Source organism: Cyclospora cayetanensis, unplaced genomic scaffold (assembly GCF_002999335.1).
Source record: "Cyclospora cayetanensis isolate NF1_C8 unplaced genomic scaffold, CcayRef3 CcayRef3_contig_13, whole genome shotgun sequence".
Taxonomy (NCBI): domain Eukaryota; phylum Apicomplexa; class Conoidasida; order Eucoccidiorida; family Eimeriidae; genus Cyclospora; species Cyclospora cayetanensis.
In genome coordinates this window covers 224,372-358,980 of record NW_020312070.1, presented here as the reverse complement: position 1 = coordinate 358,980, position 134,609 = coordinate 224,372, and the positions used below count along the sequence as shown (strand labels likewise).

Sequence of the window (134,609 nt, the reverse complement as noted above, 5' to 3'; positions counted from 1 at the left end):
AGGCTTATCGAAGTGATCTCTGGGGCCTCCTCATCCGTTTTGGCCTCACCTGGTGGGCCCCCCAAAACCGGGGGCGAGACTTAGTTCAAGGATAACGGTTCCCATCGGACCGTCAGTGCTCCTCACAGGAGCTTCCATAATATAACGGATACGATGAAAAGTTGTAATCAACAGCGAACAGTAACGAGCAGCACAAACACGTTCGAGGGTCGAGTGTACAGGGGGCCGTTCTCTTGATGCTGCGGGGCGGGGCATCAAGTCACTCACTTCGAGGGGTAAAGAAGAGGAGATATTCAGTGTTCCTAAGGTATTTCTTGAATAAACACTGGTTCCTTCTCTCTCTGCTAGAAAGACGAGCCTCTTCCTCTTGCCCTTTCAAGCCGAAGACCCTTTGCTTCAGTGCCTGTGCTTACTGTGTAGCTGGCTCTGCAGCTGCTGCTGCGCGGGGTCTTCAGCCCTGACTGCTTCTTTTTTGAGAAAAATAAAAGGGGAGGCGCTCGATGTCCCCCAGAGAGGCAATGGCAAAGCTGCAGAAGACTAGCTCAGTTGGCCGAAGGGGCCCCCGAGGGGCCTCCCAAAAGAAACAGCAAATCTCCGCCCTCTCAGATGGGGAAAGCGAGGAAGATCGCATCAGCGATAGCACCAGCAATCAAGAGCAAGCAACAGCAGCAACAGCATGTAGGGCTCCCACAGAGGCGGGGGACCTTGAGCTCTCCGACGGCTGCCTAGATGAGGAAGAGCCATCAGATGACGAAGAGCAGGGCAATTCCCAGTTTGACGCCTCTCCAGCGTCTGCTGGCGAGGCCTCAAGCTGCGAGAGCAAGACAAAGCAGAAGCAGCAACAGCAAAATAAGCACTCACATGACGGTAACGGAAAAGTTGCTCTGATCAACAACAACGTGCTGCTGGATACAGAGACAAATTGGGCCGACCTACACCTCAGCCGGCAACTATTGAAGGTATATGATGTTTCTGATACAATCAGATGACGGTGGTGTTGCCTCCACAGTAGCAACGGTTGCCAGCCTGAGGACTGGTGCTGTGGCTGTGTTGCTTGTCTCTGCTCTACCTGTCCTTCCGCTTCTCGGCGTCCCTGAGGTGGCTGCAGCATGAGTTTGATTGCGTGGAAGGATAAGTTTTTCGGCGCGAACACACCTGTGGTTTGTGGTGTGGGTTGCCATGCAGGCACTGGATGCTCTTGGTTACGAGCATCCTTCCTTTGTCCAGGCAGCGGCTATCCCGGCGGCTCTAAGAGGACGAGACCTCCTAGTCAATGCTCAAACAGGTGACTCAAGCTATATCTCCTAAATTCGACTGCGTTATGTGTGCATGGGTGTCCGGAAATCACGAGGTTCAAAAGCTTTGACTGTTATCTGTGGTGACCAAAACTCGCCGTACGATGCCATAGTTGGGGGGTTTAGGGTATATGTACATATATATATATATTCTGTATGGCTTTTCTTTCAGGATCGGGGAAGACCGCCGCTTTTTTGTTGCCTCTTTTGGAGCGCCTCCTGCAGAGTCCGGGTGTAAGGGCCAGAAAGGCAAGCGGGTCACTCAACCAAACTCATTTAACATACCCGAACAGCCAGACAAAGAGATGTCACCGTAAACGCTTAGATCTTAGGGGTTTGAACTTCTGACACATCCGTATCGGACCGCTTAGACCTCCCTAGGGAGCTGGTCAGGCAGTGATTCTTCTCCCGCAACGGTGCATGCCTGCCCGAATCTGAACTGTGGCAGCAAAAGCAAAGTCGATAAAAGTCTTCATGAGAAACATTTAGCAGCAATAGCAGAGGCTCTTGCAACAAGAGCTCCAGCATTCCCTCGGCTTAAGGCCTGCCTGTGTCTCAGATGACTCCCAGTGGCCCTGTGGGGGGACTTCGCGGTTCCAAGGGCCTCGTGCTCTTGCCAACCCGCGAACTCGCCATGCAGTGCCATCAGCTTCTGCAGGACCTCTGCAAGTTCGCGCCTATCACCGGCACCCTGGTGTGTCATGCATTTCTGCTGTTGCTCTGCTAGGCTCTTGGGGTTGCTGCCGTTCCTCTCACAGAATTGCTGCTGGAGTGGCTGCGTCTCGTTGTTTATCGGTTGCTACCTCTGGAGTGCCAATTTGCTTTCAGGCTGTTGGAGGATCCTCTCTGCCACAGCAGGAGGCCGCACTGCGCTTACAGCCGGATGTTGTAGTTGCCACACCGGGGAGAATCCTAGATCTCCTGCTGAACTCTGCCGTAAGCGTAGAGGCCTTCTTCAGCTGTTACAGCGGCTGCAGCAAGAAAGTTACACTACAGTGGTCGCTCCCGGGGTTTAACTGATGCATGACCTCTTTGGCTAAGTCCGTACGGATTCTAAAATGTATCCCACTGGCGGCTTCTCTGACCTTGTTGGGCCTTGCCTCTGGCAAGTGATGGACGGCCTGATGAATTCCAGGCTGCTGCAGGAGGCAGCGGCCTTCATTGCTGCTGCTGTAGGGACTGTTGTGGCTGCTGAATGCTATGGCCCGGGGCGGCAGGTAGTGTTTAGGTGCGTTTATATCTTGTTGTTTGCTTTCGGCCAGAGCATCCACTTGGAGTTGCTGGAAGTCATTATTCTCGACGAGGCAGACAGACTCTTGGAGCTTGGATTCAGAGACGAAGTACGTGTAGGAATCCGTACAACGTGGCAAGGCGTCTGTTCATTTAAGGAGATTGTGTGGTAGCAGCTGAGCTAGCTACCCAGCTAGAGCTCAACCATGTTGCGCATTCGGGCAGCTGAGTGACGCGCTCTCCTATCGTCATGAGCTTCAGTGGTGCAAGTCAGTTTTTGCATAAGGAAGTGAGCAGCTGGATATGGGTCTGGCCTTGTGCTAATTCGTGTTCTTCACATGGTAGGGTTTATGTTCGGTGCGTGTCTTGCCAATGTGTAGATCCTGCAAGTGCTTAAACACTGCCATCGTGGCCGGCAGACGCTCCTATTCTCTGCGACGCTCACTGCATCTATCTCATCGCTTGCTCTGCTGGCTCTGCAATCCCCATTACACATTACATGCGGAACTGCTGGCAGTAGCAGCAGCAACAACGGAACAGGCAGCAGCCAGCAGCAGTTGCCAGAGAACCTGAAACAGCAGTTTGTGGAGTTGCAAAGCGAGGAGCACCGTATGCCAGCGCTTGTACATCTTTTGAGGACTGCTTTTACCCATAGAGTCATTGTCTTCTTCGGGGTACGCTTCTGTCACAAAAATGACTAGTTTGTGTTCATCCAGGGACAAGCATACCGCTTGCTGGCTATGTTTTAGCCGTGCATGGCTAAAAGAAACAAGTCTCGCTCTCTGCTTATCGACTGTAGTCCCTCCCCTGCAGCATCAGCAAGATCAGCGGCAGTATTGAGGGAGTGTCTACTGGTGATGCTTGGATGCAGACCAAGAAGGCCGCGCATGAGGCCTTCCTTCTGTTTTCTCTTCTGGGCATGCCGTCTGCTGAACTGCATGGAGATCTTACGCAGCAAATGCGGGTGGAGTCTTTTGAAAAGTAAGCGCAATACAAGGATCCCCAAATCCTTCAATAATATGGCTGTCCTCCTTGCTACAATTGATCGGACAGAGTTTTCTGCGTTATATCATTGAGCCCGTGATGCCACTCGGCTTTTCGTTAGTACCCGGTCTCTGCACTCTCTTGCAGCATGCTTGTTCGCTCTGTTGTCGAGACTTGATGGGTTCTTGCGCTACGCTCCATTTCGGTAGAGCCGTCTTCTGCGTGGTCCTCTCGTGAGCTGTTTGCGTCTAGCACCACGTGCTCATGTCTGTCTTCCACAATTCCGTCTATCTCTCAGCCTCTGATCGCTACACGCAATGTTGTACGTCTACGTGTTTTGCACGTAGGAATGTCTCTCTTCACGCCACGGCTGCACAGGTGTGCCTTCACTCGCATATCAGCTCTTGCTGCATGCGTTTTCCGGTGTCTTTAGGTTCCAACAGGGCAAGGTGGAGTTTCTCCTGGCCAGCGAACTGGCCAGCAGGGGCCTCGACGTAACGGACGTTGCGGCGGTAGTGAACTTCTCCCCCCCTAAGGATGTAGATCGGTAGGGAAACGACACTTTATATTTTCCCCCTCAAAGCTCCTTCTGCTTTCGGCTCCTGACCCTACTAGTGTCTTTTGCGGTCTTGAAAGTGGTGGGATCGGTTAGTTTACGCACTTATAGATGCTCATGCTGTGCTCTTCTGCCCCCTCTTATATCCTTGGCAACGCGCAATCGCTGCCTTAGACGTCTCTTCGTGATTTTGCTTATCCGCACTTTCTGTGTATCCGTTTGGTCCATCTGTATGCACATGGTTAATTATGTGGAAATATATATCGCTGCGTCTATATCTGTACCTCAGGTATGTACATTCGGTTGGCCGAACTGCACGAATGGGGCGTCAAGGTACCGCTGCTACGCTCTACAACAGAAATAGCGAAGAGAAGCTTGCTGTCAAGAAGCTTCTGGCCGGCCTGGGGGCCAGAGGCAAGCAGCAGCAACAAAACCAGCAACAGGTTATTAGGAGACGGATTGATATTGCAAATCTTGAGGCCATCGGCAAGGAGGTGAGTTCTACCCGCAAGCGCATGTATATATTTCACAGGTGCTCTTTTTGGAGCTTCCTATTTGAAGCAGAATCAGTATCAACAGTGGGGTTTCATTGTGGCAAATTCGACAGTAGCGGCAAGGATGGGAATTCTGCATGTTTGTATTCAGTTACGGAGCCTAGAGGGGGCTCTTCAAAAAAAGCGGCATGAGGAGACTCTCGAGAGGGAAATGCGACTTGCCCAGCTATACGTTGCCAAGGCAGAGAACATGCAACAACACGCAGGCAAGCGCAACGAGGCAGTGACATAGAAGAAGCAGCAAAAAGAATGACTTGCAGAAGGCTCATGCGGGCAAAGGCATACGCACGGGCTAGCGGGGAGATGTCACAAAGAATAAATACTGCAGAAAGCAGATCAAGCACCTTGGAAGTAATCAGAATTTCAGTATCTCATAGGAGAATATGGAACCACAAGGACACAGTGAAGAAGGCGCCCCTGACCTCACACTGGGTGACCACATTGCTTGTTTACGGCTGCTGCAGATGAGATCTATGCTCGTCCCCACCGGGAGTGGTTTGTGAGTGCGAAAGACAAACGCAAACTTCAGGAGGCTTCGAGGCTGGATGCTGAGGCAAAGGCTCTGATCGGCAGTAGCAGCAGCAGTACACAGGTGACACAGGGCGAGAAACAGAATACGAAGCAGCAAAAGCGGAAGCAACAGGAAGATACAACAGAGTCTGGCAGTAGCGAAGCATCTGTTAGTGGGTCAGATGATGATGGAAGCGAGGACTCTGGCGAGGGTGAGTCAATTGGCTCATGGATTGCAAACAGACGCGACTGCAGCATCTGCAGCAGCAGCAGCAGTATCAACAGTCTGTGGTTTGTCTGTGTTGTTTTTTCAGAACTCCCCGACTGGGTTACGGCTGAGGCCTCGGGTGTTGACTCAGACGGCGAACATGAAGAGACTGAGGAGGCCTTCGTGGGAGCCCTAGAAGGGGATTCTGGTGGTTTGGGTAAGGGTCTCGTTGCGGTTAAAGAGATAAAGCTAACGAAAGAGCAAAGAGCTAAGTTGCAGCAGCAGCAGCAGCAGAAGAAATTTGACAAGAAGCAGCAGGCAATGACACAGAAGCAAAAGCAGGTAAGCCGCGACGTGGCTTTGGGATGCAGGAACAGCCGCAACTTCAACAGTGAATGCGCAAGAAGTAGGCGGTTGTTGGCTGTGAGACGTGCTGTGTCTCAGCGTCTGGAGGAGTTTCGTATGGCGAAGGCTGCGGCCCGGTCTTTCAAGAAGTAAGCTGAAGAGGGCAGGTGTCTTCAGTCCTAGCTGTTACCGATCCCGGGTCATGCAGCATATCTGGGAGCAGCGGCATCCAAAGGCGTATCTGTGCGATTATGAATGCCTGATTTAGAGAGTTTTTTTGTGCTCGTTCATTTTATTCCTTACCCATTCTGCTGGTGCAGGAGTGCGAAGCCGCACCGGATGCGCATGGATATGGACGACGATGATGAAGGGTTCAGGAGGGGCGCACAGAAGCGGCAACATCGGCGAGCGAAGAGAAAGCGAGAAGCGCCAGCAGAAAGCAGCAACAAGCGAAGCATGTCAGAAGTAAACGACTCGAAAAGACCGAGGCGACGGGCACCCTTGGGAAAGAACAACTTTAAGTCTAAGAAGAGATACAAACGCAGGTAGCAGAGAAAGTACCAACTAGCGGGCAGCGTCAGTCGCTGCAACTCCTTTAAACGCCATCTTACGAACGCCTTTACTTGTAACTGCTGCAGTCACGGCGTCGCAGCACAAGCAGCATTGGCGGAAGACCCAAACCCGCAGGAAGGGTTTGGAGCAAAGCATATTTCGTTCCCCTTTATTTGTCGTATACACGAGGCTTAGAGGCAGACCAAGACTTCCTGCGCGATTTAGAGGTCTTCAGTGTCCCTGCAAAGCCCTTCAGAGCAGTAGATCCTCGCAGCTAGTTAGCTACCGGGGGGAAACAGGTGATGCCCTGCAATCAGCCGGCAGTGGCTTTGCCCAGTTGCTGTGTTCTGGTAAGTAACTAGCTAGTTTTGCAGCTAGCTGGTTATCATATAGCCGCGATACCTTCTTGGGGCTCTGGTCCTGCATCGACTTTATTCCAGCACGCGAGGCGCACAATTCCTGCCTATTGCAGCACGCAGATTACTGCCTGTTGTCACCAGCGTATCTATACATGCGTGTGTTAGGACAAGGGGATAAAGGAATCTAAACAAAACCTGAATCTGTAAAAATAAGGCAAGCAGATGAATGAGTCCCGTAGAGATACCTTGGTCCACACATGATGGGTGCATCGATCCAGGCTAGAGCGGATGGAAACATATGCAAAAAACTGTACAGACGTTTATCAACAACTGCGAAGTGGTACAAAGTATAAGGGTACTTGGAAACTAAGAGCTGCATGACCTTCAGGGCCTTCATGATGCTACCGCCGCCCACGAGAAGGCCGCTTTGTCAGGCCGACAGCTGCAAGAGCTGCTGCTCGCGCTGCTGTTGCAGTGCGCATCCTCCACTGGTTTTCGCCTTGCCTATTTGTATAAGTGCCCGCGGCAGACTCTGCTGCCTCTGTTTCCACTGATGCAGCAGCAGGTTCTGCCTTCGCTATCTGGAGCAGCCTCCGTTGCTGCTTCGGTTGTTGATCTAGCCTTCTTCTGCTGTTCATAGTTTGAAGAGTCGTCTTTGCTGCACTGCCTGCGGGTGGCGATAGCTCAGTAGGTGAAGTACCGTCTACGGGGGTGAGGCAGTCATCCGCAGGCTCCAGCGGGGTTAGGAGAGTGGAAATACGGGAATTTGTGTCAGTAGGGGAGCCCTCGGAAAGGAGCTCCTCATCGCCGCATAAAGCAGTGCCGGCCTTTCGTTTGTACACAGTAGCCCAACTGGAAGCGTCCACGTGGGACAAGTCTAGCACCACCTGTTGTTGGCTTCCCTTTCTCACTTCTCCCACTACTGCTCCTGCGCCTTCTGCTGCAGCCTCCGCTTGGCTGCTGGGCCGTCGGTGACAGCCGACTGCAATAGCACACATTTCACGTAAACGGAAGAAATGCACATATGCACAAAGCACAACACGGAATTGAGAAAAGCGGCCACAGTGAAGCCAATAAAAGAGAGCCTTTAGCAACCGTACCTGAAGCAGCAGAACTCGGCTCTTGCCGCTGTTCTTGCTGCACGAGTGTGAGTGAGGGAGAAGCAGCAAAAGGCTCGCCGCAGCATCGGTAGCCCTTCCTAAAATACTTGACTTTCATTAGCTGCGCAGCCGTTGGTCTCAGCGCCGGATCTGCGGGAACAACGGCATCCAATGCAGCAGCACGACCCTAGTGCCACACAGGATCCGCGCGGACAGCAAAAGTCAGCAGCACCCACCTGGACAGCTCAGCAATTCGCACAAAAGAGCAGCAAATAGGCGGGAAACCCCACAGTAGCAGAAGAACTGGGGTGCAGCAGGACAAACAGCAGTAGCAGCACGAAGTACCCCTTTGGAGGAGCATCTTCAAGATGCCGCGAATGCCAGAACCGAGGACCCTCTGAGGCAACAGGGAATCCAGCAGCGCATCGAGCTGCAGCTGCGCATGCACCCCGTTCTCTAGGAGGCAGGATGGAGGGCTGATGAGCTCCCACATGAAGACGCCGCTACAGAGCTCCAGCAGCACGCAACCCAGACTCCAAATGTCTGCCTGGAGGCACAGTGGAACGGCAAAGCACACACACACATATACATACATATGCTACTAAAGGGGAAGGTGCACTCTGCGACTCACAGGCAACCAAGAGGGCCCACCAGAGATATGCAGAAGGCTGAGACAGCAATATTATACAAGTGCGTTAGGCTGGGTGCCCTCCTATTGAGGAAGAAGGAGGCATGGAAAGAATGGAGCATGCACTGTTGGCACATATAGGCAGAAAGGACCCATGCAGAATGCCTGGATCTTGAATTCGTTCGTGGATAATAAGTCGTGGCTAAACCTGACAGTGGGAGGTGCATTGAAGAGATACGGTGTGCCACTCCGAGACACAGGAACGCATGATGATAGGCGAGGCAATAGCCGCGGTGAGCTTATTACATGGGCCTATGTTGATGTCTCTTGGGGTCCAGATACACACACGGAAGGCGCTGTCACGCATCCTCCATGCCACATAGTCCCTAAAAGTCTAAAGTAGATAAGGGGCATACCGCTTTGCCGTAACGAGCGCCAGAGAGAACTTCGGGTGCCATGTAGCAGTCGGTGCCAGCCACAGACATCGCGGACCTGACTCCTGCTTTTCCCTCTCCTCCCTCGGTTGACAAGAGGTTAGAGCCATCAAAGCTCCCTTCTAGTGTGCTGCAGCAGGTGTAACCGCTTCTAGCCCACCCGCTGCTGCTGCCCAAACAAACGACAGTTGAGAAAGGACGTAACAACATGCAGCGAAAAAAGAACCCTGCCCACTCTAGACAACGGCAGAGCAAACGCTGGACTGCTGCTTGCGTCGCTGCATGCGCAGTCAGAGAGCGCCCCGCTTGAATTTCCTGTATCTTCTCCCTTCGTAAAAAATAGCTACCTCTACGCCTCCCACTGTGTCCGCCGTTACTGCTGCCTGCTGCCACATCTGAATTTGTAGATGCCGCAGCACGCCACTGCTGCTGCTTCCTTAGAAAACAGGCCACCGCTGATACGCCTTGCTGCAGCCTCTTCGGCTGCCGATGCTGCTGCGACTCTAAGCGCGCGTCTAGAGACGGCAAGGCTGGTCGCTGGAGCAGCGCCTTGTTGAAGGGCCCTGCAGAGCGGCATAGTCCAAAGTCTCCTAGGCGGATGTGGCAGTCCTCCGATAAGAAGACATTCTGGCTCTTGATATCTCTGCGAGTAGAAAAGCAGCGGCAACAACAGTGGCCTCTGCTGCATGCTACACAAATGAATGCCCCTTAGGTTGAGGCAGCACGGCTACCGCAAGGCTACAGCACCGCATTCAGCAAGCCTTTCCGTATTCCACGAGCCCCCCATAAAAGACGGAGTTGAAGGCCAACGTTGAAACTACGGTCGTTGCTTCCGTTGTTCCCTCCTCTGCTCCTGCCACAGTAATGTGCCTACCGATGAAGAATATTCCTCTCGTGCAAATAGTGCACCGCCTGCACCAGCTGAAACAGCCAACGGCGGATCTGCAGTAGCGGTCCACAGCAAGTTAAATACACATGTGTGGCCACTGTGCGACGGCTAAAGCAGCGACTGAAAGAGGACTTGAAATGTGGTCCGCAGGCTGAAGGGCATCATACGGTGAAAGACAGAGAACGCTACAGTACAGCGGAGCCAGCAACAGCGAAGCCCTAGCCAGGCACATAGAGAGGAGTACACAGTGCAGATGCAGCTACAGGACAGGAGAAGATTCATTCAAAGGCGATGAGGGAGAAAGGGGGAAGAGTCCATGACCCATGCAGGCTTTTACACAGCCAGGTGCCAGCCATCTGTGGGCTCTCCAGCAGCTGCATCAGCCGTACCCTGCGCTCTGTAAGGGCCCTGTACTGCTTCTCAATGAGGCGTTTCAGATCCCCCAGGGGACAAAACTCCATCACCAGCATGAAAAACGTTTGAGGCTCAACGTATCCGAAAGCCTTTTCCTGGTGAATAAACTCGCCAACGTAGCCGACCTGCACCATAAGCCGGGGCAGCAGTTGTCACAGTCGCAGCAGGTTGGACGTTCAAAACAAGGCGTGACAGTGAGGAGCGGCTGCATAATAAAGAAAGCGAAGGCCACTTCGTCAAGAGAAAAAAAGTCTCCACGCTGAAACCGTAAAATCAGAGTCCTGGCAGCCACTGTAACAGCATCCACACTATCAAAAATCCCCAGTCCTTACAACATATCTATGGGTGAGGTGGGCAAGTCGCCTGGCTTCCTGTTGGTAGGAATCTGCCGCGGTGATATCTGCAACCTCTACCTTCTTCAGAACAACCAGAGAGCTCTCTGCGCTTTCCGCCATCGCATGACGGCGCATGCGCGCCAGCCACACAGTCCCGTAGCCTCCCCGACCTAGCTGATACACAGCCTCATCACACCAGGAGCAGCCAGCAATTGGGATGCCGTATCAACGCGTAACACAGGGGGACAGACACTTGGGCAAGACGAGATCTGCTGCAGGAAAGCCGCTCAGCCGGTGCGACACCTACAACAGCAGCAATAGGGGGTGGTTACCTTTTTTAGCAGAATATAGTCTCCCCTGCAGAGTCTGCACTGACAGCACCTTATGAAGCCAACATAGAGCCGCATGAGGTGCAGCATTCCCAGGATACAGAGAGCTCCCAAAACAGCAAGCGCAATCATGTTGTCGGGTGTCAGTGGAAGCTGCAGCAGACACACGGGGCCTTCGCCAGTTGCCAGCCAAGTTCTGCAGGGGCCTCCAGCAGCAGCTGGTGCCTGATGCTCCTGCTGCCACAGCAATGCCTCCTGTGCGTTCGGATAAAAACTCTTTGGCTCCTCCAGCACTGCATTAGTTGGCTGTGGAGTCGCACCAGTAGCTGCTCCTGCTGGTGCTACAGGCGCCTCTTCCGATGCAATAAACTCGATCTCCCCCCTAGAAGACTGTCCAAAGGAAATCTCAGGGGCCTCCAAACATTGCACTGCGCTTCCTGCTACGGTTGCACAGTTGCCGCTGCTGTGTCCACAGCTTCGGGATTCTGTACATGATTCCGAATCGCATGCTCTCTCCGCTGCTACTGCTGTGGCATAAACAGCTGCTGCAACCGGATGTGCTGAAGCTGCAGCAGCTCCACTGCCAGTTGTGACGTTTGACACGGCTGCCGCGCCTGCAGGAAGGTTCAAAAGGTGAAGCAGAAGTGCAGCACTGGCAAGCAGGCAATGCAGTGGCCTGGAACTCGCAATGTAAGCAGTACCCGCTTTCTGCTGACGCTGCAGCTGTGACACCACATGCAGCAGTCCATATTCCTTCTGCCACAATTGTGGCGCATGCAGTTTCTGCTGTTGCGGCAGCAGGTGCGGCCATGCGGGGGTTGCGGGACAGTGCGACGGGGCAGCGGCTTTCACTACCACCACTCTCTGTTGTATTTTCTGCTGCTGAAGGCGCATCCCATGAGAAAACAGCCGGAAAGTGTATTCCGGTGTTGTTGCTGGTTCTGCATCTTTCATGCGGCTCGACTGGTACGCAGCGGTATGACCTTGGCGCTGTTGCTCCTCCTCCTGCCTGGCGCCTCGACAGCTGTCCGATCGGAGAGGGAGGTTCCCAGTCGGCCTTCTGCAAGTGCGGTGTTGCTTTTGCTGCAAGATACACTTGAGCTGAATCTGCTGCTGCGCAGCCACTCCAGAGAGTCCTGCTAACACTACCAACAGAGCTGCACAGCCAGCTACAAGCATTCCAGGTGCTGCGTTTCCAGGAGGAGGCTCTTCTTTCTGGTCTTCCTGCTGCTGTTGCAGCATGTGGTGCAACGTAGGCCAGTGGAATTCCTTACCCCGAAAGCGCAGCCTCTCGGCCGTAGCGTGTGCTGATGGATGTCGACTGCTCCTGCACGTGTTGGTGCTGTAGCCGTTGCTGCTGTAGTCCAGCAGCAGCAACGGGGCCACAGAACGCAGCATATGTTGCTGGCTGGGCTGCAGCTGAGCGGAGCACCTCGATCCCGTCGCATACGACTGCAAGAGCTCTTGCTGGAGTAAATCGACGCGGGATACACCGACATTCCCTGAAGGGCCCTGGGAGGCACCCCGTTGGGTGTGGCCTGCGGTTATTGCAGCATCCCCGGCAGCATCTGGCGATGAGAGATTCTCTGGCCAAAAGGAAGGCAGCTGCTGAAGGAGCAGTGTCAAGCAGAGGGACTGGTGCATCGGTGTAGCCGCCGTTGCTGTTCTTCCTGCTGCTGAAGCCTCTGCGCTGCTGCGGCGGGAGGCAGCAGGGAGCCTTACTGCCGAGACACAGGTGCCTATGAACAGGCAGTATCAAGACGAACAGAAACTTAGATAAGCACCCTTCCGGCCATGGGGAAAGGGGGCCCCCAGCTGCCGCGTAGTGGCAGGCCCTGGACTCGCAATGCGTCCACTGCCGCCTCGGCTAGTTTGCCGACGACCCAGAGGTAGGAAAACTTCCCGGAAAAACATGCATACTGGTGCTCATGGAATCAGTTATGAGTGTACGCTTGCTTGTACGGCACCAGTGTCCCATAGCAGCAACGGCGCCAGCAGCTGCGGCACGAGCTGACTGGTCAGCAGCGACTCGAGGCAACGACAGCAGCACCATGCCTCTCTCTATGGAGGGTCCATCTCTTTTTGTATAAATATCTGTCTGCCCTAGAGTAATAAGATCGGGAGCTACAGAATCGTAGGCGAAATGGCTCACGCCTCTGCTCTTGCTGCTGCTCGAGGAGGGTTCCCGAGCCGGTACTGACTCCAGGAGTTACCTCGCAGCAAGTGAAGGGGTAATTCGGCACCCCAGAAAAGGCAGATTACTGGATAATTACTAGGCCTTAAAGCGGCAACTCCCTAGAGCCGTGAAGCGAGGCTGGGGGAATCTCAACAATTGCATTAGTGGCTCGATCCGACGATGGAAAACCTGGGGCATGCGGAGCCAAACATGTTCTCGAACACACAGTAACTCTACGGATCTATCTTCAACTGTTTTCATTTATGGTGCTTTCGTAACCGCCATAACCACCCCCACAACATTTTGACAAGCATTGGACGGCCTCTGGAGGCGACCGTATTAAAAGAGACACTATCAAAGTGAAGGATCTTTCAGCTGAGACTCCACTTCAATCTCTAGTATCTAAATCTTGGATCACTATGACCTTACCACGCTTCATTCAAGGAGACAACTCTCTGTGAGAGCTCTGGCCATTTTCCTGTTGGTTTGAAAATGGACCAGAGGCGCTGTCCTCCCAGTGCAATGCTGCATTCCAGGCTATGGTGAAGTTCTACTTCACCATACGTAATCATATTAGCTGCTGTTAATCAATGCCTGTACGCAGTGGCTGCTGTGTTTTAATGTTCTGCGCAGACGTGTAAAACTTCGATGCCTGCAGGGTGGGTTATGCCTGACTAAGGCAGTTGCAATATGCACCTGTCTACGAATTCCCAAGATGTTCTAAGAATGCAACCCCGCGCACCTACGCTTCCTTTCTTCTCCCTGGTAAAACCCTTAGTTAGTGGAATTTACGTGGAAGCGGAACTTCTGATATCTTCTCTCACGTAGACGTGTCTTGTCGGCTATGGATCCATTTTAAAGGCCCTACAGGAAGAACTACATAACCTGATACTAGAATCAGGGATACAGGCACCATGTACGATCCTTTTGGCAGGTTCCCGCATTAGGCAGCCTTCGAGGAACCAATTCGGCCCTTTAAAAAGATGCCGGTAACTTTTCTCAGGTGTGATTCACTTGAAACACGGAAGGAGAACTTTTGATACATCCTCTTAGCCGCGAGTTAGTGCAAAATCTAAGCGCGCATCATATATATATATATATATATATATATATATGTGAGACCCAGCCCATAAACGTACTCCTTGCCGTATGGCTCGGTCGTGCAGGAAGACCACCACAGGATTGACTTCCAAGAAAGGGCAAGAAGCTACCCATAGGACAAAGCTGATTGCATTTTTGCACATTCGCGGCACAGCATTCGATCTGTACCCAAACAGCAGCGCGGATGAGAGTAGATACGGCAAACCGTCCAGCTCCGCAATTCGCTATGAGCCTAAGCCACCTCATCTCTAGTATTCCGCTGTCTCTTAACTAATTAGGACTTTTAAATGGAAGGCTTTATATTTTGCTTTACTTCATATTAATGGAGAGAAACGCACGTGTGGCAGCACAACTGCTCGTGCGTTCCCACTGCATGGGAGGTAGGTTTCAGGGCCCCCATTGAAAACCGCTATATGTGTAGCGCCAAGGCTTTTAAGCTACGCCACCTGTTACCTGTCTAAGTACCAAGTGAAACAAGTCGGTTGCTACGCTAGGCGTCCGACAGCAGCTACTCACAAGCACCTCTTCAAGGGTCCCCAACACGGAGTTCAAGCTAATACCACTCATCTAGGAAAGAAAGCATAGACTCTTCTGGTTCCGTATCGTCCGCTTCGAAGAAGGAAAAGATACTCCCCGTCCCGTCCGCCTCCTCAGTTGTCTGCCTCCTCTGCTGCTGCCGCCACTGCTCATTTTCCACCCGCATGCGCTGTTGTTCTGCGATCTCCGCAGCAACAGCAGCTGCAGCTGCTGTTGCTGCATCGTCTGCTGCACTATCACCCGCATTTCCACCATTTCGTACGTAAAGCACCGAGTGTATGGACACCCGAGGCCACCCATCTTGCTGTTTCTTCCGTCGGCCCCTGTCATCGTCGAGCGTCTTTAACAAGGAATAAAAGGCCGAGGCCAATGCGTCGCCTGCCGTGCACAGAGGGGTAAAGCCACAGTAAAGCGAAGCATTTAATGGACCAGCCGTAGCAAGGAGAGGCATAACCGTAGTTACAGGGGCAGAAAAAATGAGTGAAAATGAGTGAGGAAGCGGCAAATCTATGGGTGCAGTGTCAGCAAAGTACACAGAGGCATACAGCGGTGCACCATCCAGATAAACGTTCTCTATACATGTAGCTGAAGCAGGAGTGAGTAAAGTAAAAGCAGGAACACATTGTAGGATAAATACACAGCTTACCGATCCCCCGTTCTCCCGCACTTTGGGAATAAACATCTTCCCTCAAAACGTGAGGCCTCAGCATTCCATCTACGTTATCCTCATCATTGCCTCCCACATCCTCATTATCCGAGTCACCAGCAACAGAAGCAGCAAGAAAAGGCTCTCCTTCGGAGTCATCGTCAAAACAGCCGTCTCCTTGGCAGCGGCAGCAGTTGCATGCAACACCACTGTCTGCTGCACCAGCCCCAGAGTCAGCAGAAGTGGTACCACGAGATCTGTTCGCCTGCCTAGCAGGATACAAGTCATCTTCCTGCCCCTTGAGTAGCTGCTGCACCCTGTTGACCACTGGTTTGTCCTGCATTCCGCAAACGTCAGGAGAAGCAACATGCTCGCTGCGTCTATTGCTCCTGCTTGTGCCATGCATTTCCAGCGGTGCGGAGCCTCGTTCCGTTGCTACAGCTTGCAACATGGAGGCTGTGAGTGGCTGCCCAGGGGCGTTGCTTGCGCAACTGGTACTGGTGCGTGTGCCGTTGGTGGTACTGGAGGTGATGGTACTGCCATGTTTAAATCTGAAGCTGTGGAGGGAGAATCCGTGCTGCTGCAGAAAAGTGGTGAGAGACTGCAACGCCTCATAGGGGTCTCCATCAACGAGAAGATCCTCATCACATAAGACTTCTATACGGTGCAGCGTTGCTTCAAAGTCCTTTATAATAAGCTGGATATTAAACAAAACAAGACCTTGCAGATGAAGTGCCTCCATGGCCTCCGGGCTCGCACCCTCCAGCATGAGGCCTTCCAAATCTGCTGCCACTGCCGGTGCTGCATCTGATTCATTTGCAGTGGCAAAAGCTACGTGCCTTGAAGGCGCAGACGCCGAGCGCGCGGTCTCGTCCCCCGTATCCCCTGCATCACTCTGCTGTTCCTGCCAGTTCTGGTGCTGTCTTTGCAAGTCTGCGTTCAGCAGCAGAAATCCGACGATTCTGAGAAGGCGAATGGGGGGCTTACTCCACGCGGGCAGATCGGCGAGGTAGGAGTACGCAGCAAGGAACAGCAGATCGTGAGTCAGCAGGCGAAAGGGCACTTCCAGCCCCTGCAACTTTGGATAGAGGACGCTGTCTTCGCATGCATTCTGCAGAAGCTGCTGGTCATAGAGGGGGAGGGCGAAACGCTGCAGCCTCTTCAGCAGCTGAAGGGTTGGCTGCATGAGGGGGTGCTGCTGCAGCGCGCGAGGCTTCCGGTAATCAAGGAATAAATCCAACGTAGGAATAGTATCTTCTGCTGCCCCGAGTTCTAGAAGTGCCCTTGCCTGCAACTGAGGTTCCTGCCTGAAAACTGCAGCGAGGTTTGCTGCTGTAGCTGCCCTCATCTCCTCCTGCTGCTGCAACGGCAAGCCCATGTGTATCGACTGCAGGCGTTGCACCACGAATGGAGCGCTTCCAAGTGGTCCTGCTGGCGAGCCGTGAGTAGACCGCACTCTCTGATCCCAAGAAGCAGATATTCCTGCAAAGAGTAGCTGTGACTCAAGATGAGCGTGAGAAGAATCTCTGTCGTTGGGTCGGGTGGTGCTCCGTAGTGACGCCACTCCTGCTGTGGCTATTTCAGAGGCGTTACAGCAGCACGATCCACAACGGCAGCGACAGCCTGTTGCCGCACGGAGTTGCCGTCTGCTGCTGGCCCCCTTACTGCTGCTGCTGCTATTATTCAGATCAGGGAAACTCTTACCACTCAAGCTAGCTATGGCTTGCGCGCCAGCGGCAGCGTTGGATGCAGTGCCAATAGGTCGTTGCAGTGGCAGGTTCTGTTTGCAGCAGTAACAGCAGCAGCAGCACCAGCGGCGACTCGCCTTACAGCAGCTACGAGCGAAAGTCTGCTGTAAGTCGTCAAATGCCACGAGCTGCAGGAGAGGCTGCTCGGCTGCGTCTGCTGTCTCGGCTGCTGGTAGTGTAGCACCAGCCCCTGCTTCTGATACAGACTTTGACTGGCCACGCAAATGTGGCACTGCCCTCGATGTTGTTGCAGTAGCCTGAGCGTTCCACTTGGTTCTCCTGCCAGTGCTTTCGCTGCCGCTGCTGCTATATGGTGTGCTCGAACCGTCCCTATCACTGAGCTGCGCCTGCATGCGATGCCGCAGTATCAGCTGTTGCTGCTGCTGCTGGCGCGAACGTCGTCGAAAGGATGAGCGGGATGCCGAGGAGTCCACACTGCTGTTGTTGCTGCTGTAGGCGGAGCTAACGTTCAAGCCGCTACTACGACTACTACTACTACTGCTATTGCTATTGCTGCCATTACTACTGCTACGCCCGTTACTACTGCTGCTGCTGTCGTTGTGGTCTCTCCACGAAGCTCGAGCACTTGAATGGACCCTGCTTTTGGTGCCTCTGGGGGAGAGATTGGGAGTAGAATTTCCGCCGCTGCTGCGGCCGCTACTCCTCTGGCTGCCTTTGTTCTTGCTGCTGCTTCTGCTGCCTTCGTTGCTCGTGCCTCCACGCGCCAGCGCTTCCTCCCCGCTGCTAATAGTCAGTTCCATGATGCTATCTTATCACAAGGAGACTGTCCACAGCAGCGCACATTCCTGCACTGCGTATATATGCTGCTGGATGTTACCCAGTTGGCATGCGCCTCGGAGGGCACGAGTGTTTCTTCTTCCCTGATTCTGTTATTGTTTCTGGATGTGTGCTCCGAGAATCTAGTGCTGGTATTACTGTTGCTGCAGTTGGGCTAAAGGTTTGTGGACTCCATGTGAGCCTGTAAGTTCCTGAAGCAGCAGTTGAAGTAAGTCTAAAAGGATTCGTTGCGGTGGTAGTAAGTGCAGCAGGATCAGTGGAAAAGAGCTATAAAGGCTGGAGCTAGGGCATAAAATGTTATGCACGGCGGCTTGGGCTTACTTATCGTGATTCGAGGCTGCTGCGGCCGCTGTTGCTACTGCTGCTGCAACTTCGCAGCAGGTTCAGCACAATAAGAAGAATTGCTTCTGCGTGAAGCAGGCAGCTTAGGGTGTGTAGGAGTTACACTCAATGGAAACAAGAGAAGACTAGCTCAGGCCTTTGGGTTAAGACTTTATGTCAGCTAGCTGCCTGTTGTTGCGAGTGTCGCCGCTGCTGTCACGGCTTTGCTATTCCTGATGGGGCCTGCTTTGCTGTTATGAATATTAAGCTTCCTATAGTTGTATAGTGACTGAACAGCGGCTTTTAGACTGCTTTAATTGCCCTGTGCTAGATGCAGAAGTGCAGCCCCGAACTGCTGCTCGTGCTGCTGCTCGGGGCAACACCAACCCCACCAATTCTGCAATAGCAGCAGAAGCAGTAATGAGAACGTCGGCCGCTTCAGCCTTTTGGTATTATCCTTTCCTTTTATTTCTTATCAGAGGCTTCACCTCTCTTTGAAGCGAAGTGGATCTCCTATATGTGATGCTGAGTGACGCCACGCCGCTGCAACAACAGCCTCGGCGGCCGCAGAAGCGCCAGCAATAGCCGTTTCCACCGCAGAAATAAAGGATATTCTGGCTTGTATGAGGGTTTCATTGTTGTCTTTGCCGTGTTTCTTAACTATTTTGCCTTCCGTGTCCGTTAGAGTGCCCCAAACGGGCCCTCCTGCCATCTGGAGTGTTATCCAGAGGGGCCCCCCTTTGGGGTTCCTGAGAGCTGAAACCGAACATACTGCAGCTGCCTCCACAGAACACGTTTATTCAGGTGCAAAAATAGGAACAGGAGGCGGAAGCGGCTGAGGAGCCGCTGCAGAGGGCCCTCCTTCCCAGCCGCGGCTGCTGTCGGCAGCTGCTGGCGGTTCCAGTGGCTCAAGTTTTCCTGCAACTTGCGTAAAGGGAGTGCACACAATGAGGCGCCTTCCCTCGTGCATTCCTCTGCCTGGGCAGCTCATAGGTTCTCTTGAGACATACTGCAGGTGGGGCTCTTGGCTTTGCTGCAGCCGTGCACGTGTCTTGCAACTTTTGACTTTGCTCTCTTCTTCTTCAACCTGCGCTTCCCATTCATGCGTTCCTTGCCTTCGCTCCAGAGCCTGCGCACAGTGCCCTTCTCATGCCTTTGTCCAGTCTTACACTCCTTCTGCGCCGTGTATCTGTTCTGCGAGCCTTTCTTTGCCCCCTCCCTCTCTACCCGCCTCGCACTCCAATGGATGCAGCAAGTGTTTTTCCACCGCTGGTACGATCTCTGCAGCGAACATTTTGGCTGGCTCCAGTGCTCTGAGATTGCTCATATCTTCGCCGAGCTGCAGCGCCTACGGGATGCAGCAGTTGCCTCCCTCACCCGTAAGGCGTCTCAGTAGCAGCTGTAGCCGTGCTGTATCTGCAGCGTGTGTCAGGTGTGCTGCTGCATAGTGAGGAATACTTGGTCATGCGTTTTTTCGAGGACAATCGGGATCCACAAAGACGCTATGTGGCGTCGGAGACGTTTGGCAGCTGGTCGTGTTGTGATGGTTTGGTGTTGTTGCCGCAGCAAAGAGTGGCTCTGAAGAAGCAGAGGCTCGTCTAATTGAATACGGAAGTCTATTGCGTGCTGTGTCATCGCGGCTTTCCGGAAAACCTCCAGGGGCTCCCCCTGGCAGTGTCTTACGGCTGCAGCTGCCGTGGCTGTGTGCTCTGTTCTCCCCCATCAGCAGCATCCCCAGCGGCAGCAGCAGCTTGTGGGGAGGGAAGGGGGGCACTTGCCAAGCCGCCGAAAGGACTGTAACGACACTGGAAGAGGAGCTTTGCTGCTGCGTCTTTGCTCTGGCAGCGCTGCAGCACAACAGAGCAGTTCTGCTCCAGAGAACTCAGGGGGACCACTACAGGGAGGCCGTGCGGCTATTCTCTCGAGTGCGCTGTCTACGGCTTTCCTCCTGCCCTTCGCCTGTATTAAGCACTCTGTTTCTTGCTGATGCACCTCCCTCTCCTGCACAGTTCTGCAGGACTGCCAGCCACACAGCCCAGGAGCTGCCTTTTTCGTCGAAGCCGCTGTAGCTGCCCCGACCACTGAGTGTACCTGCCTCCTAGCTGAAATATCTCTCCGGAATCTATACGCGAGCCGTCATGTGGCTGTGTTTCGCGCCAAGCCCTAAGGCGCGGCTCCACGCACGGTGCATGCGAGAGTCCGGCGTGAGTTGCCTGCCTGCATTTCTGTGCGTCTCTTCAGGCCGCTTCACTCTTCACGCTGGCAGAGTCTCTCGCTCTCTCCGCTCAGAGCCTCTCTGCCGATGCCCGAGCCTTCGCTGCCTTTTCCTTGGCACATGTATGCGTCAGCGTTACCTGCTTTTAGCGGAATAATGACCACAGCAGTACCTGCTGCCGTGGTCGTTTTGGATGCTCTCCTTGCGAGAGCAGACGCTTTCACGGGCTGGGAGGTGCAAGTGGAACTATGGGATTCAGTAGCGAATACCGCTGTACATGCTGCAGTTTCTGCCTCTCCATGCTCTGAGAGTGGTTTCTGCGTTTTCTGTGGCCGCACATGATCATCCAGTGTCTCTATGTAACTTGCCGTTCAGGCGCAGTCCGTTTGCTACGAGGTGGCCTCCCGGGAGTCTATGAGTCTTACCTTTCGCTCAAAACTCGCGGCTCACGCCTCTACCCTTTTTGCTGCTGCAGCAGAAGGGCTCCAAGCAGCTCAGCAGAAGGCACCTGCAGAGGCTTCTTTAATGCCCTGTAGGACGCTCACCCGTTTGGCTGCTGCCTGCACTCCTACACGTGTTGCTTGCGCGCGCCAGTGGCGTGTCTCATCATTGCTCTTTTGATCCTATGTTGCTGATGATTGCACTTTTGCACAAACGGCGCGTGGAGAAGTTTTTTGTGGCTGTGGGGCCCGTTGCTGCAGCGCTGCAGCGCAGCGGCAAGGCTACCGAGGCCGTTGCACTAGAGGGTTGGTGCAGGTACTTACTTCACCCCACCCCCTTCTCTCCTGTAACAACCACTTCTGCTGGCCAAGCTGCACGCTCAACTTAGCTACCCAAAATGCGCATGTGTGTGTGCTTTTCGATCATGAGAGAGCACATAGGTTGCTCCCATGGATGCTCTTTTCCACCGCCATTGATGTTACTGCAGGTCTGAGGAGCTGTGCTTTACAGCCGTTGCGCATCTACAGCTCGCCCTTCAACAGAAAGAAATCGCAGAGGCCGAAGGTATCGAGGGTTTCCTTTGCCCCTCCTCGCCTGCATGTGTCGACCGAAGATGCACTACGTGGACGTTGCTGCTTCTGTTCAGTCTTCTGTTGCTGCTACGCCCTCCGCTGCTGCCCGTACAGGTGACGGCTTCGGCATGCTTGTGGCTCGAATTACACTGGCTGAAGAGTTCCTCTGTCGGGCAGAAGCAGAAGCGTCTGCTGCCGCAACAAGGACTCCTGGGGCACCCAGGCTGCAAACAGCAAGGCTACGTGCTGCTGTTGATGCACTGCTAAGGGGAGCAAAGAGAGACAACCAACTGGTGAATACTCAGTTTCCAACAGCTGAGCTCTGCTCTTTCTTGCTGGTGCCTTTTGCTGACGCGCTAAGGCAGCCACCGTTTCGCCTTGCCGTTTCTTTCTGCGCGAATCAGCCACCTAGTAGTGTGTGTTGGATGTGCATGTGGGGCATACACCTGCTGCTTCTGCTGCTGTTCAGGTGTACATGGAGCCGGTGCCACCGGCGTCTGCAATTCCACCCCTAGAGGAGAGTTCCTGTCTGAGGGGGACCTCAGCCCAGGTGTCTCTCCAGGTACAGCGTGGAGTTTTTCAGTAGCTCAACGTGTCCCTGGCATCAGCAACATATTAGCTGTATACATCGTAGCATTAAGATTCTTATACAGTACCAGCTGCATGTGCTTACGGGTTAGAGGCTACACCCTTTTGGAGTTGCATGTATCTTGAAAACAGGCCTTGGGTTGTTCGTCCTAATGAGTTATTCATCTCGCGAATTCACACAGCTTTCCGCGTACGAAGCGTGCATATATAACAATATAGACCTTGCTGCATACCATCGTGCCAACTTAAACTCTCGTCTCGCTGATAACTGTTATTTTTCCTGCCTCTACAGGAGCTACTGCCCCCAAACGAACGGGCAGAGCAGCAGCTTAGTGCGTTACTGCCGGCCGGCATTCGCGCGCTCGCGGATGAGTACCAGGCGCTGTAGGTACCCCCACATTCTGGTGGCACTGGGGCTGTAATGTAATACCTCCTGTTGCTGTTGCTTTTCAGGACTTGTGCTTTGCAGACTGCTACGTCTTTTCACACGGTCTCAGAAGTGCAGCACCCCAGCACGATTACTGCGATCATGGCTGCCCTTCATGAGCGTTTTCTCGTGGCCCCTGATTGACCCTTCAGCAGCGACAGCAGTAGCGGGAATGGGGTGTATGCGCAGTTTGCCGCGCATGCTGTGCAGGTTTCAGACAGTCACGGCCCAAGTAAATACTGAGGCAAATGACCTGCTCTCCGAAGTGGCTACTTTTCTCCAGGCACAGCACCTGCCTGATGCGCTACGCAGCAGACTTCGTACTGTGCGTCAGGCTCAGCATCCCCAGGTCCAACAGACAACAGAGAAACAACAGGGGAATGAGCAGCAGCGACTGATGCAGCGTGGTCAGTATGGATGGTGCGATGACCAGGAGCAGATGCCTCCACCACAGCGGACGGGGAACGCGGGGCCTGCGGTTGCCTTCGAGTTTTCTACTGCATGCAGCCATGAGTTACTGGTACCTCCGTCTGCTGATTCCGCTGCTGCTGTTCGGGCTGCTGACCGCTAATGTACTCCCTTAGAAACCTGGTAGCGGCACGACCAGTTTCACTGTACCCTTTAGCTTAAGTCGAAGGCACTGCCTTTTGGATACGCTACTGCAGTCTGTTCAGTCCCTGGGGGGCGCTCAAAGGCTGAGGCAACAGCAAGTAATGCTGCAGCAATTGTCTGTAGATGCTGCAACACAGCTGGCCACGGTGCAGCACCAGCTCCAGAGTCAGCTACAGCTGCTGCAGCAGCAGCAAAAACAGCAACAGGACGCGGGTCCAACCGAATTCAACAAACACCAGCAACAGCAGCTAGCTGATCTTGAGGTTAAAACCCGGAAGCTGCTGGATTGCGCCTCCCTATACACCGAAAAGCTGCAGGTAAGCGACAGCGGAAAAGCTGCATGTAGTTGCTTTTGCTGGTGTTACTTCTGCACAGCACAAGGCTGTTGCTACGCATTTATGAACTTCAGCAGTAGCTGTAACAGGACCAATGGGGCATGTGTGCTTTTTGTTCGCTGATGGTCCTGCTGTGCGCAGCAAGCTCAGCAAGCCAATGAAATTATCGGCTCGCGAGTGTATGCAGCTCTGGGACCGCTGCGGCTGCCTTCGGCCATACACGTGTCTCAGAAGGATGGAGCTCCTGCTGCGCCTACAGCAAATGCTGCGGTATTACCCACCCTTGAGCAAATCCTGTGCGTAGGGAAGGACGATGCAGAACAATTGGTGCAGAAGGTGCTCCTTCACCTGCAGGGCTACCGGAAGGGCAGCAAGCAGCAGCAACTGGTACAGCAGCACCTCGATGCAGCTCATGCTGCCCTTGTTGGTCTAGAGTCCTGCATTTACACCCTACAGGAAGATCAGCACAAGCTGTGTCAGGTGAGTTCTGCTGCTCCGGTGTCACAACCACAACTTAGCCAGCTATTCCGAGGCTTCTGCTCCCACTCACAAAAAGCCAAGGAGTGCGCTCAAGTCGGTAATACGTGCCGCCGTTCTTGCAGTCATCGGAATTGCTGCCGGATCGCATACTGCAACAGCTACGGCAAGCAGCAGCAGCAGCCACAAGCAGTCAAGCAACACCCAATGTATGTACAGCAGCGGCTTCATCCAACCTTCGAGAGGCTGCGAGGCGCACCAGAGATCGAATACAGTGAGTGTCTGTGCATGCAGCTGCCGTACAAAAGCTCAGCAGCACTATAGCCCCTAGTGCCAACAACTGCTTCTGCCCTCACTGTCGTAAAATCCGGCTCAATGGATTCGCTGCTATTCTTGGTGCTGCTCTCAGGGAAGTTGCGCGTCAGCTAGAACTAGCGAAGCAGCGCTGGATGGCGCTGCTTAGCGCAGAAACCGCATCGAACGAGCTGCAGCAGCAGCTGAAGCGACAGCAAGCAGATGAGCTACAACAAGTGGTACAGCAGCAAGCGCAATCTCTAAGAAAAGCCGTCAGTGAACAGCAACAGGGGATCGCCTTCTTCTCCCAGCTACAGGAATTCTTGCACCAGCTGCAGCAGCACCAAAAACAGCTGCTCAGTGGAATGCATGCATGCATCCGCTCGGCCTACGTGCAACAGCAAGAACAACTGCACCAGCTAAAACACAAATACCCGCAGGAGGCGGAACATGAGGAGGAGAGCCCTGAACAGATCCCTCCTTGGCCCACCACCAGTTCTCTTGATGCCAGAAGCTGCCGCAGCAGCAACAGCAGCAGTGTCGGAGGTACCGCGCACTGGCGGCGTTATAGTACCGGTGCGTTAATACCTCCTAGCAGAAAACCAAGGCGCTTGAGCAGCAACAGCACCATCACCCGACAAGATAAGGATCCTGCTGCTGCATTTGTACGTGAGCCCTGCTTCCCGAATTCCAGTGCCCAGAGCAGCTTCAACAGTAAAGCGCCGCGCACAGCAGCCACGACGACAGCTGCAGAAAGCAGTACGGGGGCATCATTTGCGCTCATGCATTCCCCCATTAGGCCCCGAAGCACCAGGCACAGTAAGGGTTCCTCAGGCACTAGTCCTAGTATAATAATACCTGCAGCACCAGCACCGTGGGACCCTCCGAGAAAACCTCCTAATCCCGACACGGTGTTTGGTGGTGGAATTCCTTTTCCAGATGTACTTACAGCTCCAGATAACGAAACCCAGTAGCAAGCCACGACTTACTATGGCTGCCACCGCAGCCGATGCGTTGCGATCGCTGCGGAGAATCCAGCTACCAGAAGTGCCCCTCGTTGCAATGCGGCAGCAGTACGGGTGGCTGGCAGTGAGTTTTTGGTGAGTGCCGTTGCTGCGGCATCAGAGGCCTAACTTTCTACCGTATCTACTGTATGATACAACAACCCCAGAAGGGTGCCCTGCAGGTGTGCCCTGGAGCACGTTAGCAGCTGTTGACACGTACTCTGGTAGCTGCGCATTCGTTTCTACTAGACAGTGCACAAGAAAGCTTATTAAAACCAGTGGACGAAGTTTTAGACACCAGCTGGCGCGGATCTCCGCAGAGAGGCATGAGATCGTTTGCCTGGCGCTGCCACTGTTCCTACTACAGTCGCCTCCGCATCACGTGCAGCTTATCCTGAAACTGCAGCGAGAATAGAACTCTGAGCAGGAGTCTCTTAATATTCGGCCCCGATTCTGGCTCACTGTATTTTCGCAGTGCACCTTTGGATGCGGTGCTGCATACAGTACGACAAGAGGCCAACCCCGTTGGGAGCCTTACGCTCAAGTGTTTTACCTCTCCCGCTTTGGGCAAACCCAATGGGAGTGCCAAGGTTCTTCCCTAAACTTTGGCTGCCGTTAAAGTCGTCCAAGGCGGCCTGGTTTCGTACTTGCGCCTAACCAATTCTGCGTCTAGAACGACGCCTGCGACGGAGAGGCCTTCAAAGGATACAAACTTTTGCACATCAAATATAACGGCCGCGGGCCCCGCCACCGAGCCTTCTGAATCACTTGTGCTCAATAAACCCTGATCCTGCTGCTGCTGGTGATGATCTTCGCTCTTGGAGGACGAAGAGGCACTGCCGGAGCTCTCATGGGAAACGTCTACGGGACTCTTTCGCCCGGCTTGCTGCTTTTTGCCCTGAGGCTGCTGCTTGGTGCTCACCATCTGTGCAGCAGTTGCTAAGTCTGGATCATCTTCAAAAGAGGGTACGAAGGTACCTCGGGCCTTTCTCTGAAATGAACCACTCCCCAAAGCCCGCAGCACGCGAGCAGACACCGGAAGGTTATCTGCTTCCACCTCGTCCCTGATATTATCTTTGACCTGTGGAGAATCGCCGTCTGCGTCCTGCTTATCGGAGGCCTCCTGGGTTTGTCCTTTTTGCGGCTGCTGCTGCAAGAGCAGCAGCTCGCGCTGTTCTTGCTCACGCAGCTCTTGCAGACCCCGACGCTGCTCTTCCTCCAACTTCTTCATGGTGCCCCAGCTCTTGTCTCTCTTACTCTCCAACTCGTAAGCACCCACAGCACTAACCCTCAGGGAGCGTGCCAGGGGCCCCTCGCCGCCTGTTGATGCAGGGCTCGTGCCAGGAGCCACCCACTGTGACTCCTGCTGTGGCTCAAGACCCCATCCCAAGTCATCATCGGCCACTGGTTCTTCCACCTTCTCCACGACCTGCGTGAGCTGCAGTAACACATACCCACAAAAATGCGACAGGCTGGTAAAGAGAGATTCATACGGATGATGCAAGAGACGAGAAACACACACACACGCAACATCCCGAACGGTGAACGCATCTCCGCCAATGGCGCGATGGAGATACGCAACGAATGTATCAAGCTAAATGCAGCACTGGTTAAAAGATTAATCGAGAAGCCTTCGGGAAAATCCGCGGAGCAACATAAGAGAGAGAAGCCTCTGGCCCCCCGCACAAAGGCGGGGAGGCAAAGGCCCCTCCTCAATGCTGTGGATAATTTTCCCCACCTCAGGTGGTGCAGTGACCTTGGTGATTTTCTTTTTCTTCTTTTCGAAGAAGGCGCTTAATTTGCTCATTATGGAGAGCTACGAATTCGAACTTTAGTCAGCGGTAAGAACACCCAAAGGAGTAGTGCGCAAAGAAGAATGCAAACGGTTTTTCAAAGAGGCGAATGCATCAGGTAGAAGAAATAAACAACAAAGTGTCCCTTCAACAAAAAGCAAAACGCATGCACTGGCTATTGTACATCGCATAAATCTCGAAGTCCGGGCTTTCTAGGGCTGCGGCCCATAAGGTTGGCGCTGCCCTTACCAGTAACTCAACTCTGTGCTTGTGAACAAGCATTGGTGAAGTCTAACCCACTACTCTGCTTTGCATATTATAACATTGGTATTTTCCTCATCGGGTGTCTCAAAGGAAATGCATTTGTGTTTTTAGTTGGATTCCTAGTAGATTAGCAGCCTCTTTGCAAAGAGGCGCATAGTTTAAAAGCTAAAGCAAGCTCTCTGGCTTTGCAGTATGAATGCGCCAAAAATGTTCAATGAACTCAAAGCACGTTGAGGTTTGCACTTTACTTGGCGTATCATTATCTATCCATTAGACAACGGTATTAGGCATAATGTAGGTAGGGTGCCTCAGAGTAAATCGGCCATTAGTTTTCAGCAGCATGAGAGAGACAGCTATTTCAAACATAAGTATTGGGAAACTCTAAATCCGTCCTCATTTAATCGTCAGTGTCTGCTACTTCAACTGCATCAGATTTAATTTCAGTGCTCCATCTGAGCTCTCAGTGAGGAAACAGTTAACCGCAAACGCACTACAAACTTAATGGAAAGCTCCTAACTATTTGCTGAATAAACGTCCACTTTCCACTGCCCGCTTTCCCCAGTGCTCCCAGGATGGCATGAAAGGCACAGCCAGGGTGTCCGTATTTGCATCCTGTATGAACTCCGAGCACTCACAGCAATTTGCAAATAGCATCTAGCGAGCACAACACTGTGTTCGTTTGTATCGGGGTAGAAGTATTCTGCAATAACAGAGGGCCCAACTAGCTAACGCTGTAAGAGTGCAGTCAAAGGTATTTCAATAAAGCGTATCCCGCTACACATGATAACTCAGTGGCTTCAGAGCTGCTGAAAAGCCATAATTTGTCATTCTGTAAAATCTTAATGGATTCCTCGATGTTTTCAGGCCGACCAGAAAAGTACGACGGCCGTAATGTTAGGCAAGTAGTCGAAGTTTTCCTAGTTGCAGAGGTGCCTTACTTGGCAGCCCCCAAAGAGAGAAACGAGTGCCCTCTGCGACATGTTTGTTGGAAAGAAAAAAGTGTAAGTGAATTGCGGTTCCGTTCAGTTAGAGAAAGCAGTCTAGTGGAACATATTTTTATGTGCCCTGCTTCATCGGTTTATGCCGAGATGAGGTCAACGGCAAGCTGTGGGCGAGTTGTGGACGCTGAAGCAGGGAGACATATCGAAAGGTTGGAATACCAAGAAAGGTCAAGCTTTGGCGAGCAGAATTCAAAAAAAATTCGTTAGTAATAGCGTTTACCAGGCCCACGCGAAGTGTCACGTCAGGTGGGCGAAGGATGGATTGCAACTCAGCGAGTATAGAGACCAGACCGACCACTAGGCTTCCACCTATGATGAACTACATGGGGCTTCAGGGACCAATGCACATCCCTGCGATGTTTGCTTTTTGAAGAAGGCGAATGCCGTGAATTTGGATCTCGGAGGCGTCAACCGACCATAGCAACGGACTTAGATGACCAAGAAAAGAAAGCCAAATGGAAACTCACAGTTCTGAGTAGCCTGAGACAGTTTCCCAGCAGCGCACGTGCTTCTATCAAGAAAAGTTGGGTCGCATAATCCAAAGCTCAGATCACATGAAAAATTCTTAAAGAACTTGAGCAGCGGGACTGAGCCTAAGGGAAGCAGGCTGCCTGACGAGGAAAAAAACGCATTAGGGGAGCGGAAAGCCCTTACGCAAGATGCAACGCAATGAAGGGGGTTACAGAGGACAGAATCGCAGTATGAGACTTACCACAGGCCGATTCCGCGCTGATACAAGCTCACATTAATGGTTAAGAATTGCTGGCGCTACTTGAATGTGGATGTGAGGTGGGTCTGTCTTCCAAGGTCGAAGGGCAAGAGCTCAATTTGCCTGTTCACTCGGAAGCGCAATCTCCAAAGCTAGAGCTGCTAACAGGAGGCATAATGCAGCCATTGGATTGGATGCTGCATCCAATTACCAATCCAAATGGAAAGGAGTCCTATTAGCAAGGTCCGTGACTTTCATGTTCTCCCTGTGCACCATGACGCAAATGGCATGCTATGGGTGTCCCAATAAACTTTATATGCAGCCACATTTGCGTATTGTTAGTGTAGCGGGAGGCGCTAGAAGCAAACCTTAATGGTCTGCTCAGCAACACGCATTTAAAATGTGATGAGTAGGGAAGAGCTGGAACCTCGAAAAGGCGGGGAAGGTCCTTAATGCGGTCCCCTTAGCAGCCCACCAGAAAAAGGCAGTCCCAATCATGCATCCTGTTTTAGTAGCTCCACAACTGGCTCCTTACAAGATTTAATAGATATTTTGGCCCAGGAATTGCAGGAATAAATAAATTTCAAGGCGTTCACTGACGTGTTAAAAAGTTACAAGCTGCCAGCTGGCAGGCAACCTTCTGGTCTTCCTGCGCGCCGCATTGAGCTAATTCCCAGGTCACTCCCAAGCTGTTTTCCGAGATAACTAAGGCTTCCGTTGCTCTAAGGGAAGACGGATTGGCAAGCGAACGATCTGTTGAAAAAAGCAAAGCTGCAAGAATCGATCAGCTTCTTTGAGCAAAGCCCAGTGTTGGTGCCGGAAAAGAGGAAACGGCAGCATACATGGGTCAACTTTAAGCCTCTGAACAAGGGCAATGTAAAGCAATACTTTCCGCTGCCTAATACTAGTGAATTATTGACAAACTACACGAATCAACAGTCTACTAGACAACTGATTTCACTGATGCCGTCTTACAGATCCTTAGTAACCCGTGTGACACTGAAGGGCGCTGTCACATCAGCTCTCACAAACTCCGGTGTACCTACATACTTTGGATTCGTCAATACCATACTTGACCTGCAACTGCCAGCCACTGTGGAGCATTAGGAGCTTATCAGGTAGTAGTGCATGGCGTTTATATGGAAGATGCCGTAGTGGTGGACCACCCTTGAAGAGCACTTACAGCGCGTTGAGCGTGCGCTTCAGCTGTTGTAGGATAAGCAGCGCTATCTTAAGGCATGTAGCGTTTTGCATTTATATGGGGGCGATCATATTCGGACAATCAATGTCTCAGCCGTAGGAATTAAGGCCAAGCCGGTAAAGGTTGAAGCAATCAAGGGCGTGGCCTTTACCTTTGCGCACCCACAAGAAAGCCGTGAGCTTCTATGGGCTCGTACCTGATAACCAAAATTTCAATTCTGCATTTTCTTGTATTGCAGCTCCATTGACGGAGCTAGATAAGAAAACACAGTGTGTTGCCTGGATAGATGCTCATGCAGCAACAACGGCGCTGATCAGCCACCTTTTAAGTCCACCGAAACTTGCAATGCTCGTTTGTTGGCGCCATTTCTTCCTAACGACCGATGATAGGAACGTAGCGACGGGTGCTGTAATCTTCCCATCAGGGTTTGCAAAGGCACTGAACAATCGCAAATTCCGCTTATTGCCTCATCGAAACCGAGCAGCATCTACTACGGTAAAGGTAATGTATGCGGCTCCGGAAATTTAGATGGGCGTCGTTTCACTTTCCAGACCAGCCCTATGCCTAATATTCCACGAGAAGGGTTTTCAGGACTTTGGTAATGCCCTTACCAATCCTCGCTATCAAGTCGTACTGCAGAATGCTATTACGCCAGCAAACAACTCTAGACTGAGTAACGTGGTCACCTGAGGGCTCTCGAGACGCCTCAGCGGTACGCTGTTGTGCAGCGCTAATGCTGTTGTCTGTGATGACTTATGGATTCGACCGAAATTGCGTGAGTCATGCTTTCGACACCTATGTACACGTCTACTGTCAAAATCTACGATGGTAGAACGGGAAGGCACCGTCACGCTGAAGAAGACGCTGTGGTTTACACCAAAGGGCAACCTCTGTTAGTTGTACATTTGGATTTTGCTGTGCAGTGAAGTTTTTTAAAAAATTGCATGCTTTAATTTTTGTCCATGGTGGGGTTCAGACTCTAATAAAAAATGCTCTTTCTGGTGGCCCGGAGTGTGTCCAGCGACAGCAGAGTTTGTAAAATACACTGACCAGATTGTACTCTGCTGAAGCCGAGTACCACATCTAAACTCGAGTTTCCACAAAGCAGAAAGATTTCAACTACTCTTCCTATGGAAATTTTCCTGGACTCTCGGATCTCAGGATTCGGGATAGCATTTAGGTCATTTTCGACAGCCTCAGCAAATATGCTCACTTAATTCCTTGTTCCTTCTCTCTCATGGCTCAAGAGTAGGTCAATTACTCGTGACTTATGTCCGGAAGCGTCTTCGATTCCCTAGATGTATCAATTGGGATAGGGCAAAATATTTTTGGCGCGTTCTGGCATGCCTTTATGACCCGCATACGCACTGACCATGGTACGACGACTGCGAACAACTCTGAGGAAGAAGGGCAGAGAGCTTGCACCAAGCGCACTCTTCTACACTATTCGCGACTCTATACTTACAGAAATCCAATTATTTGGATTACTTTTTTTGTTTGCTCAGTGGTTGTAGAATACAACAGTACGCTCGTCTGCCTGCTGCTGTCCCTCATCCCTGCCCTACGCTGAGGGGCTCTTCTTCGATCCGAGCCACGTTCTGATCAGCTGGAGTCAGTAGCAACCCCCAGCCCACAAGGAGTTCAGGGACAACCTGGCTAGTGCACGCGAATATATGGAGAGCTCAAGAGAGAGAAACACGCAGCTTTGATTGGTGGCGGTCGGTTGTGTGCTTCGAGCGTGTACTTTCGGTCGTGGCAGGTCGCCAGGCTGTACAAAGCTCACCAGAAGGGGACTGGAAGGACAAGCTTGGAACAAAGTGGCTAGGACCGTTTGCAATTTTCCTACAAATCAATGCACTTTGTTCATCGATTATTGCTAAACGCTGAAAGCCTCACAAAACCATTAGTATGGGCTTTGAACGAAGTTTTTAAACTTCCTGAATTCTTCGCCGACACTTCCTTGCAGAAAAGTGACTGGTGAGAGGAGAAGAAGCACAGGGAGCCGTAGAGGTGATGCATTATAGGAATATTGAGCGACGAGGACACATTTGACGGGAGCTTCTACTGTGTTGGGGTTGAGAACACCAGGCTCAAGGGTTGACCGGGGAGCTACTGCGGCCTTCGTTGCCTGCGGGTGTATGTGCGGCTCTGCTTGCTTAGCAGTGCCAGTCTCCATGTGAACTAGTCTTTTGGTCCTTCGGTAACTATCCTTCCCCGGTGCATGCCGTGTTTAAAATAACCACCTTCGGCGATGTGTACCGGTTGAGATGTTTCGGGCTACTTATGGTTGAGGTCTTCACCAGACTTGAGCGCAGCCATTCTAAGAGGTGGACTCTCTACACCCCTCCCTGTGCCCTTTTCAAAGCATTGAAGAAGACTGTATTGCATGCTCCGGCTGTATTGGCACGCAGAGGTTGACTTAGGGGGAATGACGGCACTGCTTGGTGAGTGTTTATTTTGAATCCCTTGAAGGCGTTTATTTCCTATGTTTTCTCACAGCATGGGGCTCGCATATCTCAGCGCTGCAACGACAGCCATCCATCGTGCCGCCTTGCTCCTGCTGGCTTGGGCTTTTGTTCATTTTTGGCTAGTGTGTGTGATTCTTCGCTTTAGTTTCACTTCAGCGATTGATGCACGCATTTGCGTTTCTCCACGTTCCGGCCTGCCTGGGGAGTGGCGGCAGATCGCGAACATTTTTACTGTCATATACGCAGTTTGCCTCGACGTACAGATTATTAACGAAATGCCGTGTCTTCGCCATGAGGGAAGATGTAGTGGGCTAAGCTGCATTTAAACGTCTTCTATTATGCTAATTTCATTAAATAAGTAGTTGTGACTATTGGCTTGTATGGTTGTACATCGTATGGTTGAACATCCTTTTTTACAGAGAGCTGTTAGCTCTCTACAAGTATACGCAACTTTTTCTCCCCCTGCACTATATGCCAGGTGCAGCTAGCCGTGATTGCCTGGGGTGCTTGGTGGATGCGGCTAGGCGCAGCTGGCTGTGCCTCTTCTCAACTCGAGAACTGTCAAGGAAGTGAAGGGCGGAAGCATTAACATAAACAACTACTAGCTTCCTAATAAGTCTGTTTTTAGTTGGGAGCTAAGTGTCTCCTTGCGGACATATGAGATTGTGTGCTACATAAGCGGTGTGTACGGAACGCACTTCCTCCATTGCGTGCGCTCACTGTGACCTGCTATAGATCCTCCTGGTGCCACTCTTGTACAGCAGAAGATTTTGACGAAGCCCCAGCCTTGTACTTCCCTTAGTCGTCCATATCTTCTCTGCGTTAGACAATGCCTCCATCGACATGCGTCCTAGGTGTGTTCTCTGAATGATTTTCGAGCTATATCGACTAACTCGAAACTTAAGATGTCCCATTACTTGTATTTAAGATTATTTGTGTGCCAGCACAGAGTATAGATTGTGGACGAATTAGCAGACGCTTGTATCCAAGCCCATTACATAGTGGTCAGACAGACACCCACCGTTTGGTTTGTAAAAGCAGTACACATACACACAAAGAGTAAATGTTAAGCTGTCTGTATCTCTGTTTGCCTTACTTTCTTTACCCATTATTAGGCCCTTTCACTAAAATTCTCCATGACTTGCCACTGTGCAGCCCCCATTGACCCAGCCTGCCTGAGCTGCAGCGTGCATGCAATATTCGTGTGGTGTCCTACACGCCCTTTTTGGTAATTCAAGCTACTTTTTTTGTGTTCTGAATCTTCTGGATGACTCTGCACAGCTGTGCAGGGTGGTGGTCGACGCCTTACCAGGTAAGCGGAGAAACCTGAAAGAATGAGTGACAGCGGTAAAAAGAGAGCAGGACAGGGCTGCTCCCTTCTCCACATTCTTTCTGTAGGGGCAAGTAGTCAGAACCTCTTATGGAATTTACTGTCTGTCGACGGCTTCTGATCCCGAAGGGAAACTCTGGCTCGTCAAAACGCAAAATCCCCTCCACAGCGAGATTCCCCTCCACTTCTCGCTCATGGCAGCGAAACTCTCATGCAAAATAACTGCAGGGATATACATGCTGGGAGAGTGAAGAGGAAATAAAAAAGGGGGGAGACAGGGAAGTCTCGGGAAGGAAACGTATATGGGAAGAGGAGTCGGAGTGCGGGAGAGCTGTGCTGCAGTGAATGGCCCATTTGAATCAATGACGAGCCCTTTTGTGTGTGGCTGCAGTGGAAAACCCGTATGTTTGCATGCGTGGCTTCAGCTATTGGAGAGTGAATCCTATGCTTCTCACGTTTCACGTGCACTCCCTGACAGAGTGCCCTCACCCAATTTTTTTTGCTGGGGCGCATCCTGCACGTATACACTTGTCTTTTCTATTTCTTGAGTTTTGTGACACCTCAAATGCGCTTCCCTGACTCGTTCCGCATCAGCATATATGCTTTTTACCTGATGTTCACCCATTGGGATCAAATACCCGCCCCCTCTATCCGAGCTGGGCAGGGTCGGTCTTGTAATAGACTGCAGCCCCAATCCTTTCTGCATTTCCCTTTGTACTCAGCTTGATAGGCGCACTAAAAGCGTCATTTGGCGTGCATTTTTTGCAACCTTATGGTTGCACTGAGGAGGAGCAGCAGTAGCACCAGCAGCAGGCAGCTCCCCTTAACTCCACCACCATGACTGGCCAACCGGGCGCTGGGGCACCCCCGAGTGTGGAGGACGAGGAGAAGGCGCGTGCTCTTAGGGCATATGTTGCCAAAGTCAAGGAACACCGAGAGTGGGGTGCCAGAGTCAAGAAACGTAAGCGTCCTTGCACCTGGGCGGTCTCTGAACTGCGGGCAGGGAGTTGCAGTCGCAGCAGCCCACGCTGCAAACTGAGTGGCTTCACCTGGAAGAGCGGCAGTGGGCGACGGCGGCTTTTTGGCTTTCCCTTTGTGCTCGCAGTGCGCGATGAGACAAAGCTGCAGTCGAAGAAATACGAGAAGACAGAGGATGACCTGAAGGCTTTGCAGGGAGTAGGGCAACTGATAGGGGAGGTCCTTCGTCAGCTGGATTCAGAGAAATGTGAGTTCGGTCCTCCTGTAGTTGTGATGCGGGTGCGGCTGTCTCCCACGTCTGCTCCTTTCTGCATGCACCTGGAATGTCGGTAGCCGTACATGTTTGTTCTCGTGTGTTTCTGCCAGTTATTGTGAAGACTTCCAGCGGCCCTCGCTACGTGGTGGGCAGCAAGCCAAAACTCAACAAGTCGCTGCTTACCGCGGGGACTCGTGTGGCACTGGTGGGTTATCTCGCTTCTTCTAACCACAGATGAGCTACCACTATGCGGTTGCTAGACTAATTGCTTCCATAGTAGGCCCGGCCACTCCCTTTGGTAGTCATTCCATCTCACCCTCTATTTTTAGGTGTCCGTGAGATTTCTAGTGCGTACTCTAGCTTTAGAATCCGCGTTACGAACGTGTACCTGGCTTTCTTTACATTTTATCAATATTTCTTGGGTCGTTCGTTTGTGGAAGGTGGAAGGGTCACTGTAGTTTTCGTGGTGCCCGGTCTGCTGCAGCGGCAGCGTCAATTTCAGATGTTTACATCGTGACTTCCCATGCCGCACTTGTTCCCTAGCCCAACATGATTATACAGCTCATCACTTCACAGGATGCTCCCCTGCGTCTGATTGTTGGGGCTCCTGCTAACAGGACATGACAACTCTGACAGTGATGCGCCGTCTACAGCGGGAAGTAGATCCCCTTGTGTTCAACATGCTGCATGAAAACCCGGGCAATGTGCATTACGCGGAGGTGGGGGGCCTCACGGAGCAGATCCGTCAAATGCGAGAAGTCGTAGAGCTGCCCCTCACAAACCCGGAGCTTTTCAAGCGCGTTGGCATAAAAACTCCTAAGGGAGTTCTTTTATATGGACCCCCCGGGACTGGAAAGACGCTTCTTGCCAGGTGCAGTCCTTCTCGTTTCTTCCATTGCTTTTCTTTTACCTTTCGTGCCATTCTTAATTTGCTTTGTAAATTCATTGGACGTTGGACTGCTTGGGTGCGACAGGGGCTTCTGAAGCTCTTTGTCCGCTTGTCCTGGCGTTTTACCTATGCATAGTATATAAGCGTGCATGCCTGCACTCTTTTTTCTTCTACTTTACGAGTTGTTATTTCCCACGATATCTATGAATTCCGCGAGCATTATTCAAGTTTCTGTCTTTGTGGACTCTAACTGCCTAGTCATGGCTCTTCCATGCCACAGCAAGGCGGATATACTGTGTTTTTTGGCATCATCTTGCGCCTGCCATTCCTTCCCCTCAACTTCCTCCACGCAACTGGACCCTCATGCGATACGTTTCTTGTCTGAAGGGCAATGGCTTCGAACATGAGCTGCAACTTTTTGAAAGTCGTAGCATCTGCGATCGTCGACAAATACATAGGGGAGAGTGCTAGAGTCATCAGAGAAATGTTCGGTGAGCTGCAAGCTCCGATTTGGGGCTAAGTGTTTTTTAAGCGGGCATCCTTGTTTCCACAGATGTAGTCGAACGGCAGCCAAGTCAGCTCCCCACTACTATTTTCATGTTATAACAGGTTTGGCCTCATTATTAAAGCTTGCAAATTCGTCTTGTACGTCTCTTCCACGTGTTAGTGTGCGTTAGTGTACTCTTCCGCTTTTCGTTTCGTATGCCTGCTTTTTAAAGCCACTTCTCCTTACTGTATTCCTCATTTTGCGTTAATTCTCTCCCCTTCGTAGCCCTTGTGCTTGTTGCATTTTGGCTCCGGTATATCGAATAATATTTGTACCCAATTTACGCATCAGGCTACGCCAAGGAGCACCAGCCATGCATCATCTTTATGGACGAAATTGACGCTATTGGGGGCCGCAGGTTCTCTCAGGGAACGTCTGCCGACCGCGAGATTCAAAGAACACTAATGGAAGTATGTAGTGATGTTGCGTACTCTATGCTGTACTTCTACGCATATCCTTATGCATCAGTGGCACTTTGATGCTACCTCAGGTGCCCATGTCCAGCGGCAGGCGAACTTGCTGCAGAAAAATACTTTAGGCCAATTCGGTTCCATCTTTTGCCTCCCCTATTCGCTTCCCGTTGTTCTTGGCAATGGCGATCTTGGATGTTGTCTGTCATCTGCATCTGAAGTTGCCACATTAGGGTCGCTCGTGCCTAGTATGGTTTGCTGTTGCCTCTTGTTTTGCTAACTTCACAGCTTTTGAATCAGCTGGACGGCTTCGATGAATTGGGTCAGGTAAAAATAATCATGGCCACCAACAGGCCTGACGTTCTCGACCCCGCACTCATGCGCCCTGGAAGACTTGGTACGAATGCAACAAAAGAGCCAGCTCGCTACTTGACGTTCTCCCTTTATTATAGTTCGGAAATCTACCTTCTCAGGATCTGATTAAGGTTTTTCAAATCACTGTTGTGACGATGGTGAAGCATCTACATTTGTTCTCACTATCATACATGCGTGCCCTGCTGGCTGTCAGTGAGCTTAGTCCTCTTGTTCGACGTTGTGCCTTGTGATGAAAGTGAGCAAAAATCTTGCATGTTCCATTCTCGTTGCTAGTAAAACTTGTCGACTTTCAACGTATTCTAGAAAATTCTGTCCCTATCAGTTTTGTCCTTCCAAGTATACACCCTTTTCGCCCTGCAGATCGCAAGATTGAAATACCTATGCCAAATGAAAGTGCACGAGTTGACATCCTTAAAATCCATTCAAATAAAATCTCCAAAAGCGGAGACATCGGTAAGTCGCATTACTGCTCATCATCTTGCTAGCAAAGCATCTGTTCGCCTATACCGCTGTATTTCTTATCTCGAAACTCGGTGGGGAATAAGCAGGTGTCCTTGATGAATCGTGTCTGTGATGCAAGGCGTAGCAAGCCAAAGCCACATTCACTCAGTTCTCGTCGAGTTCAACATCCTAGCTTAATTGATGGATCTGTAGTTTTGTCTATAGGCGATATCAAGCTCAAAATTACCCAGTGGCTGAGCATTCAAGCTAGCTCCGCTGATCGTTGTAAAATGCGGTTTTTTTGTTCAGATTTCGAGGCCATTTGCCGCCTTTGTGATGGATTTAATGGCGCAGATCTACGAAATGTCTGCACTGAAGCTGGTACGCCTTGTTTGTAAATCATTTTTATCCTTTCGCTGAGAAACCGTAAACTTAGCGTCGTACAAGCTTTTATGCAGTGGTGCATGCATACGTATGAACTTCACGTAAAGTTTGTTTATCAGTACGTTGATTTTTACAGTGTATCGTTTTTTGCTTGTATCTTCGTAGTCATGTGTATGTAAACAACCACGGTTTCGAGGATTAGCACTGCCCAAGTAAACATTTGTATCCCTAGTATTGGTTGATGTGTTCGTTTTATTACGTGTCTTCAGGGATGTTCGCGATTCGCGCTGATAGGGATTATGTCATAGAGGAAGATTTCTTCAAGGCCGCACGGAAAATCGCAGAAAACAAGAAACTGGAAAGCAAGCTGGACTACGAGAATATTTGAACATGCACAAAGGAAGCAAAGCGACAAAACGGGGGACTCCCCGTGCCGATCACAAAATGCATTCTCGCTTCCTATCAAGTGCTTCTTAAAGCAGACGCTTGTATTTTGTGCACTGCCCTGACTTAAGGCTTCAGTCTTTTCCTTGTCCCTCTAACCCTTTGAGTAGTCGTCTTCTCCTTCCCGTCGTGCCGGTGTACGCGATTTGTGCCGAAGGCAGGAGTGCAATTACTCCCCGCAAAGCCCTTGAGGCATTGTTGCGCCATGGCTCTGTGGCGTAGCAAGAGACACTTTGTTCGAACTAAATAAACATCACGCGTCAATTCTGACAAAGTGCATTGTAGCGCCGGCAGTGCCGCCGGTCTGCTTCCCCCTGAGCATCACCAAACGGTCATGAGCCGTTCCCGAGTAGAGTGAAAGAAGCAGCACTTTGGCTTGAGTTTATAAGTAATGAGCAGCACTTTCCAGAAAACTAGGGTTCCGCTGCCCTGATATTCTCATAATCTTTCTTGTCCAATGGTGCTATCAGCATATCTAGTCGAGAGTTCTGGTCGTGTGGCGATGCAACCATGCGCAACGGCCTCCTGCGAAGGTATTATCATGGATTTCGCCTGCTTCAATGCACGCTTGCCGCCAGCTAGCGAATGTCCACTCAGAGCCCTCAATAAATGCAACCTAAAGCATTAGCTGCCGTGAGTTTATCATTACATCAGGACTGTCTGCAGCGTTTGCCGCTCTACCTCGAGCACAGGAACAATTATTACTTGCATCCAGTTAAACTCAGTCAAGACCTGCTCCTTGATGGCAGCAGCAAAAGAGGGAGCGTCAATATGTGATGCCCCTCTGGATAACACGGACACCCACAGGGGGGGCCCCAGCTGTCCTCAGCAGTGAGGTGCGGAAGCCCCAGCCATAAATATTCAGTGCCTCACTAGCTCCCTCCCTCCATCACAAGCCCCTAAATGTGAATTCCGCAGGCCTGTTACAGATAGACGCTGGCTGGCGGTGACTGGCGCCGTTTGGTCCTCCGCTTTGTGTCCACTTTGGTTTCGATCAAATTCCCATGGCGCGTTCAATAGAGTCGTGCACAGTCAGCATGGGTCCTCCCTCCGTCTCTGGTTTGTCCCTACCAAGGTAATCCTCGGTTATTATTTGGTCGTCCAGAGCCATTACGGTCTGAAGGCCCCAGAGGGAAGAGGAAAGGCCAGGCAAGCGCTGTGTCGTTGCGCACATCTCGCGCTCTGTTTTAAGACGGAGAGCCGCATGTGCGCCAAAAGCCGCTGTTACACGCTCCAATTGCTGCCGCTCAAGCTCATGGAGGTACTTCTTCTGTTGTAACTCAAGAGGGTGCAGGGCCACTCCACTGGATGGGGGGGCCCCACGAACATTGGCAGCGGAGGGTCCATAGCCGTCTTGTAGGGAGCTGTTCAGCAAGCCACCGTCTAAGCACGCTACCCGCCTAATGCCACCGATGCCGCTTGATGTAGCAGCTGCAGATGCTGCCGAAGCGGCGTAATCCATTATGGGAAAATGTGAAAGAGGGAGGCGAGGGGGAGGAGAGTAACACAAGAAAGTGTGCGAAGAGTGCCCGTCTTGTGTACGTTTATGCAGCTTCAGATGTATTAGAGCTCAGAAATATATAAAAATACAGCAGCAAACGGAAGCGAAACAAATGGATCTCGGTTGCCGCATGCAACTGAACAAGTGAGTGCATGGGTGTCCGGGCACGAGGCGCCTGGGAGGTGTACTGGCGGGAGTAACACATTGAAGCCATGCAGACTTCCAACTGCCATCTGACGCGAAGTTTCTACACTGTAGGAAGGCATCACAAAAAAAATTTAGACATTGGATGTACACTAGGTGCTACAGTCAGGAGCAGCTCACCCGTCGTGTGATCACCTACTCCTTCTCATAAATGTTGTGCTAGGCGCCATTCCTCGGCCATTGCGCATCTCTTCGCGTTTAATGAGTTATCAAGTCGTAGTATAGTCATGCCCTTCAAAAGCAGGAATAATAGAGACTCCATCTACACATCAACATTGAGCCTATCCCTTCTGTGTGTTCCAGCTGTCGGCGCATGCTCGCGTCCCCCTTCCACCATTATTTTCCACTGTGCCTTGAACTAAGGCATTTCCTTGGTCTCTTCCATCCACCTTAACCAAATTATCCTGCAATTTTTTCGTCTTCCAGCACCTCACATCCAAGGAAGTTCTTCGCTACCCCCGACGGGCGTCCGATAGATCTTCCTGTATTTTCCCTCGGTTGCATCCATTACACTTGCTGTAAAGCCTGTGATCTAACGCATCTAATCGAATAAATGGCAACGGCAGACATGAATGAGGCAATCTCCCGTGTCGCTGCGAAGAAGACGGAGTGGGCATGTTTGTCCCCCGCCCGGAAGCTTGAGATCCTGGATTTGCTCCTGGACAACCTATATGCCCACTGTGAAGAGCTTCAGGAGGCTTCTATAATCAAGAGGGATGGCGAGACAGACACTGCGCCAGCGTACGACGCCCTGGAACCCCATGAGCTCACGGCGTTGCAAAATTCATCCAGGTCTACCCACTGGCTCCACTCGAGCATGGTACTTTCGGATAACTCTAATCCGTACCTTTCGCCTTTAAAGTGTACCTGCAGGATCGAATTTTGGATTTTGATTGATAAGCGGGCTCTGCAGAGTCAAACAGTTTATGGCATATTCTGGGCCCTGGGTAGCTTCATGGTTGAAGAGTTTGTTCCCCCACTGGAGGCCTGAAATCGAGGCATTTTTTACTGCATGGTGACGGTGTTTTCAGCTTATTGGAAACTGGCTGGTCATCATTCGCGAGTACTTTGAAGCGGTCGTTAAGACGGGGGCCCCGCCGAAGCCTGTGGCAGTACGGGAGATGCCGACTGAAGAAGGGAAGCCGCAGCGATTCCTTGTGAAGGTAATGCACTCCGATGATAAAACAACCTGTCATGGGGTTCCGCGCTTCTTTCACTTTTCAGTGTAAAGGCTTCCCGCTTTCCGCTCCCCGGACCCACTACTTGTATCTCCGATATAGAAGCAGTGGTCTCTCATGCCCATAAAGAAAGCAGGCCACTAGAATCCAACGATTGCCCAAAGGTCTTCGAGCGCCTGACTACGACTGTGGCTAATTAATGGCGGGTTGTCATGTGCAATTTGCGCCTCTCGAAGGTTGGTCCTCAAGGTCTACTGCACACGACTTTGGTGACTTACGGGTCCATGGAGTTGATGGTGGAGGGCCCCGTCGAACAGGAGATGCTACACGAGAAACCCCCCGGAGTCTCAGCTATTTTGGGCGCAGGCAACTGTGGGCACGCACTTTGGAGATTCAAAGGCCAAAGGGCGCACGATCTAGGGCGTTGGGCCGTTTGCCCGAAAAAGAGCATATAGCTAGAACCCAGTCCGACTAGTGGGATGCGTTTGTTGTGTGCATCGTTTTGAACGGAATTCGTGCATCACGCACCGCGAATATGGCTGCATCTGTGGTTGTGTGCAAGCAAATCATGCCGCTTTGCACACTGATTTAATGCTGAATTTCAGTGTTCTCGTTCGGGGTGGCAGCACGATAATAGTCACAGTTCCGGCAGATGGGACGGAGGGTGCATTGCCACGCCAGCCGTTTTGCTTTTTGTTGCAGTCGATGGGCCCATAGATTTGCTGACTTCTCTATTCATAGAAAATAGAGTTTGCGTGTACAAGGTAAGCGAGATCCACCCCGCTACACGCCTGTATTGGCTGATAACCTGTGGACGCAAAACCTGCGAAATGCAGCTCTTCAGGCCTTGGCGAGAAGCACAAGGCCTGTAGGTAAAAGCACTTAAAAGCATGCACACGGTGTTCTGCAATAAAGGATTGCTGTATTCTCTGGTTGCACAAGGGCCATCGGGAAATTTTGGGGAGTCAGCGTAGGCGCACTCCTACTTGTGACCGGATTTGAATACTTAGCGATTGCCCTTTAGGGGGCTGCATCATGCGCACCTGTTTTCAACCGGAAGTTCAAAACCTCTGTCTGTTCAGGTGAGCCCATATAATTCTCTTTTGCTGGATCCTTTGAATAAAGTTTTCGCGCCTCTGACTGAAAATGGATACGCTGCCTTTATTTATGGCGGTCCCGATGAGGGCAAGGCTCTGCTGAACCACCCAGAGGTCGACAAATGGTACATGACAGGTGGGAGCACCGGCCGCCCCTCCTGCCCCCGTTTCACGAGGGGCATTTGCAGGCTTCCAAATTCTAGTAAAGCGCACAGGGAACCGGGAGCATGCGTTGCTTCTATCGGATAAGCATACCAGCCATTGACCTGGACTGTATGTCACGCACTTTCGCGGGGGCATGTGCTTGTTTGTGCGCAGGGTCAGCGGCCACTGCCTATACTATCCTTTGGGGCTCCCCTACACCCCCTTCCTCCCCAGCAGAGCCACTGCTCAATAAGGATATGACTGTGGAACTGGGGAACTGCACGCCATGGATTATCTGCCCAGGCAAATGGCAAGCCACACCACACTGAGGCTTTCATTTTGTGCATGCTATATCACTGCACTCAGTTGGCTAGGGGATATTGGGATGCTGATGCTTTCACTGAGGGCCAAGGGTCTATGATCTAGACAGTAGGGAGGATAGCCGTTCGAATGTGATGTACTATGCTGCATTGTCTGAGTAGGTCGCAGAGGCAGCTAAAGTGGCATGCTTCCGTAAGCTTATGCTTCCTGATACATCTGTGACACTTTCCATCTGTCCTTCGAAATTTGTCCTTCAAAGTCAAGCAGTTTACTTTTTTGCACGCTACTTCTTATATATGAAGTGGGACATTCGGCAGATCTTCTGGGGCGTCAACGCATAAAAGCAGAAGTGATCACGTGTACCCTCTAGCGCAGTGAAATAATCCGAAAATTTTTATTTGCGCAAGTGATCACTCAGGCGATCGCTGCCGCTATGAGTTTTAACGGAGCCCATATCTGCGCGCATCCGCAAGTCCTCGTAACCTGCAAGAATTGGCCTCAGAGGCAAGCTACTTTTGCAACACAGATGATGAATACCGTAAAGACGTTGCATGTTAAATGCGATATCGCATGCCCCTGGGTGGCGCATGTAAGTTTCGAGGCTGTTTTCTTGATATTTCAGGAGCTGTACCACTAGAGGATCTTTTAATGTTCATTTGGCACTATCTGTCCTGAACTACAGTATCGGATGGTTGTCCATACACCTTGAATTGTACTGTTACTTCTTCACTACGTCTGTCCTGGTTGTACGGCGACTGAGGCTTGACCAGATTCAAGTGGGCCCACAAGGTATATAATATGCCAGATTCTCTCTCTCTCTGCGCAGGAAAGAGTTCTTGCAGCTGATTCAGATGTGCATTAACGAGATCAACTACGTTGGGTGTTACTACCCGGACTTTGTTGCACGGATGGAGTCAGTGGCATGAGAGCACCGACCTTGGACCACTCTTTAGTTGGCATAACGTTCTATATCCGTGTTCCCTTCTGCCTCAGCATTGCATTTTGGGAAGGTGCAGTAAAATGATTGAGCGAAGCGGAAAGGCGTTTTTGGATCGACGGTTTAAATGTGCTTACTACCAAGAAATCGTTGCTGCAGATGTTCCTTTTTGCCACACGCCTACATGTGCAGCGAGACTCAGGTCGAAGAAGATTCGGGTTGAGGGTTTAAAATTTAAGTTTTGTCATTTGCGTCTTTAGGTCAACCAAGCGACAACTTATGGAATTGGGAAGGAAACCGGAGGATTTCGAGATTCAAGTTCAATGCCCTCTTTCAAAAGATACAGACATAAAGTGTATTATTTTCGCCACTGACCTTCCTGAGGATTGTTTCTTCACCCAGCAGGTTAGCCTTGAGAAGCGTTACTTGGAAGTATGGGCAGCAACTTCCCTTGAATCTATCTGAAACAGAGAGCACAGGTTCATGTGCAGAATGTAATTCTTTTTGTCTACAGTAATGCCTCCTTGACAGTCTTTTATGGGATCCTCCCATTCCTATCGATTCCTCTATCCGCATTCCCGACTTCTTGCTCATTCAGGAAACCTTCTCTCCGTGCTGCGGTGAAGTGCAACTGGATACGGACGGGACCATTGAAGCGTTCCTTCCCGTTGCAGTTAAATATGCCAATGAAAAAGTGCACGGTGGTCTTTCTGTCAGCGTCTCAGTGAAGCCTATTACACCAAAAGAGGAACAGGTAAGCTGTTTCCGGGTTTCTTGCTTCTAAAATTTCGAACAAGTGTTCCTAATCCATCATTCTTCTGGTTTCAATGTTTTCGAGGGCTACCAAATGCTCGGATTACTAATTATACCGCAGTCTGCATCGATTTCTAGGTTTGTATTTACTCGACTTCTAAAGATGTTTTTATTGGACAGTAGGCATGTCGCCCGCCTCAAGAAACCTATTCATTCCCCACCATCGACTGCACGTTCTCTTCCTGCAGAATAATGCATGGCTAAGATAAAAATATTTGAATGTTCTTTAGCGGAAAGGTTGCTGGCAACGGGTGCCTTCTAGACCCCAAACCAATTGTTGTCTAGTATGCCAGCACGAACAGTTTTCTGTGAGGAGCTTCTTGGGAACTCTGGGCTATGGCGCTGCGTGTTCTTGCAGGCTGTTGAACAGGCAATAGCGGACCTGGAATACGGTGCTGTACATATCAACACGGACAGCAAGCTCAGCATTGCATTTCCGTCGTTAATATGGGGGGGTCGCCCAGGTTCTAACATATACAACCTGAACTCTGGAATAGGATTTGTACGGCATTCATCATACTGTGCCCGAAGTATACTGACATTCTGTATCTGTGTTAGAGCCTGTTACCACCCAGTGGCCCATTCATAATTGTGGCATTTGTTTTCTGTTAGATTGGAAACTGCTTTGGCTTCAAGAGGCCGGTTAAGTCGGTCGTCCGCGCACCTATTTTAAACTTTACTCACATGGTAAGCTGTATACGCACTCACAGGAGACTAGGGTCTTTGCTACAGGGTGCATCCGCAATAGCTGTTCACTGAGAAGACTTGTGCTTGGGCAGTGTGCCTCTGCGAGGCACTACCTGGACTGTAGTTCGTGGCTACTAGCATTGGCCTTCCCTTGGTTGTGAATGTCTGTTCTCTACTCTTCCTTAATATATTTTTTTCCTCCTCAGATCCTGACAGCTCCAAACAGTTCAAGTGCTAAACGAATGGCAAAGCTATGGCGGCGCATTAGTCATGCTACTTTTCAACGGAGAAGCTCGCAGAGCTGGTGGAGTTTCGCCGGTGGTTTGACGAAGATAGCTTCTGCATTCGCGGCCAATTTGTAACTTGGAGTGAAAATTATTAATGTAAACCACTTGATATATTCGTTTCTTTAGGAGGTGGCACATGCACATGTGCCATCTCCTAAGTCCAGCCGGCCGGCGAAGGAGCTAACTAATGTGGTTTAAACTCGATTTCTGTTTAGGTGTGTGGGCCATATGGCGATATTTGCCAGCAACGGAAACTCTGGGTGGTCTGGGAATACTGTATGCAGCAATCTATAGTAGATGCGTATATGAAGTCTCGATGGAGAGGTTACTGCCACCACCACCGAACGCCTTAAAGGGGTGGCAGGACTATGTACGTTTTCCTTGCGTCGTTCTGGTGTAAAGCGACACACCTCTAGCGGTGGAGAAGCAAGTCGAGCTTTACTATATAAAAGAACTGGCATCAATAAGTGCATGTGCAGCTATGAGGCACGAGCACAGTCTCCGGGTGACCGTCTGTCAATAATTGGGCGCAAGACTACCATGCTCTACGAGCTCGGCAGTGCACATCCAGGAAACGGATTCGTTTTCTTTCTTTCGCACTGCTCATGGGCCTAGGATGCGTTGGTGTTTGTTGGCTGTACTGGACGAATATTGTGTGTTAGAATCTGCCAACCGCCAGTTCGTGTACGCATTGAATGCTGCCGCACTACGTAGAGACCAAAGCCACCTAAATTCGGGCATCCTGCAGGTACGGCAGCAACCAACTGCTGCGGCCACATTCAGGAGCGAAAATCCGGCTTACGTGCTGGGGCAACACAACCCGATTGTACAAAGCTCAAGGAATTTAGCATTCCAGGAAACGAGACCCAGAATGACTATTGACTGTTCGGGGGGGTCACGGATTCAGTAATCCGCACTAGTAACACCCGACCATCAATTCTCATAGCCCTAGAGCAAACCAGATCCCATAGCGACAGAAGATGCAATTGGAATTCATGTGACTGCGACCGAAATGATCAGAAAAGAAAAACTATTCTCCAGTCTTCCTTCAGCAGGCCACCTATGGCCCGTGTGTTGGTGCGGGTGCTGAGGCATGCATTTTAACAGAACAAGTTGAGTTTCGATAGAAGCTTTTGCTCCTTTCACTCTAGGCAAGTCGTTTGAAGTTGCTGCGGCTAGCCAAAGCGGCCTTTTCAAAATTGCTGAGAAGGCTCTTGCTGGCAATCTGACCGACCTCAATATTGCCTATCCATGAAGGGGAAGGCAAAACTAGTGTGACCGGTTTGATCACATGCTTTGCAAAACACCCCCATACGCGACTCCACCATTTAACCACAACCCTGTTCGGTTAAACCGGGTATCTGCTATCCACTGCACTAAAGTGATGCTCCTGCTCAGCATGTCCTGCTGTGCCTTCTGCCTGCTGATCTTCCTGTTCTTCCGAGGGAGTCGTTGCTCCTCTCTCTTCCGATACCTGGGGCACGTAGTAGGACGAAGAAAGCCGCTCCTGCTCTTCACTTGACTCTAATGCCCACTCCTGCTGCGCCTCTATATCAGTCCGTCTAGATATCTCGATTTCGCCGGTACAGAAGTTGAGGTGACACCGCAAGGGGCAAGAAGCACGTGATCGGAACCACCTAGTGATACACACAGAATGAAATAGGTGGCCACACGGAAGGATGCGGATCAGATCTTCTGACCGGTATTCACATAGGCAGATAGAGCAAATAGCCGAGTCCAACACCCCAGGATACGGGGCAGACATGATTGACAATGTGGTGTATGCGCACTGCAGCTGAGACCACGTTTTTTCTTTGAGCTTGTGGAGTATACGAGAGGGAAGGCTGTAGTTCGCAATCGGTTCATTAACAAAGAGTACTGCCAGCTGCGCCTCCGTGGTGCAGCAGACGCAGATAAAGGCCGCGATGGTGCCTAGCAACACTACCACGTTCGGCCCGAGGAGGGAGAGGAAGCAAAGGATTATTACTGACATATAACGACACAGGAAAGGAGCGGTGCTAGTGCAGCTGCCCTCAGTGTACATAACATGCAGAGCGGCAAACATGACGCAAGAAGATGCACACGAAGCCATACGTTCCACCTGCCAACAAGCACACTTCAAGAGTTGCATAACTTCCCCCACCACTGGTCGGGACCACCACACTACTCGCAGGTCTCTTATGCGCTCAAAAATGATGCAGCAACATATGAGACGAATGAAACCAAGGGTGCACATCATCACGAGGAGTGGGAAGTAACGGGTCGTCTTAAGCTCGTCGTACAGTGCTGAATAACATAGTACGCAGAGGTGCGCAGTGGTTATCACCAAACCAAAAATGATCCAGCCTATCTTCCAATAAAATAAAGCGTCTAAAAGCAGCCTCAAACCCAAGACCCCTTGAGGAAGAGGCAACCAGCACATCCCTGGGGAAGGACAGGAGAATGTCAGATACCGACGCCGTAGGTGCGGCTCTGCCCCGGGGCACACAGTCCAAAGGGGCAGGCCCCAGAACCTCAAAAGCCTCTCCAGCATTATCGTCTTGCCCTTTGCTCTCCCCCTCTTTCTGATCCTGATGCGGTGGCCCGCTTGCTCTGCTCTCTACCGAGCCCCATTAACCGTCTTCCTTCTGTCCAACCGGATACCCAGGAGCCCAGCTGAAGAAGAATCGTCAGCAATGCTGCGGCAGCAGCGGTACCGATACCGCTGCAGCTGCGTTGCTTCGTAATGCGGCAAATTCACGTCGTTTCCAACCGACGCTAGTTGCGGGAGTGCACGTTCAGCGCAGGAGAATTCGAGGGAAAGGACTACACTCAGACCAAAAGGGGCCTGGAGAGGGGGGAGAAGGAGATGGAACTGACATAAGTAACTCTGTGAGGGGGCGAAAGGTGGTGTGCTGGTTTCAATCCTCAAATAGCCTGAATAAGATCAACGCGGTTACGGTTGGGAGGCTGGAATCGCAAAGCCGGTGCTTGCCACTGATTGTACTGTCAACACCCCAGATCCTGCATATAGGATAAACGAGCCTGCGCGTGGAAGAAGGGAGATTAGCTATCCTCTGTGCTGCCGCCTTTCAGGCCTCAACTCCAGGTCGAGTGCAACAGGCTGTGAGGATCAACGCAAAGACAGGGGACATGCGGGAACAGTAAGACTGTGAGGCACCAGAAAAGCAAACAGACGCTTCTAATAAGATTTTGGCACAAGCCACAATAACAGTCGCGCAAAGCATATTCGAAGAGGCCAGGAGCAGGGCCACTCCAGGCCCCCCAGGCGATCGAGCCTCGGGGTGGCCGGAAATCCGATTGCGTGCACTTTCCATTTTTTTGCTCCTTTCGCACCGCCATTATGCATTCTCGATAATATGAGCAACTAAGCTCTCCTGTTAAACACAGATATCCATGCCGCTGGAGAGAAATTAAGCAAAACAAACATCAGTGTTTCTTTGGGTGTACTAGACGAAGTGGAGTTACAGTTCACATCTTACATAAAAGTGAGATATAGCTATCCGACTTTGGCTTCGTATATTGAATCGTCTTCAAGTACAAAGCCATTCGTTGCATCGTCCTGATAAAATAATAATCTAGGAAGCGATGGATTGATGTCACTGGGCTGGTCGGAGCTCTCAGATGCCTCATTGGCGCCCCGTCTCTGCAGGCGTTTAGATCTATCTCTACTGCAGAAGTCTTTTTGGCAAACCCTGTTCTTGTTGAGCATATCGCCGTTCTGCACTGCCGCGACATCCTCAGTCAAAATACCGCACTTCTAGTTATTGCTATCCATTCTATGGCACTAGCTATGCCCACCTAAGAATTGATTAAGGTTTGACCGATTGCCTGGGTTATTTTTATATGCAGTCTGCTAAGGCCATGGGCTAGTGCAGTAGTATGAGAATGAATATTTTTTACTTCTGGCCTCATAGCTGCCCTGTGCAACAGAATAAAGCTCCATGTGACCGTTTCCGTATGCAGACAATTAACTCCAGATCCAATATACGCCTGATAAAAATACTTTGCCTTTCAAAAGTGGTCCCTTTCCTCCTTTTTTGTGACTTCTCCCCCCAAAGTTCCTGATGCGAGGGGAGATGGAGTGCCAGGGCGTACTTAGCTGCATCCTCTGTGTACTCCAAGCATTCACAGCTAGTTTCGCATATCATCGTGCACGAGCATACAACATTGCATCTTATTGTATCGAGCCTATATTATTCTGGAATAAACAAGTTGTACGGACAGGCAAACCGATTAGTTAACAATAAAATAGTTCTTCGTTTTATCATTTATGAAGTAGTAGAAAGTGATTAAACAAGGGTTAGCCAGCTATTAAATGGATTCGAATTTTTCGAATTCCCCCTAAATAAGGCAAAACGCTTGCTAGCTTTTCTTCCTCACTTCCTGCTGGAGCTCATTGGGCCCAGGAGTAGAATGAACCGTTCTGGGAGGAACACATATAAACTTACTGTAATCTGCTGCACTCGGTTTGAGACTAAAAATGTCTCCTCTTTGGTGCCCCTAGATGGAACATAACAGTTGAAAACGTCAAATGGTTCCATGCTGTCGCTACTCCACTCATGCACTGCCGCGTATAGGTGGCATCCTAAACTACACATTTACACTTCTCTTCCACTTGTAAGACCGCACCTAAGGTCTCCTACGGAGACTCTTAAATCCAGACTCAATTCAAACTTAGTAAAAATTTATTGCGTGTTTTGAAAGAAACCTCCCCTTTTTTCCTGCCCACGCTCATTTGGATTCCCGATATGAGGGAAAGTGGACAGCAAGGGCGCCGTAACGGCCCACTCCAAAAACCCCGCTCATTCAGAAGCGCTGTGCACAATATCCAGCACACAAGCTCACACAATTACGCCCTCCTGTATCGAGCTTTCCGTACTTGGCACTAAATAGGATATACCAACGGACTGTCCAATTAGTCGATTTTTAAACAATTCTTAGCAAAACTTTTCCAGTATCTTTGAAACTAGCTGGGTGTAGCTATGCCACGCTGCATTTTCCTCCCACATTTCGAGCACACTCTGTCAACTTTCATATCTATACGTCGAGACCATCTGTATGCATGGCAAACGAAAAGTCCCAGCCCTATTACCAGTCCCCAAGCAGGCAAAAACGCAAAATGCCAGTGCCGATGAGAAAGGAAGTAAGCTTTGGCTAGTAATGAAAGGTGGAAGCAAAAGACGACACACAATTCAGCCACCAAAGAACCAGGAATCAAAGTACTAAGATCGCAGTGACGCAACGTATCATACCTGTCGCAGCGCTGAAATGTGCGAGCCTCCTACTATGAGAGAAAAGAAGAGAGATAAATTTGTAGAGAAAATCAAGGTATACACTTGTCCAGCGAGGCCACCTCAAAGAGTAGGCTGGGCATGCCACAACAGCTGGCGCATGCAGCACAGTGGACTTCGAGTCCCCCCTAAAATGAATAAGGAAAAATCTCGAGACAACTTACCCAAGAGTGCCTCGTCATGAGTCACAGTGTAGAGAGCACCTTGGAACTAGTGACCAGGAACTATTTATACTGTGGAATGGGTATCCTCATTCGATGCGAGAGGTACTGTCCATGATGCCCATTGCAGTTAGCCAAAAAGCCACAAATCCCCCGAAAGAAAACGACGGCCCCGAAAACTCCTCCGTCAGCCATTAACGTTGGCGTCCCTCACACCATTATACCAGGATTTTTCGTCCGATATACCTTAGCCCTCACCATCCATGAACCCAGCATTTCTGGGGCTTCCTGGGAGTCCTTCGCCTCAATGCATGTCTCCTGCCCTCGCTGCATCGTCCGCAAACACTTGGGGAAATTCGACACTTCTTTAGAGGGCCAATACTGATAGCTCTACGGCACCTCCAACTTCTAACGAAGTCGATACAGCAAAAGCAACAGTGGTTCTTGACATGATGACCAATGATCCTAGCTACTTGGTCGTGAGCTTCATCGTCTGATCACATTATGCTGCGCCCGTTCGCCAAGAGCAGATCTTCAGGCCTAAACGCACAGTCAACGGCCACTTATCATTCTCTTTTGCTAATTTTTCAAAGCTTTGTGCATAAAATCACATGCTTTAACCAGCAGTTCTTTGACGCTCTCCGTTGCTAGGCGGTGGTTACTGACCTAGGACCATCAGGTCCAGGCATGGATCGATGAGATGCTTCTCAGTGTAAGCTAGGTATGATGGAGAACAAAGGGTCGGGAAGCTTACTGCTGTGTTATACGTGCGCTCAGAACAAGGAGCAGCTCATTCAATCAACTGGTTCTTTGTGAGCTCAGAGTCCAAAAAATGAGTTGAGCGCCATTGGTCTTCTCTCCTTGTCCACCTGCCTAAGAATGACCCGTAGAGGTCAAATTAGAATAAAGTTTGTAGCCGGGCATCAAAGACATGCCAGAACGCAATAGCGAACAGTGCACTTCTCTTTAGAATGATAATCCTAGGAAATCCTGGCAGCTTCCTAGAGCGCACGTATGCTGGTGGGCTAAAAGCAACGACCTGCGGGCGATGTGTAGAGATCACTATTCAATCAAACACTATATTAAGTCTAATGAATGAAAATCCATCCTTTCAACAAAATGCGCTTTCAAAAACCTCAGTTGAATAGACTGACTCTCAAACATACTCCTCTGTCTTTTTTCCACCTGCACAGCCGCATTTGGTCATTGGCTGCATATCGAACTTGTCTCCAAGATTCTATTAGATATTCGTCTGGCCACTTTTCCTTTCGACGCTTTTCCACTCATGCTTTTCCTCTTTTTAAGCTTGGGCCCTCATTGACAAGCTCATGCTATTGTAGTACTGTGCACTACTGTTAGGAACATGAGCTAAAGTAATTGAACGACTTGTCGAGCCGTGGCAGGGCTGGGGAAAAGGATGAAGCGAATAAGTTTGCGCGGTCTATAAACAGCGACGTATATGCTTACCTCACACATGAATTCCGGCAGTCCAAGAATGTTTCTATAGGAAGATCAGTCCAAGTTCTAGGATTCAGAAGTATGTGCGAAAGGTCGAGTCTAGCAGGTTTGCTGGTCTTCAGCTGCAAGGACTGGGCATCAGAGTGTTTACTACCCTTTCGGAGGGCGCCCCTCAGGGTCCAATGCTTGCTATGAGAGCTTTTACACTGTACGTTAAACTACATCATGTCCCGAAAAAGCGAGATTATGTGCTTTTTTCCAACCGGCATCTCGAAGAGAAATCAGATTGTGCGAGCGACATAGTGTGCGCTCTGTTTCAAGCCACAGTAGACTATCTCCAATGCCGTAGTTGGTAGCGGATCACCCTTTGCCACCCTAAATGGTAGCGATGACCGCGGAGGCGTAGGTGTTAGAGGATAAGTCTCATGCAATTTCGACAGCAACCGTGAAACATTACAGACAAGAGCGGCTACGCTGCATGATTATGAACAGCTGGGGCGCCGTGAAAGAGCGTTGATGCAGCTGCAGGGTGATCAAGCGCCTAAAATTTTACGCAAGATACATGCAGACTGATGGCCTTTCTAGATAATGAAATGACGCTGCGTCAGTGCTGTCGGAAACGTTCACCCCCTACCTTAATCGCATAGTGTTTCAGTTCCCGCAAGAGAGACCGCCGCCCGCTTTCGGTGAAATGATGAGAACAACATGCAATAATCTGGTGTTTAGGGAAGCTTGTGGTCGTTGGGTAGAGAATAGCACTGGCCTGAGCATCACTAACATGGACTGTTGGGAAAAAATTACCCTCGAAATTGAGCACTGTAAGTGCTGGAAGATTTGTGGGGCAGCTGATAGGCGTCCGTGCAATGGAAAAGCTTCATCTATCCAGGCACCACTTTGCGTTATTCGAAGAGGTTCGATTAGAGGAGCAGCATTCTGAGCAGCTACAGGAACAGAATTTTGGTGGCAAGATGCAAGCCATAGAATTTTGTAATGTCCCTGAGGCTGCCTAGGGGTATAGGCCACGCCTTGACTGCTCCAATGCTTGCCAGATCTGGCTCAATCTCTGCAGCCCATACAGGGCGATTGATAGCAACCGCGACATTTTATATGAAAAACGAGCATTCGCGTTTTTTCACAATACCACTGCCTGTCGCGTAACAGTTGAAGCGCACGCCGTAGTTGGTGTAGATGATCTTCAAAGTTTTGGGTAAATACTGAGACTTCTTTAGTGTAGACAGCATATATCCCCCACTCAAAAAGCCCATGAAAATTGCCTGTTTACGTGCTGTAGTTCAGCTCTGGCGGTATCAAGTTCGAAAGGTATACACATACACTCGAGTTTGCGAGTGCTAGCACGGAATGCCACTTTGCGCGTGCCATCTGGGTGAACAGCAATTTGTAAGACGGCGTTTATGAAGTCAATAGTCAAACGATAAGCAGTGTACTTTGTCAGAGAATTTTTCAATATGAGGCCTTGGGAAATTCTGCTTCATAGTGGTCTTGTTGAGGGCCTGAAATTACGGACACCTGCAGCCTTCCATCGTCATTGTCCTACACCAACAACATGTTTTGCCCGAAAGCACTAGTAAGCTTCCACAGCTTGCCTTTTCCGAGCAAATCATCAACCTGCCACTGAAGTCTCTATCTATGCTGTGAGGGCTTCCGATACTGTGGAACATTGCTTGGGGCACACCCGAAGACAAGCTCAGTACGACGGACAACACGCGCGTTAGGTAGTCGGCCTGCTGGTAGCTCGTCATTATTTAATTTATTTTGCGAAGTCATACTTTTTACTTGCTTATGCTTGCTTCCTCTTGACTAAACTACCAATGCGAGCTTCAAATAGAGAACCACTTTCAGAGCCAGTGAGAGGAGATTTATGCTTAGAACCTCATCTCTTGAAGTGCTTTCGAGCGGCCAGCACGAAGGCTCTGCCTTCCGTTTAGGGGCCCCCGCTCTACTCTCATCTCCAGAGAAGGAAAGAGCGTTGTCGAGGAAAGCAGCAGATCCTTCTTCCTAGCGCGTCCCAGCACACTGACCAATTACAGCACGCAGCTGTAGCCGCACGCTCGCCTTCCACCGGGTTACCCATCGCACACATAGGATTACACCATGTTGCATATATCCAGCATAACAATAACACATCATGATGATAAGAGCCGGTTTCAATTAAAAGTGGCAATTGGTTGCCTTAGCTTCGCCGACCTCTCTGATCGGTGCCTGTTGAAGAACCAGAGTTGATGAGGTCTCTCTTGTGTGTGGACAGACCAAGTACACTTCGGCGCAGTCTCCTTGATTTACAGATCCAGTGTCAAGCAAGGGTAACACCATTGGCAACTGATGTGAATTTTTATCAGCATAGAGTAGACCCGTATTAGGTACTTAATTGAGGCGCTAGCTTCTGCGGCCCTTGTTAATGCACCACAGGTTACATGGCGGCATTCCGCTCTCCTCATGCTGCTTTTTTGTGTACCAAGCAGTATGCTTCTGATAAGCCCAGTTCACTTATTTAAAATCTTTGGTGCTTAGCATGCACTTGCGGTTCCGGGTCATTTCAACCAATGTCGCATAATAGAAGCAAGTGTGTTGTTGGGGGCTGCCAGGGACCTCGTAGGAGCGCGGACTCTTTCCGATTGTATTGCTCGTTAACCTTAGAATGTAGGCTATGGCCTATTGAAACAGCTCTAACATTCATATGCTCTGCATCCTGACTCTGCTCTTCGTTCTTGGACAATGCTACTCGCTTGTTTGTGAAGCCTCAAGCAATTCAGCATTTGTACAAGTTCCACCGGTCGGCGGCCTAAATGCCAAGTTGCTGCCCAACCTTTGACCACCTGATGTGACACCTCAGGTACTCCCAAGACAAATCACAGGTCAAGCAGATTTTCCTCGACGGGGTTTTTGCGAATGAAAGCAGCATTTCTAAATGAACGAATCTGCGGAAGAATTTCTCTGCCCCAACTGTCTTATTTCCCCTCAAGCTTGCTGTTGAGCTAATATTGGCATAAACAGCTGATTTAGGGCTTGCAGTAAGCCCTGCAGGCAGATGACTATCTTTGCATGAGTGGATCATGATCTGAGGTGGTTCTGCTTGCAGAGGACATGGCGGGAGGGGCCTTTATTTCTCTTTGTTTGGGGTCCACAAAGGGAGCTACTTCAACCGGGTGATAATATCTTTAACTACGTGTCCATCCTTATAGTTATCATGGGTTTTATGTTCGCGTACGTCTATTGACGCATCTACGAACATGTTCTCCGCGGTCTAGAGCGTCATGCCTCTTACTAGCTGTTGTACGACTGCACCTACAACAGCTTGGTAGCAGGCCTCTGACTCCTCAACAAGCGTTGCGCCACTATCTACCTTCATCACAACACGATATCTTTTTCAAAATGTTGTCAAATCCATCAAGTCATTGACTTTTCAAATGGGCGAATCAAATTTGAAACTTCTAGAGGAGAGCAGATAATCCCATTGCAACCACACCCAGTGGATCAGCAGGGACAGCAGCAATAAACTATGCAGTGCCACCAACTGTACCGCTCCATCTACGATCTTCATAGAAAGGCATTTAACCTCAGGCTTAATAAAATTTTAAGCTCAAGCTATTACATATCCTTCCAAGGGCGGTTCCGTTTAATACGCTCTTAAGACTCACCGTATGGCATGAGGGGAATAGGAACAGCTAATGTCCATGCTGATAAACTCTTCAAGCACTTTGAGCGTTCATAACCAGATGTATATAGACTCTAGCGCACGGGCACGCAGCATTACGTCTTGGTGTACTGAGGTAAGAGTACTGAACAACCTATGTTATACGAGCAGAACGTACTAGGTGTGACTCGGCCGGCTACGGCGCTAGTCATATTGAACTACAGAATAGAAAAATACTGGCCCTTTGGCTTTGTTATTCGTGTATCTCATTTAGTGTGGCGATGCATTAAGGATCTCCATAGCTAGATACTTTTCTACACACTGATATGCAGAAAGGCATAAGGTGCTTCCCGGAAGAACTTCCGCAGCAGCGCTTCGACGAAAGCGAGTTATCGTGCCGCCACAATCTTTTTTTGTGTCCCGCGTTTGTTGTTTGCTACTGTGCGTGCTCTCTGACTTGAACAGAATAACCCACAAGGTCCAGTGTAGTGCTAGACTCTGTCAGCCGGAACACTAGTGGCCCAACGCTTGAGATACCTGCCTTCCAAGCAGGCAACCCGGCTTCTGCCGTTCACGCACACGTTTACCTCTTCCAAGAGCACTTTGCCCCCCCTTTATGCCTGCCTGGAGAGCGAGAATAGTGCAGGAACTCTTCTGTTGTCCTGCACAAAGATGGTCTTGACGACCAGGGACGGAACACAGAAAGTTGTTGAAATGACAGGGGAAGCTGCACGGGGTAAAGACACACATGGGCATTTCATATCAGGCTGTATTGTTAACATATCTTATCCATTGCATAGCACTATTGCTTCGACGCAAGAAGACGAAATTTGCAACTTTTCGCGAAGATGGACTACATGAGATGTGCGACTAACTGTAAATGATCGTAATGCTTAAAAGCCGGAGCAACGCACACCCTTCCTACCCATCTGCATTTACATTGGAAGTCTAAGGCGCGTGTGTTGAGCGGTAGGAAGAAGGGATTTCGGGACACCACACAAATAAACGCTACTAACTTTGTATTGCGGCTGCAGCTAAGTACCCCCCTCTGGAAACTGTCGCCAGAGCGTTGTAGTGTGGGTTTCAACGCAGTTCACACAGCTATGTTGAAGAGCAAAGAGCTAGGCCCCTTTTATTGGGCCATTCAGGTTCTTCAAGCACAATGACAAGTGTGCTACCCAATAAATTCACCTTCCAGTAGCCTGAAGCACCCCGACTTTCACACTCCCCTTGCAGCATGACCCGTCACGCCCATATTATATGATGTAACCAGGGGGCTCGAAGACCGTCACTACAGAAACAGGTGGCTTTGAACCAAACTTTGGGTGTTGCACTATAAGGAAAGGGTTTTCGGAGAGTTTTGTGACTTAGGAATCCATCAGGAACCTGTAAAACAGCAGAAGGTTTTTACCAGCCTTCAGAGGTGCAGACACCACCGAACAACCAATGTGAAACTGATGTGGAGGCTTAGTAGTCGACGCAACCAAAAGTGATATGTGGTGGCTCGCTTCTCTAGAAGGGGAGGGAAGAGAGGACCTGTGGCGATTTCAGCTGCATGCGCTCTGAAGCATTCTTCCCGGGTGTTCTTTGGCCTGCATTGGCTCGCTTGCAACGGTAGTTCGTGTCGTTCACTTAAGCATGAGCTAGAATTTTGAGCCCATGAACTCTACATTGTTACGTATGGGTGGCAGTGAATGACTCCTTGAGATTACTTGGCTTGCACCCACTTGTAGCCCAGAGGCGGTTATTGAGTTATGCTTACCAGCGAGGCTTTGCACTGTCATCGTATGCAGGCTGTCGCTGGCCTTTAGTGCTATATTTATATACGTGCTACTTATGTTTGCCGAATTTTTCTCTCACAAGTTTGCCATTCGTGCTTAATTTTGCTAGGGTATTCTTTCCATAGTTTGTCGTTTCTATGTGGTTCAGGGTGAGTGCCTTTCTTTCCCTGAATCTGAATCTTGAACGAGGACGCTTACGGTCAACAAGCGCTACGACTGCGTATTCGCCCCTTTGGTCTGCAGTAGAAGGGTGCGCTCTACACTAACTCCTAAAGACTCAGGCGCTTTGCGCACCTGTAGCGTTTCAGGGTCCGCAACACGTAAAATGAATTCAGCTCGAGTGCAAGAATCTCCAAGCACAACATAACGAGAATTTTGATTGATTAAAATAATTATCAGGGAGTATTTCGCATTGTGCTATCGTATAATTGTCTAATTCTTTCGACAAATCTGAACTCATCCAAGAGGTTGACCGACATACAAAAGCTTTGCTTTCAACATTCGCTAAGCCAGGAGTGAAGTTACTGCCCTCAGACCCCGGCTTGGCATGTATACGACCATATGGGACAACGCAAAATCATTGGCAGTACGGCCTTCAAGTGTTGATTCTATATCGTTGCCCGTTTCTTAGAAACACGGACTACAGATCCCTGAGGAAGATCCGTGTTATTGGTGCTGGGGTCTGAACTGCATGCGCGCAGCAGTCGGCTTACTTATGTTGCCAGCACTGGAACTGAGATTCATCCCAGTGGCGTCTTTAAAACGTATTCGCACTAGCTACTAGAACAGGACAACAATCGCTCTTCATTTTTGTAGAGCTTGCGGGGCTGCTTTGGATGCTTGAGTAGACCGATCACCTAGTTTGAGATCTTCGCACACGCTCAAGCGGCCCTTATTGGTGATCCTTGCTACCAAATCACGAGGGTCAGGATAGTACCGCAGCCCACCTACTAACGCCGTTTCAAGGAGTAATTGCTCTCCGGGGCCTGGGTCAGTAGATGGTGGCAGTAGGATAGGAGACCAACTACCTGCCCCAGAGCGAGAGAGCTTGTCAGGGCTTTAGTCCTAGCCCGTAACGTCTTTGCGGTGGTCCCCGAATTCCTCAACTCTGCCCAAAAATGGTCTCTGGGTGGGTGCCTCACACGCCTTGCTGTACGCCCTGAGCACTCAAAGCATTCACATCTAATCGCACTTACCATCTAACGCACATGCAGCCAAAATAATAAACTTTTCTTAAAAATGGTGAGCGTTAGATGCCATATGGAAATTGCTGTGAATATACGGAGTGCTCAGAGGGTGCAGCAATACGGACCCTGGCTGTCTCCTTCCCCTCTCGCCGAATCTGACAGGTGATGGCAGAAAAAGGCCGCATCTCATCAAAAACACACTAAACAAAGTTCTATGACGTTTGTATTTCCTGTGCACAGTGTCTTCCTACGAAGGCTTTCGAAGGAGTGTACCAGAACCCAAGCAACAATTTTCGAAGAAGTCAACATCTTACTGCGCCTGAAACCTTGGAGTTGTTGGGGGGAATCGCTGATTTCACCGATTAGATGCTAACAAATGTAGCTTTCCAGCTAGAGTGCCCATATGGACATACTTGCACCCCGGGCCAAGTCACAAAAAGCTACTCAGTGTCCTTCCACATTTGTTCCCCCCTCCATACCCTCTCTCCTACGGATTTCGGCATGAGGAAAGGGGTGTGGCTAAAGTGAGCGTTGCTCTATCGCCAGGATCTGATAGAATTTAGCCCCACTTGCAGCTAGCACCTGTCACAGGTACACAACATTGATTGCTGCCCTGTTTAACGAACTCTATTGTGCAGTACATGACATATACGAATAAACTAACCAAAAATTCAGCTATTCCCCATTTTCTAATCACATCTATTTACAGCCGCGGAACGCGCTCGAAGGCAGCTTTGCCCCCTACAGCGCCCGCGTGTTTGCGCCGATAATGACAGGATCTGCCCTACGTACTACTGTGGCCAAATCACATACTGGAACTACCCTGTGAAAGTAAATGATACGGCTTGGTCAAAAGCGCCCTTTTTATAGGGTTACACATGAGATACCCTGGAATTCCATCATGGCGCGTGGAGCCAATGCAAAGGTGACCATTCACGTTGAGAGGACCCACTTCCGACGAAGTACCATTTATCTGCTTTATAACAAGCTGTACTCAATGCGTGCAGCTGCTTCCCCGGCAACCCCCTACTGGCAGTAAATCCAGAGAAAAATCAATTTCCCCCCCCAAAAGTTGTCTAGATGCAATCAAGTTGTTCAGCAATTTAATGAAATAGCTTTTGTTGGCAGCAGCTTGTGGGGAAAATCTACGGCGATGGAAGTCGACGGAGGCACGCTTGTTGAGGCGGCAGACGCTACCTTTAAAATGATGCGATGCCAGAAGCTACACCGCTGCCAACAGCATGATTGGTCCTACTAAACTAGTTTTGCGGATTCATCAGTACGTTGATGCCGACCATAAAAGTATGACGGCTTTTTGGCGGGAAGTACCCGAAAATTTCCCTAGACAGTTGGAGAGGTACCTACTTTTTTGACTCCTTCAAAGAAAATGTGTGATCCTGTGGCCTTTGTATAACTTGAAAGAGCAATTTAAGGGTGTCATATTTCATGCGTAGAAACCAGTTTCTGCAGGGATCACTACGGCTAAACTTTAACCTGAGCCCTTACTCGTCGGTTTTTGCCGAGATAGGCTCAACAGAAGGACTTGGATGGCCTGATTCCTCAAGCAGGAAACTTTGATAATACATTAGTATATCAACAAATATATGCCACAACGTCGAGCAACAACTGCTTCATCAGTGAACTATATCTGGTCTACTCGAATTGTCATGTCAGCTGGTCGCGGAACGAATCAGCGACTAAAAAGTTTGACGGTAAGATTAATGCAATCGATAGACTCATTGAAGCAGAAAAATAGCAAGTACGCGCACATTATGCTTCCGTGGCTAAGAGGGAAGTGCCAAGTCGGGTTTCAGGGCCAACCCTTATCGGAGCTGTGTCAGGCGGTCTTTTAGAAAAACCCTACAGCCTAAGGCAAACGAGAATCAAAAAGGGGCCGCCGGACTTTTAGGAATCCCTAAACTGCTCTTCAACGACGCATCTACGTCTACTGTGAAGGACTGGGTTACATAATCCGAGAGCGCAAGCGCATGCAGAAAGCCAAAGACATTGAACGACGAGACTGGGCCCACCGGAAGGAACCTGTTTGGTGAGCAAAGCAGGCGCAACAAACAAACGGAAAGCCGGCACCGCAGCATAGAAATCAGAAGTTGTTAAGGCATTTTGGAAGGCCCTTATTACCTGCCTACACAAGGCCCACAATGTGACCCCTGCGAACCACCCTGATGCATGTGGGCAGACCCAGCGCACATATCGCACTCTTCTGCAGTAGTTGAGACTGTACTCTGAAAACCCTGAGCTTTTAGGTACTTGCTCTCCGTCGTGCAGTGTGGCTTACAATACAACTGTTTGTATTCCTACCCGTCGTTTTCTTGCGTCCATGGTCTACTCCGAGAAGTGTCCCTCCGAGCCAACCCTGGACCTTGTGGTCCCGCGTCAGCAGCCCCTCCTAGCAGCGGGGGACTTCAGTGAACAGCTGGAGAGTGCACGCGGCTGTATGCGCAATGGTCTAGAGAGACAGACATGGGACCCTGAGAAGTTGCTTCAGCTGTGTTTGTAGAATGGCGAATTGTCCTTGTTGGCAGGATTTATGAGGTGGGCCTAAGGGTGATCAAACGGAGGTACTTGCGGGCAGGTGGCTGAGACCATTTGCCATCCCCTCACGGCTCAGTACTTCTTAGTTGCTCAGTTCCTATAAAACGTGGAGGTGCCATTAAACTATCAGCACAGGTCTCACAAAAAAACTTCAAAAGTCTTGAAATCATTCATGGACTGTGATGTGCAGATAAGTGACTACGTTGAGGAGGTGGATATACGTGGTGTCGTACAAGAGCTGGATTCTGGGATTATTTAACGCCAAGGATAGAAAAGACAAAAGTTCCTAGATAAATGGAAGAAGGGCGGGGGAAAGGGGGAACGCCAGCTTAAATAACTGACGGAAGAGCAGTTGAGGCTATCTTTACCTGCTGAAGAATCTGCAACTTTGAGTGGTTAACAAGGCTATTCTCCATCGACGGTCTAATTGGGTTTCCTGGTAATTGTCCCCCCCCCAGAGCATGCTATGCCTGACGTAGCCAACTTCGTTTAGGGATATTGCTGTGAAGGCTTCACTTACTTTTGTTGAGGTGTTCCCTATAACCAGATTTCTGCGCGCACACCCGCAGGTATGCTGTCCTTGAAATTTTATCTGTGCGCTTTATGGCAATAAAGCCGGCTATGCTTCATGCGCTTAGTAGTACCAGGCAAAAACGCTCCATGAGCACTGGACGGACTGCTGAACAAGTTTACCATTCGATCCCCTTTGCTCTCCTGACTTGTCTTGTGCTTTCTTGTGGCAGGAGGCTCACACATTTTAGCGCTCCGACGGCAGCGAGCAATCGTGCAGCCTTGGTGGTGCTTTTGGGTCCCTCGTTCGTGCTGGGCCAGTAGTGCGTCTTTCTCCCCGTATGTTTCTTCTACGGTTCACGCGCACGTTTGCTGTTCTCCTTAGTTCCATTGAGGTTTCTGCCTGAATGGGAAATGAGGATAACATGGGAACACTTTCAGCGCTCTGAACGCAGCTGGGCTTGACAGCCAGGTACAGAACAATACGGTGCGTTTTGGAATGGGGGGCGACAATGCAATGGACTATGGTATGGTACATTTTAAAGCTCTCTGCTACAGTAGTTATATTGGCCTGGAATTAGTCAAAAGTTGATTAGTTGGTTTGTCGGCTCGTATGCCTTAATTGTCGCGGGGAATTGGTGGCTGGATACTAAAAGAAACATTGTTGTGTGGCAATGCGCTAGATGCTATGGGCAACTAGCTGTGAGTGTTTCGAGGGCATAGCTACGCGCTACTCGCATGCTAGCTGTCAGTGTGCCCTCTTGCCAGTAACACTGGGAGGCCCAGGCAAGGGAACAGTTATTTTTTCGAGGAACACCGAATATCTTTCTTTCAAGTTTTGCATAGAGCACCGAGTTACACGTATGCTGACGGCAACCTTAGCCAGAGTGCTAAAACTGCACACCCAACGTTACGCCTTATTGTATCGAGCTACTAGCACTTTGGATTATATAATACATAAGGACAGATGCGCTAGTTAGTCAGTTCTTCACTAATTCTTGGCTAAATATAACTAGCGTAGTTGGAAGTGTTGAAGTTTAGCACAGGCCGTGAGACGTGTCTTCTTGCTCCAGGGCGTTTTACTATGAAAATCTTATAGAAGCATGGTTGGCAGTATATTTGATGAATCTGTTATGCAGAACGATGCATTTCTTCTCTCACTATTTCACATTTACCCTCCAGACACACGGCATCTAGCCTTTTGTTTGTATCCGACGAAAGCAAAGTGTTAATGCAAAGCTGCCTTAAACTTCTTTCAGGAGCAAAAAATTGATATTTAGCGCCAACATCGGCGATTTTTCTCGGTTGGACCTACCCACGTATACAGTGTCCGTTCTTTGGGTTTAGCCGGCCGTCCAAAGTCTTTCACAGATCCGAGGGAAACTAAGCGCCAGATTCCCCCTTCTGTGATATACTCTAGTCAAATGTACCTTTAGCGTAGGGGAAATGCTGGGTGAATCGGCAGCAGACAGCGGTTAGCGGCCCTAGCAGGTGGGGGGGCGCTGCCGCCGCAATGGATTCAATCCGAGGGTGTGTTAGCTGCAGCATTGGAGTACGCAAACGCACTCTTCGAATTGTGAGACTTCGTTGGACTTCTTAATATCAGTTAAAATCCTATTTTTCGCTTTGGGTGCCGCTTGCTTCCGTCACGCGGCGTTAACTCCTCGGCTCGCACGGCTTGAGGTACATGCAGAACGGGGTCTCTGGGCTTCGTTGTGTTCTGCCCATCTCTCCTAATGTTTCTCTAGTGTCCTACCCGGGATCCCAACTGCTGATACAGTCTCTATACTTTCTGTAGGAGACACGCAGGGCTTCCGCCACCATCGGAGGAGCATGAGCAACAGTAACGGGCTTCTTGCGTGTACTCCTGCTGCATTACCGAGAAACAGTTTACCCAGCTCAATTTGAACAGGTGCACGTGACAGAAGAGCATTGTAAAGCGGGGGCTGCGCGGGGATCCGCCCCTCAGCTTCTGGCGTGAGGTCCTGCCGCGGGAAAATTATCGTTCCAAGGATACACGAATATACAAATGCGCAGGCATTCAGAATGTCTACAGGTGCCACAACACTGTTTCCTTGTAAAATTCAGATGGCAAAGTCTTATTCTACAGTTTCATCAAGACCTTGCCCGTTCATCTTGTTGCTTAACACTGCGTGCGCACAGGCATCTGGCGTCTTTTTAGGAGAGGTGGAGACGACGGGGAAACCGAGGGGAAGGCCACACGCGCCCACGTAGGCGAACTGTTCATCACTGTCATCCATACAGTGCTTTTTGTTAGAGTTGTTTGCTTCGAGACGACCACAAGTACAGCTTTAGAGACCTGGGTGTGTTTGTATCTTTTCGCAGCTTGGTGAAGAGAACCAGTTTTACTACAATAAAGAGCTCAAGAGATGGCTTATTCGAGGCGAGGAAGATCTTGTGCAGCAGCTGGAGACACCTCCGCCTCCCCCTGCAGCAACGGCAACTACGGAAACGACGGCAAATAGTACAGGGCAACCAGAAAAAATCTCCTCCTCCATGGGGAACATGAGACGAATGAGGTTAGCTCGGAGCTTAGTGTAAGAGCCTAGAGCTCTGTGCTATTTACGTGAGGGCTGGAACCCCCACGCTGAGCTTGCCACACCGTTGCATACATCGTGGTGTCCTTTGTCAAACCTACTACTCCTGTGATTGCGGCTGCCTCTGTTGCAGAGCTCGTGGCGCTGCCAGTTTATACACTGCGACCCCTGGGCTGTCAACGAAGAGCAGCTGCAGTACGGATGGAAGGAAAAAGCCCTTAGCCTTTGTGATGCCTCCCTACAGGCTGCAGCAACTGCAGCGGCAGAGTCTAGCACGCGGGTCTCAGGCAGAACCAGAGAGTTCGCTGGGAGGAGCAGCAGAAGATGCATCTCCTCCTCCTCCAAGTGCTGATAGCACAATTGACAAAGAAGGCTGCAGGGTGCGCGCTGCAGTGTCGGAGCCTCCGCTGGGTGAGAGCCCTGGCTGGATGGTGGCGGAGGATGACAAACATGGGCAGCAGCAACAACAAGCTTCCATTGAAGAAGCGGGATCTTCCGATGCAGCGGAAGTGCTGCAGCAGCGTCTGAATCCTGATTCAACTGCCCAGTGCTCCACTGGCGCACCCTCACCCCCGAAGGGTGAAGCAAGTGCGCATTCTTATTACTTAGGCGTGCAGGAGAAGCAACCGCAGCAGGAGCCACAGCTCCAACCCACAAAGGACTCTTGTTCAACAAATGGCGTGAAGCCGTTGCTCGGGGTGCAGTACCAAAATGAAGCGGATAGAAATTTGCCGGAAGGCAGCTTACACCGAAAAGGACAAGAGCAGAAAGAGGGCAACGAGTACTTGCTAACCGATCCGGAGCCTCTCCAACAGCAGCATCTTGAACTGAGCGAAGATCTTTCAGGGGATACAACTCCAGAGCATCAGCAATACAAAGTGTACGCAGCAGCCGTGGTGCACTTTCCCGAAGGCCCGAACGGCCTTCCCGCCGCTCTGACTGCGGCACCAGTAGAAGGCGCAGCCTCGACAGAAATCTCTGCTGCAGCTGAACCGATGCGGCAAAGAGAGCTCAACAGCACTGGGAACGCGAGCCAAAGAGCAGTAGTCACCATCGGATCCCAGGATTTTGGTGCAGGACCGGGTTCTCTGGATGCTGCCCCTGCAGAGTGGAGGCATTCGATGGAAACGCAATTCCAGCCGCTGCAACAAGTGCAGAAGCCGCCGCAGGAGCACTCCTCAGTTGCTCAGCCGCTTGACCAGGAACACATTCTAGAAACTCCTAACGCTCTGGGCAGTCCATGCAACATGGGAGCCCCTTTGCATTCTAGTGACCCTCTTATCGATGACTCGGAAGGCAGGGGTTCGCAGGCAGCTGTTAGTAGTGCGACTCCTGCTTTACAAGCAGAAACCATGGCAGTAGCATGTCCTGTAGCTGCCTCCAGTAGAGATCAATCTAGCAGCTCGGCGTCGTTTAGTACAGAGGAAACATCGGCGACAGCGGCCTCGCACCATCCGTCCACGGAGCCGTGTGGCTATTTACCCGCGTGTGTAGCAGATCTTCAGCAGCAGGAGGATCAGCAGGAGCATGTGGACGAAGCGGAAAAGCAGCGTCAGCTGCTGCAGCGGAATGAGCAGCAGCAGATGTTGCTGCCACGGAGCGAGCATCAGCATAACCTGCAGCAAGAAGTATTTATGGAGGACTTTCTCCCTGGCTTCGCGCGGGCTGTGCAGGATCTCGAGAAGAGCAGCGGTGAAACTTTGAGACAGTTGGCGGCCTTGCAGCAGCAAGTGGGGGCTCTGCGATCTCGTAATGCGTGTCTAACAACGAACATACGGCAGGTGATTGAGCACTTGCTTTCTGGTGAGGAAATCCTGGTTGATCGACAACGAGCGGCACAGCTTGTGCAGGATGCCATCGTTGCCGCTGCTGCTGAGTGCCCCTCACCCATGGGGACAGACTCCGAGGCGCAGCCCTCTCCAGCCTGCAGCGGTATTTCGGATGCAGAAGCAGCTCTCGAGGAAGCACATGGGGCAGTCTCCGCCGTACGTCCCCTTTCCTCTGTATTCTCGTTTCCTAACATAAGATGGAACTCTCAAGACGTGCATACAGCTGCAGGGAAGGTGTCTGGCTATATATACGTTCTCTTCTTGTTGTATTCTTTCGCATTCTCCTGTTTCGCAGATGCTTCTGCCATCCCCACAGAAGTGTCACCACTGCTGCTCAACATGCTTCTGTCTTGCTTGCAGCTGACGCAAATGTTGGTCGAACAGATGGAGCGGAATAGGCAACTTCAAGAGGAAGATATGCACTTCGATGCGGACGTGGTGCAATTTATAAGTCAGCTGCAGCAGCAGCACGGATCTCTGGAGCCGTTTCTACAGCAGCAGCTGCTTCTGCAGGAAGCCCACATAGAGCAGCAGGAGAGCATAGCCAACCTAAAGCGTATGCACGATGACCTCAGCAGGCGGATGGAGGAGAGCTGTGCCCGCGCTGCTGATCTTGAAGCACAGATGGTGCTAGCAGTGGAGAAGAAACGAGAGTTGCAGGAACAGCTTGGAAGCACGCAGCAGGAGTTGCAACAGCATCACCAGCTGTTGGACCAGTTACAGCAGGAGCATGCCGCGGGAGCAAGAGACCTGCAGCAGCAATCGGAACACTGGCAACAGCAGCTTCACGCGTCGGAGCAGCAGCTACAAAAGCTGCAACAGGAAACACAGCAGCAGACGCTGTTGCTGCAGGAGCTCCAGGAGCAGCTGCAGGCAGCAGTTGAGCGTGAAGCAGCAGCCACTGCAGCAAGAGTGGCAGCAGAAATTGCGCAGAAAGACGCGCAAAACCAAGTGAGGGGACAGTCTTGCCCCCTAGAGCACCGAGCTTTGCTAGCTTTGAGGACACTTAGAGAGATGTAGACACATATGCATAGGCAGCTATGTGCAGGCAGTTCAATTGGTGGGCACCCTGGTCTGTGCCGGCTCGCAGTGCTCCTCATGTACATAATGCGCTGCTCTGCTTCAACAGTTTTGCTCATTTTCGGTGTGTGTCTGCTTAACCGGTCCGTACTCTAAAAATGCACCTCATATGATGCGCATGCCTTTCCCTGAAATGTAGATTGGTGCGCTTCACAGTGACCTCGGATTCGTGCTCCGTCTAACATGTATACTCTTCGTGAAGTCGCTCTTAGTTTTTTTCACCAATACATCATTCGTCACCTGCAATTGCCCGTCCGACACTATCGATTTGTCCATTTCTGCTCCTTCTCACGTATGCGCGATGGCCCTCATACTACCTGTGCGTGCATGCATGTTTACATCGTGATGCACGCATTCAGATGTGTGTGTCATCGCGTTTATTGGTCCCCGTTTGTGGATGAGTTTCCTGTATTTCCCAAAGTGCTTTTTTACTTGGGAATCAGCGTTTATTTTTTCTCATTCACTTAACTCTCAAAGTAATAGGTGTTTCTCCATTTACATTTTCTCATACATGTACTAATTTCGTGCGCTCTATTTCTTTGTATCTGACATCTTGTTGCTTGGCCTGTACACGCGTAGCTATGTGCCCTCGCTCGCCAACCTGGCGTTTCACATATTGAATCTCCCAAGCCAATAGCCTGTGCCTCTGTATTTCTCGGGTGGATCGGAATCGATAGGTATAGGCTTGTCGATTTTGATATCTCTTTTGCATGGTCAGTGAAAATCCGTCGTAGTTCTGTCTTCTTAGATCTATGAATTGACGTTTCTGTGCATATTGATCTGCCTGCATACACATAGGTATTCCAGCATAGAACTTTTGAAAAACAATGGCCCATCTTAGCAAAGTTCCCCGCCAACATGGCCTTCTGTTGCGAACGCCATGCACGTGGCCGCCTCATCCTTGTTACCCTCCATGTTCATGCAGAATTGCTGCTGCTACTGCTATCTATTTACCTCGAGACCGCTCCACGGCTGGCTATCGTTGCTAGGCTCACGGTGCAATACCCAGAAAACTTGCAGCAAATTGACCTTCTAGTAGCCAGCAATTGGAATTCTTGTTGCGTTGGTGCTTTGTGTTGTGTTGTTACTGTTCTGCTAGGTTGCAGAGGCACTACGTTCAAGCGAAAAATTGCAGCAGCTCTTGCAGCAGCGCGAACAAGAACAGATCAAGCTGAGTACAGCCTTGAAGGAGAAGCAAGAGGCATTGGATAGTGCTCTGTCCTTAAGTGAACAGCAACAGGAAGGTGCTGCGCAGTGGCGGCAGGAGCAAGAGGGTAAGATGGGCTTATCTCCGCCGTGTTGGCGGTGAAAAAGGGGCTTTTTGCGGCACTAGCAAGCTCGCTGGAAAGATGCTGGAGTAGCACTGCCCCGCCTCATGACTAGCGACGACGTAAAGTGCGCTTGCCAATGTTTGTGTCTCGGTGCTGCTGCAGGTCTGGAAAGGCAACTCCTTGCGCGAGAGTTTTTGGTTGAAAAATTACAGTCGGAGGTGAATAGCTTGTTGTTAAAGCAAGGGCAGCTCCAGGAGCAGCACGCGGCTAAATTGGAGCAGCAGGAGAGGGGGCACGCCACGCAGCTAGAAGAGCTTACAACGCAGCATGCGGAGGCCCTGATACACCTGGAACAGGAGAAGCAGAAGTTAGCATTGGAGCAGCAGTGCATTGCTGCTGCACATCAAGAGGAAGTTGATCGTGCGCAGCAGAAAGTGGATGCGCTGCAGCAACAGTTGGCCCAGCAGGAGGAACAACACGAGCTCATGGCGCAACGGCAACAGGAGGACCTGGAGCAGTTTTTGCGCAGATTGCAACAGCAGGAATATGCGGCGAAGGAGCAGTTGGAGCTGCTGGAGCAGGAAGTAGAAGAGAAACGTCTTCTGGTGGAACAATATGGCATGCAGAACGAGGACTTCAGCAGACAGGTTCAGGTGCTGCAGCGGCGGCTCCAGGAAGCGGCAGCGTTTGCGGAGGAGCGGCTGCAGAGTGTGCAGCAGCAACTTGAGGAGACGACGGCGTCCCTTGAGACGGAGCGCAAGACGGCTGAGCATCAATTGCAGGAAGCAGCGTCTGCGGTCCAGGAGTCCAAACGACAGCAAGAATTATTCAGTCAGAAATATGAAGTACTCAAAAAGGAATACGACGTTTTGCAGCAGCAGCATACACACGAGAAGACCGAGCTGGATGAAAGGGTGAAGGGTTTGGAGGAGCAGCTGCTGGCGCAGCAGAGGCTCCTGCAAGCTGCACGTGAAGAGCTGCTGCAGCAGCCGATCATGCTTCAGCAGAAGCACGAAGAAGATGTGCAGCACCAACTAGCGGCACTGCGCCAGCTCGAATTAGAAGATCGCGAGAAGCTGCAGCAGGAGCATGATCAGATTTTGGAGCAACAGCAAGAGAAGCACGCACTGTTGACGCAGCAGCTGCGGGAGCAACACGCGCTAGAACAGCAGCAGATGCAGCAGCGCATGCAGCAGGAGCACCAGGAACAGCAAGAGGCACTGCGAAGCCACTTTGAGCATCTGTGGAACGAAGAAAGCAGTAAAATGGTGGCAGCAAATGCTGCAGTCGTGGAGCAACTGAAGCAGGTGCAACAGCTGCTATTGGAGGAGCAGCAGCAATTAGAGTCCTCTGAGGCTCAACGGGAGGCTCTCGCCAGAGAACGAGAGGAGGCGGCAGTTTTAAGGGCTCAGATGGTGTCCAGGACGTCAGAGGCAATAAGATGGGAGCAGCGCAGCAAGGCTTTAGAGCAACAGATTGAGGAACTGTTGAAGCTGCGACGTACACCTGATGCAGAGAGCCAAGCAGCGATGGAAGCCGAGTTGCATCAGTTGCGTCAGCAGGTTATTGAGAAAGTTCGGCTCTCGCAGCGGTTGCAGCACCAGTTGGACGAGCAGGTAGCGTCTCAACGAGACAGGTTAGGTGAAGTCAATGCTATGCTTGAGCGTCAGGAGGAGGCTAGCAAGCAGAAAGACTTGCGCTTACGAAGTGTTGAGGAGGAGCTGCAGGCTCTGCAGCAACTGCTGCAGGATACTGTAGATGTGAAGCAGCTTGAGGCTGCACGTGCAGAGGCCGCAGAAGGTAACCGCCGAGCCCAAAGACTGGAGTCAGACCTCATTGCTGCCACTGCAGAGCTAGACGCCTTGAGAAGGTCTTTAGTTGTGGCGGAAGTGAGTCCTCTCCCTGATTTTTAGCCATCCCAAGGCACTGAGAAGCCTGAATGAACCATTACTTTGAACCATCGAGCCTCCGTGTACAAGCACTACAAGTACAAACACCCACAATATATGGTGCAATTAAAGTTCAGTGCATTTGTTACTGCTCAGGAGCAGCTTCGCAAGCAGCGGTCGGCTACTGAGGCCATTGAGGCATCCCACGCTGAGGCTGTTGCAACCGCATTGGCCTCACATCGCCGCCAAGAAATGAGAGAAGCAGGCACACAAGCCACGGGAGACGTAGGCTATTACTGGAATTCGAGCTTGGGGAACCCTGCATAAAGCTGTGTATACACTTCTCTGATATTGTCTTAAAGGAGCTCAACAGGTGTTGACACGTACTTTAGGGTGCCAGACGACGCTCCGGGATAACACTGAGAGTCGCCATTAGTTGCAGCATTGAGCTGAAAAGTGTAATGCTGACTATGCAGGAGATGCCCAATTCCATGCCGCCCGCTTGGGAGGATCTGAATCTGAAGACACAAAAGGTGCAACAGAGGAATGAAGAGCTCTCTGTCGTGAGTGCGCATCATGATAAGAATACATACTGTGGAATTGATTGGCGTAGCTGTCATTTTTCTGCTTGACCATCCGCCGTCAAGGCTCTCCACCCCCAAAAGTTGAGCGTTTTCTTGCTTTTATGCTCCCTCAACTGGCGTCATATGCTGCTAGTAGTTCCATCAGGTGGCATCGATTGTTCTTGTGCAGCGTAACACAACCCTGACGCGCATCAGTGACTTTCTGTCCAGACGATTGCAGTTTATGGAGCGCGCACTGGTACGTCGATTTATTTCCTGTCACAGTATTTCACTCTCAAAGCAAGTATCTGTTCCGGCAGCATGCCATGCTATCAGAGGGCTTTACGGGCACCTAAGGTAGTGCAACGACCCGAATTCTGCAATGATTTCGTCTCTGACATGTGAAGCAGCTTAAACTAGTGTGTTATGCCTTCCCTCGAATCGCACTGGCTCTTTTGGGGTCTCTCAGGCTGAGATGGGACCCCATGGTTTGGTTGTTATTGAGGATTGCGACAGAAACGTCGTTCTCACCCCAGCTGATATTGAGCCTTCGTCCAATGGAACGCCAGTCCCTGACCTAGTGCCGGTGCAGATAGATGCAGCCTGTAATGCAGCAAAGAGTTTTTCTGGTTACCATAAATCTAGGAGCCAGGATCCTCTAGCTGGACAGGGTGTGCCTGGGTCTCCGGTAGACATGAGTGCCGAGACCTCGCAGTCAGCCCAGGGCGCCAAAGTGGCCTCGACTAATATGTACATTGCACCGTCGAATAGCGGAGAGAACGTTGCGACTCCAGTAAGCCGCCTACCCCCGAACCCTCCGGCATTTCTACGGGATGTGAAGGCATCCTCCAAGGTGTGAGGGCACGGGAAAAACGCAGACGCAGAGACCCTGAATACCTCATTAAGCGTTACTTGCTCAGTAATTTATGTACTGCTGGAAGTCACAATATGTGGTGGTCGGCACGTGGTACTACCTTGGAATGCGCGAGAAGGTAGTTTTGTATTCAGCACAGGGCTCCATGCAACAAAGTAGGACGTCCTTAGTTAGCTCATTTGTTTGGCAATCTGGATTTACATAAAAATTCGCACATCAGCCGCTTCAAAGTGTTGTATTGCCTAGCTATTCCAACAATTGCTGTTATTACCATTGAATCGCACAAGGGCCCACTCGCAAGCAATCTAGATGTAGCAATGGACAGCCTTGATATTGGGTGCAGTATGACGTTCCGCCAAAAAATCGCAACAAAGCTCTCTGGTATTTTGTTGGGCACTACAGGAGTAGTGAACTTATCTCAAGGCTCGCTTAACTACTACCGGAGCCTCTGGTTTACGCAACTAAGAATTGCTTTGTGACTCCGGTAACATCAGTCTATAATGCAACTTAGTTGCATCCTTGAAATCCCTTCAACAACTTGGATGCCAAGAATGTCTGCAGCCCACCAGAAGGCAGCTTTGCGTCCTGATGGCAACTGATGTTCAATTGTTACGGTAAATGGTACGGCGAAACACCTCCACCACAAGAGGAGAACCATTTATGACCGCTGCCTCTGTGTACGATCGTATGCGCATACATCTAGATTAGTGCCAGCGGATCTTCATACGTATATAATTGAGGGCGCTTTGCATAGCTGATGCACGATGTAAGCAATCATACCCAGAGGGCTCAAGGAACCGCAAGCTAGCCAAAATACTCTTCATTTTGGTATTGAAGCAGAAAACTCCTTATGTGTTTCTAGTGATCCTGGTGTCCAACCGCGAAAACACCCCGTATTTTTTGCCGCACCGCCCACTGCACATACGAAATTTACTTTCGCTCAGTGTATACTGACTCAGCTTTCACTCTCCAGGAGGTTTCGCACATACGAATGTGATATCATTGACTAGTGCCCCTACAAGATTCTTGCCGCGACACTAGGTCAAAAGCCTCCCGAATGGCAGCTTGCGACGTTACCAGTACCATGCTTTCATTTTGATCCTACTTCCCTTTCGTAATCCGTTGAGAATCTCGTTCTAAAAAGATGCAGATTGTCATAACTTTATTATTGTGCGCCAGAGCGATAAAAGGAACCCATAGACCTGCTTGCATGTACAACACAATGTTGCTTTGTTTTTTCGCGGTGCTAGATATTCACTGCATACAAGTGCGACACCTCAAAAGGCCTTAGGTTGGCTTTACATTGATGCAACATGAAGAGCTTATATGTCCATAGTAGCAGGATCATTCTCCGATATTCGATACCTCAGCTCTGTCTGAAAATGCATGTACTGAGTTCCATTGCTTCTGAGCAGTTGGGGCATAAGATTCGCACAAAGCTAAGCTACAATCGAACTCCTATTACACTATATTCAGCTTAAAGGCAGAAAGAATTGACAATCGGACTTCTTTGCTCGTGCATCGCTTTTATTGCGGAGCGCTGCTAGAGCAGCAGAACAAGGTGCAATGTTGAGTGCGCATGCGCTAGATGATATTTGCAGCTTGCTACGGTCAGTGAGCTGTTAAGAGGCTGTATGCACTGCTCATGGCTCCCTATCGCAGTTGCCTGATTTTAATCAAGTTATTTGGTACCTCAAAGGTTTCACTGTCTTCGGCATCTGGCTGAGGCGGGATACTTCATGGCAATCGAAGTTTACTGTGGCGCAATGCCTGTTGGGGCCGGCGAGGCTGGCCTGGAAGCCAATGTGAACTCAGTAGCTTCACAGCTGGTAGAACGGCACGATTCAAAAGTCGCTAAAATGTCTTTAGATGCATCAGTGACGCCATGCCAGCCAGAATATTGTGCAGGCCGTAATAATGGGCGGGTAAGCAAAAATTCCACTAGCTGATAGGAGATGTGTCTTGCTTTGTAGATCCCAGAGGAGGAGAATCCCAGGCTTCTCGCGGCACATTTATCGAGGTAAGACGCACTTCAAAGCTGGCTTCATTCACCTAGTGGATATTGTTTGCTTGTAGGCAGTACTACACCCCAATTCTCCACGAAAGCACGGACTAATTAGTTTATGTCGAGATGTGCTCAATATAAAGCAGTTGGGAGACCTGAGAGAGCTGACGGATAATTACCTGTCAATAAAATCCGCATATTGAGAAATATGGGGCTTTGGTTAACAGAAGCCACAAAGCAGGTGAAGAACCACTTTGTCGATAGTTTATCTCAGGTATTCTCGAAATGTTTACTTTTTGTGGTCGAGGTGGACAGCAGCTCAGCAGAGAAACAACCGGCCGGTTAGGTTCTCACAAGTAAAGCATCTCCTTCAGGCTTAGCGAGCAAGCTAGTGCGTATCTTGCTCCCCGAGCTTAACCGGGACAGCCAAGGTTAAGGATAGAACCCAAGGATGAGAGCGCCGTGTCAACCGGCCTAAGCCCACAGCCTAAGCCAGACAAACTAAGGAAGCCGGGCGGGATCCGCGTTCATGAGCAGTCCCAGAGGGCTCCTTCAACAAATCATCCACTTATACCGTAAGCAACTGAGTCCCATAATTCAAAATCGGGGTGCGCGAAAAATTGGAAAGAACGAACAACGGGACTGGGCCCAGCGGAAGCGGGCTGGAAAGCGAGCTATGCTGCTTCGGAGTGGCGGACAAATGGCCCCGGCAGAGTGCACATCCGGAGGCTCTCTAGAAGCCCTTCTGGTTTGCGAAACGCTACTTGGTAAGCATAAAGACGCATCGGGGAAACGGAAAGTCTTCCACGCAGGCTGCGGTGCAATGAAGGGGGACATTCATAGTAGAAGCGGGGATGGAGTCCCACCACGTGTCAATACTGCGCTGACACAGGTTAAAAGCAATCACCAAGATTGCCAGGGTTACTCGATGTTAATTGTGAAGATGATCGGTGATATGAACAGACGGGAGTGCACTCTGCGAATTCACTTGTCGGGCTGTCCTAAAGACTCGGGCTCGCTGAGGGGCGGGAGAGCGTAAAGATTGGGAAGGCTGGCAGTTTCCTGCTATGACTGGTCAAAATAGTGTTTTAGCAGCATGGTTCGTAACTTCCGTGATGAATTTGTGCACCACAATGTAATCTTAGGTATGCCATGGGTGATCTCATGGAAGGCGTGCATGCGTCTACAATACCCAGCTGCAGATTTCAGGGCGCCAGCACGCTAGGAAGAACCAACTCGTGGTTCCCCTGACAATGCGGATTCCACATATTTCAAGCAGGGTAGGTTTGGCACCCCAATAACTTGATACAGCTTTCATACCACTGGCTCAATAGTGCAGCAAGGGAAGACAGTTGTGAATACTCATCTTGTTGTGCACTGTATGCAGTTCTTTATTAGGATGCTATGGTATGTGATCAGTAGAGAAAGAGCAGGTATACAAAAGCATAAACAAACAGCTATTTGTGTTGTAAACAATGATTATGGGACAAGCTGGCCGCTTAGCAATCGGGCGGCGCACCGTATTACGCTAAACACCGGCAGAGCTTCAAGATGTGTTCCGCCATATCAGAGGTGTCCTCAGCATGAAAAATCTTTAATGGCAGGCGAATGATTAGCAGGCAAAGGGAGACTGCAGAAATTCACGAGAATTGGGGGGGCGTAGTCCGGTTTTGGTCTTTGAAAGACGTAGCGTGGGACATGGGAGTTACTTCTACGCCACTGAGCAGCATCCCTCTGAAGTAGAACTTCCCGATACTTCATAATGGCAACTCAGACGGAAAACCAGTCTAGTCGACATTTGACTTCAAAGACACTTCATTAATCCCCTTCACCCGTACTTCATGCACAAAAATGTTTTTTCACGGCACAACTGCATGCTGTCAGGACTTGTTGATACTCCGGTTGAGCTGCAACGGCACATTAGTCGGGAGTTCTACGAGCGATTAAGGAAAGCCAAACAGCTGCCTACACAAACGTCACTTTGGAATTCATTCACACCGCCAAAGAGCACTTACTACACCCATGACCTTTGCCTCATCCGATGCGGGACAAGCAGTGGCAAGTAAAGGCATGCAAGTGTTTGTAATTTGTGAGAACAATTGCGATTTAGGATTTCGTGTTCTTCCTGCATGCGTTGATCCAGATTCGACACAAATTGAAGCAATCAAGGTGTGGCTTTTACACATTCGCAAAAACGTTGCAATGTTCTTTAGCCCTGCATCATATCAGCGAAGTTTTGTTGAGTGGCTCGGTGCCTCCCTCATTCTACTGTTGTACTGTTGAGAAACCAGTAGGTGATTTGGGTAATGGAGGGCGATGCCGCAGCAAGGACACCATTCAACAGCCTAACAACTCCTCCTGTACTCGTGTTGTCCCAATGTTAGAATTAGTTATTATTCAGAATCGATGCTGTAGACAGAGTTGAGGGTGCCAATTTCACCCAAGAGGCTACAAATCTTTCAAAGCATGTATTTATTGCTGACTGTTTTTATTGCTTCACTAAAACTAAGCAGCAGCATCCAGTGCGAGAAACGGGTACATGTGCAGTGTGCCGGGGAATGAGCGAAGCCGGCACTGTTTAAATGGGTGTCACTGCACTTTCCAGACCAACAGTCAGGCTCTAATTCACCTCACAAAAGGTTTGCAGAGTTTGCAAAGCCCTTGAGTTGTTCACCGGAGTGGACAGTATCTGCACTACTTTATTAGGGAGAATATTGAACGAATCCCCAGCAAGGTCAGCAACTTTTAGGACTAATTGTCACCGAATACAAACTACATGGGACTTTCTCAGCAAACGTGGTGAGCACTGGCTGAATGTGTAACCGTTGCAAGCTTTGTTGCCCTGCGGAAGAATTAGGGCTCTGGGTGGTTAAAGCTAGTGGCCATGGATTCCAGTTCTCGCGGTGCTTGGTGGCCTTTCTTCCTCAGCAAATTCTCTCCATGGAATTGCGCCTAAATCTACGGGCACTGCTCGAGCAGGCTTGGTTATTATTGCTAAGCTATTCTGTAAAGTCATATTTCTTTGAAAGCGCTTCCAGGCTTGCAGGCCCTAAAATCTTTCATGTGACTGTTTCCGAGCATTAAAACAACTGTGCTTCATGCTGTGCTTGAATGCAGACCTCGCCCTTTGAGGCCAAGAGACACTATTCAACAAGTATATAAACCAGCTAGCTATACGTATTTTATTCGCCATCTGTTTTCTTATGGCAGGAGGCCCACGTATTGCAGTTATTTGACAACAGTGATCGAGCGTGTCTCCGTGGTCGTGTCGCTTAAACTCTTCGTTCGTTGTTGCATGGTGTGTAAGCCTTTCCACTTTCAAATCTCTTTACCTATTTGTGCCAGCATTTCGCTTCCGACTTGCACTTCTTCGCGTTTTTGCTTGCGTTGGGAGTGGCGATAGTGCAGAAGCACTTGAGCTGTTGTGCTCACAGTTGGTCTCGGCGTACAGGTACGCAGCATTAGGGCACTTGTTCTGAATTCGGGGGCGGACTACTAGGTGAATCAAGCACAGATTGCCATGCGTATGTATTTGCGACTGCACAGGTTAGATATGACAATGGAACGATGAACTTTTCACTAATGCCTTGTCTCTTTGTACATCTACTTCATTGAACGACGCAATCAGTAATATAAAAAGTAAAACTGTTGTGTCCGTAAACTAGTAGTTCGTGGAAACTCGTCATGAATGCACAGAGTGCTTATAGGGTGCAGCAAATCGCATGCTTTCTACCCTCGTATCGGAGTACTGAGGTGCATAGGCAGGGAAAACTGGGAGCCTTTTTAGAAGGGATTCAATAACTTTCTGTAGAATGTGCATCGAGTCTGAAGCCACGAATATGCTTGTGTGAACTTTAGATGGAGGAATACAATGAGCGTGGCACGGTTAAATCTAAACGATGCGGGCAGTCAAGGCGATGCGCCTTAGTCACTCTGTGAGCTAAGATGCTTGCTCGGAATACTTCTCAGGCGTGTCCACACCAAAATCCAAAGGACTCAGGAGGCATGGTCTACGCCAAAGTCGTTAAAAACCACGGCTGATTTAAACATTTAGAGCATGTAAGTGGCTGGGACACGAAGTGTCATATAGAGTTCAAGCCACACGACCTGAAAATGCAGTCATTTGCGGCATATCGACATTTACAGGCAAGAGCTCGTCTAATGCCATAACTCAGAGCACATCGAGGCCCGAGGTTGTAATATGAGGCTCTGTCGTTTGGTCCTCAGATATTGCTAAGTGCGACCACATCGCTATTGAAATTACTTCGGACATTTGAAAGGTGCATTGGGAGGAACTCTCTAGTGTTTGGGGGCAACTGGTGTGCTACGTCAAGATCTCGACCAGATCTGAGCAGTACAAGATTGCAGATACGCTCGCTTCGTGCAACTTTTAGTATGAAGTGCTTCGTGTTCACTGCAGCTAGAAATGTGCCTGCTCAACCCCTCGCTCGCCGTTGGTGCATGTATGCTGTTTCCAGACAAGATTAGCAAGGCAACTTACCAAAGGTACGACTTTTCGCGACCTCTGGTAGCGACGTTAGCAGACATTACTCTTGGTGGTGTATGAGTCTTTAAAATGAAATTGAATTGCTCTAGAGTTCTTCTGTGCTATCTATTTCAATCGATGTACCATTTGCGACCAGCATTGGACTTTTACTGACATATGAGGAGGGCTGTTTTTAAGGCGTTAAGGTATTTTAGTTGCCACGCTTAGCTGGCGACTCCGTTGTCTGTTTACCTGTACCTCTGCTAGTCATGGGGCGGCGGAATGGCTTGGCTCCCATCTCCTAGCCGGTTAGCCGACAAGTGTGTTTTCATCACACTGCATACGGTACTTGCGAGCCTTTTGAATTACCTCTGTTCGCCAAGGGATGTTCGTTCATAGTGGCCGCCAATGTAGACTGAAGTGGAAGAAAGCAGCTTTGAGCTGTTGGCTGAATTATACTGCACGGAAGGCATATGCATGAACAGTCCACTACCATCTGTCCACCCGTTTCTTGTGTAATTTCGACGTCGCAGCGCCGCGTCGTATCTGTAAGCGAGAGTATCCGGCCTACCCACTCACAGGCAGAAATTCCGAATCCTGTCTGATCAAAAGAGAAGGTTTTGGTAACACCAGAGAAGGAAAACTGACTGTAGCGTGCCCTTCCATAAAACTTGCGAAAAGCTCATAGTGAACATTGGCGAACATTCCGTCCTATTTCATCCTACTTGCGTCGAAAGTGCTGTTTGTTGGGCAGTCATGGCCCTGCTGCAGAAGCTCCACTTCTTTCTGTCGTGTATCATCCCTTTCGCAAGGAACGGCAATCCCGTCCGCATTAAATCTAGTAAATTCGTTAGAAATCCCTTCTAGATCTAATCCGTCAGTGCTGCTCTGTAGGAACCTGGTTTACAATGTTCATCTGGGGTGCTTCCACATTACTGGGCCACTTGGTCCATGAGGCACTGCATGGTGGTGCTATCAGAGTACCATCCGAAAGGCGCACTGCAGCATACGTGCCGCATTCTAATGCCCCAGGCACCGCTAAACAACGGAGGACTTGGAGCGACAATCAGACATCTGAAATATGAAATATTAGCAGCCTTTCCCAAAACTCGCTTGCGTATTGAGAGACACAACATCCAGCTCGGTGATTTGCTCGCATTTTCTGATCTTTGTGAGGCTGTATAAAAGGAACTTTCAATCCTCTAGGATGCGCACGATACCCCCTGCAGTTCCCGTGATAATTTCGTTTGGGCCAATTTGCGTTGCCGCATAAACAGAGTTGCTCATGGGCCCCGCCCCAATGTTGTAATGAAACTTACTCTTACCGGTCCACCAGTCGAGCGCCTCGAGAGTCCACATGCCTCGAAGGGGTGCTGCATCTCCCCCGAGAGGGCAGCGCTTGCCCACGCCATACATCAGCTGTGACTTTGCACTCATAGTTGGAATGCCATTAGGAATGGAGATTTTCTTGTTAACCCAGGTGGTGCGAATTACTTTGGTGTCTGGGTCAAACTCGAATTGCTCTACGCCCTTGGGCGCATCCCCCACAATGACTGGAAGAGCCGAGGCAATTGTTTCATTAAGTAGAGGCAACTGAATTCCCGCTGACTTCAGTCCTGATAGAAAGCTATTGGGGCTTCCAAGGTACTGCAAGAAGCTGGTAGACATCTTTGCCTCCTCAGTGGGCTGATTGTTAACAACGGCCATGCGCCAACCATGAACTAGCACGGACTGCTCACTCGAAGTTTCTTTAGCTGCTGGATCTCCGAAGGTAACTGGATGCCTGGCATGTACCTTTCCCGTTTGTGCATCCAGTACTACCAGGTTCATCAGCTTTGAGCTGTCCGTGATGACCACAAATTGACGATCTTCCGTGCCCATGAGGGTTGGAGTACTGCCGGAACCTTCCCCAAGGCGCACGGGGGCTGTCCCTCCCAATGCAGGTTCAAGATCGTATGGTTCTTCCCATGACACAGTAAGCTTCTCTCCATCCCATACGGCCTTGTGCATGTATTTGGAAGATACCACATATATTCCACCCTTGTTATCGCACGCAATATTGTTTGACACGTCGAGATCCTCTGCTTCAACTTCAGGGACATCGGATGAACCTGATATACCATCAGGGGTTATTGTCTTATCTGTCTTTGCAGGCGATCTCGCTTGTTTTGCCGAGCCTAACATCAGAGTGGCCAAAGCATTGCGGAAACCGCCATTCTTCACGTCGCGGCTCAAAATGCCCATACGACCAACGTTGGTGACCTGTACGATAACGATAGAGAAAGGGTGCCGCACTTAATAGCTTAGACACACTCAAACTACTATAATTTAGCTGTATTAGATGATATGAGCACAAGATGCTTTAGTGTGTAACTGCGCATGCGTTCAACTGGCATGGCGACAGTAGTGCTCTCAATCGCGTCGAGACTTATGCGTAAAACACCAGCAAAATCACGTAAAGTAACCTTTGACCCAAACATTCCATATTCCTTTTCTGGAAAAGTGCACAAAACCATTTTGGTCCATGAGCTTGTATAAGCATTGTTTACGCCATTTAATTCGATGATACCGGTATTTTATAATATTAGGAGAATTCCAGACGTTCTCAATAGGTTGGGCACACGCGGTAGCCATGTAAGCGGGGGTACGTGCAGTTCAGATATGCCAAGTGCCTTGGTTACCCAAGCAATGTGGCCGTCGTGAGTCATGCACAGGGCACGGAAAACTTCTTGAGACCGAGGTGCTTCTGCTCCAAGATTTTGGAGTCCCTCTTTCAGGGTAAAAGCCTCGGGGTGTACCATGATTTTTTGTCCATTGGAGCCTGGCACGTCGTAGTATGCTTCCAAACGTTTGCCAGTCGAAACGACGAAAACCTCCTGCGCAGAAACAGCAGCTAAAATCGTTTGACAGTAAAGCAATCTTTTCGCATTGCCGCTATGCCACAGTCCTAGTACAAGGATTACGAAGAGCCCTCCTAGTGGCTTTCGGTAATCAGAGCAACCTATGCATTAGCACATGAGCCAGTAAGATCCTCTCCATTCTTTTGCACATGCTCCCTCTTTCCTTTGTGAGCTATTAACCTGAGTGCTTTTATTCTGACATTGACCATGCTTAAATTTGCCCACTTACTTCTTGTGTGAGGAGCGCATAGGCTCCGTGGAATTTGTCTCCTAGGATGGTCTCTACTGACTTTGGCACAAAGCCCACAATTGACAGTGAGGTCTTTGTGCGTGCTACTTTGAAAATGGTAGTCCAGCTGCTACCCCAGAGATATTTTTCGTCTGGCGTATAGAATAGCGTTATTGGATTTGATATTACCATAGCCTGATTCAAAAAGTTGTGACTCAGACGATGGCTCCCATCAGGACCTGCCAGGGTGGTGCTAGCCTACGGAAACAATAGCAATAGTTTTCGCATTTCCTTTTTTCATGATGCATTTTAGCCAAACGGAATCTGGGCCTTGACTATCCAATATGTGCACATATCACAGCCAGGGCACCCCTTGATACCAGCATGCTCGACATACCTGCGCAGAGCTGTTCCGGTGGGGGATTGGCCACGGACTGTTGGCGAGGCCCTTATTTGGTGAGGGTAAGACTGTGGAAGGAAGGCGCCAAGTGGTGCGGATCGAGTTATAGTCATCTGAAGTGAATTCGTTAATGACGGTCTCCGGGAGACCCTTCCCACTGTTGATGTGCTCAAGCAGCTGCTCTAAAGGGTCTGATCCGAGGGATGCATTGGCCTTTTCTTTAAGGAAAGCAGGCACATACGGCAGCGGTGGATAGCCGTGTAGCCCTAAAGCCTCATTTACGCTGCGGAGCCGTGGATCTGTCGCTTTCCACTCCGTTGTGGTAGTCCGCCGCTTCAGAGTATCTTGCTCCAAGTGGGTTGTCCCAGGCTGAGAAGAGGGACAAGAAAAGATACTCGCTTCTAGGGAGTGTCAGCGTAGTACTCTGACGTGATTACTCTTGTGAGCCTCTAATTATGCAAGATCCTTTTTGAGGGGCAGTGTGTGTTTTGCTCACCGGGCCAAAACCTTCTCTCAGCTTCTGATCCGCCACGTCGTCTCCAAACAGAGCCGAGACAATGGTGAATTTCCTGCCTGAAAAGCTGGTAGACCTTGGTTGAATATGATCTGGTAGTGAAGAGCGTTGCTGTCTGATTGTTGAAAGCAGTTCTACGGTATTTGTTGCGTCCAAAAGACTCACGTCTCCGGGTTTCGGGAGGAAAGAACGCACTTCAGCTCCGGGCACTCGACGATCCCCACTAAGCAAGCTCGAGGGGTGTAACGCTGAATGTAGACTGAGGGTGTCAAAAGGACGCAGTAAACTGCCCAGCACTGCACTCCCGTTTGCGACATCGCCGCAGAAGATGGGCAGCATACACGCCGCAAAAGAGCACAGAATATACCTGAAACTCCTCATTACGACGCAGAGGTATGGACCTACTGAAAAAATACAACCAAACTGAGAGAAACCCAACCAAAAAATCCAACAAGCTCCCGGTGCGGTGGCGGCAGGTCGCGTGGACTGCCACTTCCCTGGGTCTTTACCTGGCGCTGAGAAGCGCAGTGTACTGAATACCAAGTACTGAAATACTCAATACAATGGCACTTTGGGAAGTACTTAGCTGTCTTTAATACTTAAAGAGAGCATTCGGTGACTTTGAAGAGAGGTTACCCCGCCTTTGCCCCTGTGTTGCCTGAGTTCGTCGCCCCCAAGGGCCAGCGCCTTGCCACAAACCTGCAACCTCCGAAGTCGCCCAATTTAACGTGAGTGTATGAAATACCAGCTATATGTGATATTCATACAAGCTTAAAGCAATCCCAACACCTTTGAAACTGGTATCCTACATTGCTGCTGCGTGGGCAGCCTTAGGATTAGTGACCCGTCTGACCATCGGACATTCAGATAGACAATTGTACAATGCAGGTTACAAAGACTGCATATTGTTCTGTGATATATTGCAGCTATAATTGTTCCTCCTTGTTTTTAAATGGCATAGTGTGTTTGCACGTCTTCCGATTTGAAGATATTTTTCAGTTTCAAACAAATCCCTGCAAACTTCGTAGCATCTGCGAACGGCAGCCGCACCCGGCACCCGCCTACCATGTTGGTGAGTGTAACCTTTTGTTGAGCCGGAACTTGTGCATACGATTTTATTCTTTCTAGCTATTCATGTCTTCTCACTGATTCTCTTGGCAGCCTTACGTGCAAAAATGCCGAAGTGCGACAGGTATCTCGGCATCTCGTAAAACACGCGTGATTCATTGAAGGGTCAGCTGGAAGCCATCAAATACGGAACAGCTTGATCTGGCCAACATTAGGTCTTCCTGTACACCAGGCAACTGCAAATGATGCAAAGGCCCTGCGAAATATGCTAGACCAAACATCAAGGATCTACCCATGTGGGCTGAGTTCAACTATTGCACATTTTATTAAATCAGATGTCTTCAACAAGGAATAAGTAGAAAGAATAAACGCTTATTTTTTTGTTGGCATCTCGTATTTATTCCAGTGCAGCGTTACTTCAATACAAAAAGAATCAATGATGTGTGCATATCTACTCGATGCTTTGTCCAGCTAGCCGTGAGCATTAGGTGAACTTGAAAGGCTCAACAACTTGCAGCCTAGCTACTGGTCCTCCCCGAACCCCAGGGGCAGGAATAGAGTAAAGAAAGAGCCTTTGGGAAGGATTTACAATGAACTTCTATCGAGCATTTGTTGAAGCTACAGCTAATTGCCCCTTATAAAATGCCTAATTAAAGGCATTCATACTCCTGATTGGACTGGAACTGATCTGATGAGAAACGTGGATGTTGGACTGCTGGGGGTCAAGGGTAAGAATCTTGTCTACGTCTTATTTGACAAACCCAGCGGATATGCTCATTTCCCAGCTTGCACGATCTCTGTAACAGCCCAAAGGGTTGATCAGACTATTTTAACTCGTTTCTGGTATGAGCCTAGATCACTCAAGAGTAGCATTACGGGCAGAAACCCGAAGTTTGCTCATGCCGTCTGACATGGCTTCACGACCCATCCACACAGTGACCATATTATGACGACTGCGAATCATCCTGAAGCGTGTGGACATGCGGAGCGCATCATCCCTATGCTCCTGACAAAGGAGAGCTTGTCTGTGGACAAATACTTTGGTTCGTAGATCTAGTGTCGTTCTGATGCTGAGCAGGTATATAACAGGACAGTACGCTCGTCGGTCAGTTGCTCTCCCGCATTCCTGGTCTACAATGAGGAGCTCCTCTCCGACCCAAGGCTAAAAATGGTGGGCGGGATTCAACATTCGCCCGTTGCAGTGGAAAATTTCAGAAATCCACTGGCTGGTGGACGAAAATTGGTGTAGAAAGCTCAAGAGAGGCAAGTATGGAGTGATGAAAAGCGTCGCGCCGGTTTACATTATGAACCTGGATATTGGTTCTTGTGAATAGCAGGGTTATGAGGTACATGTAGTGACCAAACAAGGGTGTTTGCGGCCAGGTAGTTAGGACTTTTTGCTATCCTTACACGAGTCAACACTTGTTCTTACACTCTTTTTTTCCCTAGCAGTTTTAGCTACCACAGAACAATCAATACTGGCTTCATCAAATAGCTTTCAACCTCCACGATTTTTTCGCGAACTATCCTCCGCAGGCACTCAACTGGCATTGAGGCGGCGAATCCTCAGGGAGCTGTAGATGCACTAAAGTTTAGCAGTAATTTTCGCCGGAAACAAACTACATGGGACTTACTGAGGCAGCATGGTGAAACTGCCAACCTCATTGGTTGAAGCAGCAGCATTTGCGAGCTTTCTTGTCCTGCGGGAGAAGTTACGGCTGTGGGTGACTAACAACGCTAGTCACCATAGATCCACACCTCGCATTTTCTGGTAATCTTCCTTCTCCAGCGCATGCTCTCAATAAAATTGCAGCATGCATCTACGGGTACTGCTTAAACAGCTTTGGTTCTGATAGCTTACGTGATACTCCTTCACTATCAGCTCTTTATGGGACTTGGCGTTCAGCAGTGCATGGACCTGATTGTAAGAGAGACACATTGTGAAATCGACACCAGCTTTTAGGCCTCTCCATTGAACGCACACCACTAGATAGTCTGATCGTAAACGTCTCCTCATTCTCGAGAGACAACCGGAGAAACAAAACATGAAAGCCAATCTACCTGTAGTACAATGTAAACAGGGAAGCAGCGTTTCCTAAAACTGGATAGAATTTGATGGGGGAATCTCTACACTCAGATTTCTTCGAAGGCGCTCTTAGGTTTGCAGTGCCTATGATCTTCTTTGTGCCTGTTTCGGAGCACTAAAAATAAGTGTACTGCATGCACTGCCTGTAATGGAACGCAGACCTTGCACGAGGTCCAGAGACACTTTTCATCAAATAGCTAATTCAATTCGCTCTGTACATCCTATTTGTTTTGTTTTGTTGTATTAGGAGGCTCACACGTTGCATTTCTCTGACGGCAGTGAGCGAGCGTGCCTCCGTGGTCACGTCGCTTTGGTCCCTCGTTCGTTGCTGCATAGTGTGTAAGTCTTTCCTCCCTTCGATTTCTTTTAACCTATTTGTGCCAACGGTTTTCGCTTCCAATTCGCACTTCTTCGCACTTTTGCCTGTATGGAGAGTGGCGATAGTGCAGAAACACTTGAGCTGTTCTACACAGGTACGGAGCGCTTAGAAGTTTGTTGTGAAATGAAAGGTGACGATGTATCGAGCCAAGCTACAATTGAGCACGCTCTACTAAAATAGCTATATCTAGCTAATGGATATCAAGGATTTGACTACTTGGTTTGCCTGTTCGTGCATCGTACCTACCGCAGAGTATTGGTAGCCTGATACAAGAAGATGCAATCCTGCATACCTGTGAACTGGATGCCATGCACAGCTAGCAGTAAATGCTTGGGGCGCTCAGGTGTTGCAGCTGCACGCGCCCTAGCTGATCCTTTGCCCTCATGTCGGGACCTTTGAGGTCCGCGGGCAGGGGAAAGAGGTCGGTATTTTGGAATAGCACCCAGTAGCATCCTACTAAGTTTGCATTGACTCTTGAGTTAAGTGTCTTCCTACAGAGACCCTAGGTGGGCTGTTACAGTCGATGCTGTACGTACTCGAGTAGTTCGACAGAATTCTCAAACATCGTCTATGTAGACAACCGCCTACCTCTTTCTGATAGGCTCCGAAAAATCCCAAGTAATATGACGATGTTGTTCAGCTAAGGCATTAACACTTTGGAAAGACATATATACATACCTACTTCTGCGTGTGCAATCAAGGACTCCCGTTGTTTGTCCGTCATCCAACCGAGTGGGGATTCAATGAAGGCGTTCGTGGAGTCAGATATCAAATAGACCGTTGGTTTGTGTAGGTTGCTGAGTAATCCAAAAGCATGCCACACTGGTACCTTCTGATTCACAGATATCTTGCTCAGGGGTCTAGATGGAGCGCACAAGCGCTTCCTTCCGTCCTTTTTCGGTAGTCACACTAGGTAAAGCCTGAACTACACCAGCCAATGCCTAAAATTTGCCTTTCTAAAGCGAAATCATCGCCTGGTGCTCATTATCTTCTTTACGCTGTGGGAACTTCCGATACCGCGGAAAAGAGCACGGGTCTGACCCGGGCATAATCTCGTAAAGGTGCGCCGGAGCACCAGCAACTGGCCAGCCGGCAGGCAGCTCGTCATACATTAGCACGTCCGCGAACTCGTAAGCGTTTGCCCATTTCTTCTAGTTTTTTACTTAAGTCTCACTCAAATACTCTGATAAAGAAGTCGTTGCATGGCACCTATGAGTTCTGGAGTAGGAGCACAGCCGTTACGCCGAGTATTCCCGTAGGTGCTCCCCATAGGGCACCGAATTGCGTTTGCGTTGAAATTTGGTTGTCGATTTTTGTTCGTTGTGGACCTCGTCTGGTGTTGTCTGACTATCGACCGCTGTAGCCACCTGGCCGGATTCGGCCCCCCGGACCAGCGCAAGCAATTTAAAGTGAGATGAAGGAGCTGTGCGAATACCGTAGTCCGGGTGCTCTGGCCATGCGTGGAGGCTAGAAGGAAACAGTATAAGAAACCAGGAAGCACATAGTGCAGTCATAGAAGCGGAAAGATCGAGAAGAAGTTTTTCGTAGAGTTATATGGGTAACCTCAAACCACAGCCCCTACGTACACAGAGCCCCTGAGAGGAGTAACACAGGCTATCACGCTCAAACAAACATTGACCAGAGCATAATTATTATATTTTTCAGAAATCAAATCTTTTGCGCCTAAACTGCTGGAAGATTCAAGCTCTAAGGCTGTAGAGTAACTGGTATAGCTGAAGAGAGCAATCGAAAAACGCTTGCTCTGAAGCTTTGAAGGCCTCAGTTGGCGTACACGGCACCGGACGTGGAATGGTGAATTGAGCAACTATGGCGTAGGCGACAGACTGCGAGCACACAAAACCCCGGCCATTCTCTTTTGCAGCCGTTGTGACCGCTTCACAAGTTGCTCTGATATTTTATAGTCCCCGTGAGATAGGCTCTCAGTTTACAGGAAGCTTCAGGCTGACATTTCCACTTGATTGGTGCTGTTGTTGCTGACCCAGGGCCCCTGGTTCACCGTGGCTTTTAGCAACAAGAGGGCAGTCGGGCCTCCTGAAAAGCTCCTTTGCTGTAAATAGAGAGGCGCAGTCGGCCCCTGTGGCTTTTGCACCAGCAACAGAGGCTAAATGAGCCTCCTGAAGGTTCCCCACTACTGCAGGTTGGCTTTCTTCCTTGAAGCATCAATTTAAGTTTGAGGCCAGGAACTCACTAGGTAGTCCTGGAGGCCTATGTGAGTCATTCAAGAAGGTCTTGCAAATGCCCTCCCTCAAAAGAAGGCACATCATACGTGCCCCCTCATCTACAAAGAACGGCAAAACACGGTCGCAGGTGCTTGGTGCCTGCATGCAGCATGACCGCATGTTGCTGCTGATCAGTCGCTGCGCTCTCCACTACCGCGTTATCATCTAAAGGCGGCGCCTCCACGTTTGTGCCACTTGAACTTTGTCACCTACAGCTGCAGCAGCGGCAGACGCACCTGCTTCTTATGGGTCTATTTTGTGCTGAAGTAGCTCCAGAAGTTCTTTGGACTGCTAAGGCAGAACCGGCGGGCTGCCGTCACTCCAATGCTTTTACCAGTGTGTGTGTACAAAAGAACCCTGAGTCGAAACAACAACAGCTGTGCCGGTCTGAGGCGATGATTCACGTGGACTGGCTAAACGTACAGCCAAACTAGAGCGTAACATACTAGCTACACAAACTTTCTGCAGCTGGCTATGCTGCTTCTGGTAACGGCAGCAACTGAGAAATGCTGCCCATACTATTAATGCGAAATAGCTGAGTCCTTGATGCGTTCCTTTCCCTTAGTGCTCGAGCCGCCGCTGAAGCTGCTGCTCACGCAGTTGTTTTCATTGTCCTTGTCGCCACAATTGGAGCCGCAGTTTCTGGCACTGCTGCTGAAGGTCCCGGGTGCCACGTCTGATTCTGGAGACTCAACCACCAAGGTAAACTCCCGAGCTACCCGGCAGTGGGCCTCAGACTAATCTCCAATAATTTTGATTGGCAATCCGATAAATGTAAGGTTTGCAAGGGTTACATTGTGCTTTAATTGCCATAGAAACACCGGAATCCCTGGGCTTCCACAGTATTTGCTACATTTGATAAGCTTCCGGGGGCCCATGGGGGCCCATATCCCATTGGGGCCCACATCCCATGGAGGTCCATCCGGCTGTCCAAGGATCCATAGATGCGGTTCTACCCTTTAGGCCTTTGGGAGTTTGTTTCATCAGGCAAGCTTTTTGTTTTTTTTCCAACATGGTTTGAATTCTGTGGACTTCCGCAATAATAAACCACCTGGGAGCACATAGAGTCACTCCTTGCACCTGCCCCCCGAGGACCCCCTGTCCAGCCTTCTTGGCCTCGGACACACTTTGATCCATATTTATGTATATGTATGTATACAGAGCGAACGCGCTCTTCCACTTGCGATTTTATCCAGTAAGATCTGTCATCCTAGCGCTGCGTTGCTGTTGCTGAGACGGTAGAGATCATTCCATGTCGATGAGGGCCACTTTGGCTGCTGAGGCCCCCAGCGATGAGGGGCCACAGCGGGATTCTCAGCGGCGGCAGCACACTCCTCCAGAGCAACAGCATCATTTAGAACCTGCGGATGGGCATCAGGATTGCAAACAGCATCGCCGACGTGGGCATCCTCGACGGCAGCGGCAGCAAAAGGCGCCTTCACGCCCTGAGTCTGTGGCCGTACCCCCTGAGCTGCTAGGAGCTGCACTCGAGCGGCAGCATGTTGACTATATTTATGAGAAAATCGCGCCACACTTCAATCACACCAGGTACCTAGCCCTTAACCGTAAACTGTTACCCGGTAATGTTACTCAGGTGTGCAGAGAAATATCTGGTTTCTCAAAGTCAGCCCTTTGATTTTTCACTGTTGCATGCATTCAACAAGCCCTCTTTGCTGCTGCATGGCGGGGCATCTTTGGAGGCATCCTGCGGCGGCTAAAAGCCGCCCGTGGCAGCACGTGAGTTGAGGGGGCAGCCGTCGTAGCACACAGTGCATGTAAGAGCTACAAAATGTCGCACTAATGTGGAAACAGTGAGAATTCAGCAGATATAGCTTCTCTGAAGAGTGTCTGTCTACATAGGAACCGACCGTGGCCTCGCGTAGCCGCCTTCATTGAGTCGCTTGCACCGGATGCACTCCTGGTGGACGTCGGTTGCGGGAATGGAAAGTACCTCCACTGCAGGCCTGGTATCTGCAACACCAACAATGACGATAGCGAGGGCTGCAGTGCCTCAAGGGCCTTCAGCTGCTTGTCCATCGGAATCGATAGGTCTAAGGAGCTGCTACGTTGCGCCTCCCAACATCACCAGGGTGGCTTGGGGCCTCGTTTGATCCAGGCAGACTGCTTGCACACGCCAATACGAGACGGTGAGAAAGCACATGCGGCATAGGCCTAAGAGCTGCTGCTAAGTGCTGAGACAGTATACTCTGGAAGCTTCCCCGTAATACACGACTATCGAGCGTGTGTTTGGCTATGCGTTCAGGCATTGCTGATGGCGTTCTCTGCATTGCAGTACTCCACCACCTCACGACTGAGGCCAGGAGGTCAGCAAGAATATCTCTGAAGATAGTGTTTCCTGCGCTAAGTGCTGTGCTTGTGCCTCAGCTGCCTTTGTTGTCGCAGTTGGAGTGAGCGCTACTGCCGATTTTTTTTTGCAGGTTGCACGCACTCGGGGAATTGGCTCGAATTACACGTCCTGGAGGGCGTATCCTGATTTACGTATGGTGCGCTCACACCTGTACACCATAGACCCGAACCTTTCTGCATTCACTAAGTGTGTTTGCCCATCTACCTGGCTCACTGGAATGCGTTCGGACTTGCAGGGCACTGCAGCATGAGGCGGGGAGCGTCGGGGAACGAAGATTTCCAAGCCAAGACGGTCAAATGCTGCTGCTGTTGCTGCTAAGAACATTGTTCATCTGTTACTTGCATTTTACTCGTGCGCATCTCTGGCAGTGTCGCTGTACTGATCTGCCGCATCGGGTAGCTATAAATAGACGTTTCCCCTCAATAGGTAGAGTTGCGGGATTCTGCTGTGCTTGCTTCAGTGTTGGTACCTTGGGTCTACCAGAAGCGTTTTGAACAGTCACGCGCACCTGCTGACGCGGATGGTGGAAACGAAGCAGGGGGTTTCTCCGGACCCCTTCAGGGCCCCTCTTGTGTGCCTGAGGCGTCGGACACATTGGGCGATGAGACGGTATACAGGTACTACAGAGTCTTTACACAGGACGAGTTATTGGGCCTTTGTGCGCAAGAGCAGCGCGTGAAGGTTCTTGACTGCTGGAATGACACAAACAATTGGGCTGTGCTGCTAGAGCGACGCATTGACACATAGGCTAGGTGGGGGAAGGCAATCACGCGTATTAGGGGTGCCAGGGGCTTAGTGGCCGGCATCTGCAGGGGCGAGGAAAAACAGACACCCTAAATACCCTTTGTGGCATAAGACTCCGGAAACTCGATCACCGGGTGGTGCTGCCATCCTGTGGAGTTATTCACCCGATCCATGTGAAGGCAAGAGACAGAAACTCCCTTCGGAAATATATTTTCTATGCTTAGCTGCAAGGCGTATTAGGAGCCTTTTAGAGACAGTAAAGCCCGGACAGCAACACAGAGAGTTACGGGGGCCCGGAGAGCCTCATTACAAAGTCGAGAGTTAGAAAGTACGACACGGCATGCAGGATAAGTCGCTGAAAAATGGCCCCTTCTTACTGGGTGAAAAGGCGGCGAAAAAAGCAGCAAAGGGGCGCGCCTGGGCCATTAACCTGAAGTGCCGTATACACTATCTTGCAGTTTAAGTGAGCCCTTTTTGTTTCAGCCCATGTATTGCTCTTCGTTGCCTCTTCTCTTAAGCAGCAGCATCCTACGCCACTAGGTCCCTCTGTCTTATATCCCGACGACCCGTCTCGATAGTCTTCCTTCGTAGTGAATCCAGGACTAACCCGCACAGAGGGCGTGATGAAGACACAGAAAAGCAAGGATTGGCGAGAGCTCTCTTCATCGCAGCGCCTGTATCGCACTTCGAATGGACATCTATGCCACCCGTATCAGATTGCCACGCATGTGCTCCTACCGCTCCCATTCCGACTGCTCGCATTTCGACATCCTAAATCGTACACTCTGCCTCGTTCCTGCTCCCGTTCGCCCTTCCCTTCTGCTGAACCTCTGATGATATACTTACATGCAGTGCACTCCCCCACAGTCCCGTTTGCCGCCTGTCCTTCCCGCATGTTCGTGTCCAGAACACCGACTCTCTCTATTGTCTGCCCATCTCTGGTTTCCCTGGACCCTTGATTCTTTTTCAGGTTTTGCCCCCTTGGGCAGTTTCACGCTGTGGGGCTGCATCAACATGGGATGTGCACCGGACTCCCCTACCGTCGCTTTGGCCCCTGCCTCTCTGCAGCTCCCCTGGTGGCAGTAGGGCCCCCTACGTCTAAAAGGTACCGCTGCCCGCATCTTAACTCCACCGGAAGGCGGCAACCTGTGAGGGTAGCACGCAGGTGCACCCCCAGCAGCCCGTAGCTTCAAACGGGCAACAACAGCTGCCGCTAGTGAAGCCATTTGGAAAGGTGGCAGGAGTGTTCGCTACCCCCGAGGGCTCCACAGCCGATAATCTGCTACCCAAAATTCGAAACCCACTTGATGCCCATCAGTCCAATGGCAGGACCTCCTGTTGACTGGCGAGGCGCTCCCTGCTGCTACAGCACTAACGCCAGTTGCACCAGACACGCCAGTAGCATCTATTGTGACAGAGTGACCCTATTTTTTTGCCCCTAAGAAAGCCGCCATGTTGCTCAGTTGCTGCATCCAGCTAATCCCCCCAGTGGGCCCGTCCTGCTGCTGATGCTCCTGGGTGTTGCCCTGAGTAGCACCACCTTGATGCTGCTGCGGCTGCTGCCATGACGACTGCGGCTGCTGCAGCTGCCATTGTTGCTGTTGCTGCGGCTGCTGCATCGCAGGCATTTGCTGTTGTTGATGCTGCATCGGCTCGGAAGCCCACTGCTGCTGCTGAGGCGGCTGCTGCTGCTGCGGCGGCTGTTGCCACGGCTGTGCGGAGGCTGGTTGCTGCTTGACTTGAGGTTGTTGCTGCTGCTGCTGCGGCCACGATGGATGAAGTTGCGGTTGCTGCCATGACTGCTGTTGCTGCTGAGGCTGCTGCTGCTGCTGCTCCCAAGACTGTTGCTGTTGGGGCGGCTGCTGCCAGGCTTGCTGCTGCGACTGCTGGTGTGCAGGAGGGCCTTCCAACTGCTGCCACGACTGCTGTGGTGCAGCTCCTGGGGATTGTTGCTGTTGCCACTGCTGCTGTTGCTGTTCATTTGCCGCTTGTGCGGTGCCGGTAGCAGCACTTGCACCTGCCGCAGTGGGAGGGGGGCCGAGAAGCCCGACCATTCTGCAAGACACAACAAATCCAGTCCCACATCCAATGCAGTTCATGGAGTCTAGCCACCGTAGAACCGGCCCGTCAAATTCATGAGCAACTAATAGGCACCGCCCCCGAGGCCTGTCAAGTGTACAGTAGCAGCAAGAGCAAAGCCAACCCAGGTGACGGCAGCGGCGGGAAAGCGCATACACCGCGTTGCTGTTCCGAAGATGTAGTGGAAAGAGCGGCCTATATTTGTCAAAGACTTGGAATCCAGGTGGCACCAAATACAAATACACGCCACCTGGGAGACAGGCGACTCCTGCCTGCAAATGCATGGCAAAAAGCACAACACACACACGCGGCGAAGTTGCATGTCAGCAGCCATGCCGCCCACAACGCATCCAGTAGACCGCATGTCGCAGAAGTACGAGAAGAGCATCCGTGCATCTAGCAGCCGTCTGTTGTGAGCGACGTCGAGGCCTACCCTCTCTTTGGACCTAAAGTAAGAGACATATTCCTGGAAGGGTGCCTCGTTTTCTGGGGTTGCGGGTTGCAGAAGGACCGCCGCTTCCATTGGCTTAGACGCGAGTTCGTCGCACTTGCTTCGATGGCTGACATTTAGAAGGCTTTGCAACTGCACGGCCGCCACACGCAAGTCAGTCCGAAACCCCCAGTGTCACAAACAGCATCGGGAGTGGAGGCGAATGAGGCTAGCCGGTGCTGCCGAAGAAATGACGGCAGCAGCAGCAGGTTGAGCTGTGCATATACATATATATATGTATGTATATATAGATGTGCATATACGAGACGGCGGATCCGCAAGTAGCCCCCACAGCAGCTCCACGCAGAGCAGACGCATAAGGAATGGGAAACCCGCACCCGCAGTACCACAACAAGGGATAATTATTACTTGTTGCGTCTCTAGGGGCACTTTGCCCTGCAAGCATAGAGCGAAAACGACAACCTTCTTCCGGTCGTTCCTCCCCAAACACCAGCGCCACTGGGCTCCAGCGCCACTGGAACTACCTTTGGTGCCCCCCGATACTGAGGCAGCCATGCCAGTTGCACCGCCAGTTGCAAAGGCTTTCGGGGAAGAGAGGCCTTGACGCGCTCGATGGTGCTGCAACAGTGGGAAAAGCAGCAGCGGCTCGCGGGAAGCAGGAGCATCCACCTTCAGATGCTGTTGCTGCTGCTGCTGCATTGCCACAAGATCGTTGGGGCCGTCCCTCCGATAAAACTGCAGCCACCACACATGCCACAACAGAAGCATCCCATCAAACCCCTCGCACATGATGGTCGTATGCACACGCGCACAGCCACGGGACAGAGCTCTCTCCGAAACATCCCCTTTTCCCTACACTCAGGCCTCTATGCTCAACCTTCACAGATACACTTCTGTCGGTTTTCCGTCGCTTCTATCTCTGGTCCACACACCCAAGGCACTACAGCACTTAGAAAGCGCCGCTCTTGCCATACCCCACGTAGACACACAAACACACACGAACTCGACAGCACTGTATATATAGAGTACACAATGAGTACAACCCCCTCCCGCCCCCCCAACAATAGTCAAGCGAACAGCCGCACTGCTCCAACCCTGCGCTCCCCAATTGTCTGCGTCTCTATACACAATGCCGTCCTGTAGAAACATCTCTGGCTGGTAGGTTGCTGCATGCTACACCCTGGCTCCTCCAAATCCTGAAGCCACGCACGTTAAAGCCGACATGCAGAGGGCACTTAAACGAGGTCAAACTAAGAAGAGTCGCAGGTTCTCTCCAAAAACCATGAAATTGATATGGCATAAGTCCGCCATCTTCGTCAAAAACACTCACCGCATCTTCTTCATGGCCCCAATCCTTCGATCTAGAGGACTCCCTATTATCCCTCCGCTCTTCCTCCTGCACGCAAAGCCTAAAATCTTCGAAACAGGGTGACCTCTCTGGACGCCGCTCCCCTTGCCCACTAGCTGCTTTCAATGTGCGCCTCACACCTGGCGCTGAAGGGGAGAACTCTCACCGCGGATCTCAGGCCTTGTCGGTCTCGTCTTTCCCAATCTCTGCTGCTTCCGGGTGCTCCCCTCTCCGGCTGTTTGCCCCTAGGAGGCCCTCTTGTATTGCTTGTGCTAGGGGCCCCCCCCCCCCCACACCACCAGTACCGGATGGATACACCTCGCTACTCGCTTCAGACGCAGCATCATCTGCGGCGCTGCTGCGACCGCCTGTGCGCCCCCTCTGGTACTCCACGCGGATGCAGCGGCCCACTGAGAAGCAGCCAGCAAGAAACCAGCAGCACCCAAAGAGTACCGAGGCATTAATGCAACCGTGTGTAGTACACACGCACAGTCGCAAGTCGCACCACATACACTGCAACAAATGGGCGAACGTTCGGAAGCAAGCAGCGCAAAACGCACGGACCGAAGCACAACCCGAAACGACTCAGAACAACTACCTGAAAAGCAGTCCTCACAGACTGACCCGCGGGCAGTCCGCATGTCACAAAACCGACATCCTGCGTGAATCCCTAGCTGCACTAGGCGGATCTAATACATCACGCACGGCCGCTTACTGAATGTTTTGCCGTTGAGGGTCTCAAAGCAGAGCCTAGCATCCTCCGGACTCTTGTAGAGGACGAACGCATACACCGCATTTGGCCCCACCCTTTGATTCACTCTAAGGGCCACACTCTCAACCTCTCCGCACTGAGAGAAAAACGCCTTCACGTCTGCTTCTCGCGCCTCCTTAGACACGTTGTGGATGTAGAGATTTCGGCCTCCCGCGACACCCTGGCGTGGGGTTGCTTCTGCCCGACCGCGACCCTCCAGAGTCCACGATGGAGGGGCCCCTGAAGGGCCCCCGCCTTCTTCGGGGCCCCCAGCTGAGGGGCCTAGTGCATGCGGGGGGCCTAAGGGGGGAGCAGCGAAACCAGGCCCCCCGCCATGGGGTAACAAAGGCTGCGCGCCATACGGCAAGCCCGGCAACAAATGGGGAAGCGGTCCGCCGGTGGAGGGGCCCCCTGGGAAGCCTCCAGACGGCATGCCTGCTAGAGGGGGAGGCCCCGCAACTATGGGTGGGGGACCCCCTGGAAGGCCTGCAGCGGCGCCATGCGGTGGCTGGAAGCTGCCGTCCATTTCTGCGGGTAAGGCGACCCCACGCTCTGGGTGTAACAGATGTGCCCCTCAGCAGCACGCTGATGAGTTCCGGAAAAGGGAGTGATGACAAGCCCCACAGGCCCTTAGAGTGGATAGAGGAGCGCCGGAGCTGAACAGTCAACCGCCGCACGAAGAGAGGGTCGGGAGTCCCCGACGACCTCTCTGTAGCGTTACGCAAGCAGAAGTCAGCCCTTAATATACAGAAATCCAATAAGGGGTAGAGAAACGGTTTCCAGTAAATGGTCAAGATATCAAGAAGACAGAATGCTGTGCATCTCGAGCGGCGTAGACCCCTGCTACGCGCAGCCAGTCGGATAGCAGGAGGGGCTGCATGTAGAGGCGGCTCACAACTGTTCTATGTACCCTTAACCCTTTTCAAAATAGTCTTGTCAAACTTCTTCCCCTCCTCAACCCCCCGACTTTGGAGGCAGACGACTCGGTGCCGCATGCAGCCCCAGTACTCCAGGCCGCCCGTACAGGCCGCTGCGCCTCGGAGAGTACCCTAATCAAATTTATTTTCTCTTCCTTATGTGCTTGCTTACTTTATCTCAAGTCTTGCATACCTTATGAGCTTTGCTAGTCTGACAACATAGTGGCCAGCTCTCGTTCGCACACACGTCCTCTCTACAACGCGCCATCTGACGGTCTCTGTAGGGAGACGCTCGACTCCAGGTCAGATGCCAGCATTGCCGATAGTTGTCGAGGGCTTCTCGTAAATGCTTCCGCCTTCCCCTGCCCACGCCTCTCAGCATTTCTGGAATAAAGGAGAAGAGACATCCAGGTTGCGCGCAGTCGCCCGCACTTTCTATGAACTACGAGCATCCACAGCTAGTCGCGAATAGCATCTAGCACACATGAAACCTTCTTTTACTAACTAAATCCAGTATGCAGTAAATCATATATACTTACAGACAAGCCAATTAATCACTGTGTTGATTCTCCTTAATCATGCATAACTGGTGTAGCAGAAAGTATTGGAATGCAGCTTGGCTCGCTGCATTTCCCCGCTATTTGAAAACGGACCCAGTCGTGCTCGGTACCTGGCTGTGGCAACCAACGACGTGCAGGAGAGCCGAAGAGTTGCGGCCCAATCCCTACTCTCCACGAGCCAAAGAAACGGAAAAGCAGTTCCAATAAGAAGCCAAAACACTTGTCAGTCGAGGAACAGGATAGAATGGAAGCATTGTAGCAGACGAAGCTTCACTTGAGCACCTACAGCATACGTTAATTTAACCTGGCAGAGAGCTGAGAACTGAATTTGTTAGCTCAAATATGTTCTTTGCTGCACATTTCGCGTTAGCACACACACGAATTCGCAACGTCGTGTGTGTGTGCACCAGCTGTTATGTGTATCAAAGTTGTGCATGCGTGGAGGAGAGTGCACTTTCGCGCAGCCTAGCTGTCCCTGACACCTTATGTTTGAGATTTTGAGGACCGCGGACAGGGGAAGGTAGGAGTATCTTTGAACATACCCAACAATTTCCTACTAAGTTTGTACTGCATCTGGAATCGAGTGTCGTCAGATAGAGTGTTAGATCGGAAACGTGTGAGGTTTCCGCTACGAGAAGACACAAAATTTGTGAAGGGGATCAAAATATACCTTAGTGTAGCAGTAGCTTCGTGGCTGTTGATGCAATCGCTGCGTGCAAAATAAGGCGTTTTGGGGCACCATTGATGGAATAAAGGCCCCAAAAGGGGTATTAGGAAGATTTGGGGAACAACATGCCTAAGACTGCTTGTGCATAATGCTCAGTATGGAAAGCTCCATAGCAAAAAGAACCGGGGGCTTTCTAGGCATAATCCCCTGGAGATAATTATGTACTGCACAACATGCACTGTGGGGAAAATAATTACAAAAGATACAAGGCAATACCATCCATTGTAACTAGCGTTGCTAACCAAATAGAACCGCAAATTCTACTGCAGGTGAAGGAAGCCCGAACTGTCTCTTCAACCACTGCGGCTCGCGCTCAACAATTTTCTTCAGTAACTTGCGTAGATGTCTTTCCAGACGCTTAAAAGTTCCAATAATCCAGCACTTTTCCGGGTCCTTATAAATGCTCTGCCTCCAGACGGGTCCCCTGCCTGCCACGTAAAGGCTGCCAATAATTTGTCAGCTTTAAAACTCCAGGAAGCCAATATTGTTAGCTTGTTGGCACCTCAAACTTCTAGGGACTCGAAAGAAAAAAGCGGAGGAGTTGTAAGTTAGAGGAGCGGTTAGTTAGAGGATGGATAGTGGTCTCAGTCACTTAGCTATAAAACTCTGTATCTGGTCAACTTCTGGTGCACCTAATGAACCCTGCCAATGTCCACCAAAACAAATTTCCGGGGTCGGAACAAATACTCGCCCCACCAATTATCATAATTGAGGGCGAGTCTGTCCTGAGCTTTGCGCATGCATTCGCGTGCACTATCCAGTGGTTCCCTGAATCCCCCCACTGGTAACTGTGGGTTTACCCCGAACCATCAAGTTCATGGCCAGTTCGGAGAGAGCACCTGAATGTAGATCAAAACTGCCCCAGAGCAGCGGGTCAACGCGTGTAGTGGCGTATTATAAGCCCACTCAGCACAAGCAAGAAACTTATGAAAGCACTTGCTTTTTTGTGGGCCTAGTGCCACAAGCGCTGTAGAAGAGTTCGGGTAGTGCGCTCAGTCTGTCCACCTGACTCAGGGTGGTTCTTAGTTATGATCATGCGGTGACGGTGTGGGCTGTCTATAGAGGCACGCCAGCGCACAGTAACTTTGGCTCCGCGACAGAACTGGAGCAGAGAATGAACCAGTCGTATGAGCTGAGTCGGTCGACGTCAACGTAGATACCACAAGATTCTGAATTCCGGCAGTCCAGAACTAAAGTCCATAAATGGCTCATCCCAAGTCCGCTTCGGATGTACGAATTTCAAGAGTCCACAATCAAATCTATCCAAATACTTTTAGCGACTGGAAGGCCTTACAAACGGCCGGATCCAGGAGAATTATGTGCCCTCAGCTGCAGACAATCTGGATATCGAAATGCTTACTCACTCTCCGTTAGAAGCATCCCAAGGCAATAGAAAAAATACGGGAGCTTTTTCTACTGTAGTGTGAACCCCATCCTGGCCCGAAAGAATATGTTCATATGCTTCGTACAGAACGGCAGTGTAGAGCGAGTCAGGCCCTATTTACAAAAAGTCCTTGCTTTGTTTCGAGCCACAGCAGTCATCCTCGATGCGGTAGTGCTTCAGCCTTTTCCTTTTCCTTTTTTAAATTTTAGCGATAGCAGCGGATGCATGGCGGCTAAGCGCATATTTTCATTCTTGGATCACGCACTGTAAAGTCGTTCTCCCGAAGCACCGAAGCCAGTGAATTATCAAAAAATCATTAAAATACTGGAGCACCCTGGTATGGAGCTGAGCAGTAAACGAAATTCATCTAACGTGTGGGACATCCCCGCCTCCCCACCACACAGCCTGTACTTCCTTTCTCCGCATTGGATATCGTTGCCAGTATCAGTAAAGCTATCAGAATAACAAACGACATTATAGTAGTGAGGAAATATTGTAGTGTGTTGGGAAAGTATAGCACCTGCTGCTCCGTCACTAACATCAATCGAAATGAACCAATTACTATTACATTGAAAAATCACGAGTACGAGAAGAGCTGTATGGCGGCGGATTACGGTCCTTGCTGCGGCATCGAGCTTCTTTGTCCAGGCCACAGACTGCATTTTGTGCAGTATGTAGATCAAAGGAGCAGCGCTCACAAAAGTCTAGAGATGAAATTGGGATATTGATAATTAGCGGCAAGGCCACAGAACTTTGGAACGTCGTTGCGGGAGCGCAAAGGCAAAGTTCTCGCGCTGACTGCTTCAATCTTTGCCAGATCTGGGTCAGTGAATGCAGTCAAATCGTGGAGTCTCACGCTTACAAAGGATCCGGTAAAACCGGATAGTTATGTGCCTTCACTTCCCACTGCTTGTTCCGTAGCAGGTTAAAGCTCACGCCGTAGGTGTTGAAGGTGTTCTGCAACGTTTTGGCTAAAGCAGCTACGCCACTTATACTCTACCATTCGTAGCTCCCTTCCTTGCGTTACAGTTTACGTATGGGACCGTTAGTTTTCCTGCTGTGCCTGTCTCGCCCGCCGACCAGCCTGCTTCCGCTGTGCCCAATCCTGTTGGTAAAGTTCGTTGGCAATTTGTATACACCTGCTATTTCAAAAAGCCTTACCCAATTCATGACGAGAACCGCAGATGCACTGTTTGAAAAGATGGCTGAAACTACTTAAGAGAGCGAGTTCGCTCGGGCTTTCCTTCATCGTTACCTCAACATGTAGGCCCCGACATTCATAGCTCCCAAGTCCCAATGTGGCTCGTTCATCTCATATAAAGTCAAACGAGGTGCATGCGTTCGCATTTGAAACCGCAAGGAGGTTATTGTTCGCAGAAGCCCTACCGGTTGGCAATTTAATTGCCAAGTTGATGCCCACCCAGCGACCACCTGACATGACACGTTGTGTAGATCTGACATGTGAGCTAAACCGTTGAGACCAAAGCACCTAGTCCACGTTATGGCATTTGCACCCCCAAATTGCACAGTTTTCGGTATACCGATCTAGTGGTAGGTTTTCTAGCTTCGGATTTTTCCGACCCCCAAAGCTTGGTGCCGAGCTGATTTCGGCATAAACCAATCAATCTGCAACTGTATGAAGGCTTCGAATGTAGGAATCCTTGCAGGCAGGCGGCTTTCTTTACATTAGCAGGCCCATGGTTGAAGTGATTCTCCCTATACTATAGCAGGGCACACTCGCTTCTCATCAACTGGGAAGTACAAGAGAAGTGCCCATTCAGTAGGCTGATGAACCGAAGAGTACTTGCTCATCCTAAGGGCCTTCCTACTTTTGATGTCAGCACAACCTTCGACGTATCCGTAAACACTGTATCCGCTGTCGGTTAATGCCTTTCTACCAGCTATGAAGCTGGTGCGTTCACTTCGGCTTGCACGCAGGCCCTTGCCTCCCCAGCAAATCGCCACTGTCAACTTCCATGGCCATACATTTTCTCAGACTTTTGTCCAAGAGAACGAGCGAATGAGTTACTAGACTCTTACACAAGAGTAAGACCACTGGTGTAGGGAAACCTGACACCCCGTTGTATCCATAGCCAGTAGCGCAGAGGGAAACAGCTATATCAAACCAAGTGGTGCTACGGACTGTGATTTCTAATTAATTTGTCCATTCAAAAGCATTTCACTGCCAACTCAAAACACTCTCAACTAAAAGCTATTGAGTGCTTCTCAATAGAGCTTCCACCTCCTCCTGGGCTCACTCCTGCCGATTCTGGATTTAAAAGGAATGTGACTGCTAAAGCGCGTGTGGCCATACCCTCTAAGCACTCCGAGCATTCCTAGTTCGTTGCACGTAGCATCTAGGACATGCCCACACGCCAATGCACATTTTAATACCGAGGTAGCCTCCCTTTGCAGTAAAAAAGATGCACCAACCGTATACTCTGCACGAAATAAGATGTACAACCACCCAAGCCATCTGGTCAGTTCTCTACCCATTTCAAATAGAGTATAACGGATGTAATAGAAAGTGCCGAAGTGTAGCCTAGCGCGCTACATGTGAGCTTTAGAACGAACAAGCCTGAAATCCTGTACGTCTTCCATAGTGCTTCGTAACAGCGATTTCTTTCAGTGCTACATGGCAAAAAGTTTCATTCTAAGGCATCTGCATACCCTTTTTGAGGTTTAAAAGCCTTGAGGCGCGTCATATGCAATGGCTATGGCAGATCAACAGGGTGAGTGTGCATCTGATGAGTCAGCACCGAGGGTGTGCATTCACGACTAGATACGGAAGGCCCCCTCGCCAAAGCTCTATCTGACGTTGTTTAGAAGCAGGCACTTGTGCTTTATGGGCCCAATGTTATACCTGTATCATGATTTGATCGGTACACATAACACACACTGGGGCCCCTGGGGTCCCTTCTTAGCGCATGCACACCGAGGGCAGCACCCATGCCCGATAGGGCTTGAGGGATGTGCAATCGTTGGCTTCTACAGTTTTTTTGTAGCTGATCGTATTCTTGAGTGACTGCCTTGTTTGTTCCCCTCTGCCATGCTCATGATGGGGAGGTGTAGTGTCTGTCAGCCGCTACAGCGCAGAGCTGTCTTGTATTCCCCGTTCCTGTAGGCTCATCACTGCTGACATCTTTGTGAGCGTACTTCGTGGAGCATTACAGAGCTTTCGAGGACGAAGGGGCGGGAAGGAAGCAATAATAATCAGAGAAGGACGGTCGAGAGCTCCCAAATTAACGGGAGTCGGGGTCTCTCACGCTCCTTCTGCTACACGCCACGGTGTACATGCACTTAAGCGGCTGCCACTCTTTGGCGGAAGCTACTCCCGGCATCCCGATTCGGCAATCGCGCAAAAGAAATGGAGACCCAAGGCTACCACCCTGAACGGTCTACCCCTTCTGATCAAGAGCGACTGCTGCAAAGTCGCGAGATGTTACCTCAGCAGGATCAAGGGCAGCTTCTGACGCAGCAGCAGCAGGAGCAGCGAGCAGGTGGAAGTCCTCTTGCCGCTTCGTGGCAGTATGAGTTGTACCATTTGTTGGAATCTATTGAAGTGTGTCATCGGTATCTGGCAAACCTGCCTGCTGCATCTACAGCAGCAGACTCTGGCCATTCCTCGTTACGAGATTCTACAACGCAGGAATATGCATTCAGCTGCATTGTGCTGCTCGCGACAGACACCGCAACGTTGGCGCAACGCCAGCAGGCGGAGGCCTCCTTGATGGCTCTGCAAAGCAGGCCTGGCTACCTGGTGATGCTGCTGCAGTGTTACTTGCGCTGTACGGCAATGGGAGTGGGGGCAGCAGCAGTTTCAAGAGAGGGTTCAGCGGCAGCAACCCATCAGCTAGTCCAGCTCGCTCAAAAGCTTGCCCACCCGGGAGCAGATGACGCAGAAGCGGCGTTCGCTGCGCTGCTGCTGCTCAAGGGGGCCTTGCAGAGTGGACAGCAAGTAAGATCAGACAGAAGCTGCTGCTTACTGAGTAGCAGAAGCAGCAAAGGCTGCACCACTCCTCGCGGCTGCAAACGCCGTCAGGAGTCGTGGCTGCATAGCTGGAAGCGGGGAGGCATCTTTTTGGCCAGAGACAGACTGCACGTGCAGCCTTAAATCCATCCTGAAAACTCGATTTGCGAAGGCTTGTGGCAGCTGGCAACTACGCTGCGCATGCCTTTGTGACCCTAAGGCTTACAGTGTACTGCTTCACTGGGAAGCCTGCCCTCCTGCGCGTGTTTCTGTTCGTGCAGGCAGCATCCAACGCTGCCTGTCGTTTGGCTCAAGGTGCTACTCCTGCCGGAGCTGCTGCTAACAATGCTGGTCGTGCAGAGATTTTATTTGTCCAGGCATTGCTGGTCGTTCTCTGTAAGGCGCAGGGGCCTCCAGCTTCACCTCGGAGTTTCAAAGTGTATCTGGCACTGATGCGGCGGCTTGCCCGCATGACGGTGGCAGCGTCCCCTGGTGCGACAGCAGATCGGCTGTCTCAGGCGCTGTCTCAAGAGGCACTGCGGAAAGCCTCCAGCGAGTTCAGCCTGTGCAAGAGCGTCCAGGGCATGTGCACCTGTTGCGTCGCCCCCTCAATGGTCCAGCGCGAAGTCGAAGAGCTGGTAGCAGCTGAAGGCATCCTGCCGTCTGTTCTCATGCAGACAGTTCTCACAAAGCTGCTGATTGCAGTTGCTGGGAACGCCGCAGATGCTCTGGCGTATGCACAGCTCCTCAAACAGCTACTTAAGGTAACCCATGTTCACGTTTCGATCTCCTTTCAGCCGGGTGCTCGACATCCTTAGCTGCTTCTAAGGGCCCTTAACAGCGACTCGTAATGTTTGCCACTCGCCTCATAGGCCTTGTGGAGAGTCATGGCTCGTCGGATGAGGGGCTCGTCCTCTGCCGGTGCTGCTGCTGCTTTCAATTGGTGCTACAGGAATTAATGACTGTGAGGATCGGGGCCCAACAGATGTTTCGTGGACTGTGCAAGGCTCTACTGCCTTGGCTGCAGCACCCGATCGCGTCGATTGCAGCGCAGTTGGTGCCGTTGCTGACGCAGTACATGGAGCTTGAGGCGAACCTGCAGGAGCTTTGCTGGCAGCAGCAACAACAGCAACAGCAGCAGCAGCAACAACAGCAACAGCAGCAGCAGCAGCAAGGGGGTTCTGAGGTAGCGGAACGCATGCAGCATCAGATTGCGCTCCAGACACAAACGTGGAGCGAGCTAGCGACGGTAAAGACATCCTCTGTTGGCACAGGCCGTGATGACAAGCCGATAGATACGTCTTCTGTTGCTTTGGTCTGTTGTTTCTTCATGCGTTCATGTGTTGCGGTTGCTTTGGTCTGTTGTTTCTTCATGCGTTTCTGTGTTGCTGTTGTTGTTGCTGTTGTTGCAGCTGGTGGCGCACTTGTGTGGCGTGCTGCTAATTTGCGAGGCTCGGGCAGATCGCAAGCTGCAAGGCGTCGGAGATCCCGCAGCGCTGCAGCAGCTGCTCGCAGTGCAGCTGCTGCTGTTGCAGCTCCAGGAGCTGCAGCACAAGCGGGGAGCTGCAGGTTTGCAGTGCTTTGAACCAGCACAAAAAAGTGTGCTGAAGCTGTCCAAGGCCCTTTTTAGGGGTAAGAGACAGACACAACACACAACTATGCAAGCTCTCCGGCGGTGTTTCCCCCGATAAACGAACCATCTGTGCTGTTTGTCTCGCGTATTGTGAGGCTCGTTCTATGGGTTCGCGGAGCGACTCGCTGCGCTCGTGGACGGTATTGTTGTTGCTGCTGCTGTTATTCATGCGCCACTTTCGCATAGGCTTTACGGGGGTTGCGGACCATCACTTCGCTCTCTTGCTCAAGCTGGGTGAAGGCTCGCTGCAGAAACTCTTGCTTGCCTCCGTTAAGCATTATGAGGTGCGTTCGTTTGTACGTCTGCTTGAGTTGCGCGTGTATTGGGGGTTTTGCTGTTGAGAAGACAGATGGTGCCGTTTTCGCCTTCGCTCTTACTGCTTGCATTTGACTTTGACTGGTCCTGTTGCAGCCGCTGCAGCACGTTCCGCTGATAGTCCTTGGTGTTGTCGGCTTATGCTTGTGTGTTATTGGCTGCTGTCGCAGAGCATGAGCAGCAGTAATAGCGGTGATGCTGAGCACGACGCGCTCGTGCAGGCCCTTCCCTTGCAGCTGCTTGCTGCTGCCTTGCGGGGAGGCATTGCGCTGCTCTCAGAGAACGGCTGCGCGCATGCGGACCAGCCACAGGGGCAGAGGACGGAGTCAGCAGGGGTATCTCTCAAAGGCGAAACAGAGCTTTTAAGGAGGGCAGCAGCCAGCGAGCTAAAAGCCACCTTCTCTGCTCTCGGAGGGATTCCAAACCTCATACAAGCCATTGCTCTTTCCCGATTGGGGGCCACTGAGTCGGAGGTATGTCTTAGCGGGTGCAAAAAGAAGACACTTCGTGCCGTGTATTGCGGTGTATGTACATGGCACTGCTGCTGCTGCTGCTGCTCTCCTTGTGCCGTTGCCTTTGTGGGGTGGTTTGTTTCTCTCCCTCTCCCTCTCTATCTCTCTGTCTCTCTTTTCGGAGACGCTCTCCCCGCGTAAACGAGCAATGCGGAGGGCGAGCGAGGCTGTGGCACCAGCATCTGTGTCTTTTCTTTGGCGTGACGGATGGAGGCGGGTTTTGCAGGAGGATGCGCCCTTGTTTGTGGGGGAAGTCTTCAGATGCCACACACCGCTGCTGCGCTAGTAGGCTCTTGCCACACGCAGTGCGCATGCGGCAAGAGCCTTCTCGGCATGCATTGTGGTCCTGTGGGATGTGCTGCTGTTTTCCTTAGGCCCTCGAATTTCTCTCTCGCCCAGAGGAGCTCTATGGGGGCCTTGTCTGCTTCGAAGAGGGAGGCTGCCTCGTGCGAGACGCACTAATAGCCCTTTTGCAGGAATGCATGCGCAACGGGCTATTGGGGTCAGGCTTCATACTGCGCCTCTGCAACGCAGTGGACTGTCGTCTCGAGAGCGTGGCAGGCCCTCCCCCGACAGCCTTGGCAGCAGCCTTAGCGGCAGCTGCTGCTCCTGTGAACACTCCCAGCTTTTTGAATGGCGTCCAGCAGATCGACGGACTGCTAGCCCTCCTGGCTGTCTCGCTGCAGGCAGCAATGCACTCGGGTGTCTTTACTTTGGAATATCACGAAGGACACCCTCGGCGGCTTGCGTCGCAGCAGCACGCGGCAGTGGCGCAGCTGTTAGGCTGCGAAGAAGACCCTGCTGCCGACAACTGCCTCTATACGGAGCAGCAAATGAGGCAGATGCTGCAGCAGTTTGGAATCCTCTTGCGTCTGCTGAGTCGCTTTCTGACGGCTGGCCCCTTCGCTGGCGCTGTAGCCGTAGCGGCACTCAACAAGGCGGAGGGAAGGGCAGCGATCCTCGCTGTTGCTGCTGCGAGGTGCTGTGCCGTCCTGAAGCTCCTGTTGCAAATAAACCCCGTGATGCCCGTAGAGGATTTCAGAGAGGCTGTGGCTTTCTTCTTCGAGCAGCTGCTTGTTCCTCAGCCCTTCATGAAGGTCCTGGTGGATCGACACACGTTTTTGCAGCAGCAGTTACAGCTCGGTCCAGAGCAGCACGAGCAGCGCCAGCAGCTGTTGATGTTGCTGCACGACACTCGAACGCATGCAGAGGCCGCTCGAGGTGCCCCCCTGTTTCTGGCTGTCTCCTTATGCGTGCAAGTAGGCGCTCTAAGCGTGGGCAAGGCGGTGGTCAAGAGCTGCGCTGAACAGCAGGAGATGCTGTACATGATGCAGCAGGGGCGTTCGGCGCAAAGCAAGCTGCCTGTCGAGCAGCTGCTACTGCAGCACCAGAAAACTCCCCAGAAATTGCCGTACAAGGAGCTACAGAGGACGCTTCTGCTGCTCTTGGCGCAAGTCCGTGCATATATCTATATCTATATATATCTATATCTATATATGTACATATCAATATATGTATATAGTAGCCGACCAGAAGGTGTTGCTGCTAACACGGCTCGCAGCTACTCCAGACAGTGCCGCCATTTTTGTACAGCCCGTAGGAGCACTTGAAGCGTCGGACGTTTATCATGTGGTTTGTGCCTTAGAGCGATCGCAGCCTATGGAGCAGCAAGCTGCTGCAACTGCTGCTGCTGTTACAGTCTGACAGCCGCGAGGAGCAGGAGCGACAGCCCTTGACAGACGATTTTTTCGACTTTTCAGAGCTTCCCAACTACAGCGACGTTGAGTACCTCCGCTGTGTCCTCATGGGTAGCACCAGAAACGGCAGCAGCTGCAGCGGCAGCGGGAAGCTTGGGGGTTCTGAGGTGTACAGCCAGCTGTTACACCAGTTCAAGGCTTATCATAACAATGAAGGCCTTCAATTGCAGCTTCTCGCCTTTCTGCACGGGGCAGTGTTGCTGGGACGTTCTGAGGTGCCTCTGCACTTCTCAACAGGGATGCCTCGCTACGAGGCTATGCCCACTGGACTGCTTACCGCCGCTCTGCAGGTAGGCTTTGTTGCTGCGAGGACTGTGCTATAACTGCCGCCACTGTGGAACTGCCTGCTGCAGCTGCAGTGCGTGTGTCCTGGCTGTTTTCGCGCGTGTTTGTGTTGTTTTCATGGAGAATGAGATGGCGATCGTTTGGCCTACGGGAGTTGGTGCTGCGGCTGCTCATGCTAAACGATGTCGAAACCTACTGCTTGATCCACGGGTTGCTCCGCGAACGTGCAGTCTATCCACCTCCAAAGGCTCCACGCTTTGCAACGTCCTAGAGTGATGCCTGCTGCGTATTAGGCTGCTGGATGGGCATTAGGCTTGGGATTCAACGACAAAAGTCAAACGGGTATAGCCTGTGTCGTGTGCTGCGTCCTTTCCCTCCCTCCTCGCCTCATTTTTTCCTCCGCCATCTCTTAACGTTCTTTCTCCGTTTCTCTTCCGCAACCTTTTTCTCACGTGAATTTTTCTGCCTCTGTCCCCGTGTGCATATGTGCTTTCCTCTGCGCCTTTCTTACGCCGTTTGCAGCGCCTTCTTTGGCATCTTTGCAAAGTCTCTCTGACTCTCTCGGTTGCACGCTTGTTGTGGCTCCCTCCTCTCCATACTTCGCAGTATGCATGCAGGCCTTCTGTGCTGCATGCACATCTGGACCCCACGTGTTTTTCTTTGTGCTTCCTGCAGTGCTGGACGAGCCGTCTGGTGCTTTGCAGCGCAGTGGCCTTCGCTTGATGATCGGCACCCTTAGGGCAGCCGATCCACTCTCTTCGCCACATAATCAGGTAGACAGGCATCCGACACGAAGAGTGGTTGATTTTACCTCCGGCAGCTTATAGGCCCTCAGAACGCATGGCTGCAGGAGTGCACGCCTGGGGCGATGTGCATATCCATTTCTCTCTCTCTCTCGAAAGCTTCGCGCGTGCTGCATATTTCCGGAGCTGCCATATTGAAGGGGGTGTTTGCGCCAAACAAGGAATGCGAAAAAAGCAGTGTTGTCTAGGGATGTGTTTTGGCCTCATGATCCTTTTTTGTGTTGTGTGCCTGCCGCTGTCTCTTCAGTCCGTACTGTTGGTGCAGCTGGCCCTTGCTGCAGCCGACTCGCATCTCGCCTTATCCGACCCGCAGCTGCCGCTGCTGTTGCTCTTTCTTCTGGAGGCAGGAGCCTTCTGCATTGCCATAAGGGCCTCCTCAGAGAGTGCCCCCGAATTGCAGCATATGGTGCAGCCGTTGCTGCCGTTGCTGTACACCTGCGCGACTACCAGACTTGTCCAGGTGACGCAGCGTGTGGCTGTCTGCTGCTGCTGCTGCTGCTGCTGCTGCTGCAGTGGCTCGAGCTGTCCAGCGATCTGTTTTTTACTCGATGCTGCAGCCTTTAGCTGCTAGCTGATCTTTGGTCCTGCTCCTTGCCTCGCCCCTCTGCCTCCCTCGAAAGGGCTGTGTGTGCCAAGTTCCCTTCACGCTTCTCGCGCTGCCGTTGCGTTGTGTCGCTCAGACGTCGACGTTGAGACGAGTAGTGCATCAGCAAAGTCGGGCATGTAGCATGCTGCTGATGTTATTGTTGCTGCTTGAACGGGGAGACTGGCCGCTGCTGCAGGAGCTGTTGCAGCAGGCATTGGCAGTGGCAGCTGGCTCCTCGATGATGCAGCTAGAGCGAGAGGATGAACAAGCAGTTTGTGGTTGCTTGCCAGTCCTTTGCTGCTGGGGACTGCGCTATCCATCGCAGTTCCTCGCAGCTGCTTCGGCTGCCCTTGTGGCTACTGCATCAGACGTAAGGGAGCAGCTGCTGGATGTGTGTTCGTATGCAACACCTGATGTACAACTCAACGAGCTCCTCCTAAGGCTTGCATCGTCCATGTTGTCTACCAAGCGGTGAGCTTTTTGCGTCTCTCGACTCCTTTTCCCGGCTGTCCTCCCCATTCTTTTACGATACAGGACGTGTGTGTGCCGTTTACGCTTCGAGGCTTTCTGCAGGTTTCTGCCAATTTCTTTTTGTGTCGCCCCTCATTCTGACTCGCGTGCTCGAAATGCGCATCCACCAGCTTGACGATATTTTGCGCCCTGTCTGGTGCCTTGTGTGTCTCAGAGCTGCATACTTTTCCATCGTCTCCGTTGCATTTGCTGCCCTCGCTCTGAGCATCGTCTCCCGCGCACTTTCCACTGTTCCTTGTACCGCCACGGCTGCTGTTCACAGCAGTAGCACCCCTAGACCCCCACAGGATGTGCTGCCTCGGCTAGCAAGGCTCCATATTGAGCGCTGTGCTGCTGTCTTAGAGTCTGCTGTACACTTCATCAGTGCCGCTGCAGCTACCCCAAGCAGTAGCAGCAGCAGCGGACAGAAACACGGCAGCTCCTCCGAAGTCACACCCCATATTCCAGACACGGCTGGCGAGGGACGAGGAGACGGATGCCCTAAGAGGAACCCCGACTCTCTAGTGTCTGTATTCTTGGAGAAGCAACTGCTGTCTCTCAGCGGAGAAACTGCAGCGGGTGCTGCAGGCGCTGCCGCTGCTCTGCAGCAGCCCCCATGCGCTTCCCCGGAGCAGCGACGGTGTCTGACACTCCTACACATCAGCCTCAGCGGGCTGCCTGTGGATCAGGAAGATTGGAAGCAGGGCCTTAATGGTGAGCCGTTCTCCGCCTTATCTGAATGACTGTGTTGGTGCTGCCGTCTCTGCGGCGATGCGTGGCCAGTGCAGTGCAGGGGGCCGTCTGGGTGGTGCCTTCGCAGTGCGAACGATCAAAGTGCAATATGCATATGCGTAGGCTAGCAGAGAAGCGTGTAGCAACGCGTTCCTGTCTATTAGGAGGACTCTGTGCCACAATTTGCGCCTTTTGTCGCTTGTGGCTTCCTAGGGCTGCTGGAGAGAACCGTGTACCTGGCGAAAAACTGCATCTACGTCTTGCGCTGCATTGCATTCGGAACGGCGTTGATGTACCCGGTGGGGCCCCCTGTCGCGGATTGGATCTTGGGGGGCCCCCCGGCTGAGACCCTTATGGGGTTCCCCTCTCCCGAGGCTGTGCAGGCTTGGAGCACCCTACTCAGCGCCGAAGGCCATGAAGCGCTTCAGAAGCAGCTGGCTGCATTGTCGTTGGCATCTGACGCGCACCATTAGGAAGGAACTGAACATCCGTCATCCTCCCTTCTTCTGTTTGCACACGAACAAGAGGCAAATCCGGTTCAGCAGGTATTGACAGGCCGCATGCAACTTCGGGCTTCCTCTTCAGAAGTACATTTCGTGGGCCCCTATTTGGCTTTATTTCCTGTGGATGGTCGACCCATCAGCTGGACTCTGCAGCAGTTGTGAAGTCACCTGTGGCACAGGAAGCGAACACGCTCCATAGTGCATGCATATTGCCCTTTTCACAGGAATGCCGCGGGTGCGTGCGTCTGCCCACGGCCCTCGGCTGCCAAACTCCGCTACTTAACGCAGTTTTTGAAGGCGTTTTAGCGGCCTTTTCACGCGCTGCAGTGTACGTAGACACTATCCTGCAGAATGCAAGTGTATGGTGCAACGAAACGCTCCACCCTCGTAGCACGGCGATTTGCCTCAAGCTCAGCATCAAGGTTCATACTAAAGTACGACACACTATTCCGAAGGAGCCCCCTTCTGTCCCTGCCGTCACCCCTCAAGATTTCGCCAGTGGGGAAGAGGAGTACGGGGGTTCTGTGTGGGCGTTGCAGCCCCCGCTAGTTATTCCAAGCATTCAACTCAGCTGTACAAAGCACCTAGCGTACACGCATGCACACAACTAATAGGTTCCGTGATCTTCTGCGGAATCGGACTGCTGAATTTTCAAAGGACTTCACCGAGCCCGAAAAGCCGTTGCAGGGAAACCTGGCATCCGACTGGATTCTCAGCAAGTGAATTAGAGGAGAACAACTACGTCAATCTATGCCGTGCTACCAGCTGCACTACTCCATCTACGGTTTTTGTCAGGAGATGTTGAATCCCCGCCTTTCATACAAACTTGATAAAACTTTTGGGGGCTGCTAAGAAGACCTTCCGCATTACCCTGCCCTCGCCTCTCAGGATTCCCCATACGATGGGAGAGGGAGGGAAACCTAGAGTGCACGTTAGTACAACCTCTAAGCAATTTGAGCATTCACAGCTAGCTCCAGATAGCTTCTGCTGCAAGCCCACACAACGTCGCGTCTCTGTGTGTATCGGGCTGCTGGCAGCAGTCTTCTATGAACAGGAGGTCCTTACTGACAGGCCGCTTGTTCAACTATTGAGTTTGGCTTAATTAAACGTAACGAATGCAGTAAAAGGTGCATGCCGAAGAGTAGCTGTGGACCACTCCTCACGACCCGAGAGGCCGGGAATCTTTGGTGCGCTGAAGGGTGCCTTAAAGCAAGGTCCTGGGAGGCAACAGTCATCAGATGCTGGAGAAATGCTCAAAGGGGGAGCCTGCATTTTACTTGCTTGCTAAAAGACTACACAAACAGATTCTGATGTGCGGCACAGCAGGGAGTGAGGAGGTAGTTCTGCAGCGCCAGGATAAAATGACACGCTAGTAGCTAGGTGCGAGCAAAGGGGTAGTGAAACATAGCTCAACGCCCTGCATTAAAAGCAAAAGAGCAGCCGCTGCTGCTTTTCTAAAGGAGGGACCAATGTTTCCTGGGAACGAAGGGTCACGCACACGACGGCTTTTCCTTCTATATTTGGGGGGTTTGGCACGAAACTCTCAATACAAGGCCCAAGTGAGCACGAATATATCTTTTCGTGGACTCACTACTATTATTACCTCCAGCCCGCCTGCCTTTGAGCGGAGTACCTAGTGTCTCTGGTCCTTCAGCACCCGCTGCTGTGGGGGCCCCCCCTCCCCCACCACAAAAACGGCGGCGAAAAAGCTACGGCTACCGTGCCGTTCTGATGTGCAGCTGCACACTTTTATGTATTGTGGAAGCGGAAAGAACAGTGACTGCAGCAACACCAGCCGTAAATCGAAAGTGGCAGCGGCATCAGAGCCGCTCGCTCCCTTGAAGGGGCCCCCGCCGATGGGGTGTGCGCTATCGGGTGCCATCCTTCCTTTTCGAGGTTAAGTAAAGCCGAATCATCGGACGCGAATGTCGCTGCCTTTGGCACTTCTGCTGCAGATGCGCCTGGCTGCAGCTGAGACATCCAGCGACGGCTCAAGGCAGACTTGCCACCCCAGCGCGGCTAGCAGTTAGAGGACCGGCAACAGCAGATGGGCCCAAGAGCCCTCAGCAATCCACCATCTGCCGAAGCAGCGAGCTCGCACAGCTCAGCATGTGATCCAGAGGATGCCGAAGCAGCCGCTGGCAACGGTGCAGTGACTCATGGCTTCCAGCTAGGGAGTTCTTTTGCCCCTCACAACACACCTTCTGGGCGCTTCAGCCCGTCCTCAAGCCTTGGCTTCGACATGGCTGCCCCCTCCGTCTCAGCTGATGCAGATGCCACCGCCCAAGCGGCAGCTGCAGAGGCAGTCGAGATCGCCGTCAATGCCACGGCTTCTGTTGCAGGGGTCAGCACTGCTTCTGACGACTTTTTCGTGGCTTCCCCACATGCCTCCGGAGCGCCTCCAAGGCATGCATCTGCGTCGTGTCCTCTTCCCCTGAGCGCAGCCGCAATGGGGGGCCCCCAGGGGCCTCCAACGGATATTATCGTCTGGCAATCGCCTCCAGCGTCCCCCGCGGGCTTCCCGGAGGGGCCCCCCGAGAGGGCCCCTCTGGTTCTCTCCGAGGCGATCGTCTCGACGAGCCTTTCGGGAGCTCCTCGAGGCTCGCTTTTTCTTTCGCAGGAATCTCCCAGAGATGCCTCCAGGGGGGAGAGCAGTTCTGCAGGACTGACGGCTTCCCCCCCCCCTCCCCCCGCAGAGGAAACAAACGCCTTCCTGGAGTGGTGCAGCGGGGGAGGAGGGTCCAATGCTGATGGTGGACGTCTGTCTTCTGGGTCCATTAACAATGACTGGAATCCTCGAAGACAGCTGCTTGAGGGCCTTGCCGAACGCTGCCACAGGCAGCAACAAGAGCAGCAGCAAGAGCAGCAGCGCGCATTATTGGAGTGCTGGTCGCCTACAGCGCATCTCGCAAGGGCCGATACGCTGCAACAGCAACACGGACAGCAACAACAACAATATTCTCAACAAAAACAGGAGCAACAACAATTTTCTCAACAAAAACAGCAGAAACAACAACAACATCAACAGCAGGAACAACAATATTCTCAACAACAACAGCAGAAACAACAACAATATTCTCATCAACAACAGCAGAAACAACAACAATATTCTCATCAACAACAGCAGAAACAACAACAATATTCTCATCAAAAACAGCAGAAACAACAACAATATCAACATCAACAACAACAGGAACAACAACAATATTCTCAACATCCACAACAGCAACAGCAATCGAAGCAGGTAAGGCAAAGACATGAGCTGCAGCCCCCTCGGAAGCAGCCGGAGGAGCAACCAGATCAGGAAACTCTCCCTTTTTTGCAGAATCGAGATGCGCTTAGCCTCCATCGCCAGCCTCTCTCGAAGCAAAAGCCTCAGGGGAGGCAACAACTATCTCGCCGCTTCTCGCGGTATACCCGCAGTATGCCGTCTCTCGCCAAAGCATTCCTGGTGCTTGGCCCCTCTGAGGGTTCCCCCGTCTTAGATGCCTGCATTGCAGATCACCTCCAGCAGCACCAACTGCAATGCTGCGCGCGCTATCGAGTTCGTGGGCAGCAGTGTGCCCCCGCCTCAGCCTCTGGGAGCAGCAGCTCGACTCCTGATCGCGTGGCTCAAGCGATGCCTGGAGCAACTGCACCTGAGCAGCAAACACAGCAGCAACAACCACAGCAGCAGGAGGGCGGGGATGATGACGAGCAGCAGCACCAGGCTCTGAAGCCAGCAGCGAGGCTAAAGAAAAGCTTCACACATAGCAGCAACACCAGTGACTGTAGCATCCCCAACATCCACACTTGCAATGACAGCCTTCTGCAGCCACGGATCCTCTGGTGCTGCACCTGCAGATCTGTGCCTTTCCGCTTCCCACGAGGGGCTAAGCCACCAAAAACAAGCAGTAGTTGCAGCAGGAGTATTAGCAGCAACAGCAGCAGGAGGAGTTCTAGCAGCAGCAGGAGGAGTACTAGCAGCAGCAGGAGGAGTACTAGCAGCAGCAGCAATTACAGCAGCAGCAGCAACTGCAGAGAAGAGAAGGAAGGCATCAGCGGCATGTTCCTTCGGAAGGAATCTGCGCGTTCGACGTCTCTTTCGGATGCTGGAAGCGTCAGAAAGAGCGGCAGTGACACTCCACTGGCGCGGGAGTCGAGGCGGAGCAGCAGCGTTTGCCCTTGTGGCAGCAGCAGCAGCAACAACAGCATCAACAGCAGCAGAAGGAGAAATAACAGCTGCCACGCTCCCAGCTGTACTCGGAGCAGGCCAGAAGGCGCAGCTAAGACTGCCACCAGTCGCAAGAAGAGCAGGGAGAGCGGTCTGGAGTTAACGTCGAGAGCGGAGGCTCAAGCAGCGGCAATCCCGTGTCAGAGTGACGGCAGTAGAACGAGCAGATCTGGCAGCAACTGCAGCTGCAGCATCAGACGCTGTAATAGTGAGCGCTGCATGCGGCCCATCAGAGGATCTTTGAAGGGAAGGCGCAGCAGTAGCTGCACGCTGGCCACTTTCCGATCGCGTGATGCCGCAGTTGCTGCGGAGGTCGACTCTGTTTCTTTAGGATCAGCAGCTGCTGCAAACACACCACCACCATTACCACCACCACCAGCAGCTGCTGCAAACACACCACCACCATTACCACCACCACCATTACCAGCAGACAAAGGAAACACCGAGCCTAGGCACCACAAGTCCGTTTTCATCAATTGTAGGGTCAGGGATCTCTGCATGTGTAGTGACAAGAGCCACAGCAACAGCTGTGGCTGTCAAAGCGGGAACGCCAGTGGTGCCTCTGGCCAGAGGAGGTGCAGCTGCAGCGCGAGTTTTGACGTAGCGGTTACATCTAAAGGCAAGCCGAGGGTCCTGTTGAACCCTAGAGACAACGTGGACGCATTTGTAGCAAAGGACTGTGAAGCAGGAGGAGCTGCAGCAGGAGCTGCAGCAGGAGCAGAAGACGCTGCGGAGGCAGGGGCCTTTAAGTACACTTCGCGTCTTCCACCAGAGGTTCCTCCAGCGGTAGAGTTATTTTGCTTTCCTCAGGGGATAGTGCAAGTGCTGCCCGCAAGCAGCGGTTGTGTGTGCACCCTACAACAGCAACAGCAGCAGCAGCAGACGCAGCAGCAGCAGACGCAGCAGCAGCAGCAGGTGCCGCAAACAGATCGGGCTGCGTGGTCGTGCAGCTCTCCATGGCAGTCGTATGACTCTCATGCTGGGACGGCATTGCTGTCTCCAAGTGTCTCTGCCGACGGGGTAGCAGCAGCAGCAGCGACAGCAACAACAACAGCCTCGGCAGGACCAGAAGAAGGCGCAGTATCACCGACAACGCCTGTCATGTCGGGAGCAGGGGAAACGGCGTGCATATGCAAGTGGGAGGGCTGCCCGTGTGCCTCATTGCTAAGAGTCCATTCTCCGTCCTCGTCTGTTTTCGTGTTGACAGATGTTCAAGGCTGTCGGCTGTATGGCCACTGCCTCCGTTTCTTTGAGCTGGTCACTTTGCAGCGTTCTTGCTGCAGCTGCGTTCCGCCTTCTGCTGAGGGGGTTGCACGCGACTGGGGGGAGGGTGCTGCATCGACGCGTGCATCGGGAGCACCAGCGGCAGCTTCGGAGGAGCAGCAGGAGGCTGTTGGAAAAGCAGACGACGATGCGGCAGCAAAGACCTTCCCGGATACCACGGGGAAAGCTCAAGAAGGATCTGAAATCAAGGCAGCAGCAGGGTGCTGCTGCTGTTGCAGAAAGGCGTCTCTTGTGTATGTGGAGAGAGCGTTCTGCATACTGTCGGCCTTTCCCTTCTTTGGTGCCTTCAGCGAGTGGCTGTGGTGTATGTACACCTCGTATGCGGCGCTTTGTCAGTCCACTGCCTGTAGTGCGAAAGGGCGTGTGCTGCTGCAGCAGCAGCAGCAGCAGCAGCGCGTGCTGCTGCCCTCGCCGTTGCTGTATGTACAGCAGCAAGCTGGCAGGCTAGTGGCAGAGACACCGGCCCCAAGAGGAGCGCAAATTTGGCAGGTTCTGCCACTGCAAGAGGTCCTCACTGTCGTAGAATACGGCAGCTTCGAGAACAGTAACAACCACAACGGAGCGAGTTGCACTGAAGACAGCAGCGCCAGCAAAAAAACAAGTGTAACACTTTCAGTGAATGTAAAATGCTCGCGCTCTCTCTGCTTTGGGCTTCCCTTCCCCGGAAGTTTACCTCTCCTGCAAGTCAGTCCCCCTTGCCACGCTTGTTTCTATGCTTGCTGTTTAGAAAGGGAGCAGCTGCAGCGACCACTACGCGAGCTGCGCCTTGCTTCACTTCATGAAAGCGTGTGTCTCTGTGTGTGCATGCATGTGTGTCTGTGCCGTCCCTGCCGCAGCTGCCACTCTTTGGCGTGCTCAAGAGCTTTCCGCTAGAGCTGCTGCTCCTCCTGCTGCTTCTCCTGCTCTGCGAGAAACAGATCGTCCTGCTCTCCGCCTCTCTGAACAGACTGTGCCTACTGCCATGCATGCTCACAGGTTAGCGGTGCGATCAGTTGCAAAGGCACCTAAATTTCGAGAAATTTATTTTGAAGAGTGCAGTGCGTTGTTGCTTCCATGATGCGCACTACTTTCTTTGCTGCACCCCAGTTGCTGCTGCACGGGGATCTTTCCACCACGAACTGGCCAGAAGGGAGTGATGATGACACTGCTGTTGCTTCGGAAGCATCATGTATGATTCTTGCAACCTGCTGCTGCTGTGTATGTGTACGTGTATGTGTATGTTATGTCTGTGTATGTTATGTCTGTGTATGTTATGTCTGTGTATGTGTATGTTATGTCTGTGTATGTTATGTCTGTGTAGGTTATGTCTGTGTAGGTTATGTATGTGTAGGTTATGTCTGTGTAGGTTATGTCTGTGTATGTGTATGTTATGTCTGTGTATGTTATGTGTATGGTATGTCTGTGTATGGTATGTCTGTGTATGTGTGTTTGTGTATGGTTCAGCTCTGATGTATCCGCTGCGGTACTCCCAAGTGTTTGTCCCCTTACTGCCCGAGCCGCTGACGCACTTTATTTCCATGCCCCTCCCCTTCTGCGTTGGCATGCAGACACCGCAGCCGGCCCAGCAGCTGTTGCAGCAGTGGAGCGGAGCAGAAGGCAATCGGCAACAAGGGAAGACCACTGGCAGCACAAAGAAACGGGGAGCAGCACCTAGAGGAAGGGCAGTGCCTCCAGCTGTGTATCGATTTACATTTCCAGATTTAGGGGTTGCAGCAGCAGCATCTGAAGCCGTTATTGGCAACAGCGGGAGCTGCAGCTCTCGGTGCAGTAGCTGCACTGCCAACTGCACAAACACCATTACCACCAATATGCTGCACGCCATCAACCTCTTCTCCCAGGCTCTAGACACTTTCCCCGTCGGTGAGGGTTCCTGCTGCCGCCTGTGCCTCCCCGCTTCAGCTGCTGTGCTTTTCCGAGAGAAGAGCTGTTGCATGTGCAAATGTTAGCGGCGCATATTTGTTGCTGCAGCGGCAGCCCTCAAGAGGGGTGCCCCGCACGCACTTGCCCACGAAGATGTACGCATAGGAGGGAGGCGCTTTAGACGTGCTGTCTGACACACAAAGCGGATCGTATTCTCGCTTTTTCTCCGCTTTCTTGCACATGCAGGTGTTTACTTGGTGGATCTAGACGAGTGCTGCGTCTCTCTTTCGCACGTTGCCCTCGCAGCGGCAATAGGGGATCCTCAGCAGTGCGAATGCCTCAAGCCTGAAGCAGTCGCAGCGACAGCATCTACAGCCGCTGAAGCAGGTGCATGCCAGGGTGCTGATCCATGGGGACTGCCTGCTTTGCCAGAGACACTCCTAGGGCAACTGATTGAGCATCTCGTGCCGATTCTGTGCAGAGATGCAGTTGCAGCGGCAGCAGCCGCTGCCGCTGCAGCGGCGATAGTTGATGGCAGCCTGACGCAACAGCAGCGAAAGCTGCTTCAGCGGCATCAGCAGAAGCACCACAAGAAGCAGCGGCAACAGCAACAACCGCAACTTCCTGCCTTCCTCCCTCCTAACTGGCTGGTGCTGCGAGAGAGGGTCTCTGCTGCCACTGCGGAGGAAGTAGCAGCACACTGCATGCGGCTCTCCGCTGCTACAGGCGCTGAGATCGGAAATTCCACCAACGCAGGGGCAGCGGCAGCAGCAATGCAGACCGCACAGGGAGGCGCTAGAGGAGATCCGCTGCAACTGTTGCGTGCAAGCACAACAAACAGCAGGCAGCAGCCGCTGACGCTGCAGCTCAGTCCCCAAGTGGGGGGGGGGAGCTCTAGCATCGCAAGTTGCGGAACGACTGCCACGGCAGCTGGCAACGCGGATGCCAGCGGCCTCTTCGCCCTCACTGCGAGCAGCAGGATGAGCAGCAGCGCAGTTGCACCCAGAGGAGCACCGCCTCGGACGCACAGTGGAGCCTTGCTCTCTGTCTTCCGCTTTCTGAATCTCTTGCCTCCAGGCAAGGCCGAACAGCAGCAGCAGCAGCAGCAAAGAGAAATGCATTTGCACCAGCCGAAGCTGCAACTGCAGCAGCAGCAGCAACAACATCGGAGGGAAAATTGGCTGTGGCGTCTTTGGGGGCAGCGACCCTCAGTGCCTGGTGTAGACCTGAACACTGCGACAGCTGCAGCAGCAACGGCAACAGAAGTAGCAGCAACAAAGGCGACAGAAGTAGCAGCAACAAAGGCGACAGAAGTAGCAGCAACAAAGGCGACAGAAGTAGCAGCAACAAAGGCTACAGAAGTAGCAGCAACAAAGGCGACAGAAGTAGCAGCAACAAAGGCGACAGAAGTAGCAGCAACAAAGGCAACAGAAGTAGTAGCAGCTGCTGCAGCAGCAACGGCAACGGAAGTAGTAGCACCTGCAGCATCAGTGGCAACACCAGCAGCACCTGCAACATCAGCGGCAACACTACGTCGGGTGCCCAGACAGCCTGCAGTACTTCGATATTCATCTGTTCCTTCCGGAGCGCTTGCCGCTGCGGCATCTGCTGCCTTTGCTGACGGCACCGAGTGGACGCAGCTGCAGCAAGGAGCTCAGCAGCTGCAGCAGCCTCAGCAGGACCAAGAGCAGCAGCAGCAAAAGGAGCAGCAGCAGGAGCAGCAGCAGCAGCAGGAGCCGCCTGCGGAGGCGGGATCGAATGTTTTACAGCGTGGAGCAGCAGAAGCAGAGTCTGTTGATGCAGTTGCTGCCGCGCGAACGCAGGGGCCAGAACAGAAGTCACAACTGCTGTGTCATCAGTATCAGCAGAAGCCGCAGCGTTCATTGATTTCTAGGAACCCTGGACTAAGGGGAGTGTCGGTACTGTGGCAGCGGCAAAGCAGAAGCAGCAGCGAAGTTCTAGAACGCAGTAGAGCCTGGGGTAGGTGCAAACTGACCACAGCACCAGGATTAGCTCTTGTAGCTGGTGCTGTCGCGGCAGCGGAAGCCACTAGTCACCGAGACGAGGCTTGGGGAAGAGGCGCTACGATTTCCTCTGCCCCCGCAACGTTTGTTGGTGGTTCCGAAGGACAAGAGGATGGTGATGCTGCTCTGAATCCCGTAACGACAGACTCCAGCAGCAGCGTGCTACCCGTCTGGCGTGAGTTTTCGGGAGTCTCGTTTGAGTCCTCTGAGGAGGGGGAGGCTTTGACCCTCTCCGGAGTCGGTCAGAGCAGCCAAGGCAGAGAGGATGCAGGGAAGGATACTGCTGCTGGACGCGATAGCAGACTTAAAGCTAACCCCAGCGGTGAAGAGGAGCAACAGGCGTGTAGGGCTCACGCGGAAGCCAAACTACAAGCAGCAGCTGCGATACAGGAGCAGCAGCAGCAGCAGCAGCAGCAAGAGAGTGAAGCGGAAGCGGCGGCTGTGGCTGCTGTGTCTGCCCGGATCGAAGCTCTGAAGCAGGCAAGCAGAGTGACTGTGCAGCCTCATGTGCATCCTCTGGATGCAGCAGCGAACCCACTGGGTTACCTCCGTGTGTGGAGTTCGGCGCTGGCTGTGGATAGCAGCCAGGAGGAGCAGCAGCAGTTGCAGCAGCATCAGCAGGAGCAGCAGCAGCAGATGGCGGCAGCGGATACTGCGATTCGGGAGATCTTCTTGCGTTTCTTCGTCGAGCTTTTGCGAGGTTGCAAGATGATACTTGCAGTCCGCAGCGGCGCGTTCTCTGGAGTTGCGTCGGGAGGGGTTCTCAGTAAGAGCAAGGAGGGGCCCCTCAGCGCCAGCAGGACAGGGGCCCCCAAGGCTCTCCTAGAAGGGGCACCTTTGCTACAGGAAATTTGTAGCACGCAGGCGTTTGCTAGCTTCATCCAGCTGCAAGACGAAGCAAGAGGAGATGCGCCTACTGCATCCACGCCGACAGACAGTCCCTTCGAGGATGCTCAAGAAACATGGCCGCAGCACCCTGTTCCTTATTCTGGTGCTCTGGATGCGCAGCAGATGAAGGGCTGTTTCTCCGCTTATCCTACACCTCGCTCCGTGAGGACGAGTAGGAGAGTGGCCACTGCTGCGGCTTTGTATTGTCAGCCCTTCTTCGTTTGCGAGGCTCAGACGGGTGCGTCTGGCATCAGCAGCGTTCCCAGCAGCAGAGACAGCACCCCCGTGACATCAGCAGGACCAGCAAACTCTGACGCATCCAAACAACACGAAGCTGCAGCCTTCTCTGCAGCATCTCACCAGTCTGGGGTACATCCTGGCCAGTTAGCGTCTCGCGGCTCGTGCGGCGTCAAGTACACTGTGCCCCTCAGACCTTACACTGTCTCCTACACGGCTTTGAACAGCGGCAGCAGCAACAGCAACGAGGACGAGGATCTCTCTTGGGGGGAAAGCGTGGCGATGCTGCTGCTCCCTCGGTGGCCTCTCAAGTGGCCATCTTCTTCCCTAGGAGATTCAAAAAACAAAGGATCCCTGAGGCATAGCCTATGCCAGCGAGGGCACCACAGCCGTCGGCGTCATAGCGAGAGCAGCAGTAGCAGCAGGAGCAGCAGCAGCTGCAATGGAGCACCGCCTTCACCGACAACCAGTGCGTGCGGCGAAGGGCAGGATATTTTTTATTTCTCATCACCACAACAGCGACAGCATCAACAGTAGCAACAAGGCTGAGTGCAAACGGTGTGGCAAGCAGCAGCTGCTGCAGTTGCTTGCCTCACCGTTTGCAGGAGCAGCCGCTGCGGTGTGGCGCTGGACAGTTTGTTGGTCAGTTGCCTTGAAGCGGCATTTGTTGCGACTTGTTTGGAATAGGGCCTCACGCGGTGCAGCGGCGACAACAGCAGTAGCAAAGGTAGGCAGTTTACTAGGCAGTTTATTAGCAACAGCTGCTTCAACAACATCAGACAGCTTTCCGGCTGAGCAGCAACAGCTCATACGCACTCGATTTTTCGGTTTGTTAAAAAGAAGCAACTGGCATTCGTTTAATTTTTGGATTGAACTCAAGGCGTGGATGCCACAATTGGGTTGGTGAGGGCTTCGGACATGTCTCTTTTTGCTATACAAACCTCGGTGCTGCTTCTCATCTCTCTTGTGTGTAATCCCTCTATGGTATGCCTGCCTCCTAGTGCATGTTGAAGCATTCGATGCACAGGCGTTTCTTGATGCGTACGCATATACACCCATATGGGAGTATTCTTACAGCCGCAAGTACGCATATGCACACACTGTATGCATGTATATATGTATCTATTTATATATATACATGAATATGAGCCATGCTTCTCCAGCTACGTGGGCAACAATGTGAAGGCATGTACAGCTACTCACGTGCCGGCTCATATATCCTAGGACATATAAGCAGGCTGTCTGTTAGACGACGCTCTGGATGCCTGCAGTGCGTTATGTTAGCATACTCCTCGTAAGGCGGCCGAGATCGCACAACAAATATGTGAAGCTTTCCTGTCGGCTTACATTCGCCTGCATAGGGTCGCACCAGACCCACACACCAAGAACATCAAAAGGCGTTGCTAGGCAATAACCAGCCTCGTGTTGGCCACCTGTATGTCTGACATCCATGCGCCTACATATCTTGTCAGTGTGGTCGCTTGCAAGCACTGATTTGCGCGTACAAGGATGCGCCAAAACCTTTAGCGATGTTCACGCATATTTAGCGAGCTAGAAAATTTCAAAACGATTGCACATGATAAAGTTGTGTAACCAGAGCATCAGAGAGCTCACGACGGCCGTTAAAGAGTATACGCACCAATGCGTAGGCTCTTTACGGTCAAGGATGTGCATCGGCATACATGTCCACGCTAAAACACGCCATCCAAGGTCTCTGTAGAGTGGCATTTAACCCGAGATGCCCTACAAATTTTGTAGTACAAAAGGTTCGTGTTTCGCAAAAACGTCGCTTGCTGGTATAAGGGGGAAGGGAGAGCTCGCTTGCGTATGTGCAACTAGCTGTGAGCGCTCACAGCTAGTTGCACATAGCATCAAGCGTACATGCAGACAACAGAGCGTCTTGTATTATCGAGCTAGTAGGACTATACAACAAATAAGGTATATCAAGAGCCAAACCATTCGTCGATTCCTAACCACCTCCGAATTAAATATAACTACTGTAATCGAAAAGGTTTCAATGTAACATAGCTCGCTACAGAACCGACTGGCTAAGCAGTCATATGAGTAATAACCTGTAATGTAGCTGGTTTGCATGCATCTACGCAGTCTATACACTTTTCATGTGTGTCCGTGGATGGTAGCAAAACCAATGTCCTGTTGCCTCTTAGTTCGTTTATAATTCGGCAGGGTGTCACCGTCACAAGCGTAGCCACTTCGCTGCTACGAAGGGTAGCTGAAGCAAGAAAACGCTTTTCTTTCCTAAAACGGATTCCCCCGCTAATGGACGACGAGGGTATCGATCCCTCTACCTCTCGCATGCTAAGCGAGCGCTCTACCATTTGAGCTAGACGCCCCCGGATGGCCGCTTATTTTCTGCTGTGATGTTTCGCTTGACAGACCGCTCCGAAATACAAGCGGAAGCGAATGCAGCTGAAACAGGTGGGAAACTCCCTCTCCCCATCACCCTATAGAGCCAATTGCCGAAATCTCACAGACCCCATTGAGCCGATCCCTCATGTCCCTACAGAACTTAAGCAGAGCTCACGTTATCCGCTCTTCACTTCGGAAAAATCGCTTAGAGTTTAGGAGATATATATGACGCAATTCAGTTGTGTCTCTCCAGAATTTGTTACCCCAAGTGCATGATTCATTTCCCTTTGTTCTGACACAGTCCCTAGCTTTCCTACGCGCCTCTCGTTATTTGTCGCCTGTAGCGCGAAACACCCTGATTCAGCGAGCGAAATGCTAGACAAAAGATCTGCTCGTTGGCTGTAACACAATCAGTCATTACCGCCAACGACTCCCGTGCAGCTGTAAGTCGGAGATCCTGCTAGTCTTCGTTCTCCCCGAAGCCAGTGTTATTGTAGTCAACTCATATCTAGCTCGAGCATCTAGGGCTTTACCAGTAAAGCGGCAGTAGCAGGAGCACCAGCCACTGCTGTTGTTAGTGCTGCAGCTGGCGTTGCGCAAAGTCGCGAAACTTCAGCAGCTGATGCTTGTGTGCTGTTTCACTGCCCTCCCATCTGCCTCCTCGACTAGACATTACGTTTCACGCGGTACTCCTAATGCAAGATATTTATCCCGGAGAAAGGCCAGACAGAGGAGATGCGAGGACAGGCTCCCTGGCAGCCATAAGCAACCAACCAAGGAGCGTCAACGGCACAGCAGCAATTGCAGCAGCAGCGGCAAGATAGGCAGCTGCAGCAGAAGCCCTTTCATCTTCCATCTTGCCTTGTTTCATTCGTTTAAACACACAAAGGGGCCCCAATCTTTGCCTTTTCACGTAGATGGCCGCCTGCCTGTCCTGCGGCAGTTCCCCTTGCGCTAGCCTCCGGCTCTCTGTTTCGCGCAGTGCCCCTCACTTTTTGTACTAATTCCTCGACTACAAGGTCCCGCCCCCTGTTTTTCTGTGTTCTGAGAGATACATCCCCAAGAAGCAGCGTAGCATCTCTTCCGTGTCGCTGTGTTGGTCCGCCCTTCCTGCCGTTCAAGGGCTCCCCCCCTTACCGGGCGAAACCTCCAATTTACTAATTTGGCACCGTTTCGCTCACCGTTTCGCAGCGCATCACGCTGTGTCGGAGCATCTGCGCTGCTTTGACCGCCTCGCAGACACGCAGGGTGCCACCCCATATGCATGCTAGCGCTGCAGACCACTCGGGAGCAGGGGCAGCCAAATTAGCAGCGATAACAAGGGCTGCATGAGCAGCGACAATCCCGTGTGAAGCTCTCACCTGCTGATATGTACATATATCTATATGAAGCGACCGAATGAGGGGCAGATGGCCGTCTTCGTTCTTTTCCAGCAATAGCAGAACACCCGCAAGAGCAGTGCCTAGTCCAGTCGAGTCTCATTAGCCGCTCTCAAGTATCAGGGGAACAAGAAAGACACTCAATCAACTGTATTTCAGGAGAAATAGGCAGCGAGAATGGGGTTCAGCTCGGCTTCTGCGGCTGAGATGGGCCTTAGCAAGACAGAGTATGAAGATGCCGTCAATCTGGAAAAGTTGTACTTCCTGGCTAACAATCATGATCGTTGCGCCTCCTGCAGTCGAGGGGTATAACGAGCCGACATATGCTGTCATGCCGCGGGGGGGCGGCGTGCTGCTGTAGGCGTGTTGTGGGCTCAATGCAGCTGCTGCTACACTTGTTTTGTGTCTGCGTGCTCGTCCAGTGTTGGCTGGAAGGGCTGCAAGGCGTCGACACTGACGCACTTGTTTCGTCATGTTGGCTGCAGGTGTTCGCGTGCGAGCCTTTTTGCTGATGGTGCTCTCTGTGTGTTGTGCGTGTGCTGGCTGGCTGTCTCTTAGGGCGTGTGTGCAGTGGACATGCAACGCTACGAGTTCCTATGCGGTGGCTGCAGCTCGGGGAAGGCAGGGGCAAAGCGTATTGGCTCAGACAGGTTCTCTACCTTCGAGGTGCAAAAACTCCTTAACAAGTTCGGGTACGTGAGAAAGTGTGGTGAGATAGGTGCGGCGCGATCTTTGTTTCCTGGCTGTGTTACGGTTCCTCTCAATTCGCCAACTCACAACTCTCGGAAACAACGGCTTGACTGCGGCTAGAGGGAAGGAAAGTCAGCGGGGGGGGTGAGGCGGCAACACTCGGGCCAGAAGAGGAGGAAGGGGCAGAAAAAATCTAGTCCTAGACAGGCTGTGGCTGGTAGAACATGCGAAACTGGTGTTTGCGGGGAGGAGGGGGGAGGAGGGAGGGAGGGAGGTGGCACAAACAGAAGGATAGCGAAAGAGAGGCAGAGAAACACTGAGAGAGAGGGGGGAAAAATCTGCTACTTGGAATGCCCTCTTCCATGCCGAATTCCCATTTGTGCTGTCACTTATCCATGTTCGAACATTTTTCTGATTCGCAGGCGAATGTGTGATTTCTCGCTGAATGCATGCATGCGTTTGCATGTGTTGCTGCGCGCAGTGGCAACAGCAGCAGTAGCACGCGAGATAGTGGCGGGGGGACGTCAAGCCATCTGTACCGGCGTTCCTCTTCCTCGGCTAAGGCGTTCGACAGGAGGAGACGCCACGGGCGGGGTCACTCGAGGAGGAGAGACAGCCCTTCTCCCTCCAGTGAATCCCCTGTCTCTAGTGATGTAGGCCTCAAATTGCTGTTGACTTGTCGGTGGCTTTTTTTTCTTGCTACTTTGGCATTGTTGCTACTGATGGTTGTGTGTATCTGTATATATATACATGTGTGTATATGTGTGTATATATGTATATACATATGTATATGTATATGCACATATACACATATACACACACACACACACACATATATATATATACACATGTTTACATGTGTATGATCTTCCCTGCTTCCGTATTTGCATGCAAGAGTGTATATCCATGTACACAGCAGCGCGTTTGGAGCATTTGTGTCCTCTCATTGTTTTCTCCGTAGGATTCGCCTCCCTCTGTGTCTTGGGCGGCCTCAAAGTCTCGCGGATCTCGGGCAGAGAAAAGCAGCAGCAGACGCAGAGCAGGAGGCGCGCAGGAAGACTTTTCATCGGCTACCTGGCCGCAAGTGGCTCCCAATCCATGGACTGGTGCAACTGATGCAGCAGCTCTCCCAGGCATGGGGGGACTTGCAGGCATGGGGCTTACTGCAGCTGCTGCTTCGGGGCAGTCGCAGCCGACGAACATGTGGATGCCGACGTCAACGCCACAAGGCCTTATTCCCCCCGGCATGCAGCACATCCAGATGCCACCGCAGCAAGGGGGTGGTGCGCCTATGGGCTCCTACGGCGGGGAACTGTCTCAGCAGCAGTGGAGGAATGCGGGGACTGGTCTCCAGTTGCAGCAGGTCATGCCTCAGCAAAGCATGCTTCAGCAGCACCAGATGCAAGCCTCCAACCAGTTGTTCGGCATGCAGCCTCCGCAGCAGGCACTTGGAATGGGAAGCGGCGCAGTGCTAGGCCGCCCTCCACAGATGATGCTTCAACAGCAGACCCAGCCAAACTCCATGCTGCAGCCCATTCGACCACCGCAACAGCAACGGAACCCCTTCGCCAGCATGCGGGGTCCCCAGCAAGCCGCAGTGGCAAGACCATCCAATCCTTTCGCCTCGATGCAAGGGCCTCTTTACGGGAGCAGTCCCTTCCAGCAGCAGCCTCAGCACCAGCAGCTACAGCAGCCACAACAACAGCCACAGTTGCAGCAGCCACAACAACAACCACAGTTGCAACAGCCGCAGCTGCAGCAGCAGCAAAACTTTGGAGGCATGCAACAGGTGTACAGAACACCGGGAACGCAGCAAGCCCATTCTACGGGAGCCCCTCTGGGGCCCTCCTTTGCTGCAACAAATCCTTTTGCGTCAACGACTCAAAGCGGGTAAATCTCAAACCTTCTGCCTACCATTCAGAAGCGTGCAGCGGGCTTTCTCCTTCTTTCTTCCCCTCATGTGCTGCCTTGGTCTTCTCTCCCTTTCGGTTCGGCCCTGTGTCTGGCTTTTATGGCCACTCTTTCTTTTTTTCATTATTCGGTATTTTCGCTCTTCTGGCTGGCGGTTTCAACTTCGTTCCTATTCTTGCTCGTATCCACGCGCGCTCCGCCTGATTGTTCCCCATCCTACGCATTCCTATGGCGGCACACATGGACGCACCTCATCGTGCAGGGTCTCTTTTGTTTGCACGTGTTCACATGCACTCCACAGCGGCGTCAGCTGCTGCGGCTGCTGCAGCTGACCAGTTTGATTTCCTGGAGTACCGTATCTGTGTATTTTTTAGAAGGGACGCCTTGCGCTTGTAGTTCTCTTTTACTCCTGTCACCGCTGTGGACTCGTCTTCGTGCATGTGCCTTGTCTCGTGTGTGTGTCTTACAGCGGCTGGGCAGGAGCTGGTGGGGCTCCTCCTTTCACAGCGAATGCGTTTAACTCGTCAATCTGGTAAGAGGCTCTACCAGGTGGTTTCCATCCCTCATGGGCGTGAAGCGTGCTTGCGCAACTTTCTTACTGAGGTAGCGTACAGGAGCAGCTACAAGAGCAGAGATCAGTCCTCCAGAATGAACAGCCTCAATGCTGCCATCAACGGGTTGTGACGGGGGCCAGACACGGCATCCCGACTCGTCCTGTCTGGACCATAAATGAGCAGCGCGGCAGCTCAATATTTGTTGCTGCCGTGCTTGCCGCAGTAGCGGCTGAAGCAGCAACTACATTAGTAGCTGGAGAAGTGGCTAATATACACATAATGCTGTGGCAACCACCTATGTATAATCGCATGCACGCGTCCTTTCACTGCACCATGATGGCAGCAACAAACGTGGGCAAGCCAGTGCAGCAGAAATGCTGCATGGGATATACATGTATATATGCTAATCTGAGTGTTTTGCGGCGATTGCTGCTTAAGCAGCAGGCGGTACTGCGTCGGAGCTGGAAAACATTGCCAGGGAGACGTTCCGAGGGAGTTACTGCTGGGGGCAGCGGGTCGAACCGGTGGCTGAACCCTGGTTGGTAGCACTACGACCTCAACAATTACGACAGACGGTCTTTATATTCATTACTAGGCTAGTTGTGGCTGCGTCCCCCCGGCAGAAGTTTGCACACCGCTTAGGAGGAACTGTAGGGGTAGCAAAGCGAATTCAGTGTTTACGGAACGCCCTCTGTTCGCCGTTTGTTCCATCGAGAGATCGCACATACCGAGACTACTTAGCAGAGAGGCAGGCGGGGTCAGAAAAGGGAAATCCTAATTCGCCGTATAGCAGTAGCGGCAGCAGGTGGCTGCGATCGCCGCAGCAGTCAGCTGGCATGCCTTCCGTATCGTATCTAGACTTGCGGCCACGTCACGCTAGGGCCTTTGTGGATCTACAGGCACTGCCTTTCCACTGTCTGCAGCAGCAAGAATAATGCCACACGTGCAGGATAAACGGGCAGTGTCAATAGTAGCAGTGGCAGTCACACGGGCGGCCCTATTTGCTCCTCGAGAGGGTCCCCAAATGGCCAAATCAAACCACGGATCGGGTGTATTCCTGCAGCTTTTTGTAGGAAGTCGTCTCCTTGGCTGCTGACGCCGCAAGGCTTTCCCCCTGTCATCAGCCTTGCCATCTCGCCCTCTACCCAGGAAAGCACTCTGATGGCACTAGGCAGCTGCTGGTTCCCTGGGACTGCTGCTGACCAGCTTGTGCCGGCTTTACACTCCAATTCTTGTGGAAGTTTGAACCCCGCGGAGACGGCCTCCTGCAGCAGGAGCTCCGCAGCATGCAAGAGGGGACACCCGGAAGGGCCTTCCATGGCCTCTGCCCCGTGGCGAAACAGCAAGTCCACCAATTGCGGTGCTCCCGCGGCAATTGCTGCGTGCAGAGGTGACTCGCTGCCGGTGCTACCGTGGTTCACATCTGCCCCCAAGGCTAGCAGTTTCGTTGCTGCAAGCAAGTCCCCCTCCTTCGACGCCTGCGGACAAAGGTGTCGCGGGCACGTGTGGGCATGAGTTGGAAGTGCGGCCAGGCAGGAGGCTTAAGGAGAAAAACTGAAGGCAGTAAGGGTGAGATGAGCTCAAGGGGGGGGCACGTATACAGCAGAGGCTAAACAGGTGGTTGGGCAGAAATAAGAAATATGCACAAGCCACCAGGCTCTCTCATTCAAAGAATGAAGGAGTAGAGCCATGGCGCTGCCGGATAGCACCTGGAGTAGGAGAAAGGCCAGTTCATCCGCTTGCTGGATTAGGGAGAGGCGGTGCAGAAGAGGCATCGCCTGTTGCACGGACTGAGGAGCCTCGAGAGCATCCGAGAGGCAGGATCGGAAGGGCTTTTTTGCTGCCATTCTGAAGGGAGGCACTCACATGCAGACAAATGCACTTGGGGGAGTGCACACCGACACGCACTTGCCTGAGAGATTTCCCACAGCAATGCGTTGGGGAGTACATCCAGATAAGTTAGCAGACGACACTTTGCTAACTAATAGTAATAATAAAGAAAGACAACGCAACACAAAACAGCTGGCTAGCACCGGTGGAGTTGGGAGGCGAGTAGAGGAAGAGACAAAGGCCAGCGCACAGACGAGCTGACTGGGGGAGAACAAACACTGGGAAACGAGGACCAACAATCGAGGCGACGACGCAGAAACAGGCAAGACAGAAGAAGCTTAAACGAATGGTGTCCAGTAGCAACGCTGCCCGGAAGGCATCCCAACAAGCAGCGAACAATTCTAAAATCATACCAGAGCACGAGCATGCATGACAAGGGCAACCGGATGGGGAAAGGTCTATATTTACGCCGATACAAGCCGCTAAAGAGACTGTGCGCACTGCAGCTGCCGTAAGACTCCCAGAAGACAGGAACTCGACTCCTCTACCGCCTGTAAGAGCCTACTTGACAATATTATTGGTATGAAAGTGCTCCAGGGCTTGCATGCATTCAGCAGCGTCTGTGTGTCTCCGTAGCCGCAGAAGGAGGACATCGTTGGACGGCCCCACCAGCTCTGCCCCTTCACAAAGTAAGAACCGACACGCCAGGACGGGATGCTGCAAGGCCTTGTAAAGGCTCAACAACAACTCAGGGGCGTGCTTTCTGAGCAACACAGGAGTCCGGTGCGCAAAAATCTCTACACTGAGTGACGATTGAACTGCAGTGAAGCACCTGTCGACGCTACTATACACGACGAGGCGGCAGAGATGCTTTGAGAGAGGCATAGATACAGCTAGACGCCGACAAGGTGGACTAAAGACTGCCAGACGCGCAGCGCACATATATACCTGCGCGTAGCCACGCAAGCCAGCAAACCTTCTAGAGCACTCGTGTGGGGGCCCGAACAGCCACACATGCATACTCACGTGGGCTCGATTAGCAGCAGTATGCCGCCGATGGGGAGCGCGTAAGCCGCGGAGTGCAGTACCTGTAGAAGGGCCTCATCACAAGGCCCCTGGGCATCAGTGTTGTCTGTGGTGCTGCGGGCAATGATGTCATCTAGCCCTGCAACGAGCAGAATGAACCGTGACTGAAGCAGTGGCAGCGCGTCGCTCAGCAAGCGACAGTCGTGACGCAGTAGCATGCAACACCCCAACGCCTCATGAATGCAGGGTGCCACCGATGTCTGCAGCTCCGAGGGCGTCTCTTCTGCTGCTGCTGCCCCTCCTTCTTCTGCATCTATCCGGCTCGCGGAGACAGCTGGAGCAGCAGTGCCTGCCGCAGTTGCGGAAGTCTGCTGCTTGCAAGCCTCCCGTGTCAAATGCAAAGCGCGCTGAGAAGCGTCAATTCCCACGTACGCGGACACCACGCCGTCATGTAGTAGTCGTACCTGAAAAGGGGCACCGCAGAACCAGATCTAGCAAGAAGAACAGTGAAAGATGCATCAAAAAGTGACCCCCAAGCATGCACGTGCCGTCTCCCACGAGGAGGAGCAGGGGAAAAAAGCTGCTTACATGGGTTGGCCTCGAGCCGCACATGAACTCTAGCAGAGTATGAGACCGCGGGAGCGAGCGCTTCACAACTCGTTCCCGCTGATGCCGATATTGTGGCGCGTGATCTTGCTGCAGTGCACTACCGCATGCCACAGATGCAAGGGCAGCAGCATGAGCATCTTCCATGAGCACCTGTGCTGCGGCTTCTAGGCCTTCCTGTTTCAAGATGGGCTTGATTATTTTCAGCAAAGAGCGAGTGGAGAGGAAGTACGCCACGCGACCCCTTCCATGGACCAAGTCCCAGTAATGAGCCGTCTTCGTGGTTTCTTCTGCCTGAAGCATGAGGGCATGCCCGATCGAAGTCTTTGGGCTATCGTTCAATAATGCAACTCTTGAAAGCCCATGCATTTTCTTACAATTCCATGGCGATCTAGATGGAAGACATACAGTTAGCGGTCTGGGAGATGGCAACAGCAGCAGCAACGATATCCTGCAGGAGCTTAGGGGTCTCAACAAGCAGCTTACCTTAGGGTTCATGGCTCCACGATTTCGGGGGAACTGGCCGCGTGGAGACTCGGATTTCGCGAGATCTGTGGAGCTGAGTACTCAGAAGAAATTGGCTACCCATAGGGCCTCACCGTTGGGTTGCCTAATCAGAATTCCAGGGAATACGACGTCCGTCCAGGGTCACCCAGCAAAGCTTGAGCTATACGCCTTCTCCCAGATCCCGTAAGTTAGGGGATGATGGTACTGTTTTGCTCAGATGGTTTAAAGCTACTGTCTAAAGGTAGGAGAGAACAGAAGAGCAGAGCAGTCTATGGCAACCTCCAGGGTTCGGCGTATCTGTGAGGAGAGCTAAAAGCATAAGCCCTTTATCACGAAGCTCTTTCGAAATACACTAGTTTACAGTTCTCGAAGCTAGTACTATTTGTGATGGGAGCTCACTAGAATGCAGCTGGCTGAGCTCCCGATGAACCACCCATCAACCCCTCGTGGGATGTTTGCTGGCTATTCATCCCAACAGCCAAATGAGTCAAAGCACTCCAGATTAATATCCGCACATTAGGCGAAGAGTGCATGAAAATAAGGTTTAAGGTGGGGCAATATTTGCCGAGGATCGCATCCGAAGTTATCGCCCTGTCACTGTATCGGCGGTGGGCATGCAATCGTGTGTCCTGTAGCAAAGGTGATCAGTAACACCCATTCGTTGGGATTTACCTTTAAAAGCTAAAAGAAAGCATACCTTTTTAAGCTGGTGTTTGCTTCGTGCGAATTTTTTTTCTTTCATGACCTTACCGCACATGCCATCTCCTGTGGTGCCGACTGTAGCGGGCTGTGCTAGACTTAAACGCTTTCCACTAACTAATTATATTCAGCCACGATTTGATAAGCAACTGACTATTTGGTTGCCTGCAGTGCAAATTATTATTGCACAGTACTGTTAGCTCTATACAAGCTGACGCAAAGTTGTGTGCGGGCGCAAACAGTCACGCGCACCCTAGGTGTCTCTTTCCCCGTGTCTCCCGAACTCTAAGGAACACAGGAAGGGGAATGAGGGAGTTCTTTTGGAGTAAACTTAGGTACTTCTATTTAATTTCTAAGTTGTTCAGAGCTAAGTGTCTTCCTACAAAGCCCTCAGATGGAGCCCTCCACAAGCTGCCAACGAAATTCAGACAATTTCAGTTCCAAACAGCCAGATGGGAAATCGGCAACTGTCGTTGGAAAAGCAGAAATCCTAGTGTGTCCACGGCCAGTAGATGAGCGTGGACACAGCTGCATCAAACCACTCTGTGCTACTAAGTGTAATGCTCGATGTATGTCATGTATAAGAACTTGGCTATTAACCTAATACAGACTCACTAGAAAGTTGTTGAGTGCTTTCTAAAAGTAGTTCCACCTTCCCCTCCCCAGACTCCTCAGAGTTTCCAAAATAAGGGGAGAGGAACCGCTAGGGTGCTTGTGCTTGCACCCTCGAAGCATCCCCAGCATTCACAGCTAGTTTCCAGTAGCATCTATCCCAAACGCGCATAACATTGCAATTTATTTTATTGGGTTAACAGTACTGCAATGAATAGGATATACAAATAGACAGATTAATCAGTCTATATTCAATTAGTCCTGAGCCAAAGATAATTCGTGCAATAGAAGGTTTCAAGTGTAACGTAGCCCGCTACATATTGAGTTTCGAGTGAAGTGCACCT

At 51.4% G+C, this 134,609-nt stretch overlaps 17 protein-coding genes and 1 non-coding gene across 18 annotated transcripts in view; 9 read left to right on the top strand and 9 right to left on the bottom strand.

Moving 5' to 3' along the window:
- The window catches only part of LOC34618903 (ATP-dependent RNA helicase DRS1), a 6,771-nt gene extending 540 nt beyond the window's left edge, over positions 1–6,231 (top strand). Inside the window, exons 2-16 of the mRNA XM_026336501.1 lie at positions 657–959; positions 1,186–1,285; positions 1,468–1,544; positions 1,855–1,989; positions 2,124–2,231; positions 2,558–2,635; positions 2,906–3,199; positions 3,397–3,506; positions 3,943–4,056; positions 4,355–4,559; positions 4,711–4,825; positions 5,084–5,341; positions 5,444–5,679; positions 5,782–5,831; positions 6,003–6,231. Coding sequence (XP_026192286.1) covers positions 657–959; positions 1,186–1,285; positions 1,468–1,544; positions 1,855–1,989; positions 2,124–2,231; positions 2,558–2,635; positions 2,906–3,199; positions 3,397–3,506; positions 3,943–4,056; positions 4,355–4,559; positions 4,711–4,825; positions 5,084–5,341; positions 5,444–5,679; positions 5,782–5,831; positions 6,003–6,231 — 2,412 coding nt within the window. The remainder of the gene's footprint in view (positions 1–656; positions 960–1,185; positions 1,286–1,467; positions 1,545–1,854; positions 1,990–2,123; positions 2,232–2,557; positions 2,636–2,905; positions 3,200–3,396; positions 3,507–3,942; positions 4,057–4,354; positions 4,560–4,710; positions 4,826–5,083; positions 5,342–5,443; positions 5,680–5,781; positions 5,832–6,002) is intronic.
- Positions 6,232–6,777: 546 nt separating this feature from the next.
- LOC34618902 lies at positions 6,778–8,054 on the bottom strand. The gene is made up of 4 exons (XM_026336500.1): positions 8,039–8,054; positions 7,694–7,843; positions 7,030–7,575; positions 6,778–6,872 (listed from the first exon to the last, which is right to left on the bottom strand). Exons 1-4 carry the CDS (start codon positions 8,052–8,054, stop codon positions 6,778–6,780), a joined length of 807 nt encoding a protein of 268 aa, XP_026192285.1.
- Positions 8,055–14,552: 6,498 nt separating this feature from the next.
- On the bottom strand, positions 14,553–17,283 carry LOC34618901. The gene is made up of 3 exons (XM_026336499.1): positions 15,508–17,283; positions 15,183–15,396; positions 14,553–14,914 (listed from the first exon to the last, which is right to left on the bottom strand). Exons 1-3 carry the CDS (start codon positions 17,281–17,283, stop codon positions 14,553–14,555), a joined length of 2,352 nt encoding a protein of 783 aa, XP_026192284.1.
- A 1,713-nt stretch (positions 17,284–18,996) lies between these two features.
- On the top strand, positions 18,997–24,984 carry LOC34618899. The gene is made up of 15 exons (XM_026336498.1): positions 18,997–19,064; positions 19,337–19,428; positions 19,616–19,833; positions 20,291–20,386; positions 20,640–20,796; positions 20,966–21,014; positions 21,193–21,269; positions 21,392–21,570; positions 21,747–21,839; positions 22,158–22,249; positions 22,503–22,812; positions 22,958–23,221; positions 23,381–23,719; positions 23,842–23,959; positions 24,125–24,984. The coding sequence occupies exons 1-15, from the start codon at positions 18,997–18,999 to the stop codon at positions 24,982–24,984; spliced, it is 3,012 nt and encodes a 1,003-aa protein (XP_026192283.1).
- A 628-nt stretch (positions 24,985–25,612) lies between these two features.
- On the bottom strand, positions 25,613–26,821 carry LOC34618898. Its single transcript, XM_026336497.1, has 2 exons — positions 26,753–26,821; positions 25,613–26,452 (listed from the first exon to the last, which is right to left on the bottom strand). The coding sequence occupies exons 1-2, from the start codon at positions 26,819–26,821 to the stop codon at positions 25,613–25,615; spliced, it is 909 nt and encodes a 302-aa protein (XP_026192282.1).
- A 7,796-nt stretch (positions 26,822–34,617) lies between these two features.
- LOC34618897 (26S proteasome regulatory subunit 10B) lies at positions 34,618–38,448 on the top strand. The gene is made up of 10 exons (XM_022732212.1): positions 34,618–34,741; positions 34,886–35,005; positions 35,125–35,219; positions 35,632–35,885; positions 36,291–36,394; positions 36,742–36,860; positions 37,149–37,257; positions 37,596–37,688; positions 37,986–38,057; positions 38,330–38,448. The coding sequence occupies exons 1-10, from the start codon at positions 34,618–34,620 to the stop codon at positions 38,446–38,448; spliced, it is 1,209 nt and encodes a 402-aa protein (XP_022589422.1).
- A 1,050-nt stretch (positions 38,449–39,498) lies between these two features.
- LOC34618896 lies at positions 39,499–39,966 on the bottom strand. The gene has a single exon (XM_022732211.1). The coding sequence runs from the start codon at positions 39,964–39,966 to the stop codon at positions 39,499–39,501; it is 468 nt and encodes a 155-aa protein (XP_022589421.1).
- Positions 39,967–40,762: 796 nt separating this feature from the next.
- On the top strand, positions 40,763–45,748 carry LOC34618895. Its single transcript, XM_026336455.1, has 14 exons — positions 40,763–41,029; positions 41,241–41,372; positions 41,624–41,759; positions 42,090–42,151; positions 42,470–42,620; positions 42,803–42,938; positions 43,111–43,141; positions 43,368–43,453; positions 43,776–43,862; positions 44,147–44,291; positions 44,485–44,640; positions 45,058–45,201; positions 45,312–45,386; positions 45,593–45,748. The coding sequence occupies exons 1-14, from the start codon at positions 40,763–40,765 to the stop codon at positions 45,746–45,748; spliced, it is 1,764 nt and encodes a 587-aa protein (XP_026192240.1).
- A 1,273-nt stretch (positions 45,749–47,021) lies between these two features.
- Positions 47,022–48,206, bottom strand: LOC34618894. Its single transcript, XM_022732209.1, has one exon. It carries the CDS (start codon positions 48,204–48,206, stop codon positions 47,022–47,024), a length of 1,185 nt encoding a protein of 394 aa, XP_022589419.1.
- Positions 48,207–64,428: 16,222 nt separating this feature from the next.
- LOC34618893 (plectin) lies at positions 64,429–72,318 on the top strand (the record flags this gene model as incomplete). Its single annotated transcript, XM_026336496.1, has 10 exons — positions 64,429–64,500; positions 64,616–64,809; positions 64,961–66,812; positions 67,017–67,607; positions 68,836–69,010; positions 69,170–70,896; positions 71,053–71,181; positions 71,373–71,459; positions 71,650–71,718; positions 71,929–72,318. Coding segments are annotated over 10 exons (5,286 nt in total), but the record flags the coding sequence as incomplete, so codon positions are not given.
- A 7,700-nt stretch (positions 72,319–80,018) lies between these two features.
- On the bottom strand, positions 80,019–83,248 carry LOC34618891. The gene is made up of 5 exons (XM_026336495.1): positions 82,850–83,248; positions 82,351–82,722; positions 81,954–82,211; positions 81,506–81,700; positions 80,019–81,086 (listed from the first exon to the last, which is right to left on the bottom strand). Exons 1-5 carry the CDS (start codon positions 83,246–83,248, stop codon positions 80,019–80,021), a joined length of 2,292 nt encoding a protein of 763 aa, XP_026192280.1.
- A 6,650-nt stretch (positions 83,249–89,898) lies between these two features.
- LOC34618889 (alkylated DNA repair protein alkB homolog 8) lies at positions 89,899–91,755 on the top strand. The gene is made up of 5 exons (XM_026336494.1): positions 89,899–90,253; positions 90,904–90,964; positions 91,079–91,144; positions 91,244–91,299; positions 91,469–91,755. The coding sequence occupies exons 1-5, from the start codon at positions 89,899–89,901 to the stop codon at positions 91,753–91,755; spliced, it is 825 nt and encodes a 274-aa protein (XP_026192279.1).
- Positions 91,756–93,176: 1,421 nt separating this feature from the next.
- Positions 93,177–96,907, bottom strand: LOC34621196 (cleavage and polyadenylation specificity factor subunit 6). The gene is given in 10 exon segments (XM_026336493.1): positions 93,177–93,228; positions 93,380–93,390; positions 93,675–93,807; positions 93,988–94,103; positions 94,265–94,414; positions 94,691–95,017; positions 95,613–95,678; positions 95,797–95,922; positions 95,925–96,040; positions 96,346–96,907. Coding segments are annotated over 10 exon segments (1,659 nt in total).
- Positions 96,908–102,679: 5,772 nt separating this feature from the next.
- On the top strand, positions 102,680–111,545 carry LOC34621197. The gene is made up of 18 exons (XM_026336491.1): positions 102,680–102,733; positions 103,448–103,949; positions 104,273–104,703; positions 104,892–105,254; positions 105,352–105,480; positions 105,605–105,680; positions 105,759–105,856; positions 106,058–106,360; positions 106,774–107,445; positions 107,611–107,717; positions 107,754–107,853; positions 108,045–108,446; positions 108,735–108,774; positions 109,117–109,214; positions 109,492–109,704; positions 109,925–110,301; positions 110,516–111,054; positions 111,286–111,545. Exons 1-18 carry the CDS (start codon positions 102,680–102,682, stop codon positions 111,543–111,545), a joined length of 4,764 nt encoding a protein of 1,587 aa, XP_026192276.1.
- A 2,077-nt stretch (positions 111,546–113,622) lies between these two features.
- On the top strand, positions 113,623–123,305 carry LOC34621200. The gene is made up of 11 exons (XM_026336490.1): positions 113,623–114,642; positions 114,943–115,220; positions 116,343–116,791; positions 116,903–117,756; positions 117,909–118,047; positions 118,516–118,932; positions 119,179–120,186; positions 120,433–120,555; positions 120,721–122,440; positions 122,601–122,984; positions 123,245–123,305. Exons 1-11 carry the CDS (start codon positions 113,623–113,625, stop codon positions 123,303–123,305), a joined length of 6,453 nt encoding a protein of 2,150 aa, XP_026192275.1.
- A 1,057-nt stretch (positions 123,306–124,362) lies between these two features.
- Trnaa-agc lies at positions 124,363–124,435 on the bottom strand. The gene has a single exon. It is a non-coding gene; the product is annotated as a tRNA-Ala (tRNA).
- Positions 124,436–126,007: 1,572 nt separating this feature from the next.
- Positions 126,008–128,967, top strand: LOC34621201 (RNA polymerase II degradation factor 1). Its single transcript, XM_026336506.1, has 5 exons — positions 126,008–126,136; positions 126,389–126,522; positions 127,002–127,173; positions 127,482–128,410; positions 128,901–128,967. The coding sequence occupies exons 1-5, from the start codon at positions 126,008–126,010 to the stop codon at positions 128,965–128,967; spliced, it is 1,431 nt and encodes a 476-aa protein (XP_026192291.1).
- A 1,001-nt stretch (positions 128,968–129,968) lies between these two features.
- On the bottom strand, positions 129,969–132,816 carry LOC34617937. The gene is made up of 5 exons (XM_026336489.1): positions 132,430–132,816; positions 131,842–132,305; positions 131,381–131,578; positions 130,695–130,833; positions 129,969–130,463 (listed from the first exon to the last, which is right to left on the bottom strand). The coding sequence occupies exons 1-5, from the start codon at positions 132,814–132,816 to the stop codon at positions 129,969–129,971; spliced, it is 1,683 nt and encodes a 560-aa protein (XP_026192274.1).
- Between the last annotated feature and the right edge of the window lie 1,793 nt (positions 132,817–134,609).

Coding starts and splice junctions, on each gene's coding strand:
- LOC34618902 (XM_026336500.1), bottom strand. Junction 7,576..7,693: donor GCCGAGTTCTGCTGCTTCAG/GTACGGTTGCTA, acceptor GTGCTATTGCAG/TCGGCTGTCACCGACGGCCC. Junction 6,873..7,029: donor AGCAGCTCTTGCAGCTGTCG/GCCTGACAAAGC, acceptor CATCCGCTCTAG/CCTGGATCGATGCACCCATC.
- LOC34618901 (XM_026336499.1), bottom strand. CDS start 17,283: ATGCAGGCGCAGCTCAGTGATAGGGACGGTTCGAGCACACCATATAGC. Junction 15,397..15,507: donor GAATGCAGGACAAACCAGTG/GTCAACAGGGTG, acceptor GCTGGTGCAGCA/GACAGTGGTGTTGCATGCAA. Junction 14,915..15,182: donor TGCGGGAGAACGGGGGATCG/GTAAGCTGTGTA, acceptor TGTGCACGGCAG/GCGACGCATTGGCCTCGGCC.
- LOC34618899 (XM_026336498.1), top strand. CDS start 18,997: ATGAGGCGCCTTCCCTCGTGCATTCCTCTGCCTGGGCAGCTCATAGGT. Junction 21,270..21,391: donor AGAAATCGCAGAGGCCGAAG/GTATCGAGGGTT, acceptor CTGCCCGTACAG/GTGACGGCTTCGGCATGCTT. Junction 23,720..23,841: donor ATCAGCACAAGCTGTGTCAG/GTGAGTTCTGCT, acceptor CCGTTCTTGCAG/TCATCGGAATTGCTGCCGGA.
- LOC34618898 (XM_026336497.1), bottom strand. CDS start 26,821: ATGAGCAAATTAAGCGCCTTCTTCGAAAAGAAGAAAAAGAAAATCACC. Junction 26,453..26,752: donor AGGTCACTGCACCACCTGAG/GTGGGGAAAATT, acceptor GTGTTACTGCAG/CTCACGCAGGTCGTGGAGAA.
- LOC34618897 (XM_022732212.1), top strand. CDS start 34,618: ATGACTGGCCAACCGGGCGCTGGGGCACCCCCGAGTGTGGAGGACGAG. Junction 36,861..37,148: donor TTCAAAGAACACTAATGGAA/GTATGTAGTGAT, acceptor CTAACTTCACAG/CTTTTGAATCAGCTGGACGG. Junction 38,058..38,329: donor AAATGTCTGCACTGAAGCTG/GTACGCCTTGTT, acceptor ACGTGTCTTCAG/GGATGTTCGCGATTCGCGCT.
- LOC34618896 (XM_022732211.1), bottom strand. CDS start 39,966: ATGGATTACGCCGCTTCGGCAGCATCTGCAGCTGCTACATCAAGCGGC.
- LOC34618895 (XM_026336455.1), top strand. CDS start 40,763: ATGGCAACGGCAGACATGAATGAGGCAATCTCCCGTGTCGCTGCGAAG. Junction 42,621..42,802: donor CGACAAATGGTACATGACAG/GTGGGAGCACCG, acceptor GTTTGTGCGCAG/GGTCAGCGGCCACTGCCTAT. Junction 45,202..45,311: donor TGAACTCTGGAATAGGATTT/GTACGGCATTCA, acceptor GTTTTCTGTTAG/ATTGGAAACTGCTTTGGCTT.
- LOC34618894 (XM_022732209.1), bottom strand. CDS start 48,206: ATGCTGGAGAGGCTTTTGAGGTTCTGGGGCCTGCCCCTTTGGACTGTG.
- LOC34618891 (XM_026336495.1), bottom strand. CDS start 83,248: ATGAGGAGTTTCAGGTATATTCTGTGCTCTTTTGCGGCGTGTATGCTG. Junction 81,701..81,953: donor ATGCGCTCCTCACACAAGAA/GTAAGTGGGCAA, acceptor GTTTCTGCGCAG/GAGGTTTTCGTCGTTTCGAC. Junction 81,087..81,505: donor ACGACGGCCACATTGCTTGG/GTAACCAAGGCA, acceptor GTTATCGTACAG/GTCACCAACGTTGGTCGTAT.
- LOC34618889 (XM_026336494.1), top strand. CDS start 89,899: ATGAGGGCCACTTTGGCTGCTGAGGCCCCCAGCGATGAGGGGCCACAG. Junction 90,965..91,078: donor CTCACGACTGAGGCCAGGAG/GTCAGCAAGAAT, acceptor TTTTTTTTGCAG/GTTGCACGCACTCGGGGAAT. Junction 91,145..91,243: donor CGTATCCTGATTTACGTATG/GTGCGCTCACAC, acceptor TCGGACTTGCAG/GGCACTGCAGCATGAGGCGG.
- LOC34621197 (XM_026336491.1), top strand. CDS start 102,680: ATGGCTATGGCAGATCAACAGGGTGAGTGTGCATCTGATGAGTCAGCA. Junction 107,718..107,753: donor TGCGCTGAACAGCAGGAGAT/GCTGTACATGAT, acceptor TTCGGCGCAAAG/CAAGCTGCCTGTCGAGCAGC. Junction 111,055..111,285: donor TTGGAAGCAGGGCCTTAATG/GTGAGCCGTTCT, acceptor GTGGCTTCCTAG/GGCTGCTGGAGAGAACCGTG.
- LOC34621200 (XM_026336490.1), top strand. CDS start 113,623: ATGGGCCCAAGAGCCCTCAGCAATCCACCATCTGCCGAAGCAGCGAGC. Junction 116,792..116,902: donor GACGGCATTGCTGTCTCCAA/GTGTCTCTGCCG, acceptor TGTCGGGAGCAG/GGGAAACGGCGTGCATATGC. Junction 120,187..120,432: donor TGCGACAGCTGCAGCAGCAA/CGGCAACAGAAG, acceptor CAGTGGCAACAC/CAGCAGCACCTGCAACATCA.
- LOC34621201 (XM_026336506.1), top strand. CDS start 126,008: ATGGGGTTCAGCTCGGCTTCTGCGGCTGAGATGGGCCTTAGCAAGACA. Junction 126,137..126,388: donor GCGCCTCCTGCAGTCGAGGG/GTATAACGAGCC, acceptor GCTGTCTCTTAG/GGCGTGTGTGCAGTGGACAT. Junction 128,411..128,900: donor GCGTCAACGACTCAAAGCGG/GTAAATCTCAAA, acceptor TGTGTCTTACAG/CGGCTGGGCAGGAGCTGGTG.
- LOC34617937 (XM_026336489.1), bottom strand. CDS start 132,816: ATGCATGGGCTTTCAAGAGTTGCATTATTGAACGATAGCCCAAAGACT. Junction 132,306..132,429: donor GCGGCTCGAGGCCAACCCAT/GTAAGCAGCTTT, acceptor GCCCCTTTTCAG/GTACGACTACTACATGACGG. Junction 130,464..130,694: donor TGGCCTTTCTCCTACTCCAG/GTGCTATCCGGC, acceptor CTTTGTCCGCAG/GCGTCGAAGGAGGGGGACTT.